The sequence below is a fragment of the Protopterus annectens genome, chromosome 7.part0 (assembly GCF_019279795.1).
Source record: "Protopterus annectens isolate FY-2018-M chromosome 7.part0, PAN1.0, whole genome shotgun sequence".
Taxonomy (NCBI): Eukaryota; Metazoa; Chordata; order Ceratodontiformes; family Protopteridae; genus Protopterus; species Protopterus annectens.
Window position 1 is genome coordinate 1,347,217,651 of NC_056739.1, and position 144,179 is coordinate 1,347,361,829.

Below are 144,179 nucleotides of genomic sequence, written 5' to 3' on the forward strand. Positions count from 1 at the left end.
TGAGAGCTGCAACACTCCATGTGTGGTCTAAACTGTAGCAGCCATTTGCTACAGTTTCATAGAAAAAGTTTTTTTTTCACTAAGACATGAGTGACATACTGCTCCATGCAGGCACAGTATACACTGCAGCAGCTGTTTGCTACATTTGTAGGAAACAGTTTGCTACAGTTTAAAAGAACCCTGTTTTTTTAAACTAATACATGAGCACTGTAGCATTCTGTGAAGGCAGGAATGAACGGTTTGTTAGAGTGTGTGTGTGTGTGTGTGTGTGTGTGTGTGTGTGTGTGTGTGTGTGTGTATGTGTCTGTGTGTGTGTGTGTGTATACCTTTGTGTGTGTGTGTGTGTGTGTGTGTGTGTGTGTGTGTGTGTGTGTGTGTGTGTGTTTGTGTGTGTGTGTGTGTATACCTTTGCCAACATAATACATGGGCCACTAGGATGAACACTAGTGCAATTAAGTCCAGCAGCACTAATGTTAGCTAGAGCATAATTCAGAGACATACTAATAAGGCAATAATGAAATCTTTCTCACTGTGGCCATAACTGAATCACATTTTCTCACTGTTGTAATAACTGACCTACCTACATTGGCAATTACCTTGGGTAGCAAGCCCTTTTCTGATTGCCAGGCATTGTTTCCTATTTATTTCTGTTTCAGTAAAATGACTACAACATCCATTATTACATAATGGGAGTACACCAGTTATCAATTGTGAAAAAAGTTGAAATAGACTACCCTGAGGATGGTGCTAATAGAAGAAACAAAGTATGAAGAGAGGATCATTGCATGATGTTCATGATATATATTCAATAGGCCAGACACATATTGTTCCAGCTATACTGGGGGTATAAATGTACAAATGCAAATGCTTTTTGTATCAAACTATAGGCTAAAAGATGTAAAAAGAATGCAATACAGAGCCTATCATTGTGGCAAAGGATGTAATAATATTTTGTAATACAGATTGTAAGGTAAAAGGATGTCAGTATATATAACAGTACAATTCCTATTTTTACTGTAAATAAAGTGATGACCAGTCTGCGATATAGAGCAGATACTAAGAAAATTGGCTATTTCTACAAGGTTATGATTTCCTAAAAAAATAGAACAACTCCAGCTCCAACACTAAGATATTGAGAGATGCAGGCATGTACACTTACTGTTTTAATGGAATACCTTTTTGCATTAACACCCTATATTTTTAATGAAATATGCATGTTAACTCTAACATCAACAGAATGTAAGCTACACAATTATATGTCCATAAATCAAAGTTACATATTTAGTTTTTTTGATTTACTGCATGCGTTAGGTATGCAGAACATATGTTCAAAGATTAAGCCAGTTAACTCTAGCTTACACTAGTTATGTAGAGGAACAAAGCCCTTACTTTGGTCTAGGTGACCAAAGATTGAATATTGTCTTGGGTGCTTTATGGCGCAGGGCTGGAGGATGGGTGTGCTCATCCTGATGTGTGAGATGGGAGGCATGCATGCATGGGGGACACTGGTCTATTGATATCCTTGGCAGGTACCAGAAAGACAATGGTGCGTATGTCATTTTGCAGTGGGTGCAGCATTCTGCTGATGTCAAGCCCATTGTGAAAGTGAAGGACTGGGTAGAGCTGATGCTCAATGCATTTCTCATTCCTGAGGCACTACTGCCATGCTCAAGGGTTGGAAAAATAAAGAAAATACTCTCCAGTAGCAGTGCAATATTGCACTAGGGACAGAGATAGTGTTGGGGAGTGATTGTAGGTTCAGTAGATCTGGCAGATGGGTAGAAGTCCTAGGGTCAGCGATGGTCAGCTACAGGGAGAAATCACAGGCACAAAATTGACAATTCGCAACAATTAATACTATAAGAATGTTATTTTCAGCATTTATCATGTTTCCATAAGTCACAGATCAGAAATTTTAAAAAGGAAAATGAATAAGCAGATATTAAAAGAAACTCCAATAAATGGCGCACACTGATTAATTATTCTGTGAAACTGGAAAATGCTAAGCCTATTATGCACCTTTCTAATGCTGCAAAAGTACAGAGACTATGATGAAGTCTCTGGTTATAACTGGCATAATGGATAAGTAGTGCTTTTGCTACACTCTAATGTCTGAACAGTGATTAACAAGCCTTTGTAAAGCACCAAGTCTCACACTAGAGTATAACAGTGGTTGGTGCCAGAAGCTAAAACAAATTTAAAGCTGGTAGACACTTCATTCGGCTAAATTTTTAAGCAAAAAGTGTGGCACAGTGAAGCATCTTTCAGCAATTATAGTCATGAATTCCTCAGAGGGACATTTTGTTTTCATACACTTTCTGTTTATATATATATATATATATATATATATATATATATATATATATATACATATTTTATTTTACATTTATTTTACATTTGTTGACCGGGCTAGTCTGGCTGGATACATGTCCATTTTCAGCAGAGGCCCGAGGAGAAAAGCTCCACTAAATACTAAGTACATTACAAAAAAATCACAAGTGTTTAGAAATAAAAATTAGAAATCATAACAACACACAGAATGCAAGATACTTTCAAAGAGAAGCACGTTTCCAATAAGCAGTTCATGCCATATTAGCAATTTTACATAAAATGTACATAGTTCGATTAGTACAGTAAAAGGAGAAGAAATCAGACAGGTAGTGATGGGATGAGTGAAGGAGAGATATAGTATAAGAAAGAAAAAGGTTAGTCTGGTGTACTGCAGGAACAAAGCCAATGATTGAGGTAGTACAGTTTAATTTTCTGTTTGAATTGTGGTAGGGATGTGGTCAAAGTTATGTCACAAGGTAAGAGATTCCAGCTTCTACCTATAGTGTTAGTGAAAAGAGAACAACCTGCTGTGTTGTTTGCCTTTAATGATTTAGTCATGAGTTTACTAGAGGAGCGAAGCGAGTTCAGATTATTATATGGGATTAGAAGTTGAGAGAGTATAGGGGTGTTGTCAGGTAGGTGTAATATGTTGTGGGCTATAGTGAGTTGAGGAATTTTTAGGTAGTTTTGAAATTCGAGCCAGCCAAGTTGTTTTAAATTTATACAGTGGTGGGTCCTAAAGGGGTTACTAGTGGCGAAACGAGCTATGTTATTATAGCAAGTTGCAAGTTTGTTAAGACTGTTTTTCTTGAGGTTAGTATAAATGGGGGAAGCATATAGGAGAGTAGATAGGAGATGGGATTGTGCAATTTTGGTTCTTGTTGCTGGGGTTAGAAAAGGTTTAATACGATATAGGGATCCAATTTTTCTGTTAACAACCTTGATGGTGTTGTTAATGTGCTGATCGAAGGAAAGATGATTGTCAATGGTTATTCCTAGAAGTTTAGTAGTTGGATCAGGTGAGATGATAGTGCCATTATTAGAAGAAATGGTAAAGTTTAAAGGGGGGGACCGAGTGGTGGGGGAGAAGAGGAGGAGTTTAGTTTTTTTTGCATTTAGTAGGAGAAACCGTTTAGAAAACCAAGTTTCTACTTTGTTAAAGGTATTTTGCGTCAAGGAGGTCAGTTCAGTAGAAGAAGGTGCGGAGCATATAAGGGTAGAATCATCTGCATATTGTATGCAGGTAGCTTGTGGGATAGCAGTTTGAAGATCGTTTATAAAGAGGGAGAACAGAAGTGGACCTAGAATGGAGCCCTGGGGAACTCCGATGGAAATGGGCAAGAGAGATGAGATATGGTTTTCCCAAATTACTGCTTGTTGTCTGTTGTTAAGATAAGATTTAAACCAATTAGTGGCTAGTTTATCACAAGGAAGAGATTCAAGAATATTGATTAAGAGAGAGTGGTTAACCATGTCAAAAGCTTTTGAGAGATCAATGAAAAGAGCGGAGGAGAGAGAATGGTTGTTTCGATTTTTGTTGATAGTATCTACAAAGGAAAGAAGGGCAGTGGTGGTACTATGATGGGGTCTGAAACCATGCTGGCAGTTTGCTATTATGTTGTGGAGAGAGAGGTGGTGTACCAGTTGCTGGTGAATACATTTTTCCATTATTTTTGCAAGGGGTGAAAGAAGGGCAATTGGTCTAAAGTTGGAAAGGTCAAGGGAGTTTCCACCTTTATGTAGTGGTATAATATAGGAGACTTTCCATATATCAGGGATGGTTCCTTCTTGGATAGTTCTGTTGATAAGTAAGGATATAGGATAAGCAATTTCTTTAGCAGCTTTCTGAAGGAAAAGAGAAGGGAGCTTGTCAGCAGAAGGGGTACAGGGTTTCAGTTTGTGAATGAGTTTGAAGATGAATGAGGTAGATATAGGTTTTAGAGAGAAATTGAAGGAAGAGGTAGTTATGTTAGGTGGTATATGAGAGTTGTTAGTGTTCATTTGTTTGGCTAGGGTTTGAATAGTTTCAGAGAAAAAAGAGTTGAAAGCATTAGCAGTCTGGAGAGGGGTTTCTGGGTCAACATTTAGTGGGGAAGGAGTTTTAGCAGTTCCTGGGGAAAGAAGTCTATTTACTGATGACCAGAACTGTTTAGGGTTGTTAATATGAGTTTCCTGGAGGTTACAGTAGAAGTTTTTCTTGTCAGAGATTATTGATTTTTTTGCTAAATTACGAAGCTGGCGGAAATTAACTAAGTCAGGGTTTTGTTTATTGCATCTCCAAATTGTCCATGCTTTGTTTCTAGCAAGCATGAGTTTTTTTGTGTTGGTGGTCAGCCATGGGGCAGATTTGGTCTTTAATAGAGCGTTCTGGTGCGTGAGAATCAAGTATAGATAGGAATGTAGAATTAAAGAATAATACTGCTTCCTCCAGGGGGAGTGATTTTAAGCAATTCCATTTACACGCTCTCAGTTCGGCTTTAAAAAGGTCTATGTTAAAGTGCTTGACCGATCGAGTTAGCCTTGTATTTGGGAGGTTAACAAATTCTGATTTTTGTCTAGTAATGTAGGTTAGGCAGTGGTCGCTGATGTCATCAGGCATAATACCTACCTTATAATGTGTCTTAACTTTATTAGTTAGTATCCAGTCTAATATACTCTCTTTCTTACTGGGCTTATTGACTCTTGTAGTTGAGGTAATAGTTTGTGAGAACCCATGTAGGTTAATATGGGAGTTGGGATTGACTGTATTTATAGTGTTCCAGTCTATGTTAACGTCGCCAAGAATTATGGTTTCTTGGGGGTAGTTGGTAGAAACCCAGCTTAAAAAGTCTTCTAGTATTGGAATGTTATTACCTGGGGGAAGATACAAACAAATAATGTAAATAGATTTTTTGGTGTTAAGTTGGAGTTTAATTATGATGGTTTCTGTTTTGCTATTTAGGTTTGGGCATTCTGGTTGAATAGATATGTTAAGTTGATTTTTGAAGAGTATTGCTACTCCTCCACCCTTACGTTTTAAGCGGTCATGTCTTATTATGTTATAACCCTGGGGTACAATCTATGAGTCTTTTGTGCCTGGGGTAAGCCAGGTTTCAGAGAGGCAAAGGATGTCAAATGAGTGGATATCTAAGAGGGCATGGATGAAGGGTATTTTGTTATTTATGCTTTGGATGTTAAGGTGTCCTATAAGGAAGTTATTGTTGGGGTTAGGTAAGCAGTTTTGGGGAGGTGGTGAGGTAGGGCCAGGGTTGGGGTGGATGTCTCCATCTAGTAGGGTAGGATTAATTAGTTTTGTTAAGTAGTTCTTATTTAGAATTGTTAGGGATTTTGTTTTTTTGCAAGATAGTAGGGGGTAGGTAAGGTGATGTTGCCTATGGAATTTAGATAGATGATAGCTAGGGGTGGAATTAACATTAGGGTAGGTTGTGAATGTGAGTCTAGTAGAGGTGTGTTTATGTATGGAGATAAGAGAGTTATCCAGTGAAATTTCAAGAAAGGTGAGATGGTATGTTGAAAGAAGGGTGGTTATGATTAAGATAGAGAGTAAAGGCATAGTTAGTATGTAGGGAGGCATCATTTAGTAATCAGAGAGGTGAGGAAGTAGAGGGGAAAGTGTAAAGAGGAGAGAAAAGAATGTAGTAAGCAATAGAGCTGGTAGTCCGTGGTTTAAAGCAGTTGGTAGATAAGAAAGGATTTTAATGGTTGTTGTTCAATAAAGATGTTAGGAAGACTGGATTATAATGCTGGTCATTGTTTGGCATTTATATCTGTACATTTATATCTGTACATCCATCCGTCATTGTTTGGCATTTATATCTGTACATCCATCTATATATATATACTTATGTATATATATATATATATATATATATATATATATATATATATATAAATTAAATTATTTAATTATAAAGTGCATCCTAGATAAGAGGACATATCAGTTTGATGCCTCATAAAAATCAGTGAGGCATTGCTGTGGTTTGATGATTCAGAAGTAGGATGTATACAAATGCATTTAGACAAAATTACATTATTCTCTCAAGGCCAGACCTCCCCATTAAAAAAATTTGACTGAACACAATAGGCAAAACATGTAGAATCAAATATATGTTTTCCTTATACATATATATATATATATATATATATATATATATATATATATATATATATACATATGTGTGTGTGTGTGTGTGTGTGTTTATATTAAACAGATCTGATGAAACTTCGAAGGAGAATTGCTGCTAAGAATGTATTCTTATTATTGTTAGTGGGACTTAAGATTCATTTTTAGGATTTAATTCTCAAGTGGAGAAATGTAAGATTGGAACTAATTGCTTTTTCTCCTTGTGGTCCTAAGAAAACTTTTAAGAATAAAGGTGAAGATTCCCCTGGGATTCCACACTCCTGGGAATGTCACACATACCCACAGACACACCCTTCCTGTTTTTTGATGAGTTGCATTTTAAATTGACCAACCAATCAAGGGAATCCCACTTCTGAGCCGTGCCACTGTTGTAAATTAAATGTATAAAAGGACTCCACATTGTAATGTTTTAACACACTGCAGCTATCACTTGCCTACATATAAAGAACTGAGATTTTTATCAATTGTTTGGCTCTGATCATTTAACTGAAGCCAGGCAATTATTTAACCTGCAGGTATTGGATCTGGAGAAATACAATCACAGATGACAAAGACTATCCTAAGAGCTTATGCCATTGTTGCTTATATATAGAATATATCTACATATATAGGACATATCTATATCTATCTATCTATCTATCTATCTATCTATCTATCTATCTATCTATCTATATATATCTGTATTTATCTATCTCTCTCTTTCTCACGCGCTCACTCTCTCTCTATATATATATATATATATATATATATATATATACATATATACATATATACATACACAGGCATATACTCATGAACTAACTGGGTCTTCACTACTTACGCCTGTTATAAAAAATAGCCAAATCCAGTTTTGCACAACAGTGACCAAAATTTTAGCTTATGAAAATTTTCAACAGGTTGTGGTTTCTATCATTTCCATTGTTTCCAAATAAATATATATAAATCTCACAGGAAATATAATATATAAATCCCTTGGAAACAGTCTGGAGCCTGGAGTTGAGTGGAGTGCTTACCGTGAAGCTGAGCAAAATCAGAAAAGTCCTGTTCAAACAGAAATGTTGTTACTTTTGTGGACTGTGTGCTTCATCTGCAAAGAGGACCGGTAGTTACTGTTTTTGAATTCTGGAAGCCTATCTTGGGAAAGTCAGGAAAACTATCTAGGTTTAGTTATAGACATTTGAAGAGTATTAACCACCATCAGTTAAGTGGAACGTGAAGTTGACCAGAGAGCCTTGTACACAATTTGACAATCTGCATTTGCTTCAAGTGAGTCAGACTGAATTGTGTAAAGCTCTAAAGTCATATTTATTTCTGGGGGGTTGCTTTCATTGATTTGATTGTTGAAAAGGGGGTGCTTCTGAAAGATTTTTGTACTGAATGACTTCTGTTATGAAAGCTAATGACATTCTCGAAGAGATTTGAAATTTATAAATATGGGCAAGTGTTCATGACACCAAACCTAGACAGTTTATTGCCACTGACTTTTGTTTTATTTAAAGCTTTATTTAGTAAAATACTCCATTTGGTTAAAATTACTATTGTTACAGTGTTTTTCCTTTTATTAAAAATCAGTCAAGAAAGGTACAGCATGTGGCATTGTGTGATATGCATGTATTTATCCATTTCTATATTTGTCTCTCTCTCTCTCTCTCTATATATATATATATACATATATACAATCATATGTGGGTAAATTGATATATATACCATATATATATATATATATATATATATATATATATATATATATATATATGCACACACACACACACACACACACACACACACACACACACACACACACACACACACACACACACACACACACAGATATATATATATGGATTTACTTTGTTTTATCAAAGTTTTAAAACTTCGAAACCCATATGGCCAAGACCATATGATCGAAGTTTTGAAACTTCGAACACTTTGCATTGAGATCACTGTACAGCGAGGAACTCGGGATTTGCCATTTTCCTCACTGTAATGCAATCTCAGAGTTGGTATATTTAATTAGCAGGGGATGTGAGGGTGGCGGGGGGAGTCCTCCCTACACAAAATGTGAAGGTAATGTTTTTTTGTGTTGTTTTACTATTTTTATTGTAGTTTCAGAGTCTCAAAACTTCGATCACATGGTCTCAGCCATATGGGTTTTGAAGTTTTGAAACTTTGATAAAACCAAGTAGACCCATATCTATGTATGTGTGTGTGTGTGTGTGTGTGTGTGTGTGTGTGTGTGTGTGTGTGTGGTTATGTATATGTGTATGTATGTATATATATATATATATATATATATATATATGTGTGTGTGTGTGTGTGTGTGTGTGTGTGTCTGTGTATGTATATACACACATATATATATATATATATACATATAAACATATCTATATCTATATATACAAATATATATATACATATATATATATATATATATATATATATATATATATATATATATATATATATTTATATACACACACACACACACACACACACACACACACACACACACACATATATACCTGACATTGCCGACACTCCAGCATGCCGACAACCATATGGCCGACACCATATGATCGACATTTGGAATGCCGACAAAGCAGAACCGGTATCTCACTATAGTGCAGAATGGAAATATTTCCATTCCTGCACTGTAGTGCGATCTCGGAGTTGGTACATTAAAGTTACGGGGGGTGTGGGGGGCTGCAGGGGGGCATAGACCCCTGCTAGCAGTTGAAAGGAAATTTGATTTTCCTTATACATGGACTACTTACAATGTCTAAATTTCGGATGTCGGTCATATGGTGTCGGCCATATGGTTGTCGGCATTCTGAAATTTCGGCATTGTGAAATAGATCAACACACACACACACACACACACATATATATATATATATATATATATATATATATATATATATATATATATATATATATATATATATATGTATATAAATATAATATATATATATATATATATATATATATGTATATAGGTTCATAGGTTCATTGGTAGGTACTAGGCTATTGGCCCTAGGGCCTATATAAGCCTAGCCAAAAAGGTACCCTGGCTTTTTCCACCCAAGAAAATTATTTTTCTGTGCCTCTGTCAAGCAGAGCCACAGAAGTGATCCCCGAGGTAAATTCCCTATTTTCCATCCAATCATCAAGATTTTTCTTGAAGAGTGCTAATGAGAAGCTTTGTTTGATATAAATTGGTAGTTCGTTCCAGAGTATGGGAAGTCTCTGGGACAGGAATCTATGCTTCCAGCATGTTCTGTTTATTGTGGTGACAAGGTTTAGGTCCCTAGAGCATGTAGCTCGGAGGGATTGGGATTTCGTTAAGTGGAGCATGTCCAACAGCTCTGGGTTTGACATAGCTTTGTATGTTAGGTAGAGATCGCCTCTGAGTAGGCGATATGCGACGGATAAAGCTGGAGTTTTTTGAGGTGATCTGCATAGGGCATCTGTTTAAGGCCAGTAATCCTCTTTGTGAGCTATTTCTGCGGCCTTTTCAGTTGTTGTAGATGTCTCATTAGGAACATACCAAAAGGGGGGTTGTACTCTATAATGGGTCTAATGAGTGATGAGTAGACGGGGACAATGACCTCTTTTTTTCTGGATGAGAAACCTTTTGTGATGAGGTGTGCCATGTAGAAGGATTTCCTGACTACTGTGGCAATGTTATTATCAAAGGAAAGACTACTCCCCACCTGTGTCCCAAGGTCTCTTATCACACTTTCAGTGTTAAGTAGACTACCACCTATGTGGTAGTTCATGGATACAGAATTTTAACAAAGGGGATGACAATGCACTTTTTGGCATTGAGCTTGAGACCATGGCTTTGACACCAGGCATCTGTCTCTGTGAGGCCCGTTTGTAGGATGTTCACATCATTAGGAGTTTCAATTATGGCTCCTAGTTTGCAGTCATCTGTGAACTTCATTAGCCAAAGACTTTCTGCATTAGCCTGTACTTCAGAGAAGTAGATACCATACAGGAGAGGAACCAGGACTGAACCCTGTGGTACTCCACTTGTCACTGATCTGAAGTCGGATTTGGAGTCTGCTAGTTTCACAGTCTGGGTTCTGTCAGTGAGCCAGTTAGCAACCCATCTTGTGACATAGGGATTTATACCTAGTTTAGTGAGTTTGTCTATAATTCCCGAGTGGGGGATGGTGTCAAAAGTCTTGGCGAGATCTAGATAGGCTGTGTGAACCACCTTACCCTCATCTACGGCTTTGGTGACTGCTTCAAAGAAGTCTGTCAGGTTTAGGAAACTTGCTCTGCTTTTTACAAACCTGAACTGGGTGGGGTCCAGAGTTTGGAGATTACCAATGTATTTATTTATAAGTTCCATGATGATATGTTCCATGGCCTTGCAGACCAGCTTGTCAGGCTAATGGGGCAGTAGTTCCTGGCATCTGTGGTAGCTCCCCCTTTGTGGAGTGGGATAACTGTCACTATGCACCATTCAGTGGGCTGAGGCTATGATTGAACATGGTGCTTAGGTGGGGTGCCAGTTAGTTCTGTAGTTCATGTAGAACGCAGCCTGGGATGTTATCAGGTCCCATGGATGCTGTGTTTTTGGCTTTGGAGAGTGTGGTTTTTACCTGTGCAGCTGTGATTACAGGAATTTTGCATTCTTCTGGTATAGAAATAAGCACTTTAGGGGGTGAGAGGGGAGTAAAGTTAGCACTGAACCTAACTGCCAGAATGTTGGCAATCTCAGTTGGTTTTATATATTTAGTGCCATTGTGCTGTAACTCTGAGCAGATATGAGTGTTGCCATTGATATCCTCGACATAGCTATAGAATGCTTTGTGGTTGTCTTTAGAATCAGTGGCGAATTTGATTTTGTAACTAGCTTCAGAGGATTTTATTAAGGATCTCAGCTTTTTACTGAGGCTGATCAGGGAGTTCCTCCAATCATGGGATTTTACTCCTTTTTGCAACAGTTTCTTTCTTCTGTTGTAGAGTTTGTTTATAGCAGGGGACCACCAGATTGACTTTCTTTTTTTGGAGGATAGCATCTTGGTCTGTTAGGGATAGCATGATCCATGCACTCATGTAAGTGCTTATAAAGTGCATTTGTGTAGGATTAAGCAGTCATACCTCTATTGTCTGTCTGCATGGGTGTCATGAAGTTTTCCACTTCTGTCTTAAGCGTGAAGTTGGCTGTGGAGAAATATTTTATGGTGGCTTCCCTAATGGGGATTGGGGGCAGGATCTGGATGGATGTGGAACACCGGTCCCCCATGTTGGTGATGGCTAGGTCTAGGATATTGCTGCCCCTGGTGAGGGTGTGGATAAGTTGATCCAAGGCATTGGAATTTATGAATTCCAGAAAACGTTGAGCAAAACAGTTGGTACATGAGTAGTTTTCCCAGTTAATGGTGGGGTAGTTGAAATTGCCCATTATTAGGGTGATGGGTTCTACCCTAATATTTTCCAGTGTATCAAGAAATGAGGAGTGGGAATCCTGGGGCATAGTGGGAGATCTGCAGCAAGTTACAATTTGGATTGCGGTCTTGCCCAAAGTTAGTTGCACTTGGATAATCTTGGATGCATTATGCTGAGCAACTAGCCTGGAGGTGTGGATATCCTTGATGAATATGGACACGCCTTTGCCTTTAGTGTTTCAGTCCAGGTTAGGTGGCCAAAAGGTGTGGTATGAATTATAGGCTGGTAATGCAGGGGTGCTCTCTGGAGCTTTGAACCAGGTCTCTGTCACTGCACAGATGTCGATGTTCTCCATTTTAAGGAGTGCCTCGAGTGAGTGCATTTTGAGGATTAGACTTCTAGCATTGAGTAGCATTACCCTCAAATTTTGCTTGCTTGTACCTGTTACGGTGGTAAATTTGTCATTTTAACCTTGCCTAAAAAAGGCACTATAGGGGTGGCAAGAGCCTTAGCCAGTATCCGGAATCCCAAGGGCGACAGGTGCAGGCCATCTCTGGCAAAGCATCATGGTCTGTTGATCATGTCATCCCAGGCAGACAGATACTGGGTCCCCTTAGAATGACACCAGAAACTTAGCCAATTGTTAAAGTCAATCATTTTGTCCTTGTACTGTAGTATCATTCTGGGTGACGGCAGGATGCTACTCAGGGCTAGGGTCATACCTGCCTATGCTACAAGATTGGAGAGCTCTTCATATCTCTTTTCATGTAGTCCAGGGAGATATGTCTCAGGTCATTTACACCAATATGGACAATGACAGAGTCATATTTGTACTTGTTGTGGAGCAAACTGAGTGCGTGCTTTATGTGGCAGATCCTGGCACCCGACATACAGCTGACAGTAACTTTCTCCTTGTTTAGCCTGGTGAGTGGAACATCACTGTGCCTGACTATAGAGCCACCTCTGACTAGAGTGTTGGGTACGTTGTTATGCCTTATTGGCTGCGGTTGAGTGGCACACTGAGTTTGTGGGCTATGTGTCATTTGGGTTGTGTTGGGGGGTAGAGGTTGCTTGCATTTCTGCTTTGGAGGTCTCTGTTGCTTGGGCAGATTTTTATTGAGAGCCTCCACAAATGTAGGTATGTGTGTGTTTCTATGTGTGTGTTTTGGTAGTGTAGCTTTTGAGGGACTATATGATGAGTGTGGTGTGGTGCAAGTGCTTACCTTCTCCTCATAACTGTCAAGTTCAATTTGGGTTGGAGAGAGCTTTGCTTCCAGTTTGGCTATATAAGTGCATCTCTCACAGGTTGTAGTGTTGGGTGGTAGTAGGAGAGGGTTGTATGTGCACATGAGGCAATTGCTGCATTGCCCCAAGATGCCCAGATTGATCATGTAGACAGGAGAAAACACCGGGAGCTGACTGTTAGACATGCCTGGATAGGTGCTTATTTATTAAGTACTAAAAACTGTTTTCCTCTAGACAAGTGAGGAATGTTGAGTGCTGTAGTAATTTGTAGCTTATTTAGTGCTTACAATGACTTCTGAACAAGTGCTGAGCACAAAGAAACAGATTTGAGTGTACAACTAAAACTGGCTAGTTCTAAGAGAAAATTTGAATAGCAGACTTTATGGCGCCGGGAATAGTTTAACCCTAGCTAAGCGGTGATGCATAAAGTGTATTTTCTTTTTAAATATATCAGTAGCAAATGAGCAAACTGATTTAAACAAATTAACCAATTAACCAATAAAATGCTAAAAACTGAGCCCCATTCCAGCAGTCTTCGATCAGACAAGTTTTAACTGCACACTCCTACCACTAGGGTGCAGGGGAACCTCCTCCAAAAAAAGCTGGCCTGGATTAGTGCTCAAGTTATACAAACGAAGCTAGATTCAGCAGGTCTGAATTTAGTCTATGCTACGCAAACACGGCATACCAATTTCAGAAAGAAACAGTTCAAATAAGCAGGCACAATAAGCCTTTAACCAGAAGCTCCCAGCTCAGAAGGGCAGAGTCTACGCTCTTCTCCCACAAGAGTGCAGACCACACTTTCTTAATGTGAAATAACTGGCGCAAAGCCCAAGTGCTTAAACCAGAACTAATGCACTTTTAGAGTAACAGACACTAAGCCTTCAATCAGCAACTCCCAACTTAGAAGGATGTAAGCTACCTGTCCTGCCACAACGGTGAAGAACACAAACCTTCTTAATGTAAAACAACTGGTCTGAAGCTCAAGTGCTTAAACCAAAGGCTTACAATAACAGTTACAATTTAATCAGGCTACTAACAAGCAGTAATAAATGCAGCAGAATAAATGCAATTAAATACTTTTAAGAACAATCAACAAAAGAAAAATTAAAGTAATAAAGTAGGAAGAAATCCAAATTAAAGCCCACACAAAAGGTGAAATAATAAAGCTCTGAGAGGAACTTTAAAACCAGTATTTAATGCACAAAACACCATAAACGCTCACAGAAATATGTTTTCATTTAACATACACTTCATCAGATGTAGGCTTGAATAAAACCACCCCTATTTAAGCAATCTCCCTTTACAAATCTATCAATGGGAAACCAATCAAACAATCAATCAATTAATTAATTAATTAATTAATTAATTAATTAATTAATTAATGTAACTTGAACCAAAACTAAAAACATATGTATTCATTTCATACATAACCTAGAACCAGGTATAATATATTCATTTTACAGGATAAAAACACAAGACATAATACTTAGGCAAAACATTTGTTTAAAACCCATAAAATCCATTAAATAATAATATCACCTTACAAATATATATGATTGTTTAAAACATTTAATTTAATATATGTACATTTAATATTTGACAAGGGATTTGGCACCATCATGTGGATAGTTCTGAAAATGCAACACACTAGGATGTAAACAAAGAAAAATAAAAATGTATATAAATAAATATAAACACAATCTCCAAATACAATAACAGAGTTAAAAGTTTGAAAAATGCATAACTATGTTAGAATATATTTAAAACCACAATATTTGTTGTCTCTACTACATCACAAATAGTTCTATTTATAATTTAGCTGCTCTAAGTTTCAGAAGGGAACTTATGGCTATATGTTCATTTAATCCAGGTTTTTTATTGGCTTCCAGGGTGATCTGCCACCATAGCTCCTTATATTCAATAGTTTCTTCCCATAGCCTACCCTGGAAATTTTTATCCACCTTCTCCAAGGTGAAAAATAAATAATGGGCATTGTCACATTCTTGGCCATGCTTGTATAGGTGTCTTTTTTGTTTTGTACATCATATGTATGTTCATATATTCTTTTTCTTAACTTCTGTTCCATTTTACATATACAAAAAAGCATCACAGTACTGACACTTAGCCAAGTTCACAAGCCCACTGGTGTCACAATTTGTAAATTCCTTACTTTCCAACAGCCTGTTTCTACACAGCAAATAGATACTCTCCTTATTGTAGACATTGACACATTGAGAACAATGTCTACACTTAAAAGTTCATTTCCTCTTTTTGTTCCTGACAATCCCATAATCATAGCTAGATTCCAATAGATTTTTAAAATTTCTGGAATTTTTGTAGACAATTTTGATTCTTTCCTTTTTTATTTTATCCAAATCAGTGAGGGCTAAAAACCTATCCCATTCATTGTTAATAATCCCCCTCACCCTAGTGGAACCAGCATTAAATTCCAATATTAAAGCCTTATCAAAATTTTCCAAATAATCAGTTTTTACATATTCAGTGGCCTTACCATTCATTATGTCTTTACCTAAAATAGGTTGGTATTTCTCTACTCTACCTTCCAAGACCTCTTTTTCCACTTCAGACAACAAATGGTCTGGGTAATTCCTTGTTTTAAACATTTTTCTTAAAAATTCAATTTCCGTGACAAAATCTTCATTGTTAGATGTCATCCTAGAACCTCTAATATTTTGTCCTTTAACTATATTTTTCTTATAATGCTTAGGATGAGCACTATCAAAATGTAAATAGGAATTAGAGTATGTTGGTTTTCTGAAAACCTTGGAATTAAGCATATTGTTTCGTTTATATATTTCCACATCTAAATACTGTAATACAGAGAAAGATGTGCAGTTGGCTAAGCTAGCTTGTCATCCATGCCTCCACATGAATTCAGCCCCAGTCCTACTCCCAGTGAACAACACCTCAGCAATCCTAGCCTCCACAACAGTAGTTAACCACTGGGGAGCAAGCCTAACAGAGGAGCAGGAGTTCCATGTGTCTCTGCAGGGGGATGATGAAGGCACAGGTACTATACCTGGATGACAGGACACAGTTGCAGGAATGCCTCAAAAGGAGATGGTCCAGGTTAGTGATCATAATGAATGTGTAGACAGCAGTGCACATACAGGGTGTGGGCTGGCCAGATATACTAATTCTTATGTTTCCCTTAAATACCTCTGGTTTACAGGCACACAGGAATGGCAATAGACAGCAGGTTGATGTCAGCACCTATGCAGAGTCTGGTAAAGATACTGAGATACAGATCAAGTCACAGTTAGATGACACACAGGCACAATTTGTCCATCTCCTGGGGGTTTCTCCATCCATAGTATAGGGTGAACATACAACCATCTCCCACACTTAAGCTGTAGGCTGTATAGCCTGAGATCTCACTATCCCATGTCTGCAGGGTTCTCTAGTGTCTGAGAGCCCCAGTACAACTCTCACTGTGTCTGCAGCAGCAGAAAAGTGCACTGCACCTGATGTTGGTGTACCCACCATACAACAGCCTAGTCAGGGTTCCTGGCATCATCACATGTCACAGCTGGCCTCTGATATGTGGAAAGTGCTAGAGCTCAACCAAGAGATGTGCCTGGCTATCATCTAACCAGATTTTGCTTGGACACATGATGAAATGGAAATTACTGGTGTGATGTTTGGCTTCCATGAATAAGTCACACAACACTGTCAGTGCCCTGGAGAAGCCATGGAGTCCAGGGATGGTGCCATACTAGGTCTCATGAAGATTATGGTGGCATGTCATTGCCCTAGCCACCTTTATAAATAGGATAGCAAGTTTCACCATCACTGCCCAGTTTAGCAGTGATATCTGTGCATGGGGTGGTGTACTTACATGAAGTGGTCACTCCAGGAGGCTTTTGCAGAGTACTGCAGGCTTAGGAGTAGCTTCCTTCACCCCCCTGTATCACATTCCCAGACACCTAACACACTACATGGGTAGGACACCTCATCAGCAAACTCCTTATATATCATATTCTCACAAAAGAGCAAAGGGACCTCTAATCATGCCACATCAAGCCAAAACATTGGCCTCAGATCATGATGTCCTACCACAGGCATTGAGGTCCAGTGGGTAGTTCTTAGTGGAGAAAGAGGGTGCCACACCCTCCTTGCCACTGGAAGATATTATCTATCACAGGGTGTACCCCTTGCCACAACACTCCCATCTCCTGTTCTGGTGATGTGGCCACCCACTACATGCATTGTGCTTGTTCTGTGTGACACCATGTTGTTATTTTCTGCTGGCCATGGGCACATAGAACTTTGCTAGATGCACATGGTGCAGCTGTGCTAACTGTGCTGATGTGTATTGTACCCTCAAAGTATGTGATGTGTAGTGCAGCTGCTACTCCCTGATTCTTGGCTTCTCTGTCATCAATGGATGAGGACTGACTGTGAGAGGGGCTATTATAATGGCCCTTGATTTGCATGCCTCCTAGAATTCATATTATGTATTATGCAGCATGCTGCATCTTGCAGGTTGTGGCAGAGGTGCATTACAGTGCCCCCAAGGCATACTCAGGCAGCAAAACTGGGCCTTCAGCAGGCCAGTATTGTGTGTGCATTGTGTGTGCATTGTGTGTGTGTGTGTGTGTGTGTGTGTGTGTGTGTGTGTGTGTGTGTGTGTGTGTGTGTGTGTGTGTGTGCATTGTATGTGTGTGTGTGTGTGTGTGTGTGTGTGTGTGTGTGTGTGTGTGTGTGTGTGTGTGTGTGTGTGTGTGAGTGTGTGTGTGTGTGTGCACGCATGTGCACGTGCATGCTATTATAGCGTATTTTAGGCTGTGCTGTATAACTTCTATATGGGCATCATCAACCAGGAACCCAGAATATAACTAGCATCACTTGAACCACAGTGGGAATATACGAAGGGTGAGAAATTTGTGCACACTGTCTTTGGCTACATATATGTTTGATTAGCATGGTACCTGCATTTCCCAACTAAGTGACCTTGATGAATTTTACTATACAAGAACTGATAATGCAGATAACTTGTGTGACACATTTTGGAATCATAGACACTGACAGAGTGCTGTGCAGACACACTGGTTATTCACTAATGCACTGTGAACTACATGGTAGATGATAGAATTGTAGCCCTTCCTAGTCATATAATATAATACACAGACAATAGGTGGAACCTTTATTGCCACATATGTGTCCAGAGTTGTAAACAGTGTCATAGTAACAATACATGGTGTTGACCCTCTTTTAACTGGTGTGTTGAGGTAAACAGATATGACCTTTCACAGACAGAAATAGCATATTGAAAAGTATGCTGAGAATTCTTCAGGCCCTTGTCTATGATATATCCAATGTGTTCCTTGTCTATCTCTGGAAAGTCCTTGTAACTAGTACAGTAAGTGTTATATATATGTTAGTGTCCACTGATACAGGAAGTTCATTCATTCCTCCTGATTGTTTTCCCATATTGTATGTCTGTCTACTTCATAGTGGTTTGCCAGCTGCTGGTTGGTTAGCCGATGGTACCACCACGTTACACTAATGGTAACAGTGCTTACAGTCAGCTCCTGCTGCTCCTACCATCTTTGGTTGTGGAAACTCTATAAAATTCCTGCATGCTTTTTTGCTTTTAGATTGACACATGACATGCTGGGCACCTATTGTGTCTGTGAATTATGACCTGCTTTCAGAAGCATTCATTTGTATCTCATTATGCACTATCTGACTGTGCACCTTCATTTGTATGTCATTATACATACTGTGACTGATGGCCTGGCACTGTCACCAAATTTTGCAAGTGACTGGCACTAATTGGAGTTTGAATTCCACTACTGTCACCAAAATGTGAAAGACGACTGGCTTACTTGGAGAGGATTCAGTTCCACTGTGTATATGTTAATTGATGAGGTAATTCTAATCAATGTTGGCTTTTTAGTGCTATACAGTGGTGGGTTCTGAAAGGGACATTTGCTGTAAAGATTGATACTTTATTATAGCACTGTTCAAGTTTTGTTTTTTTGTGATGCCTGGAGGTTAGTAAGGATAGGAGCACCATAAAGTAGAGAGGAGAAGAGGTAAGTAGTGGTAAGTGTAGTTTTAGTTGCACTGGTAAGAACATTGCTGGTCCCTGTAAAGCATCCCTAGTTTTCCATGAACTTTTTATGCAATTTTGTATATACAGGGCAAAATTAAGGTTACCCTCCCAATAATTTGCCATGAGAAGTGTCTTCAATGGTTATATTATTAAGAGAGAAGATTTAATTTTTTTTCATGAGAGAGGAATATGGGGAAAAAGTAGTAGTATTTTTTTTTGGGGGGGGGGAGGGGGTTGAGCATAAGTCGTGAGTTACAAAGCCATACCTCAGTGGCTGTTAAAGCTAAAGTAATTTTTGGAGATGTGCCAGGTTGTCTGATGTGCATCTGAGTGTGGAGTCATCTGTGTACTGTATTAGGGAGGCCTGTTATGTGGATTTATGGAGGGTGTTGGATAGAATGATAAAGAGGAGGCGACCAAGGATGGAACCTTGGGGTACATTGGTGGTGACTGGGAGGTATGGAGAGAAGTTAGAATGCCATTTTATTGACTGATATCTATTGGACAAGTGGATTTTTAACCATAGAAGGGTGGCTATGATAAACCTAATGAGGACATCTGAGGGCATCTGAAGTAGAAGTTTGCTCTGACAAACTGTGTTGAAGGATTTAGACAAGTCAAGAAATAAAGAGGAGACTAGTTTGCCATTATCTCTAGCCTTATTGACAATATCTATATGGGTTAGAAGTCCAAAATTAGTACTATGGGATGGATGGTAACTGTGTTGTATGGTGGCAGGAGTTCTTGTACGAGGTAGTTTAGCAATTGCATTTGAGGATATCTTACAAGTATTTTGGAGAGGCGGAATAAGATTGTTATATGTCTTTAGTTAGTGTTGACTGTTGAACTGTCTCATTTGTGTAGTGGAATTATGTGTGCTTTTTTTTCCAGAGAGAGGGGATGTGTGATTCTTGGACTGGCCTTTTTATCAGGATTGAGACAAGGTAGCAATGCTATTGGCTGCTGCTTTAAGGTGCTAACTTGGAAGGTCACCAGCTGAAGCAGAGCATGGTTTGAGTTTGCTTGAGTAGTTTTATATAGGATATGGGCACAGGTCTGAAGGTGAAAGTGGATGTGGTGGTATTTGGTTTCTGGACAGGGTTGGGATTAGGTGATGGAGAATCCTTGGTTAGAGATGCTGTACTACACTATACAGTATATGAAATAGTTCAATTGTATTGCAGTTTTGAGTGGTGAGTTATTGGAAGAGGGGCTAGGGCTGAATTTTTGGCAAGGAAGTAAGATTTCTTTAACTCATTAACACCCATAGGGTGTGGAATGTCCCACCTCTAGCAGCCTACACGCACACACATCTTGCATTCCAGAGCATTTTCTGAAAAATAAACATAAAAAGCATAAGATAAACAACTGTAACTATTCCGTGAACAGTAAAAGCTATTAAAATTGTATAAATAACAATTAACAAAATGTAGTGAAAGCTTCCAAAAGTCACTATTAATCCAAAAGAAAGCTGTAGGCATGGAATAAAGACCAAACGAACTGATAGTACCAAGTATTTATTTTATTTTATTTTTTAAAATAAATACTTGGTACTATCAAGTTTGTTTGGTCTTTACTCCATACCTACAGCTTTAATTTGTATAAATAACAATGTTATCAGTAGGAAGTATTTTTACAGTGATAAAAGTCAATGTCTTCATAGCCTTTTCCATAAATACTGTAATACATTATAATGCATACACATCGTAGCCTTTCTAAACGTTCACAGATGCTCATATCTTGAAAACTGTACAGCCTAGATATATATTGTTAGAATATTTTTGTTAAACCAGACATAAGTTTTCACACGACTACAAGAAATTCTGCTGTAAATGCATGTTTATTGATATATTTACAGAAATATGAAAATATATGCTTAATTTTATAATTAGCACAATATATAATACTGGATTTTAAGATGTGCAACTTACAATGCAAATATCAAAGACAGTATTCTTCAGCAACATATAATATTTCACCTTATATGAAAACAAAATCCAAGTATGACACCACGGAGTAGAACCGACAAACTTTAATACATCCAAATATAAAAATGAAAAGATGTCAGCGCTTTTGCGTTCAATAAACTAACGCTTCATCAGACAATTTAACCGCTAAAGTTGTGTCATATTTAAAATCAGTTTTATATTTCACCTTATATCATGCAACAGTTTGTAAGTCACTTGTTTTTTAAGTGCATATTGAAATATTACTTATTTTTTAATTACTAAAAGCTACCAATATTTCCAGTACAGTGTGATATAAACCAGCATTGACAGAGCATTTTTCTGTCTGCCACATTAGTGTGTTGCACCATACATGTCAATAACATGTAGGTGCCTCAGTTATGAAAATATGAACATAAATATGAAAATACGAATAATAAGTATCAAACAAAAATTAATTGTTCCATTGCAGGGTATCCTAGACCAACATCATCGGTGCCATTTTGTTAATACCTACTTGTCCTTTCTAATACTGCCTGTTATTATCTGGTAAGTCACTTAGTTAAACAAGTCAGATGCAAAAAAAAGTTCTGGATGCCCTAAGGAGGTATGAGTGTGAACTGGAAGTATACAAAAAAGGCATTATAGTCTTGAGTGAGTTAATAGCCAACCAGAATTATTTAGGGTTGTGTTTACTATTGTAATGAATGTTGTTATTTTGCCTTTCAGTACTGTTGCAGGGCATTCTGAAGCTTTTGAGATATTGTGTTGTTTTATATTGTTGCCATTCTATTTCTCTATCCTGCATTAGCGTTCTATTCTTTTTTTTTTCATAGACAAATTGTATTATTTGTTTTAGTCTCTTCCTTCTAGAAGGTGCAAAGCTATTTAAGATATTTAGGAAAGTTGTATTGAATTCACTTACAGTATCATCTAAAGTGAGGATTTTTAGGATGTTCCAGTTAATAGATGATAGGGTAGTAATGAATATGTTTGAATTAAACTTGGACAAGGTTGCATGTTGTTTTATAAACAGGTTGTTTAAGTGGATGTTTGAGATGTCTGGTTATATAGATAGCGGGATGAGCACTGAGAGAGTCTGACACTGTAACTGTGGTGGTGAATTTGCTGGGGTCTGATATTAGGGTTCAGTCTAATAAGGAATTTGATGTCTCGATATAATGTATGGGGCTATTAATTAGCTGTATGTAACCATAAGTGCATGCTAGATGTGGGGAGTTAGAGACTATGTCCAACCAATTGATACTGACATAGTAGTATCTTTTTCTGTTGAAATGTTACCGATATCCAATGTAGGATACGTTCCTGTGTATCCATATTCTTGCTAAGAAGGATGTAAGTGACAGTAATACATATCTGTTTGCATTCGTTCATTTTCAGAAAAGTAGTAAGAAGTGCTGCTGAATTTAATTTGGGTTTTGGTTTGTCGTAAGGGGGAGAATGTAGTTTTTGTTGGGAAATATTAAAGCAATACCACCTAATTTACTCATTATTCAGTCATTACGGATGACATGGTGGGGCATCATTTCAGCATGGTTTATGATGGGTTCAAGCCAAGTTTCAGGTACAGCAAGAATATCAGCTTGTGTTGGGTAATCCAGGCATATAGTTCAGTAGCTTCATTTCTTATGCCTTTAATATTTATGGCAGCAAAAGTTAGCTTTCCAGGCTGGGAGGTGGGGGAGGTTGTCTGTTGTGGGGTTGTAGCAGTGTGTCGAAGGGAATTGTCTTGATGTTGGATGTGATAGGTGGGGTCAGGATTACGACGAATTAGGGAGGATTTTAGTACATTATTGATTCTTGTTTTTGGAGAATAATTTCCCACTTAATTTTATTTTGATTTGAGTTGAAATGGAGTTAATCAGTCTATAGTTGGGGTAAAGGTGAGGTGCATCATTAAATAGGTTTGGTGCAATGTGTGGAGATTTTAGGGAGGAAGCATATGTATATGATGGAGACAGAGTTGGAGAGATGTTAAAAGATATTTTTGAGTTATGGTAGGATGAGAGATGACTCAGTAAGAGAAGAATAGAGGATAAGCTGAGGAGTAACATAATTAAGTAAAATGAACTATATTTTACTGATGGCAGCTAGTGGGGAAGTAGGAATCAAGAAGGAAGCAAGAAGTTACAGGGCTGTAGAATATTTAGTTGTGATGGTTTATGGAAGCTGGTAAAATGTAGGTACGAAGAAATTATTTTCTATGAAGGAAGAGAGTTAGGTTGCCTTGATATCTTCTGTTATGTTTCTGAACTGTAAGAAATAGAGGGGTTTGAAAGGATAGGTTATGAGGATGTAGGTAAGACAACAGTCAGCTATACAAACAGAATATGTACAGAACAATCCTATCTACAACTAAATATCATAGATCTCCCTTACTGAAGAAATAGTGTTCCTAATTATTCTAAGATAGAAATCATTAATACAAGGCCGATTTTAAAAGCAAACTTTAATAGATGTGTAACCAAGTTCCACAAAAAAACAAACAAAAAAAATAAAACAACTGTGACAATTCAGGACTGTTCGCTGGTTTCAGATCCATTATATACATTTCAGTCTATCACTATAAAAGCCAGGGTACATCAAACTAACTCTCAGGACTTTCTTCCTTCACAACTAATGCAACTGCATACTAAGGACTGTTTTTTTTTTTTATTTTAAATATCTACCACTTTGAAATACACTGTGAATGCATTTGCACATCCCTTTCACTTTCAAAGTCCAAACCCTTGTGTGACTTAATTATATACAAAAAATTGGGTCCTTCCTGACACAGGAAAGTTGCATTTTACATCTCAGTTGCAAGCTGCATGTATTTCTTTTCCCTTCATTTGCTTTTTCTGTCAAAGATAGAAATGTTACAAGGCTACACACACATTTTTATGCTACAAGAAGCACATGCAATGCAGAGTTCACAGGCATAATTATAGTTTTACAAAGGTGCCATCATTCTGAAATGAGAAATAAAAACTGCACCACATTTTAACTACCCTGGCATCACACACACACACACACACACACACACACACACACACACACACACACACACACACACACACACACAGATATGTGTGTGTGTGTGTGTGTGTGTGTGTGTGTGTGTTTTTTCCATGCTGTTTCTTGCTATTAACCACCACTAGTTGGTGCAATGAATTAAAGCATTCCTGCCTGTGATTGCTTCCTATTTAGCAGTGAAGTTGGCTATGAATGCTGGTCTTTCTGCGATTCAGAGTGATAGGCAATTATTGTCCTGTCTGCTAGCATACAAAGATATCACATCTCTTTAAAAGAGTGCTTGCTAGTGAATCAATCAAGATAAGGAGACTTGAATATAAGTAAAGCAGTGCTTTACAAACATTTGCACTGTTTTCCGGGTAAAACAACCATAACATGTTCAAAATATAAATACTTTTGGAGGCAACTCCAAGAAATTCCAACATGTGAAAGGCAGGTATGTAAGCAGTAGTGTTCTCCCTATATTTTTCTTTAGCTGGTTTAGGTGGTGGTATGCTTTTTACCATTATTCAATTAGATTTGTATTTGTAATTTCGCATGTATGTTTTATTAATATGTAATATGCAATGTGTCTTTGCAATATTTTACTTTGAAAACTATATTTTAAGCTCACCACTTGGGTTTGTGTAACTGACTTTATTTTTTCTGCTGCTGTGGAGACAACCAGTCTTTTCTGCAGGTATACTTTAAGTAATTTCTACACTTTCCAGCAATGCTTCATTTCCTGTGTGACTTATGCTTATTTTTTACCAATTTTGGATTCTTTTTTTTTAGATTTAATAATGCATTTGAGCTGGTATGTGTATTTATGCTGATTGCTGTTTTTTAACTGTTTCTTGAGGGATGCATCTCTGTGTTTCTGCTAAATGACTTTTTAGGATGGGGGTCATTTGCTGTGTGTGGATCCTCTGAGGGCAGCTAAGGAATATTTTACTGTAATTTTTCTTTCTCTGGATAATCTTGCTTTTTGCAGGGCTATATGCATATGTAACATCACTCTTATTGCTTTAAATGTTCAGTGAGGTTTGAAGTTCTACTCTACAGAGTTTTTCTAAGAGTGTGTGATAGGTATGTGGTGTTGAACTGTTGCCGAATTGTGCCAGTTTATATCAGTTTGCTATCGTAATGATCAAACATTAATTAAGCAGGCACGTGAGTAAATAAGCAAACACTATGTACTCAGCTCAGAGAGATTCGGACACTGCATAGGGTCCTTCAATCCCACCCTGGGTGCTGTTTAGGATTCCAATACTTTTGAAAAATGTAATAATTGCCCTCACATATTATTCTCCATGATTTTTGCAAATGGGGAAATAAGAGAGACTGATCAGCTTGCAGTTTTAGTCGGTATCCCACCCTTACATGGAATTACTGCTGCTTCCTTCTATGTAATTAAAACATAAGATTTGCTGAAAAACCTGTTAATAATGATGCCTATAGATTGTGCTACTGTACTAAGTCTGGCTCTTATGAAGTTCAGGGGCATGTCTTCAGCCACAAGCACAATTGAAGCCTTGACTGTATTTAAAGGCTTCCTGATATGAGAAACCCACCTTGGACATTTCAGATATTACCAGTAGTTCATACATGGGATAACAATGTCCACTTCTTTTATCAGTACTGCATTTAGGCATTTGTATAAAATTCTGCTTGAATCTCTTGGTCATTTCCCTCTATGGAACCTTTCATTTCTTGTGTGATGAGTCTAGAAAGACCACTTCTGAATCCGGAGAGAAACATTAGCTGTTACAAAATCCTTAAAACATTCTTTAGCTTTTTGAATTATAAGCTTGCAGCTGTCTCTCGTCTGTCAAGATCCTGTCATGGTCTTCAGAGATGATGCATTATGCATTTAACTTTTGCAAATTTTACCTTTTTGTTCAGCTAATATACAAAGCTTAGATAATGTTTTATTTTGGCATGTTAGAAGAGCTTCCCCATCCAGTATTTGCTGAAAGATAGCATTAAAGTACTGGAAACCTTCATTTATTTATGGCATGAGTACAAATATTTTCGCATTCATAACCATCAGACATTAGATGACCTGTCTAATAGATTTTAACTTCCTAACCTATGTGACATGTATGTTTTTTGTGTTTTTCCTTGTTTTCAGAAATGGGTTTATGGTCTTTTGTCACTAACCGTATAAGTTATGGACCCTTTGTCTTTATTAGTAGCTGGAGATGGCTGCTTTACTGAGTCAGGTATTATGCTTTAACCAGAGATCTGATCAATCCTTTTACATAACATGATTATTTATATTTTCTGATACAAGTTGACTGGGGTATGAGGTATGGATACAGTTAGGTCAGCTTATGTCGCTGATAATGGGGACCTCAGTTTTATTAGGCACAGACCAGGTATTAATAAAGCCATAACTGTGAAAAGTTTATTCAGTTACAAGATTATTTAATTCTAGGTTTTATTCTGAAAGTATATATAGTATATTTGTTATTATGTCATTGCTTTAAAACATTCTAAGCTTCATTTTTCTGATAAGTTGTAATCTATGAACCTTGTTTATTGGATGGTAATTGTGATATCATGTTGTGATGTTTTATTTAAACTGCATTTTTAAATTTGGTTATTTTCTGATGAAGTTCAGAAATACTGAATAGAATGAAAGCTCTAAAAATTGCTAAGTGGTGTGTGAATTTTATTTCATAATTGCTGTTACAAGTGCCTACTAGTGCTTTACGCAGGTTTGTTGTGTTCAGTTGCTTCTTCCTTCGTTCTTATTTTTTTACCTCAGTTTTATATTGATAGAAAGAAAACTTCACTGTCATTTACCAGCTGCTGGCATAATCAGGACTTATTATGTCTTCTGGAATTTCAGCAATTCAGATTATGGATGGTTGACACCAGAAATGTGAATTCCTTGTTGTGTGACTTTCAGAAGTGTGCATTCACATTGTGCACAAATGTTGTGCAAAGGGTTATAGTGTGGTGTTCCTAAAGTTTTACGTAGGCAACCTCCACTACAGATACTGTGCTGACATTTGTACTGCATATGCACAGTTTATGCTGGGTTGCTGATCTTCTAGAAGTACAGTAGTGGTTTCCCTCCTTAAGCAGGTTATTTATCATGTGGTAGGGGTAGAAAAAGACTTTCTTTTACTGCAATTTAGCTGACAGATGTATCTGTTATTTAACTTAGTTCTTAATGCATAACATATGGGTTGTTACAGTATTCTACTGCATTTTCCCATAGCAAAGCCTAATTGCAATTCTGATTTTCTTTCTAACAAAATCATGTACTTACTTTCTGCAAGGTTATGCAATCTAACCAGGATACCACTTGAGGGGGTGTGTGCATGTGTGCATGCATGCATGCATGTGTATGTTTGTGTAGCTGTACTCACACACTCATTTGCATGTACACAGGGGTTTGTCCTCCCTGTGGAAATATTTTTTATTCCATTTTGGTTTGTAAATATTTTTCATTTCTTTGGTTGTGTTTACTTCAGTGTTATGCCAGTTTTGTACATTAGGGTTTGTTGCTCAGCATATATATGCTATTACAAAAAAGAGTCCAGTTTAAAACTACATGCCTTTGTGAATAAGACATTCTAATGTGTAATTTTTATTATTTGCAGTTTAAAAGTGTAGGAGATCATGAACTTTACTACATCTAGCACAATCTGGACAGTTGTAGATATACATAACCTTTAATTGTATTTTTTTCGGTTCTCTAAATATATCAGCTAGTATAACCAAACCAGCAACACAGCTGTATAACCACACTAATGTAAAACAAAATAATATCCGCTCAGTGTAGAGACAAAAAAACACTTTAAAATAAAACTCTAATGAAGCCCTACAGATTTGTGCTGTTGTTTTCATCGGTTTAAACGTTGTATATTTGTTTTATATTAAAGTGTTTTTTTGTCTCTACACCGAGCGGGTATTATTTCGTTTTACATTAGTGTGATTATATCAGCTAGTATAGCCTGGCTTCACTACCATTTTTGTATTTTATTTTATTTATTTATCCTATTGTTGACCAGGTTAGTCCCACTACGCTAGTATGTTTATATTACTAGAGGGAAATTTGACAAGGGCTTTGAACAAATTCCCCTACTCTTTTTGATAGGTGTGCAGGATCTTTTACATCTACCTGAGCTAGCACCAACTCAAGTAGATGGGACCTCAGTTTAATCTTTCATCTAAAGAACAACACTTTGAGGAGTGTAGCACTGCCCTTTTGCTATACTGCAGTGCTTGCAGTCCATCTACCTGGTGTGAGAACAAAGCCCACAGTCTTCTGTACCACAGGTGAGTGGGCTACCTGTTGTGCCACTGACATCAGGAGATTGGTACTTGTGCAAGAAGCATTTCAGGTTTCATGACAACCTCAGGTGTGATTTTGCTTGTTTGAGATTTTCTGTAGTTGCAGTACCTCAGCAGGGTTAGCTCACTGTCCTAGTTAAATGTTTTATTTTATTTTATTTTATTTTAGTAGTGAATATAGCAACATTTGTTTCGGAGAGGCCCATTGATACAAGAATGTGGTCTATTTGTTAGAGATGTTCCATGTGTTGAAATATAGCAATAACCCACGTCTGGGTGTGGGTAATGCTGGATTTACCCACGGTTGGTGTGGTTTGGTCACGAGGGCGAAGCCCGAGTGGCCAAACAAAGCCAACCATGGGTAAATCCAGCATTACCAACACCCAGAAGTGGGTTATTGCTATTATACAATGACATTATTTAAGAAAAAAAATAACTACTTTTCTTAAATAATGGCATTGTATAATGCCTCCTTGCTGCTCTTCCGCAGCTGTCTGGTATTCTACGGCAGTTCTGATGTACTACTCATGCGTATGCCTACGCAGTACATCAGAGCTGTGGGCAAAAGTAATGGAGAAAGCAAGATCTCCGTTGCTTTTTACTGTTTCGCTATGTTAAATGGGTTTAACATAGCGAGACAGCTTTAAAAAAAGCAACGGAGAATCTCCGTTGCTTATTTTTAAGCTGTCTCGCTATGTTAAACCCATTTAACATAGCGAGACAGTTTTGAAAAAAGCAACGGAAAAAGCAAGATCTCCGTTGCTTTTTTCAAAACTGTCTCGCTATGTTAAATGGGTTTAACATAGCGAGACAGCTTTAAAATAAGCAACGAAGATCTCCATTGCTTATTTTAAAGCTGTCTGGCTATGTTAAACCCATTTAACATAGCGAGACAGGTTTAAAAAAAAAAGCAACGGAGAAAGCAAGATCTCTGTTGCTTTTTACACACTGTGTCACTATGTTAAAGGAGTTTAACATAGCGAGACAGCTTTAAAAAAAAGCAATGGAGATCTCCGTTGCCTTTTTTAAACCTGTCTCGCTATGTTAAACTCCTTTAACATAGCGAGACAGTGTTTTAAAAAAGACTTATACTAATGGAAAAAGTCCGGGCGACCGGACCTTTTTCCATTAGTATAAGTCGATTTACAACATGCACGCTGACCAATCAGCGTGCACGTTTTGGAATATTAATGGGGGGTCATCATGGTATAATGTAGAATTTAGTATTAGTGTCCACCAACCCATACCTGATCACTGTAGTGCAATTGTTGTTAGATAAATACTGTTCATTGTTAAGGCGGGTTTCTCCTTATAGCATTAATAGGTAGAAGAGGCTATCTTCTTACTGTCTGATTTACTGTAACCTGTTTAAGTTTCTGCCCCATCCTTTGAACATTATGAGCCCCCTACTATTGACTACACATGTGTTTGGACTTTATATTTGGACCAGATTTCATAATCCACAGAAATATTGTCCAAGTATTATAATGACCTATAATGTGTAAGTTAGGATGACAGAGGTTGTTTCTGGCATGAATAATGGCACAATCTTTCAGACAACAGTATCATGACAGTTAGAGAAATGGACTGAGGATCGACAGTATGAATAAAAGGTATTTAAATGTCAGGGAGAAGGATATAGCTTTCTCACAAGAGTGCTGTCTATTTATCATATCTGCAAAGACAGTGAGGATGGGAGCACAAAGACAGTTCTTGTCAATTGCAGACTTCCAGAATGTCCTTTTAAGTTTTAAAATGTAAACAATTACTGACTGCTAGCAACACAGTGCTGCTAGCATTTGTGTAATCCCTACTGCAGATGTCATTGGCATCCAGCAATGAGATTATGATAGCACACGTGATCAGACTAAAATAATAAAAATACACCAAGTGTGTGTGTGTGTGTGTGTGTGTGTGTGTGTGTGTGTGTGTGTGTGTGTGTGCGCATGCATGTGTGCGTGTGTGTGTGTGTGTGTGTGTGTGTGTGTGTGTGTGTGTGTGTGAGAGAGAAAATTGTTTTAGGTGGTCTATATCATTTTAATTCACACCTCTAGGAGTCAAATAAATTTTAAATAACACTGCAGTGGAATGTTGGTAGATTAAAATGCTACCTCTGCAATTGAATGAACCCCTATGAATCATATGATGGTCAGAAAGAAGTCAAGCTACTTTTATTTATTTATTTATATATTTTATTTATTTTGATTTATTAATTGGAGTAGAGCACTGACCACATCAGACCTATTTCATTCTCAGCCCAGGGGTAAACACATTAGCTACATGACATTATATACAGAGGGCCAGATTCATGAAGGCTTGCATGGAGTCTAAGAGCAGAGTAAGCCGGCAGACAGCCAATATGTCTGCAGAGCGATCCAGCAACAGCCGGCAGGGGCGTGCATGAGAGCTCCTAAAACTACTCTTGCACGGACAGCGTCATGTTATGCAAATTACCTCATTTGCTGCTGAAAGCTATGCAAATGAGGTAATTTTGCGATCCAGGAAACACTAACCTGTCCGTGGAAGAGTAGAGTTATTTGCAGAAATGTACTCTGTTTGTAACGGAGTCCCGTTCTGCAAATAGCAAAACGGAGCTATGACAGCTCCAAATAAAGGATGCATCCAGTTGAGGAAGCATGCCAATGGCCAAATATAAGGCCATTGGCATTTATATCTGTTGCAAAATAATAAAAATATTTTTTTCCCCCTGATCACTGATGTTTAAGCATAGCGCAGTGCTGCGCAAACGTGCGGCACTATAAAAACCAGAAAAAAAAAAGCCAGAAATAGGCAGTTTATTAAAAATATTCTTCTACCATGCAGGTGAATGGCAGGCTGAAGACAACATGGCTACTGAATAGTGGTTGCTAAGGGGGGAAGCTCAGTTTGAGAGATGTAACCAAGCATTAGAAGGCAATCCTATGCAAATGAGGATAAGGATAGTGAATCCCAGTTTTCCCTGCCATGTGAACCATGTCCCTAGAGTGTAAGTGAAGGATTAGGGGAGTAGTAGAGTAGAAGATAGGTGACATCATGAGGGGGATATGTATGAAAGACTGTAAGCTTATTGGAGCAGAGTGGCATGTGTTTGCTGTGAGTTGCTCAGAACTGGAAGAGGCGTGTCTACAGATGTCTTAACTGAAACCCAGAAACCGAAGGTGTACGCGGTGGATATCACTAAAGTTTCTTGCAAAGATGCTTACACTGAGTGCGCACGTGTGCGTGCCTGTAAACCCGTCTAAGCCTGTGTACACGTGTGTGCACCCGTGTAAGCCTGTATAAGGCTGGCTAAGCCTGTGTGCAAGGATGTGCACCTGTGTAAGCCTGTGTGTGCACGTGTGCGCTCATGTGCGCATGTTTGCGCTTGTTTGCATGGCGCTGCCCCCTGTGGAAACAGAAAGGGAAAAGGAAGGAAAAGAAGTAGTAGGAAGTTAACCAAGGAGAACTAGCAGAGCTGCCAGCTGAAATCAATCAGAATCAGCCAATTACACAGGCAGTGCACTAGCCCAGCCCAGCACTTAAAACTCTGCAAACAACATTCCCCCATGTTTTACTCAGAAGCACTGCAACACTGCAGTATACAAAGAGAAGTGAAAACTTAAAAAGCTTAACTGAGACAAAAAAATGTTAGGGGCTGCCATTGCTATTATAAGACAACATGTGCAAGATGCTGAGGGTGGTGCCATTGCGAATGCTGCTGAGCAACCCACAGTGAGGAGACAGAGAAGAGTGTACAGACCCAGGGTAACCTAGGAGGGGCTACATGAACTGGAGATAGTGGAGCGCTATAGAGTGGACAGAGACCTCCTGCAGCAAATTGTTGAGCTGTGTAGGCCACACCTCACACACAGAACCAACAGAGGGGAACCCATCCCAGTGGAAACCAAGGTATGTGTTGGCCTAAGAATACTAGCAGCAGGTACCTTCCAGAGACCAACTGGTGATATGATGGGGATTTCACAGGCATCAGCATCCAGGGTACTGCACCAGTTCCTGAATGCCATGTCAGCACATGTCAGTGATCATGTATATTTCACCAATTCCTGTGAGGCATTGGCCAGCAATATGTGTCTCTTCCAGCAAATAGCGGAATACCCTGAGGTAGTGGGTGCAATTGACTGCACGCACATACACATCAAAGCACCAGCCGGTGAGTGGGGTAGGGCCTACATCAACCACAAGGGCTTCCACTCCATCAACTGCCAGGTCGTGTGCGATGCCCAGGACATAATACTGAATGTGTGTGCTGGCTGCCCTGGAAGCTACCATGATTCCCATATCTGGCATATGACGCAGTTGTACCAGACATTTGCCAATGGGGACATCCCTGATGGTCACCTAGTGGGGGATGCTGGATATGCACTGGAGCCGTGGCTGATGACACCCATCAGAAATGCACACACACCTGAACAAGATCACCATAATGAGGCACATGCACAAACATGAAATGTAATCGAGCATGTGTTTGGGATGCTCAAGTCATGGTTCCGGTGCCTGGACACATCTGATGGAGCCTTGCAGTACTCACCAAATACATGTACCCAAATTGTCATGGTTTGTGCCATGCTACACAATATGATCCTGCAAAAACAGCTGCAGCAGGAACAGCATGGGGCAGGGCCAAACAGCCCCCCACCATTGCCAAGGCCTGCACAGGCACAGCGTGACTCGGAGGAGGAACTACCTGATCCTGCCCCAGTAGGCAGAAGGAGGCGTGCCCAGTATGCCTTGGCAAAGAGGCAACACATAGCACATACACTGGCTCAGTAGGAACCTTGGAAATGATACCTCTCTCTGACTCGCACATAAAATAAAAGGGATGCCTAACGTGACACTACCTGTTTTCAAACATGTATAGGGAGTGTACTATGTGCATCCGACCTAGGCAGCCCTGCAGCACCACCTGAGGCATGATTGCCATGTTTTAAGCAATATAAAGCAGTGCTAAGCAGCTTTTACCACTATTTAGTATATGCAAACAAAATTGCCCACTCTAACTAGCGCAACATCGGGCAACGTTGAGCAATGTTGGGCAAGGTCGGGCAAAGTTGTGCAAAGTCAGGTAAACATGCTCATATTTGCTTTACTGTTCCTTAAACAGTCTGGTCTGCCCAGCATGAAAATAAAAAGCTGTGACAGGGCTCGAACCCAGGATACTGTGCACTATAGTCACAGTACTGAACCACTAAGACATGACAGCATTACACTAGCACAGACACAGCAGGATAATTGTACACTAATGCAAACACAAAGAAATGCTGTATCATGACCCTAAAGAGGCATATGGGTAACCTCCCCCACAGGCCTATGCAGACAGAGAACAGCAGGCCAGGTGGTGTGATGTGGGTTGGGTAGGCTATGAAGTCGCAATCTAATATACGTGACATTGGATGCTAAGATCCGTAGTACAGTAGTATGCCTCAAGCCAGTACGATAGGCAACAGTACAGACTGACCTTACATAGCAGTGCAGGCCTAGCAAATGTGTATAAGTGTCAGGTGAACCCCTCATCCTATGTACACCCACAGTAACAATCAGGTGTGCCCCCGGGTAGAAATGTACAAAGAATAGCTGTCCCCCCTGTATGTAGAAATGTTGATAAGTCTATGCAAAGTGTCTCATGGAAGCCCTGCAGGCACAGCATGATCCCTGTTGAGTTATGACACAAAGGTGAGCCCTGCAGTAAAAATACAACTTGATTTTCCACACACATATAGTATAAATGTGTATACCGGGTGTGCTCACACACTTCAACACATGTAGTGCATTTCATTCAGCAACACACTGAAAGGTCATACTGGGCATGCTCACACACTTAGGCCATGTCTGAGTACAGCAGTGGGCCACACATATTTGGCAGTTGCATGTTTCACCCCAGGAACCTGTCACTATTCACCAATCCTGCCTTTTGCACACAGTTATATGAAAACAGACACATATAATATATTGGAACCTTGTCATAATCAAACTATGTACCACAAGTGCTTACGTTGTTCACAGAAAGTGAAAAAGCAAAGAAGATCAATAAACCTGCAATCAGTATCATCAACAAACAATGTGCCCTCCAAATATTATCCAAACCATGTTCTGGCAAAAGAATCTGTGAAGGAGTCCATAGAGAACCATGACGCTTCCTTCCGCTATGTCATAAATAGCAATGTACACTCATATATGTCCTGAGTCAGTGCAAACTGTAAATGACTTACATTGCCAACATCCTGTCAGACAGGCCCATACATACATACCACACTCTCACTGACAAAAGGCCCTATCATCATACCTGGGGATTGTGAAAGCACAGATATCACATATAGAATGGTTAAACAGCTCCTTCCAAACCTGAAAACACGGTGTCTATGGGATTACATTGTTTCCCTAGCTGTGTCATAAGTGAACTCCAGAACAAACAGAGCCTGTACCTGAACAGTCTGTTGAGACTCACCCTCTGTACAGGATATGAAACTGTTGAATGTGTTACAGCAACGTTTGACACACTCCACAAGTGTTGGGGCACAACAGAACATGGGAACTATTATCTTATAAGCCTACTAAGCCTGATCTGCAAGGCCATGTAGTCCATCATGATGGAACTCATAAACAGAGCTATTGGGAGCCTACAAACACCCAACCCTACCAATTTCGGTTTGGTCATGGGCAGATCATGGTTCCCAAACCTGCTAGACTGTTTACAAGGCAGTCACCCAGGACATACATCAATGAAATGAGCTACACATGTCCCACATAGACCTTGAAAATCCCTTTGCCAACATCCCAGACACATGTCGTATCCACAAAATCAACAGCCTGTGCATAAATACGTCAGTCATCTGATAGATTGCCAATTGGGGCACAGATAGATCACACAAGGTAAGAATCATGGTCTCCTGTACAAGCTGGTAACAACAGCTGTCCCCCATGGCTCAGTCCTGGGACCCCTCCTGTCTGGTGTATACTTTTCAGAAATACAGTCAAACACACGAGGGCTATGTTTAGCAAAGTTTGTGGATGACTGCCAAAAAGTTGTCATAATCGATGTTTGGGACAACAGAGACATCCTTAAAAAGGGTCTCAGTCAGACAGATGTGGTGTTAAAAGTATGTCCTCGAGCTACAGTCATACAAATACCACATAGGTGCCAACACCCTAAATATGGAGATGATAATAAGGGATCTATGGACAAATGTGGATAGTCATCTGTACTTCCAGAAACACATTCACAAAGTGGTCAGAAAATCATGCTATGTGTTCCCACAAACTGCCAAGGTCTTTGCATGTAGGTCAAAGGAGGTTCCTTCTACCCATTAGTCATCAGACCCATCAGGGAGTACCACAACTCACCTGCAATTAATCTGACTAGGCACCTTCAGCAGCTGGAAAGACCAATGAAGTACCTCAACAGGAGGATTACTGGCCTCAAACAGTTGCCCCATGCAACAAGACTGAATTTAACTCAATCTGTACTCTGTTGCATACTGTCTACTCAGGAGATCTCTGCCCAACAGACAGGTCCATGTCATGGCAACACTCCGATCTGCTCTGAGTTACAGCTCAATGGCACTAAATATACAGACCCAACTGATACTGCCAACATCCTGGCAGATAGGATCAGTGTTAACCTTACCCTCCTCTCACCCATGAAAGAGCACATCTCTATAATGGAAGACTGCAAAGTAGCTGTCATCATGGCTGCACAGGTAAAAATAAACTCTCCAAAAGCCAGTATCACAGCATCCATGGGATCAGATAACTTTCCAGGCTGTGTTCTACACAAACTACAGAACGAACAGGCACCACACCAACGTACCATGTTCAGTCATAGCCTCACCTCAGGCTTTGTGCCTGCTGAATGGTGCACAGCGATGGTTATCCCACTACACAAGGGTGGAGACACCATGGGCCCCAGGAACTAGCACCCCATTAGCCTGATGAGCCTGCTCTGCAAGGCTATGGAATGTATCATCATACAACTTATAAAAAAAGACATTGGTAATCCCCAAACTCTGGACCACAACCATGGTGGGTCTGTAAAATGCAGATCATGTCTTCTACACCTGATAGATGACATTGAAGCAGTCACCAGAACCGTAGACAAGGGTAAGGTGTTTCGCATAGCCTATGTAGATCCTGCCATGGCTTTTAACACCATCCCACACTCATAGATAAACCCACTAAACTAGGTATAAGTTGCTATGTCACAAGATGGGTTGCCAACTGGCTTACTGACAGAACACACACTGTGAAAGTAGCAGACTCCAAGTATGACTTTGGACCAGTGACGAGTGCAGTACCACAAGGTCCAGTCCTGGGTCCTGTCCTGTTTTGTATCTACTTCCCTGAAGTAAACTTTAACATGGAATTTCTGTGGCTAATGAAGTTTCCAGATGACTGCAAACTAGGAGCCATAACTGTAAATACTAAAGATGTGGACATCCTACAAAAGGGCCTCACTGAGTTAGATGTCTGCTGTCAAAGCCATGGGCTCAAGCTCAATTCCTAAACGTGCACTGTCATCCCCTTTGGTAAAAACTCTGTAGCCATGAACTATAAAATAGGCGGTAGTATACTTAACACTGAAAGTGTGATAAAAGACCTTGGGTCACAGGTGGACAGTGGACACACCTGTGATAATCACATCCCCACAGTAGTCAGGAAATCCTTCTATGTGGCACACCTCATCACAAAAGGTGTCTCATGCAGAATAGAAGAGGACATTGTTCCCCTCTACTCGTCACTCACTAGATCCATAATGGAGTACAATGCCCCTTTTGCTATGTAACTCACAAGACATTTACAACAACTGGAAAGCCTGCAGCAATACCTCACAAAGAGCATTAGCGGCCTAAAATACATGTCATACACAGACCATCTCAAAATGCTCCAGCTGTACTCTCTCGCATATCGCCTACTCAGAGGTGATCTCTGCCTAACATACAAAGCTATGTCAAACACAGAGCTGTTGGACATTCTCCACGTAAAACACTCACAAATCCTCTGATCTTCGGACCCAAAACCACGAGTGAAATTCAAAAGGAAGGGGTGTATCCATTTACCTTATGGATACCCACACCATCAGGTTAGTGGCACAGCATGAGGCCTTGGAGACCATGCAAGTGCAACTAACATTGGGCAACGCTGCTTATCAGATTGTAGCCTGCTACAGATCACCTACCTTGTCTCAGGAACCTCACTCATTATTCCTGAGAACAGTGGAAAATATAAAGGTCCTATCAAACACCATTATATGAGGAGATTACAACTACCCAAACATTGAGTGGGAGAATTACTTGTGTACAACATCCTTTGCCCAATGTTTCCTAGATTTTAAAACACAAATGCCCTAGAACAGCTGGTCACCATGCTCACTAGAGGTGACAACATACTGGACCTGATCATCACCAACATGGGGTACCAGTGTTTCATGGCAGAGATAAACCCCTCACTGGTAATATCAGATCATAAAGTGATCACACTGAACATCCACACCCCCCCCACCAGTCAAGGAAACCACTGTGAAGACATTTTCAAAAGCAAACTGCACACTTCCCAAGACCAAAGTGGAAAGTTCCAAAGCCCCCTTGCTATAGGATAATGCTATACAATCTGCCAAATCATTTACAAGTGCATTCTATGAGCATCTACAGGGATGCAGGGATCGAGACATGCCAAATAAAACCAAGATGCACTCCTCCAAAAACAAGAAACCAATCTGGTGGTCGTCACCCATAAAAAAGCTATACAACAGAAGGAGGAAATGAACACATGATAGAGCAAACTTCACAAAAGGAAAGGCATCACTGATCATTATTAGGAAGACACAATGATCACTCACAAAAGAATCATAGGCCAGTTTCTAAAGACAAATTGCCAAGGAATGTAAGAATAACAACCACAAATCCTTCGTTAGCTATACCAAACATTTAGGTGGCAACTTCCAAATATGCTGTCAGCTACTGACAAATGGCAAGAAATACGCTGAACCAACTTACACTGGCCACATCCTGGGGGACAGGTTCAGTGCAAACTCCATCACCATCACCCCCAAAAGGGCCTGTGTCCATCCCAGAAGAATGCAGAACCCCAAACTTCATGGACATGCAGGTAAAGACAGCCCTCTCCAAAGCTAAGAACACAGCATCAATGGGACAGGATGGTGTTCCAGGCTGCGTCTTACACCAGCTCCAAAAGGAACTACACCCTCACCTACATTCACTGTCCAGACTCAACCTTACCACAGGCCATGTACCCAAAGAATGGCATACACCAACAGTCATCCAGCTCCATAAAGGGGGTGCCACAACAGAACCTGGAAACCATTGCCCTATAGGTCTACTCAGCCTGGTCTGCAAAGCTATGGAGCAAATTGTCATGGAACCCATAAACAGAGACATTGGGTACCTGCAGACACTGGACTCTACCCAACTTGGCTTTGTTAAAGGCAGATCCTGTCTCCTAAACCTAGTTGACTAATTTGAAACAGTTACCAAGGACGTAGATGGAGGTGAAAGTAGTCCACACAGCCCACCTGGACCTCACTAAGGACTTTCAACACCATTCCCCACTCTGTCATCATGGACAAGCTTACCAGCTTGAACATTAACAGCTATGTCACAGGATGGGTGGGCAACTGGCTCACAGATCAAACACACATGTTCAGAGTTGTGGGTGCCATGTCTGACTATAAACCAGTTTGCAGATGACTGCTAACTGTGGTCCATAATCAACTCTACGGCTGACACAGACATCCTCCAGAAGGGTCTTACAGAGACAGATACCTGGTGTCAAAACAATGCTCTCAAGCAGAATGCCAAAGAATGCATAGTCATCCCCTTTGGATAAAACAAAGTGCACACAAATTACCACATAGGTGGTAATCCAGTATGTACGGAGAAAGTAATTATGGCCCTGGGGACCCAGGGAGATAGTAAACTCTCCTTTGATGATCACATGGCCAAAGTGTTTAGACATTCCTTCTATGTAGCCCACCTAATGTCACCTAAAGTAACCTACTTTGTCTAGTCTGATGATGTCACCATCCTACAAATATACCTGTGGAAAAGAGAACTCACAATCAACTCTTCAACTCTGATGATGCCCTTTTGAGAAGGGAGAAAGCGCTTAGTTACTTCTGTTACTTTTAATAAAGACGCTGGTTGACGCTATACGGTTCTGGTTGCTGCTTATTTTGTTGGGACGACAGAGGGTAGCAGTTCTTTACTTGGTTTACTTTAAAAACTCACAATAATGTGTATAGCGTGTTGTGTAAATGCGTACTCCTCTAGTATCATAAAGTAGTTAGGTAGGGGTTTAAATCCTGCACTTGACAACTGTGTGTTTGTGTGTGATCTCTTTTGAGAGGAGCAACCTTTTTGTAGACTACTAAAACACCTTAAAAGTGGTATACTCATCTTTGTAAAGTCTGATGATGTCACCATCCTACGAATATACCCGTGTAAAGGAAAACCTCCAGTAATGTGTATAGCATGTCGTGTTAATGTGTACTCCTCCAATATCATAAAGTAGTTAGGTAGGGGTTTGAATCCTGCAATTAAAAACTGTGTGTGTGAGATCTCCCTGGAGAGGAGCAACCTTTTTGGAGACTACTAAAACACCTTAAAAGTGGTATACTTATCTTTGTCAAATCTGATGATGTCACTATCCTACAAATATACCTGTGTAAAGGAAAACCTCCAGTAATGTGTATAGCGTGTTGTGTTAATGCATACTCCTCTAGTATTATAAAGTAGTTAAATAGTGGTTTGAATCCTGCACTTGACAACTGTGTGTGTGATCTCCTTGGAGAGGAGCAACCTTTTTGGAGAGTACTAAAACACCTTAAAAGTGGGATACTTATCTTTGTCAAGTCTGATGATGTCACCATCCTACAAATATACCTGTGGAAAGGAAAACTTCCAGTAATGTGTGTAACATGTCGTGGTAATGTGTACTGCTCTATTATCATACAGTAGTTAGGTAGGGGTTTGAATCCTACACTTGGTGAGTGTGTGTGCTCTATGTGTGTGACACTGTTGGTCAATGTGTTGTGGGTTTTGCCTTTACTACTGTATGACAACAGTATGTGCATTGCATATGTCAGGTAGCTGTGTGGCAAATACATATACGTACATGTGACCTCAATTATTTCATAGGTGGGAACCCTGCTTTCTCCATGAATACATCTGTCATCTCTGCCAGTGTGTGCTGCCACTTTCCAGACCTTAGGTCACATCTGTATGCTTGTGACAAGCCCAGCCACTGCAGTAATCCCTGGCCTAGGTCATCTGTGTCACACACACTCATTACGGTTTCTATTGCATAGTGTGAGTGAGGATTTATAGCTGAGGTATATTTCAGGCTGGTTCAAATGCAGCAAAGTCTGTCAATAATGGCTATTCTTTATAGGTGTAGAACAACCTTTGTGTATATGCATGCAGACCCCTTATTGCTTATGTGATCCACCGAGGGATTTCAAAATACCTTTGGAACTGTGATTACCAAAGGAGAGATGATGTAACACTTGGCTGCATGTACACATCGGTACCTGTTCAACATGTTGGTGGCTACTACCTATGCGGTACTGTGGGGATACTATGTTTTGTAAAGGTGGATGACTATGCTTTAGTTGGCTTATAGCTTTACAGCATGGGTTTGACAACAGGTATCTGTCTGTATGATACCCTTGTGGAGGATGTGTGTGTCATCTGGAGAATGCATTATAGGCCACAGTATGCATTTCCAGACATGGACGTACATATCCCTACTGTGATTGCTTGTAACTAAGAGAGCTATATGCCAAACAGGAGTGGTCTCAGGAATGGGTGCAGGTGAATACCACTGGTTACTGGCATAGTATAGTACCTGAAGGATCCAAATGTTACTGTGTGTCCTACATCTGTGTGTCAGTTGTCAAGACATCATCTAATGAGTGTTTATGGTCAGGCTGTTGAGGTTATGTATACTACCAGAATGCAAAACAATGACAGATAGTAAAAGTATCACCCACAGCACAGTGTCAAATCATGTCATACACACATGTGTACTCAAGTTCCACAATGTGTGTAGTACAATGCATACTGGCCACCAATAGGAACAATGCAGTGTTACTGTGTAATACAGGGCATATCACCCTGTCCATGTGTCTGCTATTCACGTACATGCAGACAGTGCACCTCCACCATGTTCACAAATGTACACCTGCAAATCTGTGCTACACACATCCCACACATACTGTCTACTCTCTAACATATGCTGCCAATACTACACACATCAGCCAAGTGGCACGTGGGCGGACAATACACTATTGGAACTAACACTGGTGTAAACAATACTACATTGACAATCATAGCTTTATTGCATCATGCCTGCTCAGCTACACCTTCAAGGATATCATTACACTTTACTGCTGACAACATGCTAACATTACTATACTGCTATTTAGTCACCCTGTGCATCAGCACCATGGTAGCCTGTTCCTGCATCAATGTTACAGATGACAGGAGGTGGCACAGGTTTCATCATATGCACAGGGTGCGTTGTTGGGTTGCCAGAGCCCTACATTGAGCCATAGAATCGACATGTATGTGTGTGTGTGTTTGTGTGTCTGTGTGTGTGTTTGTGAGGGCCAAGAGTACTGCTATGGGCCAATGTTGATGTAATGTGTGCGGGTATGTGTTAGCCCTAGGTGTCTGGTTTCTGTGTGTGTGTGTCTGCATGCACACAGTTCCACCATGTGGCTGCCATATACGGGGATTTGTGGGGCAGCCACAGACTGTACCTACCAGGCTTTACAGATCACCATCTACCATAAATACGGTACCTGTGCCTGGCAGGTGTGCTACTGACAGTATCAGGTACTAAGCCAGACTGGGTACTATCCTCAGAGGTGGACAGATGTACACTGGACCCAGGTCCCTGCTGGGACTGTCCAGAGCCACGTGCACGTGGTCTTCTAGGACGGTCTATGGACAGCCCACCCCCAACATTGCTGGGCCTGGTACTGGCACTACGGGAGTGGCTGTGACTTGAGGGACATCCGCAGTGATGGCCAGCTGCTGATGTTGCTGGCATACGTCCATGTCAACGTCTCAACCGTCCCGCACTGTCCTGACACATGGACATGACATTGCGGAGGACATCTAATGTCTCACCCCAACATCTATCAGTGACCTCAGTGTAATTATGGATAGCACCTGCTAGGTCATGGAAACTGTCAATTACAGCGGTGTTATGTGCCCTCTGTGCCCTTAGTCCCTGTCTGGTGTACCGTTCCTTACGTGCCTGTGCCTCCATGACAGCCTGGAACATGCATGAGGTTGTAAGACCTGTGGCACATCTGCCAGGGGCATGATGAGCAGCAGTGTTCCGACGAGAACCCCTGGACATCTGCCTATGTGGTACCGTTCCAGACATCTGGGTATGGCTGCTGTGTCGGGATGCATGTGCCATAGATACCACACTGTCCTGGCCAATGCCGACTGTACACTGTCCCTCAGCTAAGGGCATTGGTGATGGATGTATTGGCAGTATGACTGTGTGCATGGATGGGGTGGACACTTGTGTACTGTCGATTGGTAGCCCAATAACAGACCCTGGCAAACATGCCCATGCCTCAACACACCTATCCTCATTATCACTATTTGGCTCAGTAACATCGGGTTCCCTGCTGCAGTGAACCAGCCCAACCTCAGCACCTGTGAGAGGAAGACAGGAAACACACTTTACGACCTGTACATGATGTCGGAACACATGCATACATGAACACATGAACACATGCACACATGCACACATGAACACATGAACACATGCACACATGCACACATGAACACATGCACACATGCACACATGCACACATGCACACATGCACACAAATACACTCCTCACTAAAGCAGACACACACACACACACACACACACACACACACACACACACACACACACACCACCAGCAATCCAGAAAATACTCAATAGCGGTTGATGGTGGGGTACAGTATCACAAGCCAAACAGTCATCACACGTGTCAGCATGCAGGACGTGTGTTGCTCAACAGCATTCAGTGTGAGGTTAGACAGCCCTTGCTAATAACAGTATACATGGCTTTGATGCATGTGTGTTGTTGTTCAGTGATTGGCCTCACCCTGGAACGCAATGTGTACATGGACACAACATTGCTGTGCAAGTATTAAAAGCTCTGCAATGTCCTGTGCACCATCACTCACAGGTATACATACCATGGCTGGATGTGTATCTGTGTGTCACATAGATATCCATTTCTGATTAGACCATCTGTGTCTTTAGCAGATAATTGTGGACACAGGTTTAGCACATGCATGCTATGTATACAAACAGGATGAGTGGTGCATGTATACCTGATGGAATACCATTGCTCAACATAGCCATTGTACAGTGGTTATGGTGAGTGTAGGACATATTGTGGACATGCCAGTGCCAGCCATGACATGGCATGCTACAACACAACTGCAACATTAAACATCACACATACCCAATGTGTGTCATGTGACCTATACACTCAATAGCATTACAAGACATATATGTGTCACTTTGTACAAATGGTGATTGCTATGCATATTGTGTATAGGTGCATATGTTTGCACATACACAACATTGAGGTGCATAGCAATGAATGCTATGTGTAGTACTGTGGTTACTGTAACTGGGTGGGATGTAGTACCATGAGCCATCATCATGCAGGATCATGTGGTCACTCAAGGCTACTAATGTGTGCCAGACTGGCATCTAGCATGCTGTACCTGAACTGTAGTACCATGGCTACATTCACCATTTCACAGCCAGTTGTTACATGGGTTTGTAAGATGCCCAATAGGGAGCATTGACTAACACAAATGTGTTATGTGTTGAAGAGTGTCGCACAGTCCCATGATAGGCCTCTACCCCTCAGGTATATTATGTGTGCTATGTGGATGACATTTGGAATACTGGAGTGTGACCTTACAGTGGGTGTCTGAATATGCCATGTGTAGCATATTAACGTGTACTGCGTATGACAAAGTTGTGTATGTTGTGTGCATGTGTATCGACTCTGCCTATCCAATGCCCACTACAGTGTTGCCACAATTGTGTGGGATGCTCTGTGTATTGCATGTGTTTCTGGCAGCTACTCATGTTACTGAGATGTGCATAGTCTCACAGCAACATGCACAGCATGCATTATGCATAGGTGTGTTATGTGTACATGGCCTACACCTCACCTATGACATGCACATTTAATTTGCAATATTAAATGTAGAACACACTCACCAGCATGGGTCTGCTGCCTTGCTGTCACACCAGAGGGACCTACAAGGATATGAAACAGTTTATCAGTGGCAACAACTGTGGCATTGCTACTGTGGGTTTTCAATCTTACAGTAGTACAACAGTTGACAGTCACAGGCCTACAGATTATGTTACAAATTATCAGTATTGCACAACACCAGGCTCCACATCTTCTAACTACACAGTACACATCTCACATATGCATGATCTACCAATAGAGGTAACAGTAGTCTACAGATATGCCATGTTACCTGCACACTCCATGTCAACTCGCTGGGTGGCTCCAGCCTCCATGATGATACGTTTGCTGTTGTTGTTGTTGGCCAGGAGCCACCAGGCTCAGGAGCAGCTCCTCCACTCTGGTGAGGGGGGATGGATGGCTACCCCACCACCTGTGGCAAGCTGTTGTCTACGGGCATCAGATGTACGCTGCCGGACATGTCTAAGTAAATCACTGCAGTGATGGCGTACCTGCTCATAGGTCCGGTTATGCGTGCCTATGTCATTTACCCTACGGACAACATCTTGCCACAGTGCAGTCCGCTCATGCTGGTCCTGGCTGGTTCTTGAGAACAGCAGGGTGTAGTGCTGAACCAGGCTGGTTGTTATCACTTCATCCACTGCTTGGCTATAGATAGGGTTGCGATGGTAAGCCATGACCCTGGAAGACAATGAAACAATATGTGTGAGCAAGTCATGTGGCACACTTAACATTCTGAAGTACAGATATCACTGAACTGACATATATAGCAACCTATTGGCTGTCAGAGGATACACACTTTCAATACCACATATCAGTGCTCAACCCACAACTGCCTGACAGTGCCTGGCACACTATATATATCAAACCATGTTCTGCACAGCAACAAAGAGAAACCAGTATGTAAGACTATACAGCAGTACATGGCACACTGTATGTGACACAATGCACCACCTAGACACAGGAGGTGTATATCAAGCTAATGCATAAAGAAATATGTCATCAATTGCAATGATTGTAAAGTCCAGTTACAGTATTACCAGTATACCACACTAGTTGTTGATGGCAAACCCCTGCCTAACATATGTGCGCGCTCATTAATATAGGTGGCATACTGCTGTACTAGACTATACATGTTGCTAGATACGCACTTATATCCTGTGACACACATATGACCAAGGGCATGTTACAGGCATACCCACACACACATCAGACATACATATAAGACACAAAGGTATGGCAACCCAGATGAGCTTTACCTGTGTACCATACAGTACTGTGTGTCAGTACTTACAAAACCTTATGGTTGAGGTATGTAATCTGTGAGGACTACAAGGAACACACAAAACAGTGGTTACAAGCAATGTGGACATACACCATACTGTGCTGTTTAGGCCTACAGCTTCAGGTAGTACTACAGTTCATACGGGATTTGGATTCACCAGCAGTACCAATCAATAAGCATACATGTACTGCTTTAGCCTACAATGGCACACCCCAGTCGTCACCAAGGGACTACATCAGACTGTATGCCATACAGCTTTTTCTGCCTAGCAATAGCATACACATCTTTTGCTGGGATCAGAGCTAGGACACAAAATACCATGACAGAAACAGTTTCCCACTAAACTATCACACATATACAGAACTTTGACACATTCACCAACAAATTCACCATCGCACTCAGTCAACTTCACATAGCAATTATTGCAACAAGTACATGTGGGTGTGTATCAGTTCATAGGTAGGTAATAGGCTATAGGCCCTAGGGCCTATAGAAGCCTAGCCATACACTACCCTGGCCTTTAACACACATGTAATTTAATTTCACATGCCCCTGTCAAGCAGAGCCACAAAGGTGATTCCCGGGGTGTATTTCCTATCTCCCATCCAATCATCAGGATTATTCATGACGACTGCTAATGAGGAGCTTTGTTTGCTACTGATAGGTGGTTTGTTCCAGAGTATGGGATGTCTCTGAGATAGGAATCTATCCCTCCAGCATGTTCTGTTTATTGAGGTGACAAGGTTAGGTCCCTAGAGAGTGTAGCTCATAGGGATTGTGATCTGTTTACATGGAGCATGTCCAACAGCTCTGGGTTTGACATAGCTTTGTATGTTAGGCAGAGATCACCTCTGGGTAGGCGGTATATGACACAGTCTAGCTGTGGTTTTGTGTGACGGTCTGCATAGAGCATCTGTTTGAGGGCGGTATTACTCTTTGTGTGGTACGTCTGTGGCCTTTCCAGTTGCTGTAGATGTCTTGTGAGGTACATACTAAATGGGGCATTGTACTCTATAATGGGTTTTATGAGTGATGAGTAGAGGGGAACACTGACCTATATTTCCCTGGATGACACACCTTATGTGATGAGGTGGGTCACATAGACAGATTACATGACTAGTGTGGCACTGTGATTATCACAGGGGAGACTACTGTCCACCTGTGTCCCATGGTCTCTTATCACACTTTCGGTGTTAGGTACACTACCACCTATGTGGTAGTTCATGGGTACAGAGTTTTTGCCAGAAGGGATGCCAATGCAGTTTCAACATTGAGATTGAGTCCATGGCTGTGTCACCAGGCATCTGTTGCAGTAACTATGATCCTGTCTCTCTCTCTCTCTCTATATATATATATATATATATATATATATATATATATATACACACATACATATAAACATACATTGGTGTACATATAGATATACATATGGGCACATATACAGTCCACCTTTCATGGTGGGAATATCAATTATGCAAAGGTTGTGAGGTATACAGTTATGTAATAATATTGCACAGTCTTGTGCGGAATGCATTGAAGGTGTTCTCAGCCCATGTAGCTTTAGCAGGCCTCACTGGCTGCAACACTGCAAACCTGACAAATCATACCCACAGCGTTTAACCACCACATGTCATATACGAGCACTGTATGCTGTCTTGTTTGCCATGTACTACAACCTACTTAGAAATATGCACATAACAACCTTCAACAACATATATATGTCCACCATTCACAAACAGTTGCAGTATGTCCCTTGCTCTATGCACATGTACAGATGCTAATATATCTGACACAGAAAGATCTCTCCATATGTGTGTGCCATACACACACAAGGTCCACACTGTTGTAAGTCCGTGGACCTCACGGCTGACCTGTTGGGCCTTGCTGCAACATGAACAGGTGTCACGTATGAGCACACAGTAATATTAGAGGGTGCATATATAGCTGCAAATGCTAGATTAGCATACTAGCCTGGTAAAGCAGTTGCCAATGCTAAGTTACATGTTAATATGACTATCATGCATTTGTTACTCTGTCACATCCATGTTTATATAGCTGTATGCGCTACTCCCCCAAACAGCCATTGTACACACTACTGTACAGAACACAGATAACATGGATCAGATGTTTGACATTTAATGCTGAGCTACATATGTCACAGTTATATCCCACTGCACAGAGCTACACACTGATTTGTCCATGGCAGTAGTTATGCAGGGCATCTGTGCATAGATACGTACTGCTGCCACATATGGATGATTCAAAGTATGTAGAGTACTCTTCAAAAACATCTACAACATGCCAGTAAATACATATCTGTTACATAACCTTCCTTTGTATGTGTTTGTAAATTTCAGTTCCGTGTGTCTTTTTTTTTTGTTTTGGTTTAATTATATATATATTTTTTTGTTTAATTTTATATATATATATATATATATATATATATATATATATATATATATATTTTTTTTATTATTTTGTTTCTGTTGCTGTTGCTGTTGATGTGGATGTCGGTGTCGTCTGTCTCTGTCTCTGTCTCTGTCTCTCTCTCTCTCTCTGTACCAGAAATGGAATGATTGCATGTGTGGACAACAGTACAACCTGCTTTTATAGGTATCTGCACATGTGCATGTGATGGCCTCTGCACGAATTGGTGGCCACCATTTGGTAATTGCATGCAGCCTGCTGTGTGGTGATTGCAGTACTCACTGTCATAGCAACCCAATGCTATAAATTGCTAAGTCAGGTAGGCATAGCCCTTTCAACTTTCCAAAGTGGGGCCCATGCTTGTCTGCTGTGGACACCGTTGTGTAAGTCAGAAGGTTGGTATACTTCTTATATCTGAAGCTAGGGATGTAGCCAGTGATTTGAATGTTGTACTCAGACCTGAATGTTGCCACTTCCAGTACACAGTTGTCAGTGTAGAATTTTGCTCACCCCTACAAATGCTAACACAAGATACATGGGAGTATGCAGTTTCTTTTCTACTTATACAATTAGCTGCCATACATAAGTGGTTATTGAGATTTATTCATTTGGCACATATACTGTTTGTGAACTGCTATACTGTGAATATTAATGTACTCACTTCTGCACAGTTTCTGCTTTTTTATTGTTGACATTAGCACAGGTTGCTCAAGAAAACTAGACAATTCCAGTACTGAGTATGCCTACCTACATCCTTGGTGGACCCTGAACACACAGGTATTTCGTACATTTGGGTGGGGATTGTCCTGCTATGATACTGTGTGGGGGTTGTAAAGTGCTGCTGTAACATTATTTACTGCTAGAATGGCTGGTTCTGTTATCACAGTCATGTAATGCAATTCCACAACAACTGCTGGTAAAGTTCCACAGAACAGGTTTTGTGTTATGGCATTCCTATCTTTCCTTTACATTCAGTCATTCTGATGCATGATATATCTATTTCAGCAACAACCTGCTGTATATCTGTTGTGGCTTAGTGGTACTTCATGCAGTCTAGTGTGTCCGGGGTTCGAGACTGACAGAGGTGTTTTATTTTGCTGCTGAGCAGAATAAGGGCCCTCACATGCAGGATGACTAAGGCACTTTTAAGCAGTTGTAAGCGGGTTTGTGCAGGTTTGCACGAAGCTTAGCAATACTTAGCTAAGCGCACACAAGCGCACACTCGCACAAACCCGCTAACTACTGCTTAAAAGTGCTTACTCCTGCTAACCCCCGCGGTCATTTCTTTGAAAGAAAAGAAAATGGGGAGATAGGAAAGTGGTGAAAAAGGGGCACAAAGAGGGATAGACAGTAGGGGAAACAGCCCGGGATGTGCAGGACGGGTGTTGGGAAGGTCCATAGCTGCCCATTTGTTTAACAGCAACAGCTGTGCATATGCTAGAAATTTGGAGGGAAATATGAAACCTTCCACTCCTGAGAGAGGGGTGAGGACAAGAAAATATGTTGTGCTGCCAATTAAATATCAGTTTATGTGTCCAGCGGACATGTCTGCAAAATGGGCAGCTATGTATGGGGCGTAATTTTTTTTTGGGAGCAGATTGCCCTTTTTTTTTTTTTCAGGTGAGAGTGGAATGTGTGGTAGGGGAAGTGGGTATATATGGGGTGGTAGGTTGGGGAGGTAAACAGACAAGACAAACAAGATGCATATAGGGACGGAATATGGCACATGTGGTGGGTGAACACCATTGACGGGGAAGGATGTTTGGAAATCGCAAGCCCATGAGCCCACAGATGGCAACAGTGGAACTGAAATCCCCACCCATGGGCAGTCACCACTGCACCTTCACAGCCCAGAGGGTGGCTGTGCTGGGGGCTGTGTAGGAGGGGCAGGCTTACCCATGAGTCACGCCACACGTGCCTCAAGCTGACGTAGAGGATCAGCGACTGAACGCTCGATCTCCCTACCCACCACAGCCTGGACCGTTCGGAGGGTGATAGGTGGCCCTCCTCCGGCCATGCTTGCATGGGGGGGGGGTGAGCCCCATCCTCTGCAGTGCTTCCACCCGAAGGTGGTACAGGACCAATGGAGGAGGAGGTCCCAGGCTGGTGCCAGGTGCCATTGCCAGCTGAGGTAGGACAGGTCGGTCCGCTGGGACCGGCCTTCCCATACATTCTAGGTTTAGGAGAATTTAATGACAATATGGGTTGTTAACAGCCAAAAACATTCCAAATTAGTTGTAACAGCATGCAGTAGTATTCCCATTAACCCAACACACCAGAGGTCCAGCAGTTCAACAGCAAGCATAACACATGCATATATAGAACAACAGTGGACATTCCAACAGCATGCAGGATTGATTGGTGGCAACAGGCCACCAAGATTGTGGTATTTGAACAGGGCACATGCATCAAAGTAAATGCAGATATTTTTGAACCAATAGGACATATGTCCCAACAAATGTTTTGAGATTAGACATACCCATTGACGTGTGGAATTGAATTGTTTATGCACATACATATGCACATACAGTAGGGTGCAAAAAGATACCTCCATTAACAACTTATATGTACTTATAGTTTACACTACATTCCTATTGACTGCAGGTATATATCCCCTACATGTATTATTACATTTGGCAATGTCCATTAAATTGTGAAATGGGTTTTTCTAGTTCTTTATATACCTGACCTGTATCTGACATGCAGACTGTCCAGGATGCAGATGTTACTGCTACGTATTTATATATTTTATTTATATTTATATATCTACATATCTGGATGTGTTCAGGTGACATTATCAGTTATATTTTAACAGCTCCCTACATTTCTAGCAGCACGCTGACATTTCTGGGGAACAGAATAACACGCTACTCATGTGCCAGATTAACCTATACATGCCGGCCATTAACCAACTGTTGAGGACTGTATATATGCTTAACAGCTACTGGCACTCCCTTCTTCCACTTTATATGGGCCTACCCAAGTGTGGGTTGACAGCGCTTAATACAACAGTAATATTTCTATAATGCAAGAGTACAACAACATATCGAAGAAAGTGACATGGACACACTCCAGGAATTATACCTTTATTAATTGCATTACACACTTTTATAGAGGCTCTCTCATTTATTTGATATTACAGTGCATGCAGAAGACTTATTCAAGATGTATTATACCTTTATTAATGGGTTACAACTCTCTTTTTCATGCTCTCTCACTTATTTTATATAACAATACATGCAGAATAATTACTAACCTGCCTGGTGGTGCAGCCTTAGCAGCCTATCTGCATAGGCTTGCTGATTCGCAGCATGGACACCTGCAGCTGTGAGGTAAATGAAGCGATACTGAGACATATACCTATCCATAATATAGACTACAATAGCAATTCTTACATACTTCATTCCATGGCTACCTACTCAGTAGTGGGGCATTTTCCATCCCATGGGCCTCCTGTAGCCACTGGTTCAGTTGGTCCTGCTTCCGTCTCTTCAGGTCTGAGTAGTGGTGTCTGACCTGCTCACCAGTCCGAGGGACACCTGTGGAACTGGTGAGATCATGTGCTAGACGGTTCCAGGCTTCCGCTTTGTATTCAGTGCCCTGGAACTGGCCCTGCAGGAGTCTGTCATCATGATTATGGACGAGGAGCCAAACCATCACTTTTGACTCCTCAATGCCCCACCGTTGCACTCGAAAGCGAGACCCCTCTCCAACACCAGTCATGCTGCCTGCAGATGGGAACTACAACCAGTTATGGCAAGTATTCCCGCCTATGGGGCTTAAATATGCCTCATTTCCCGCACTTATTTGTGATTGGCCAGTTTTGAAAATCTCAGCTGAAAGCACACCTGCTTAGCACTGGGTAAACTTTCATTAATATGTATGTGTGTGTTGAAAGTGCATGCATATCAAAAGCTGTCATGGCTAAGTGGTTCAGTACTGTGATTATGGTGCACAGTATCCCGGGTTTGAGGCCTGTCATTGCTTTTTATTTTACTACTGGCCAGACCGGCTAGGAGGTGTGGATGTGTTTAGCCGACTTTGCTCAACTTTGCCCAATGTTGTTCTACGTTGCCTGACGTTGCGCTAGTTAGCGCGGTGCACAGCTATGCGCAAACATGTCTTGTTTGTGCTAGTTGGCGTGATGCACAGCTCCACGCAAAACCATTGCGCTAGTTAAAGTAGTGCTAAGCTATGAGCAATTATACTTAAATGTGCTTAATACTGGTAAACTTTGCTTAGCAGTGCTTCACATTGCTTAAGATACGTTACTTATGCATTTATCAGTATGCATAACCATTTCGCCTTCTTATATATATATATAAAATATCATTCACTACTACTACATAGGCCATTTCAGTGCTTTCTACTAATATTTAAAAGATAAATGCCATGAATTGTTTTTCTATACAGATTTCCTACAGAAAATAGAAAGAGGAGTGGTGGGAATCGAACCGGGAATGCCTCCTCTTTGTGCGAAGGCTCTACCCCTACGCTATTGCTATTTGGCTTAATTTACATATACATTTCTTATTATCCTCTTTGATCTCTAAACTGCTAACTGTAGCTAAGCAATGGGCAAACCTGCGCAAGCATGGGCAGCTATATCGGGAATAATAAAAAAAAAAAAAAAAGGAAAGTTTTACATTTTAGAATTGTAGATATATCCAAGTATAGCCACTGTCCAAAGGTACACGTCCCATCAAGAGGATAGTCTATCCACGAGTTTATATAGAAAACCCTGTTGGAAGAATACACTCCTACACTATAGTAGTATGCATCCTAGGCATGTTTTTTCCAATGTAGTAAAAGGGCAGTTTATTAGGATGCTTAGATTGTGTAAGGAAGGCCCTAATTTACAGATGCAGTGTGACACATTACACACTTTGTTCATGAATAGAGGATACAATGACTCTATGGTTAGAGAGATTAAATGTTCTGTCCTGGGAGATGCAAATGAAATTGGTAGGACCAATAGGGGTTATATAGTTAAGAGATGGAAAGAGACGTATGGCTCTAGGGTTCCTTTTATTACTAGATACACCAATGATAATAAGAAGGTGGTGGATATAATAAAGAAGCACTGGAATGTATTGACTGCGGATCCTAAGATTTTGAAAATAATAGGATGTAATCCAAGTTTTAGCTATAGAAACAGTAGGAATTTAAAAAGGCTATTATGTAAAGAACATGTTAGTATTAAATCCAGTAAGTTGAGTATAAGTAAATTGGGCACGCACCGATGTATGAGGTGCAATATGTGCAGCTACATTGCAGCTGAACAGCGGTTTATTCACCCTACCATGGAATATGAGTTTAACCCTAAGTTCTATTCTTCTTGTGACAGTAAGAATTTAGTTTATGTAGCCACATGCACGAAATGTGAAGGATTCTATGTAGGTATGACGACAAGAAAGCTGAAGGATAGAATGTACAATCATGTATATGATATCAGGAAAAGCAATCTGCAAAACGCATTGGCTAGGCATGTTGGCTTATATACTGACCACGCATTTAGATTCAGGGTGTTGCAGATAGTAACCCAGAGTGGAAGGGGAGGTAATAACCTAAACTACTTAGAATCCATACAGCTCAGTTGGATTTTTAGATTAAGGGCTCATGTGGATCCAGGGCTTAATCAATTTATCAGTATCAAGCCTATATTAGAAGCACGTTCATAGGATTTTCTAGATATGTTATATTTTGAGTGAATGTTAGATGCTAAAGTTAGCAGGCAGTTATTAAACATATACTCTTCATTTTTATTTTTATTCTGATGAGTATATGTTTATATATATATATATATATATATATATATATATATATATATATGTGATATTTTTGGCATTATGAATTGTGATTGTTATGTTTTAGTAGTGTGGACATAATATGCATTAGAACATTAAATTTCATCAGGGTCACATGATTTTAGAGTTTAAATGCTTAGTATTAGTCTATAGAACATATGTTTTTAGAATTTATGTTTTATACATGTTAATATTTTGTACAGAGTGAAACAGCATTTGCGATGCACACTGAGTGCTAACTCATATACGTATATATGTATATATATTTTATGTTTTGTTTTTAGTTTTATTTTTGTCTTAGTATGTTTCATTTTCATTTATAGAGTCTTTGCTTAACAGCATTGTTAAGGTGGTAGATATATTGATCCCACCTAAGTTGATTAATTAACTGATTATTCAATTATCTATTGAAGTTGCTGCTATAAAAATGTTTTTTGTGAGGATAGGGGATAAATCTGAAGAAGCATGCCAGCGAGCATGTGAAAGTGCTTATTTTATTCATTAAACCTGGATTTTAAGTACGTTGTGGTGGTCGTGTCCAGTCTTTTTTCTCCAAAAAGAATTGTACAGGGATTTAGAATGTGGGGGAGTGTAGTGTTGGGTATGTACACATTTGAGCGGACTCGTTCATTTCAGCTGACATTTGCAGATTAAGGGACTTGCAGGGGTGTGGATTTTTGGACTGCTCGGCAGTTCGACACAACCCCTGCACTTGTGCATGCTCCGTGCTAGCCTTAGAGTTGAGTCAGCACGCCCTCATGAATATGCATGGCATGCTGATGTCTTCCTCTTAGGCTGCAGTTTCCGTGTAAGACTTATTTAGTCTTACACGGAGGATTAGTGAATCAAGGCCAGAGTGAATGACAAAATGTAAGATATATATAGATGCATTATATACAAAATGAATACCGGGCTTGACTTGAGGGAATAGAGACAATTGATACATAACATTATGGTTTGCTATCAAAATTCTGCAGATTGGTTTTGCGAGTAAGCCATTACTTGAACTGAAATGCCAAAAATGTGCACATCATTTGCTCACATCTCCGAATGTGGTAATGCCAGTATGTCAAATTCGACATTATCGATATTACTTGAACATCCGGAGATGTACTACCAATGTTTTGCAGAGAGACAACATAACCTGCACCCCACACCCCCTGCTAATTATATATTCTAACTCCTAGATCACACTACAGTGAGGAAAAGGGTACTTTTCCCATTCCCCACTGTAGTGAGATCCAGTTGAAACAGCAAAGTGCAAAACTATGAATGGAAGCTATGTGTCGATCTTTCGAAGGTGACAGGATTTCCACTTGCAGTTACGAACTTTTGCATCTTTACCCTTGACCTTATGAATGATGGTAAGGTGACTTTCTAATATTTGATAGTAAACTTGACATTATATATAGAGTGACTGACAAAACACAATATTTATCTATATCTATATATATATCTATATATCTCTATCTATAAATAAATATATATATATATATATATATATATATATATTTATATATATATATATATATATATATATATATATATATATACATATATATATATATATATATATATATATATATATATATATATACAGTTTCCCCTTCAAAGCATCTAAAACTCATAACATCTAAAATCATAACATCGAAACCATAACATCTAAAACCCATAACATCGAATCTCACAACATCGAAAATGAATAAAATTGAGTAGTGTATCATCAAACATGTGAATGTTATAGTTTATTCTGTTAATCTGTGTATAGTGTTTATTATGCCACTGTGTACATGTGTTTGGGCCATACAGGTAGTGATTTAGACATTCTGTGTACATTCTTTATGCTGATCATGATATAGTAGGGTTAGGAAATTAACTTTTTCTCACAGCAGTGCGATCTCGGAGTTGGTGTATTTAATTTACGGGGGGGCAGAGCCCCCCACTTGGGGGGTGCAGGGGGGCTTCCCCTGTATAACTGTAGTAAAAAGTGTGTGAGATGGAATTTATATTTGCTTTGTAGTTTTCTATGTGAAATTCGATGTCATGAGTTTTAGATGTTATGAATTTCCGATCATTTGGTCTCACTGTTTTGCAGTTAGATGTTATGAGCTTTCGATTATATGAAGTGGAACTATATATATATATATATATATATATATATATATATATATGTATATATATATATATATATATATATATATATATATATATATATACACATACATATGTACCCTGGATAAAGAAAAGAAATGTGATTAAACTGCAAGCCAAGGCAGTGCAGACCACAAAAGGCTATTACAACTTTTTATTTAAAGTAATTAATTATAATGAGTACTAAAGAATACATTCAACATATTGTGTGAAAATTTTAAACTAGTATATTCATTATAATTGTATATTCATTGTAATTGAATTTGTGTGACTCCAACAGATGCTTTTTCATGAAAATCTTTAACACAAACATACAAAAAATATTTTTTTTCAGTTAGCAGAAAGTATGCAAAAGTAATTGGTAATGAAGAGACATATAGGTGTTGTCACATCATGCTCCTAGACCTTCTCATTAAAAATAATCTAATGAAGGAGTCGTTTGCAAGGAAAAGCACTACCTCTATTTTAAATGTTTTATGCTGTGTCTTCACTCTTAAAGTGAAAACTTGTTAGCCATGCTTAGCGAATACTTAAAGTGATAATATCTGCAGTTTGATTTTACTTGGGCATAGTTACACAGCTGTGTCATTTTATACCAAATGATAATATTAAAATCAATGAGAGCAGTAGCTTATGCTTCACATGTAGCATAATACATGTCAAAGAAGCAAATGTGGAAGGTCACTAGAAGCATTAACATTTTCATGAACTGCTAGAAACCAAAAGCTGCTATTCACATTTTATATTCTGCATAATAAACACTTACCTCCAAGCAATGCAAAGTAGGAATTTTTGAAAGTCATTTGCACTGGAAAATTCTCTGTCTTCTACTTTGATGTGAGCATACATTTTTATAAAATATGCAGACATTAGAATACGTATAATTTGCAGCTAGTGCCAGGATTTTTTTGAGAAAATATGCTGCAATTTCACATAATCATGTGAGGGTTTATTTGCTAATAAGAAGACACAAAATAAATATACAAATTCTGAACTTAATGGCAGCTATGTGAGTAGCTTTGTCAAGGTCTTAGATAATAAATCTAGACTGATATTGTGAGCTTACATCCTGTGACATTGTTTTTCCCCTTTTAGAACTTTAAACTGTGGAAAATATTGCAATTGCATCCAAATAGGACTTGTCTGAAAACTAACTTTCTTCCCATCCTTCCCACAAATTGTAACTTCTGGAAACTATAGGTTTATAGGTAGGTACTAGGCTATCTGCCCAAAGGCATTTATAAGCTTAGCCAGAATGTGTTGGCTTTTGCCACCCCCTTACATTAGTTCCCTGTGCCTCTGTCCAGCAGAGCCACTGAAGTGATCCCCGGGGTAAACTTTCTGTTTCCCATCCACTCGTCAAGGCTTCTTTTGAAGAGTGTTAGTGAGGAGCTCTGCCTAATGTAGATTGGGATCTTGTTCCAAAGCATGGGAAGTCTCTGGGACAGGAATCTATCCCTCCAGCACGTCCTATTTATTGTTGTAGTGAGGTTTAGATCCCTAGAGCATGTGGCTCGAGGGGAAAAGGTTTTCTTTAGGTGGAGCATGTCCATCAATTCTGGGTTGGACATGGCCTTGTATGTCACGCAGAGATCACCACTGAGTAGGTGGTATGCAACTGAGTACAGCTGGAGTTTCTTCAGTCGATCTGCATAGGGCATCTGTTTGAGGCCAGTGATCCTCTTGGTGAGGTACTTCTGTGGTCTTTCCAGCTGTTGCAAGTGTCTTGTAAGGTATATCCCAAATGGGGCATTGTACTCTATGATGGGTCTGATGAGTGATGAGTAGAGGGGCACAATGTCCTCTTTTGATCTGGATGCAACCCCTTTTGTGATTAGGTGGGCCACATAGAAGGATTTTCTAACCACTTTGGAAATGTGATTATCAAAGGAGAGATTAATATCTACAGATCCCTTATTATGTTTTCCATATTTAGGGGACTACCATCTATGTGGTAATTTGTGGATACTTTGTTTTTTCTAAAGGGGATGACTATGCACTTTTTGGCATTTAGCTTGAGGCCATGATTTTGACACCAGGTATCCGTCTCAGTGAGACCCTTTTGGAGGATGTCTGTGTCAGCTGGAGAGTCAATTATAGCCCCTAGTTTGCAGTCATCTGTGAACTTGTTCAGCCATAGTCCTCCTGTGCTTGCCTGTACCTCTGAGAAGTATATGCCGAACAGGAGGGGTCCTAGGACTGAGTCCTGGGGAATGCCACTTGTAACAGGTTTAGAATCGGACCTAGCTCCCGCAACTCTCACCATGTGGGTTCTGTCCATGAGCCATTTGGCAACCCATCTTGTGATGTAGGAGTTTTGGTTCAGGCTGGTGAGCTTGTCTATAATACCAGAATGGGGAATGATGTTGAAGGCCTTTGCGAGGTCTAGGTAGGCTGTGTGTACCACCTTTCCCTCGTCTATAGCCTTGGTAACTGTCTCAAAGAAGTTCACCAGGTTTAGGAGGCATGATCTGCCCTTAACAAAGCTGAACTGGGTAGGGTCCAGTATTTGGAGGTTCTCAATGTCTCTGTTAATGAGTTCCGTGATGATGTGCTCCATAGCCTTGCAGACCAAGCTAGTCAGGCTTATAGGGCGATAGTTCCCGGGGTCTGTTGTGGCTCCACCTTTGTGGAGTGGAATAAACGTTGATGTGCGCCACTCTCTGGGTTCATAGCCTGTGGAAAGGCTGAGTTTGAACAGTGTGTTTAGGTGAGGGGTTAGTTCATCTTTGAGCTCATGTAGGACGCAGCCTGAGACACTGTCCGGTCCCATTGATGCTGTGTTTTTGGCTTTGGAGAGGGCTGTTTTAACCTGAGTGTCTGTGATTTTATTTAAGGTTTTTGTCTCTTTGTAAACAAAATGTAGCTGCATCCATTGGTTGTGGCAGGTAACTAGAATTTTACTTTGGTATCACAACCTGATCATTATATTTTTGTTACTTTACCGTATATTTTACATACACAGCAAATACTTTATAAGGGTTTTACCTATTGGTATTTGCTGTCTGAAGGAATACTTTTTGTTGTTTTTGCTTGCAAATATAATTCAGCAGATGAAAATCTTTTATTTATTTTACTTCAGTTGGTCGTCTATGATTATACCAAGGAGTTTAGTTGAACCTCACACTAAACTCCTTGGTGTAATCATAGATGACCAACTGAAGTTCAATATCCATATACAGCAAACCATCAAAAAGACCCACCAAAAAGTTGGTCTCCTTTATAGACATAAGAAATACCTCACTAACAGTGCTAAACACTCATAGGTTCATAGGTGTTTACTAGGCTAATGACCACAAGGGCCTTTTTAAGCCTAGCCATGCATCCTGTATCTCTGACAGGTACAGATACCCTTGATAAGTGTAAGCATGGGTCTGGGAGATGAACCATTTACAGGTTACCTTTGTCCATTAGAGACACAGGTGCCAAACCAGGGATGAATTTCCAGTTTCCCATCCAAATGTCCAAGTTTCACTTGAACTGGGTTAGGGAGGAACTCTGCTCTCTAGCACAAACTCTTCTTCTCCCTACCTTACTTTATGCAGCCCCAGTACTCACCAATATTCAAGCCAACCTGACAGCTAAGCTTGCAACCACCTATAATAAAATAGCCAGATTTGCTTCCAACCTCCCATCCCCCTATCACCATGGACTCCGTTAAAAAACCTCCAGTGGCTAGTATTCCACAACCAACTCCTCCTTTATCAACTCCATCTCACCCACTCCCTCTTGAACCAATCACCCCACTGCCCTGCCCTCTCAGACCTCATCACTCCCTACTCTCCTAAGCACAGCCTATGCAATACTGAGTTACACCTCCTTGACATCTATAAACAAAATAAAAATATGGGCAAATTACTATACAGCCACTCCATCACTACTGCCTTGAACAAACTTCGCCTTACTCTAAGAACAAATAGTGATCCCCTTAACTTCAAGAAACTCCTTAAGGACCATTTTACTAAATACTGGACCTGCCATCGCCTCGCTCCTATCTAAATTACTCCTTCTCCACTTCCACTTCCCCTGATTTGCTCCCTCACTCTCCCACTACCTTCTTACTCTTTGTCCATATATAATCTCTCAACTCATAATTCATCTCTGATGGCAACTATTATTCAGAATCTAACTATTCACATTTTATTCTAATTGTTACTTTACAAGATACCTGATTGAAAACAAAACTGTTATATTGTTTTCTACATGTTAATTTATAAGATATATCCTCATTAGCATAAATATGTATCTATGTTTGTACCTCATTTATTGCTATTGTATTCTTATGATGTATTTTTTTTCTTGTTCAGGTATGTATAAATCTGTATGTTAATATGCTGGAGTCTTGCTTATTATGTAATTGTTCTTTCTGTGGAACTGTTCTCCTCGGGTATCCAGTCGGACTATCCCAGGTAACAAATGTCAAATAAATAAATAAATGTTTACTTATTCATAAACTGAGGTAGAGCAGACCATTGTCTGGTTAAATTACTTGCTCAGAGTTACACAGATGGAGACACAGGGAATTAAACCTTGGACGACTGGAAACAGTTTGCTATCAGTTAATATTATTAATCTTCTCTACCAACTGACAGATGTGCTTGATGTGTGTATTGCACAAGGTGCACTAAAATGGAATAATGTTAAAAAGTATGATGCTAGAGACATTTACACCAAAGCAGGAGAAGAAAATAATTATTTTAGCAATATGAAGGCTATGTGTGTATGCATGTTTGTGTGTGTGTGTGTGTGTGTGTGTGTGTGTGTGTGTATGCATGTTTGTGTGTGTGTGTGTGTGTGTGTGTGTGTGTGTGTGTGTGTGTGTGTGTGTGTGTGTGTGTGTGTGTGTGTGTGTGTGTGTGTGTGTGTGTGTGTGTATGCATGTCTGTGTGTGTGTGTGTGTGTGTGTGTGTGTGTATGCATGTCTGTGTGTGTGTGTGTGTGTGTATGCATGTCTGTGTGTGTGTGTGTGTGTGTGTGTGTGTGTGTGTGTGTGAGTGTGTGTGTGTGTGTGTGTGTGTGTGTGTGTGTGTGTGTGTGTGTGTGTGTGTGTGTGTGTGTGTGTGTGTGTGTGTGTGTGTATGTGTATGCATGCACATGCATGTGTGTTTTTAAGTATATATCTATCTACAGATACTTGTACAGTAATGAGCAGTCTTGGAAGAACTGCAGTTTGTTTTGCACATAATGTTCATGTCACAAAGCACTGCTAGAGGAAGATTACACATTCTTTTACCTGTTTTTAGTACAATAGTCTTGTTTCCCTCAGCTATTATTTTCAATATGAATATACATGAAATAATAGAGATTAATACCATTAATAAACACAATTGCTATATTGGTATATTTTACAGATGACTGAACCCATGTAAGGATGAGATGGACTTGCTTACTGTGGCATCAAGTGACCTAATTCTAAGTGATTATAACATCATAGGTGGTGATTTAAATTCCCTTAACAGTGAATGGATGTCCCACAGAAAATAAAAATGTCCTTACATTCACTGCTGCAGTATTCTTAACATGTGGGATTCCCTGCTGTGGAAGTCCGACATCCAGCCAGTCTACCAAAGACTACTGTTGATTTAAAGTTACACTGAACATCACCCAAATGCTCCTTGTGTATCATAAGGCATAACGGTGACATTCAGGCCTACCATAGTCAGTACTTCTTTGCCACTAGTCCAAACATATCTTTTCACCATCATCTGTTTACCTGCGTCTGTTGCCTGCCTTTTTATCCTCCTTTAGCTTCTCGATTTGAGGTGAAACGATTTCTTAAAAAAGTCCTTATTATTAGACCTCCCAGGAAGCCTGTTGCTCCTCCCTAATATCTTAATTTTGTTTTGTAGAAGTTGACTCAGACTCCTTTTGAGTCTGTTGCTTCAGGTTCCTTGAAACATTGTTCCTGGAAGACTGTTCGTTTGTTAGCTCTTACTCTGCCAGATGGGTGTCTGAGTTATAGGCCCTTATGGCTTGTCCTCATTTTTTGATCTTTCATGAGGACAGAATGTCCTTGCACACTAACCCTTCTTTTATGCCTAAGGTGATTAATCAGCTATCACTTAATCAGTCTATTAATCTGCCTACTTTTTTCCCCTCTCTGCAAACTTTCAGTGAGAGGGTGCTGCATACTTTTGATGTGCATATGTAACTCAAGGCTTATTTGGATAAGACTAATGCTATTAGAAAATCTGATCAGTTATTTGTTTCTTTTCATCCTAGATCTTTGGGACTTGTTGTATCCAAGCAAACTATTTCTTCTTGGTTTTCTAAGGCTATTTCTTTTTGTTAAACTTTTCATGGCAAGAGCCTTTCTTCTTTAGTCAAGGCTCAATCTACTAGAGCTGTGGCTTCATCTGATGCTTTTGTCAAAGGCTTAGCTACTAATTCTGTTCTTGAAGCAGCTACCTGGACTTCTGTGCATACTTTTACCAAGCACTATAAGTTGGACGGTATCTCTAGAGCTAGGGCTGGTTTTGCTTGTGCCATTCTTCACAGCCTTTTAGGGGACTCTTCTACTCCTAGCCCCTCTCTAGTTTCCTCATGAGCTTTGGCACTCTCCCATATGTTAAGAATACTACAACAGTGAATGTAAGAACATAGTACAGTTGTGTAAAATCTTACCATACCAGTAAATGCCCTTGCCGTCACGGCTGCAGTATTTCCCGTAGTCCTTTGCCTTCATGGATGTATAGATAACCTCTTGGGTTCCTTGGGCTGGTGTTCCTTCTGGGGCAATCAGTTCTGACTATGATAGGCCTGATCATCACCTTTATGCCCTATGTTACACAAGGACTGTTTGGGTGACATTCAGTGTACCTTTAAAGCAGCAGGAGTCTTTGGTAGACTGGCCGGACATTGGGCCTTCATGGCAGGGAATCCCATCTGTTAAGAATACTGCAGCAGTGAAGGCAAGGGGATCTTACTGTTATGGTAAGATTTTACACAATTGTGCTATTCTTTGAAATAAATAGTGGAAGTTAATAAGAATTTAGGTTACTTACAGATACTTTTAAAACTTACTAGTTGGATGGCATTCTGGATGTCTTTGTGAAGGAAGGTATAAATTATGGTGATTGTGTTTTGCAGAAAAAGCTTGATGGCTCTGACCATCTATGTCTCTCTTTTGAGTTGTTAGGTAATCACATTAAATGTTTATGTGTGGAAAATTACATTAGAATTTTTTTTATAGGGGAAATTATAGGGCTATAATAAGCGACATTGAAAAAGTGGAACTGGATTGAGATAATGAAATATAACATTTCCCAGATTTACAAATCTTCCGTGCAGGACTAGCTTAGTCCTGCATGGAAGCGACCATTTAGCAGCAGGACGGCAGTGCGCCATGCATATTAATGAGGCACGCTGCCTGAGCTCTTAATCTTACATGGAGCATGTAAGAGTGCAGGGGGGGTGTCTGAGAGCAGAGCCCTCAGAATATACATGCCCCCAAAATGCAGAACAGCAGAAAGGGGTAAGAAATGAGTGAGACTGCTCATAGGTGTCCACATATCCCCACCAACAGTCCCCCATGTGTACAACAGCAACAGTACATATAAATAAAATGAAGAAACCCTTTCATTTTTTTTTTAAATCTGATTAAAGCTAACCGTAGTTGAGCGGGTATGTCCATCGCTTACCTACGGTTAATGTAGCTTAAATGGCTGAAGAGGATAACAAGGAAGATATATGCAATTGCAGCAGCACAGCAATAGTGTAGGGGGCAAAGCATCCACCTTATAAGCAAGCATTCCTGGTTTGAGTCCCACTGCATCAGATTCCATTTTCCATGGCAAAGCATGTAATGAGTAATATTTATGTTGCATAACCCACTAAATAACATATTTTTATGAACTGGAGTACTGCAGTAAATGCACGTGAGTTGTCAGTGTCATAATGAATAAGACACTAGTAAGCAGGTTTAAGCACAAATAAGCAGTAGTAAGCATAAATAAGCACTAGTTAGTGGGTGTAAGCCAGTTTGCACGGCGGTAAGCAATGCCTATACTGGCTAAGCAATTCTAAAGCTAATTATCTGTAAGCAGATGTAATGGCAGGTTAGTAGTGCTTACCCTCGTGCAAACCCACTTACAACTGCTCAAAAGTGCCTTAATCATTCTGTATCCAATGGCCCTTGTTCTGGCCATCAACAAAATAAACAACCATGCAGGTCTCGAGCCCAAGATCCCATATACCTGGGTCACAGTAGCCAACCCCCAAGCCATCACAGAAGTACAGAAGAATGAGGTATCAGCAAATAAGTCCTCACCATAGTGAAACCAAACCGAACCTGTGAAAGGAATCAAGGGTGGGGCCACAACTGACCCTGGGAACTACCGACCAATAAGCCTGACCAGTCTGATCTGTAAGGCTATGGAGCGAATCATTATGGAACTCATAAATGGAGAGATTGGGAACCTCCAGTCGCTGGACCCCACACAGTTCGGCTTCGTCAAGGGCAGATCATGCCTCCTGAACCTGGTGGATTTCTTTGAGACAGTTACTCAGGCTATAGATAAGGGAAAGGAGGTACACATGGCTTACCTTGACCTTGCTAAAGCATTTGACACCATTCCCCATTCAGGTATTATTAATAAGCTCACCAGCCTGGGCATAAACCCTTATGTCACAAGATGGATCGCAAACTGGCTCAAAGACAGATCCCATAAAGTAAGAGTAGCGGGATCTATGTCCAAATCCACACCAGTAATGAGTGGTGTGCCTCAGGGGTCTGTCCTGGGGCCCCTCCTGTTTGGCATATACTTCTCAGAAGTACAGGCAACCACGGAAGGGCTGTGGCTGACTAAGTTTGCGGATAACTGCAAACTGGGTACTATAATAGAGTCTCCGGCCGACATGGAGATCATCCAGAAGGGCCTAAATGAGACTGATGCATGGTGTCAAAGCCATGGTCTCAAGCTAAATGCAAAAAAATGCGTAGTAATCCCCTTTGGAAAAAACAGAGTACCCACAAACTACAACATAGGAGGTAATCCCCTGAAATCTGAAGAAGAAATAAGGGATCTAGGGACCCAAGTAGATAGTCAGCTTTCCTTTGATAACCATGTTGCCAAAGTGGTTAGAAAATCCTTCTGTGTGACCCATCTGATCACGAAAGGGTTCGCATCAAGATCTAAGGATGTAATGGTGCCCCTCTACTCTTCCCTCATCAGACCCATTATTGAGTACAATGTACCAATTGGAATGTACCTGGCTAGACATCTCCAGCAGCTGGAGAGACCACAAAGGTACCTAACCAAGAGGATTACTGGCCTTAAACAGTTGCCCTATGCAGCATGATTGAAAAAGCTAAGACTGTTCTCTGTTGCATACTGCTTTTTCAGAGGCGATCTCTGTCTAACGTACAGAGCCATGTCCAACCCAGAATTGTTGAACATGCTCCATCTTAGCAAAACCAAATCTACTTGAGCTACATGCTCTAGGGATATAAACCTCAACACAACAATGAATAGAACATGCTGGAGGGATAGACTCCCTTCGCAGAGACTTCCCTTACTATGGAACAGGGTCCCGATCTACATAAGACAGAGCCCCTCACTGTCACTCTTCAAGAGGAACCTTGATGAGTGGATGGGTAACAGAAAGTTCACACCAGGGATCACACCAACAGCACTACTAGATAGGGGCCAAGGGTACTAGCTGCGAGTACAAGGGTCTAGGGAACTACTAAAGGAGTGGTGAATACCGCACAACATGGCTGGGCTAATATATGCCTTCGGGCAGATAGCCCAGTACCAACCTATGAACCTATGAACCTATCAGTATACAGTTATATGTTCCATAACCCACTGCATGACATAAATATGTGAATTGGAGTACAGCAGTAAGCCCAGAAGTGAGGTGTAATTGTAACAGAGTGTTAAAGCCCCCAATAAAACACAACGGCCCCATAGAGTGTACATACACATTAATCTTGGATACCTGGCAGATATATAAGATGCAATGAATAAGAAATCAATGTCCAAAAGGAAATATAATGCAAAGTCTAATTTAAGCAACGCTAAGCATTGCACAGGCCAGCTTAGGAGGTTTAGGCAATGTGTAGACCAGCTAACTCAATGTGCCTAGTGATATACCCCTTTAAACAATGCCAACCCTAGGTAAGCAGGTTTGCCCATAGCTTAGCCTTTTCAAAACCAGTCAATCATGGAAAAGTGTGGGAAATCGGCCCTACTTAAACCCAAGAGGCGGGAATACATCTCATAACTGGTTGTAGCTTCCCCTTGCAGGCACTATGGCAGTAAGGGGAGAAGGTGTACACTTTGGGGCACAGTGCTGGTGCATCCAGGAGTCCAAGGTCATGGCAGGACTCCTAGTTAAAGACCACGCTCAGAGACTGCTGCAGGGCCAGTACCAGGGCTCCCACTATAACGCGGATGCCTGGGACCATCTCGCCTGCAACCTCACCAGTACCACTGTCATACCCCAAATTGGTGAGCAGGTCAGGCACCACTATGCCGACCTGAAGTGGCATAAGAGGGACCTCTTGGAGGAGTGGCTCCAAGAGGCTATAGCATCAGGGGATGTTCCAGATGTGTGTAAGTATCACCCCAGTATGTGTGTAATAATTGCCAGCTCAGGTATATCATGGATAGGTACGGCTAAATATTCATCTTATGTCACCCACAGCTGCAATGGAGTGGGACAGGAACCAGGAGGCCCACATCAGTCGCTTGGCGAGGTTGCAATCTGAGGCAGGTTAGTAATACTCATGCATTTACTGTCATAGGAAATTAATTGCTAGTATAAAACCTGTAATGCATACACTACAGAATATGGCAGTAAGAGTCCCATATTGTTTGTAAGTCAATAAAAGTGTAATAGCCTGACAAAACAGGTCTAACTGCTGGACTGCATGTGTATATCCTGGTATCATATGGTAATGTAGATATGCAATCATGTAATAGTACTGTAGTATTAAGCACTGTTACCCACACTGTGCACCATAAATTGAATGTGTAGGAATGCCTGTATATCACAGGTGTAATCCCCAGAGACAATTTAGTACAACTGAGAGACACATAGGCAGTAAACAGGGAAAATGCACACAACAAAAAACGAATAGCACATGCAACTGGGCTATGAACTGTTGTTTTGTAGCACACATAGCCACGGTTCGAATCCGGCCAGTGGTAGTAGTCTGCATACAGAATCATTCCCCACAACTGTACAGATATGTCCAGAATGTCTATTAAAGTGGCCCATATATGTTGCCTATCAACCTGTCCCCCTGCGAAATCAGTAGGATGATCCCAGACATATAGGCAGCAAATAGGTAATACAACTGACTGACACACAGCTATGAGAACAAAGCTGGAACACTAGCAACTCCCCAATATGTTATGTGACTAAGAAGCCACATATTTCCCATTTACACCCCAACTTGTCAGGCTGTGGTCAGAGTGTGTACAGTAACAGAGTGAGATGTAAGTGCATAATAGTAATGTGGAATCTGGTACTATGTGTGGGAACATTCAGGTAGTGCTAATAAACATTCTTCCCACAGGTCTGTCAGATACCAACACTGTGCCCAGAAATACAAGAATGATATGCAGTTGCTCTGAATAATGATGTATTACACATCACTGTTGCCCCCACTGTCCTACAACATAAAACTGTCTAGGAAATCTGTATAAGAGTGTTGTAATACAAGGTCAGAATGCAAAAGCACAGGGGATTAATAAGACAGAAAGCAGGTAGGAGATATACATCAATATATTTATGTAGCAGACACAACTGTGATAGACAGTGTTTAAGTTGTAGCAAACACAGCCATGGTCTGAATCCTGAGAGTGGAATTAGGCTGCATACAGATTCATACCCCACAACTGTACAGATGAGGCCAGAATGTCCAGTATATGTGCCCAAATCTGCTGCCTGTCCCCCTGGTAAGTCTGTGGGATGATCCCAGATGTTTAGCCAGCAAACAGGGAATACAAGTGATTGGCAAACATCTATGAGAGCACACCTGTCACTGTAGCAACCCCCGAAACTGTTAAGAGAGTAATATGTCAAGTATGTCCAATCTACACTCCCATGTTGTGAAGCTGTGACCAGAGTGTGTACAGTAACAGAGTGAGATGTATGTGCCTGATACTAATGTGTAATCTGGAACTTTGTGTGGCAACAGTCAGGTAGTGCTAACAAACATTGCTCCCAGAGGTATGTTGGATATGAACACTGTGCTGTGAAATACAGACCATTATAACCTGTACTAGTACTGTTCACTCTGGTATTATAGGGAATTGTGAGTGTTGCAGTTTCTCCGAATAATAAAGTTATCACTGGTCACTGTCACCCACACTGTGCTACATAATATAACTGTGTAGGAAAGCATGTATATGTGTGTGTCAGATCACTAAAGGTGGAAGAGGGCAATAGTCTAGATATGTCCAGGCACAGCAGCATGTGGTCAACACATAGCCAAAACATCAACCCGGAATCCGGGAGTATGTGTAGAAACAGTTAGTTAGTGTTAACAAACATTCCCTCCACAGGTATACCAGGTAAGAGGTGTATACTGCAGGTAATACCGGTTCATGTGTAATGATGACGACAGCCATATCACTGTCCAAACTAAGGCTATAGGGTAGTGTAGTAAGACTTGTAAGGTACAGATAACAGCACTGACTAGGAAAGTAATGTGGACTACAGGAATATACTAGTTGCCAATTGACATCTCCCCCCCCCACCATATCTCCAACAATAATCAACATACCCACCCCAACCGGTATGCAATGACACCTATGTTCTGATAATGTCCAATTATTTAATAAAATGTTAATGGTTCCCATGCATGTGCTATATTGAATTATTCCAACATTGGTGACATGGTGCTATCAATGTACCTGCATGCTGTTCTTATTACCACTGTGGTCCCATATATGCATGTGTTCTTTTTGCTATGCAGCTGTTCCATATCTGGTGTCTAGGATAATGGGAAGTATCTATGTGTGCTGTTATACCTAACCCTAGAATGTGTTGACTATTACTAACCCACAAATGATGATGAAATGTAAACACTATAGCATGCTTGGGAAGGCCAGTCCCAGCAGACCCACCTGTCCCACCTCAGCTGGCCATGGCACTGGGCACCAGTATGTTTGGGGCTCAACCCAGGACCTCCCTGTCCATTAGTCCTGCACCATCTTCGGGTGGAACCACCTCAGGGGATGTGGCTCACCCCCCCTGGGAGTGGGCATGGACAGGCACCTGTCACCCATCGCCAGATCAGGGTCATGGTGCGTAGAGCAATCAACAAGCAGTTTGGTGATCTTCTAGACCAGCTCAAGGGCTGTGTGTCGCAATTAGAGAGTCAGCCTGACTCTGTGACTCAGCCCCCAGCACATCCACCTTCGGTGATGTGAAGGTGCAGTGGTGACTGCCTATGGGTGGGGACTTCAGTCTCACTGTTACCACTAGGGGGCTTGTGGGCTTCCTAAATCCCAATACTCCTCCCCATCAAGGTGTTTACCCCCTACATGTGTCATATACCACCCCTGTATGCGTCTTGTTTGTCTTGTCTGTTAACCTACCCAATCCACCTCCCCAAATTTACCTACTACCCCTCCACAACATCCCACTCTCACCTGAAAAAACAAAAAAAGAGTAATCTTTTCCCCACAAAAAAAATCTCGCCCCATACATAGCTGTCCATTTCGCACACATGTCCACTGGACACATGTAATCCAGTCTAATTGGCATCACAACTTATTATTGTTGTCCTCACCCCCACCCAGGGGTTTGAGTGTCCAACTCTACCTCCAAATTCAGTGTATATGCACAGCTGTTGCTGTAGAAGAAATGGGCAGCTATGGATCTTCCATACACCCTTTCTGCACATTCCTGGCTATTTTCCCTACTGTCTTTCCCTCTTTGTGCCCCTTTTTTCACCACTTTCCTATCAACCCCGTTTTCTTTTCTTTTAAAGAAATTAGCGTGGGGATAAGCAGGGGTAAGCACATTTAAGCAGCAGTAAGAAGGTTTCAGCCTGTTTGCATGGGGCGAAGCAATGCCTACACAGGTTAAGCAATTCAGAAGCTGAGTGTAAGAAACTGTAACCAGAAGTTAGCACTACTTACCTCCATGCAAACCCGCTTGCAACTGCTTTAAAGTGGCTTAAGCACTTTGTATCCAATGGCCTATGTTCTGCCCAGCAACAAAATAGACAGCCTCTGCAAGGCTCGAACCCAGGACCGTGCACACCATACACAAAGTGATTTATCACTAAGCCACGCCAAATATACATACATCTGATGTTTTCAGAAACATAACATCCAGCCCAGTCATGCAACAGAGCAGAGAATGTATACCAACATCTAGATGTATGTGTGTGTGTAAATATATTAATATGTAAACAGATACAATATATCTATATATGTAAATATATATATATATATATATATATATATATATATATATATATATATATATATAAATATATACATATATATAAATATATATGAACATATATACATGCAAATGGCTACATCTACACATATATATGTCAACACCTATATGTCTACATACACAGAGCAAGTTATATATATGTACGCAGCTATATATCTCTGTAGGTATATACGGACATAGTTATAAATATGTAAGCAAATATATATACCTATATAGGTATATATGGCCATACCTCTGTAGATTAGATTAAGAGAAACATATACCCATGAAGTATAGTGTTATTACCAAGAAATATTCACCCCTAGCGGGATGACCCAAAAATTAAGTGATTCTTTGGGGTAACCTCATGTCTCGAAAGGTAGACATGGCTGGGTTCCTATGTGCGTGAACTACAGCGTGTGGAAGACTGAAAATTCTTGGGTCAGGACAATGTACAAGATGGGTCCCAAGGAGTGGAGGGTGGGCAATGTGTGGTGGTGTGGTTGCTATGGGCTGACAACCGGAGAAGGGATGGTTGCTGATTGCATGGAGCTTGGTGGGCTGGAACTGTGGGTAAAGAAAATATGGGTCAAGGAGACACTGGGTTGGATGGACCTGTATTGATCGGCCCACCTAGTGGGTGGGGGAGAGGGAAAACAAAAAAAAAAAGAATAAATAAATAAAATTAAACATATCTAGTGCACCCTGTCAGGTCACATTCCAACAATAATAGATACTGTATGACTACCTTCTGATTAAATCAAGACCAGTTACTTTTCAAAACTTTCAATCTCTATATAATTTTAGGGCACATTTAATATTTAGGCTTTCATTAAGACCTGGGTTAGCATCTGCTCTAAGTTTATAATATATATATATATATATATATATATATATATATATATATATATATGTGTGTGTGTGTGTGTGTGTGTGTGTGTATATATATATATATATATATATATATATATATATATATATATACATATAGATATACATGTGGCTGCACATACGCAGAGATATGTACAGTAAGATACTTATGTAGTAGGTGCACACACAGTAGAGCATTTAACACAATATGGTACACCCACTATGCCTACAGTTAACACCCTAACAACTGGACACTGGATGATCCACCCATACAAATGATATTCATTGCCTGCAACATATACCCACAGAGAGGTCATAGGATAAACACCACACACAGGTTTATAGAAATGGAATACTGTTATTTGTGTACTATTACAGAATTGCATGCCATGTCATATAGCTGTTCAGATACTGACATCCATATCAATAGAGTAATGCAACTGTGAAACAGTTATACTAATACAGTAGTCTGGACAGGTCCACAATTGTTGCTGTCCAGGCCAAGCTCTTCAAATCGTACATTAGTAAAGACAGACTGGGCCACAGGATATCACACAATTAAGAGTAAGTGATGCAGGTGTATAGTCCAGCAGCCTCTATCTACACTCTGTACACAATCGCTAGGTGGTAAAGACTTCAGTTGACCAAATGGGATGTAAGTGTTAATAAGAAGGCATAACCAACACCATTACTGGCACACTGGCAAACAGAACAGTCTGTATGGCAGGAGGCAGTAGGCCTGCAGTAACGCACTTTATGTAAGTAATGTCAAGATAGGTGACATGTATGGCACTGTACATCCAGATACCTTAAGGCAGCTCACCCCTGATACCCCCACATGTTGTAACAGCCTAGGTTATGTATGGTGCATCCCCCCTAGACTCAGTTATACAGGGCCATATACCACTGTTACATACACTGGCTTTTGGAGTGCATATGAGCACACATTTATTGTGTAGGTGAAGCCCACACATATATGGTCCCAGCCCCACTGTATGTGTGGGGGATACAACAGCAGTGGACTGCTGGCAAGCATGGCAGCATGGTATACGTATATGGGCATATGTATCTCTATCTGTACATGTGTAGACGTATAATGCTCAGTATAGGTATATATCTGGGTGTGTATATGCATACCTATGTACATAGACACACCCATCTATATATGTCGATATGTACATGTGTAATTATTTATATAGATATCTGGATAATCATATGTACATATATATTCACCATATGTCCTGAACATGGGGTGTAGCCCTACCTCAGCCCCTATATTCCCACCTTCATAGTGCAAGGGGATGTCAGGCATGTATAGCAGGTATATTAGCAGACTATTGCTACTGTAATAGGGATTGTCTTCACAGACATGATGTGTGTGGTAGGTCACATCTGCTTTTCACATGTGCGCCATTGGCTACTGACAGACATTCTAAGGACATCATAGTACAGTACCGCTGCTAGCACGTAATGCTCCTGTGGACTACAGCAGAGATATTGACCAATAGATGTGGACATTCTGACACACTCTGTACAGTCCATAGGTATACACAAAACCCCTTAGTGCAGAACATGTGGACCAAGCCTGACAATATGGATGTTAACAGCCATGCAGATGGGTATAACACATAACAACTGGTATACATTTGCCCCCATAGGTTATGCATTCACACACCTCTGTCTGTCCTGACACATAATTACTGCTGGAAGAGAGGTGCCATGGCCACATACTACTCACTAGATATTGACATACATCTGTACAGCATCCCACCACTGTTTCTGACATACATGACTGTTACGGGAGGCCCGGAAGCAGTAAATCTGGAAAGTATCTGTACATGCCACCTCACTGGGTAAGTACACTAAGCTGCTAGGCATGTAACAAAGCACTTTGCAGGCTACAGGCAGACTGGCCCAACACCGGCCTACATCTCCTATGGGGGAATGCACATGTACCTGCATATATAGCAGGCACTATAGGCATGTCACAGCACAGGTTATGATACACCTGTGTGAAAGTGCATAACCACAACCAATGTGAACACTGCCACAGCCACATATGGTATGCTAGCATAATATTGCAGTATATGGACTATCTGTGCAACACCATCCTCATATGTGCCACTCACACACTAACCCTACATATACTGGGCCACTACACAGTGTGGTCTGATGCCCATCTGTAGTATGGGACATGTGTGTGTATGGCCCTACAAACAAGTAAGCCAGTATGGTAACATACAGTGGAGCAGCATGTAACATCAGATAGGATGGGACCTAGGACAAAGACATCTACCACATTCTGTACACAGGCTAAGGTACATATTAACAATGCACACGCTGTCAGCATTCACCATAAGTACACAGACCTCAGTACTGTACAAACAACCACAGAATGTCCAGGTCATGTAATCAAATATAACCCCTACTGTACATAATATGTGTAGCAGTCTGATATCTCATTGGCTTGTTATTAGATATGATGGCACTAATGATGGTGTACAGCACATATGCACCTCTTAATGCATGACATAGGTACAAAGGTTGACAGAATTGTGGCTGGAAACACATACACAGGGCCAATATTGACATGTTTCTGTGATAACCTCATACATTTACTGTTGTAACAGGGTTTGTTGCAACATATGTCCTATGAGGGATATGAGGTCAGTAACTGTCACGACTTTCACCATCTACAGACTGCAATCCTCACACTACCTTCTGCAGTTCACAGATAGATGCTCTGTGGGTAACACATGAAACCAAAGGCACAACACACTGCCCAGTCTGCAGATGACCCTACAGATGGGGATTCCTCATAAACATAGAACTGCCATGGCAGGTATTAAAACATGTAGGACAGCCATATCTACACACACTGTTACACCAACATTACTCCAAATGCAGTATAGCAGCACTTACAGTCTGTAGTCAGGTCAGGCACATCCCCCTCCTGTGTGTTGCCCTGTTTCCACAGTGTATGTTGTTAGAGGTAAATCCCTAATCCATCTGAGATGCTGTTTGCCAAACAACAGATCTAGTTCCTGCTCACAGTGAATGAAAAGGCCCAACACCAACATGATGTTCCTAGATATTGGAGTGTGTTTCCATGCAATTGGCTATGGGAATGTTACCACAGCTGTTCCACATGCAATCAGCTAGGGGAGGGTTGCAATTCATGCACAGGCCATCAACTGATCATGAGTGTCACTTAAAATGCACATGCTGCTGCCTAAGAAAAGCAAGTGTAGGTTTCCACATCCACCAGTGAGGGAGTGAGAGAGGCAGACAGAGGCATTGACAAGTCAGGGAGGGTAAAACCTAAGCATGTTTGTATCACACACCTACCAGCACAGGGTATCAAACCCCTGTTGACTATGCAGTGCTATCACAGTGCTATGCAGTTATTGGATATGCCACATAGGTTACCTGTTGTGGAGCACTCAGAACATATATGTGATGATGAGTGACATCTGCAACAGGGATATGGTAGCTATACGGTAGGTGAAGTACACGTGCCTGTCCACATGAACAGGTGCCAACATCAACACAGCTACACTCTCACAGGGATGCACACACATTGGCACACTTGGCAAGGTTAGGGATACAGCTCATAACTAGTGAGATTGCCACAACACATTACTGTGCAGGTATCACATGCGCCACACGGGTCATATGGAGGTTATATGGGCAAAAGGTATGGGGAGGTGTCTGGCATCAGACAGCATGCTTCCGTATGCCACTGGGGGTTGTAGTGAGTGTGGATGTGATCATACGCATCATACAACACACACACACACACACACACACACACACACACAAACACACAGGGTGCCAGTACTGACATGCATGGGTGCATTTATGCACGGGTATGTGGTGGTCGACTGTGCCAGACAGCTATACAAGGCTAGGTGATGGGTATACGTTGGCATCAGGCCACATGACAGTGGTCTGCATTGTGGCTCAGGGCTGTGGTTTCTGCATATGTCCCCACAGGTGGGTATTGTATCCACCATCCAGTCACCTGGGTGACTATTGCATGTGGCCAATGCTGTGCATTGCTTGCCATGTATGTGTTCCTTAGTCCATGACATGGACAGTGTCTGGGATGTGCACACCTCCCACATGCATGTACAGTGGCATGTGGAACCATACCTGGGGTGTCGAGCTCATGTTGTGTGCACAGATTATCATCAGATGTGCCATTTTTGGCCACCTGTGGCAGGAACTGGTAATGGACAGCAGGTTACCCCTGCACCTACATTGATAGCATGCTAATGACATTCTCTGGTGTCAGTGGCATCTGTCCACACAGATTATCATCAGATGTGCCATTTCTGGCCACCTGTGGCAGGAACTGGTAATGGACAGCAGGTTACCCCTGCACCTACATTGATAGCATGCTAATGACATTCCCTGGTGTCAGTGGCATCTGTCCATACAGGGCATGTTTTCAGGCATGGTATGTCCTCTGTGGGTCACATGTGCTGGCACCACAGGTGTTGCAGGTGTCCAGTCGGAAGGTGCAATGTCTGCATGTATGTGCCTATTGGGCAGATGGACAGGATGCCATGCCCTCTGTAGGCCACTGCATTCACTCCATGGCTACTATCAGTCATCAATATGCAGTGTACTACGCACATATTGGCTGTTGCCTCGGCATGTGTGTGTGTGTGTGTGTGTGTGTGTATGTATGAGACATGGGTTGAGAATGTGCTCTGGGTAATACTGGGGTTGCTAACTCTGATTGCCTGGCCTTGATGTCACATGTATGGGCATGGATTTGCACCCCAGCCTCTCGGCTATTTCACATCTGTTATCCCTGTGCAGTAGACATTGTGATATATACTAGGGCCACCATATAAGAAATTTGCAAAACCCACTCCACATTGGGGCCAGGTGTCACACACTCACCCCCCCCTCCACACAGGATATGCATTACACACACACACACACACACACACACACACACACACACACACACACACACACACACACACACACACACACACACACACACACCTGTTATGTCTGGGAGTAGAACCCCTACCTAACTAGTTTATTACACTACAGCACTACGCAGTTATAGTACGCGCCATGGAGATTACTGGAGTACTCTTTCCCCAAAGGTGTATATCACATTGGCTGACATCAGCAGGATAGCCAAAGTAAGGCATTTGACATGTACTGAGTGTAACTAGCCTAAAATGCCTTGCTCCCTACACAGACATTGGAACACACACAAAACATCCAAAACCAACATGTGTGGGTATAGAACCCCTGACAGAGGTCTATATCACACTATAGCATGGAGCTGCTATAGGACACACCACAGGGATTACTGGAGAACTTCTTCCCCAAAGGTTTATATCATATTGGCTGACATCAGCAGGATTGGCAAAGTAGGGCAGTTGACATGTACTGAGTGTGACTAGCCTCTAAATCATTGCTCCCTACACAGACATTGAAACACACACAAAACATCCAGGACTGCCATGGGTGGGAATAGAACCCTACCAGGGGTCCTAAATCACACTATCGCAGTTTGCAATTACAGGATGCACTACAGAGATTACTGGACTGCAACTTTCCCAGAGGTGTATTTCTAGGTGGATGACATCAGTAGCCTTACCAAAGTAGAGCATTTAACTTGTAGGAAGTTTGCCTACCCTAAAAAGCATTGCTCTTTACACAGACAGACGCACACACTTGCCATGTCTGGGATTAAAACACCTACCTAACGACTTTATCACACTACAGCAGTATGCAGTTACAGGGTGCGCTACAGAGATTACGGGGCTATAACCTTCTCAGAGATGTATTTCTAGGTGGATGACATCAGCAGCCTTACCAAAATAGAGCATTTAACTTGTAGGGGGTGTGCCTACCCTAAAAAGCATTACCTTCTACACAGAGAAAGTCAGACAGACACACACAGTTGCCAAGGCTGGAGCTAGAACTTCTATCTAACTAGTTTATCACACTACAGCAATACACAGTTATGGCACACGCTACAGAGAGTACAAGGCTACAACCTTCCCAGAGATGTATTTCTAGGTGGATGACATCAGCAGCCTTACCAAAGTAGAGCATTTAACTTGTAGGGGGTGTTCCTACTCTAAAAAGCATTGCCTTCAACACAGACACACACACACACACACACAGTTGCCAATGCTGGGGCTAGAACTCCTACTTAACTAGTTTATCATACTACAGCAGTACACAGTTACAGCATGCACTATGAAGATTATTGGGATACAACTCCCCAAAGGTATATTCCACAGTGGATGATCTCAGCAGGCTTGTCATAGTGGGGCTATGGGGAGGGCAGTGTGTGTGCATGGGCCATAACACATTCATCTAGGGGTTGACATACCACATGCGGGCACAACCTGGGTCATATTTCACAGGTACGTTTATACAGCTGCTAGATAACTACTTCCTTGAACAGCCATATTGCACAGCTGGCACATGCACCACATACTCTGTAATGCTGACAGATACCTGTGGCTAGTGTCTGTAGTGAGTGACATCTGACCCTCATGTAGTTGTGGCCCTTTGCCTGTGTGCTGGGTGGGACAGGCCTGGATGGCTCCTTGTCACAGTCACCCTCTTCCACACATCTATGTATGTCTACCTTTGGCTTATTATAGTGTGTTGTCCTTACATATATGCCTGTATTCCTATCCACTGTGTGTACAAAGCATGAGTGGTGCATACTGAGGAGTGTCTGCACTAACATCTGCAGCTGCTAGATATGTCTAGGCCACTGGTGTTTGCAGACATGGCCTTCATGTGTTTAAGTGTGTGGGCATGCCCAGTATGGCCATCTGTATGGAATGTGTGGGTCGAGTCCAGGTCGTTTGTACTGCAGTGCTGACCTTTGTGTTGTACACCTATAGGTAGCATGCTGTCTCTGCAGGGTATCCGGCAATCATTTAACATGGACTGTTACTACATTTCTGCATTTCTACGTAGGATGGGGGGGCACACCTGACACTTTCTACATGCCTACACAGGATTGGGGGGGCACACCTGACTGTTACTACATTTCTACATAGGATGGGGGCACACCTGACTTTTTCTACATTTCTACACAGGATTGTGGGGGGGAGGCACACCTGACTGTTACTATACTTCTACATAGGATGGGGGGCACACCTGACTATTTCTACATTTCTACACAGGATTGGGGGAGCACACCTGACTGTTAGTATACGTCTACATAGGATGGGGGGCACACATGACTATTTCTACATTTTTACACAGGATTGGGGGGGCACACCTGAGTGTGACTACATTTCTACATAGGCTGGAGGGCACACCTAACACTTGTACACATTTTCTAGGATTGTACTGGTATATCGGGTACTCCATTTCAGTCTGTTGTCTTATCTATCGTGCTGACTGGAGGCATATCAGTGTACTACAGATCTTAGCTTTTAATTACCTACATATTAATTTCTGACTTCCTACCCTTCAGAACTGACATCCCACTGCCTGACCTGCTATAGTCTGTCTGTGTAGGCCTGGGGGGAGGTTACCCATAGGCCTCATTCAGAGACCATAGCACCGCCTTTGTTTGTGTTTGTTTACACCTCTCCTGATGGCTGTGACTGTTGTTGGGTATATGACCCCCTCCCCGACTGGCATGTGTGAATCACTTACCTTATGGATGTGCCAGTATTGAGGGTGGTGCTGCAGGGCTGCCTATGTCGGATGCACATAGTACACTCCCTACACATGGTTGAGGACAGGTAGTGTCATGTTTGGCATCCCTTTTACTGTATGTGAGAGTCAGAGAGAGGTGTTATTCCCTGGGTCCCTCCTGTGTCAGTGTATGTGCTATGCGTTGCCCCTTTGCCAAGGCTAGGGCATACTGGGCATGCCTCCTTCTGCCTACTGGGGCAGGCTCAGGTTGTTCCTCCACGAGTCACTCTGTGCCTGTTTAGGCCTTGGCAATGGGGGGGGGTGCTGTGTGGCCCTGTCCCGTGCTGTTCCTGCTGCAGCTGTTTCCACAGGATCATATTGTGCAGCATGGCACATACAAGGACAATTTGGGTACATGTAGCTGGTGAGTACTGCAAGGCTCCACCAGATGTGTCCAGGCACCAGAACCATGACTTGAGCATCCCAAACTCACACCCTATTATAATTCTGGTCTGTGCGTGTGCCTCATTATGGAGTTCTTGTTCGGGTGTGTGTGCATTTCTGATGGGTGTCATCAGCCATGGCTCCAGTGCGTATCCAGCATCCCACACTAGGTGACCATGAGGGATGTCCCCACTGGCAAATCTCTGGTACAGCTGCGTCAGATGCCAGATGTGGGAATCGTGATAGCTTCCAGGGCAGCCAGCACACACATTCATTATTATGCCCTGGGCATCGCACACGTCCTGGCAGTTGATGGAGGGGAAGCCCTTGTGGTTGATGTAGACCCTTCTTCACTCACTGGGTGGTGCTTTGATGCATATGTGCATGGAGTCTATAGCACCCACTACCTCAGGGTATTCTGCTATTTTGGTGGAACAGTTGCATATTGCTGGCCAATGCTTCACGGGTGTTGGGGAAATATACGTGCTCACCGACATGTGCTGACATGGCATCCAGGAACTGGTGGACTACCCTGGATGCTGATGCCTGTGAAATCCCCATCATATCCCCAATTGGCCTTTGGAAGGTACCTATAGATAGTATTCTTAGGCCTACACATACCTTGGTATTCACTGGGATGGGTTCCCCTCTGTTAGTTCTGTGTGTGAGGCGTGGCCAGCACAGCTCAACAATTTGCTGCAGGAGGATCCTGTCCACCCTATAGTGCTCCACTATCTCCAGCTCATGTAGCCCCTGGTCGGTTACCCTGGGTCTGTACACTCTTCTCCATCTCCTCACTGTGGGTTGGTGGACAGCATTCATATCCTCACCACCCTCAGCCTCTTCCACAAGTTGTTGTATGATAGCTATTGCAGCCCCTATAATTTTGCTGTACTGTGTGTTAAAAGTTCCCCGCTTGTTTACACTGGTGGTGTAGAGTGTGCGGAAAAAACAGAGAGGAAGGTGTTTACATAGTTTATAGTAGTGTTCTGGGCTGGGCTGGGCTGGTCTACTCCTTGTGTAATTGGCTGATTCTGATACATTTCACCTGCCAGCTAAGCTAGTTCTCCTTGATTACCTTCCTACTGCTGTTTTCCCTTCCCATTGCCTTCCTGTTTAAGCCCAGGAGTGTGCCACACAAACACAGTGCTCAAATGTGCACACTGCTGCTATTTCCTGGTTTAACCTCTTTTTTTCTTCCTGCAAATCCTGGTGCGCGGTGCACACACCCGCTTAAACTTTGTAAAGAGTGATAAGCAGGTTTAGACACACACCCCTAGCTTAGCTGTGCTAAGCTAGGAGCAATCCCGAGCCACAGGGCTCCAATCTGCTTACAGTATGTCTGACACCCCCCCATGATGTCACCTAACTCCGAGGCTTGCACCAAGCTATTTCTACTCTTACACTGTTGGGACCTGACTCACATGCTGGGGGAAACTGGGATTCACTATCCTTCCCCTCATTTGCATAGGATTGCCTGGTAATGCATAGTTACATGTCTCGCACTGAGCCTCCCCCTTTAGCAACCACTACTTACTGGCTAGGTTGTCTTCTGCCTGCCATTGACTTGCATGGCAGAATACTGATTTTAGCTAGACTGCTTATTTTAGGTGCATTTTATTATTTCCCCCCGATCCTGTTTGTGCTCCGCTGCCTTACGGTTAAAAAGCAGTGACTGGCTAAAAAAAAAATAAAAGTTGATTTTTGTATTAGATTTTTTGTTTGCAATGCCAATGGCCTTCTACCTGGCCATTGGCATGCTTACTACATGATATGCAGCTTTTATTTGGGGCTGTCACAGCTCCGGTTTGGATTTTGCAGAAATGTACTTGGTTACTAACCGAGTACATTTCTCCAGATAGCACTAGTCCTGCACGGACTGTTGCAAGCTTCCTGGATTGCAATATCACCTCATTTGCATAGATTTTTCCTGAAAATGGGGTGGTTTGCATACCAGGGTAGTCCATGCAGGATTAGTGCAGGAGCGCTCGTGCACACCCCTGCAGGCTGTTCCTGGATCGCACGGCAGACATATTGCCTGCTTGAGCTCCTGCACTGATCTTGCACTCCATGCAAGCTTTTGAGAATCCAGGGGATTGTCTTTTCTTATTTTTATATCAACGTAAAAGAATATTAATGACTACATATTCTATTTATCTTCCATTACTTTGTAAACTATGATTGCTTTTTCACCCAGACTGTTTCTGCAATTGGTCAGTTTTAATCAGTGCACTATCAGGATGTTTGTCTTTTGCGGCTTTTCCCGGTTAGGGGTTGCCACAACAGAACTCCGGTCTGCTAATGATTGGCAGTTGATTTTTATGGTGCCGAGTTGCCAGCCCGATGCCCAACCTTCAGCGAAGACACACCCATTCACGCATGTCTTTCGGAGGCCACTCAACCACGGGGGAGGAAATGCAGACTCCACACAGAAGGCACTCCAGCCAAGAATCAAACAGGAGAACCTCTTGCTGTGAGGTAACAATGCAACCGCTGTACCACCATGGGTCAACCAGTGCACTACCAGGATAAACAAATATAAATAAAATTAATAATAAAATAAAAAAGTCATCTGACATCTTAAATAACAGTCTAGACTAGAGAGGAACAGCCTACCTAGGCTACCTAGATCTAAAATGATAATTAAAAACATTAAATCAGCAATATAAACAAAATACACTAATAAATAACTACTCTGGAATCTTAAAAAAAGAAAAACAGCACAATCGTTTTTTTAGAAATAACAAAAAATAAGAAAGAATGAAGCAGTTTATTGGGCTACAGTTATTACCTCCCTAAAGACTCTGGCAGATATAAATCAGTCAGGCATTTCTGTACTTCGTTGTACCAAGAAAAAAAAAAACATAATTCTCCCATACAGATGCCAGTCAAATCATAATCATTTGCAACTACCATGAATATGAAACACAAAAGACAGGGATATAACAGGAGACATTCTGCTACATACAAGTAAATGTAAATAGGTGTAAATGTTTTATACTGTTGTTACAGTAGAATACTCGTTTATATTGTAATTAAAGCTGAAACATTTATAAGCTACTCTGAATGAAAATAGTATCTAGTATTAGAAATAATGATGCAATGTTTTGTGCAGAGCTATTACTTTACGCTAGTTAGTTTCATTTAGAAATAGTAAGAATTATACAGGTAGTTTAGTAGATCTAAAAGTGAATAGGAAAACAGGATGTGTTGCTTCATTTGATGGAGAGAGACAGGGATGGGGAGAGTTAAGAATGAGTGTATCCAATTGAATAGGTTCATAGGTTCATAGGTGTGTACTAGGCTAATGGCTCTGGAGCCTTTACAAGCCTAGCCCATAGGATTACCCTGGCATTGTGGCACCTGACCTTAGTTCCCAGTGCCTAGTTTGACTAAAGCCACTGGAGTTATTCCTGGGGTGAATTTTCTATTTCCCATCCACTCATCAAGATTTCTCTTGAAGAGGGCCAGTGAGGTGCTCTGCTTGACATGTATGGGAAGTCTATTCCATAGCATGGACAGTCTCTGGGCTATGAACCTGTCCCTCCAGCATGTTCTGCTGATTGTGGTAATGAGGTTGAGGTCTCTGGAGCATGTTGTGTGGAGGGATTGGGATTTCTTCAGATGTAGCATTTCTAACAGAGCTGGGTCAGACATGGCTTTGTAAGTCAAGCAGAGATCGCCTCTAAGTAGACGATATGAGACAGAGAATAGTTCGAGTTTTTTTAGTCTATCCATATAGGACAAATGTTTAAGGCCTAGGATCCTCTTTGTGAGGTACTTTTGTGGCATCTCCAGTTGTTGCAGGTGTTTAGTGAGGTACATGCCAAATGGGGCATTGTACTCAATGATTGGCCTAATAAGGGAAGAGTAGAGGGAGACAATGACCGCTTTCTTCCTGGAAGCAAAACCCTTAGTAATGAGATCTACCACATAGAAGGACTTCCTGACCACAGTGGCAATGTGGTGGTCAAAAAAGAGGTTGTTGTCAACCTGTGTTCCCAGATTTCTTATAACAACGTCTGTGTTCAGTGGACTACCATCAATGTGGTGATTCATGGGAACCAGGTTTTCCCAAAGGGGATGACAACACATTTTTTGGCATTGAGCTTAAGGTCATGGTTATGGAACCAGTCATTGGTCTCAGTGAGGCCTTTCTGTAGGATGTCAACATCACTTGGGGAGTTAATAATAGCTCCCAACTTGCAATTGTCTGTGAACTTCATCAGTCAGAGTCCCTTTGTGTTGGCCTGGACTTCAGAGAAGTAGATACCAAACAGGAGAGGATGCAGGACCGAACCCTGTGGGACTCCACTCATGACTGGTTGGCAGTCTGACTTGGATTCAGCTACTTTCACACTGTGACTTCTACCTATGAGCCAGTTTGCAACCCACCTAGTGATATAGGGGTTGATGCCTAGCTTAGTGAGTTTTTCTATGATTCCTGAGTGGGAAGTGGTATCAAAGGCTTTGGTCAGATAAAGGTAGGCTGTGTGAACCACCTTACCTTCATCCACAGCTCTGGTGACTGACTCAAAGAAGTTGACCAATTTGAGCAGGCATGATCTACCCTTCACAAAACCAAACTGTGTGGGGTCCAGAGTTTGGAGAGTCCCTATATCCTTGTTTATTAGATCCACGATGTTGGGGTAATTACATATTCTCCTTACCCATGAGGGCCACTGGTGCTAAACCAGGGGTGAATTTGCAGTTACCCATCTATCTGCACAAATTATGTTTGAATAGAGTAATAGTAGTACTCTGCTTTATGGGAAGGAGAGGGCACTTCCACAGAAATGGCATTCTGTGTGATACATACCTATCCCTCCATCATGATCTTTTAATTTACAAAAGAGATTTAGGTTCCTTGTGGGGGTGTTTCTGAGACCACTGGACTTCCAAATGTGCAATAGGTCTAAGGAACAGGGTCTGCTGAGGATCTATATGTGAGGCAGAGGTTGGCAATCACTAACTTGTACGATACCAAAGAGTGAGACAAGGCATATGAGGTGGTTTGCAGTTTTCATGATTTAGGCCCTGGATGTTTTTTTTTTTTACTGAGGACACATTGAGGTCATTCCCGCTGTGACAACTGCTTGAAGAGGCACATATTATTACTTGCCTGGATATAGATGTTATACCCTTGGATATAAGCTGTGTGATGAAAAAGGGCTTCCTTATAGTAGTAGATACATGGTGATCAAAGGACAGTTCATTTTCAACATAGATATCCAGATCTCTAGCAATGGGATCAATTTTCAGGAGGGTGTTTCAAATGTGATTGCTACATAAAGAGCCCTGTCTGATGTAGGATAGAATTATTCATTTCTTGGCATTCAAATTGGTTTAGTATGTGTAATTTCATATTTTCTTTCCCTCTCTTCTGGATTTAATTAGTGTTCTCTGTTGTTTAGTGTCTGTTTAGAGAGTAGTTAGTTGTTGAGTTGGGTTAGTAACAGCGGTTTAGAATTAGGAGACTTGTTTTTTAGTTGCCTTTCCTCAGTTCTTCTGATTGCAGTATGTGTAATTTCATCCACCCCCATCCCTGTTTTAATTATTATTTGTGAGTTAATCACTGGTTGGTTGTGCAAGTTACAGGGGTTTAGAATTACGTAGGGAAGGGGCTTTTGTGAGTTGACATTCCTTAATTTTTTGGGTACATTGTATGTAATTTCATCTATCCCCTTAGCATTGGTGTTAATGAGCACTTCCTCTTATTTAGCAACTGTTGTGGGAGGTAATTTGTATTTGGGTTAGTTAGATGGGCTTATTTCCTTGGAGTGTTTTTTTGGGGGGGATTATGTATGATTTGTCATTCCTTAAATTTCTTAGTTTCTTGGTTGTGTAATTTCATTTGTGTTTTCTGTTGCAGATTTGGCCACCCAGCCTTGAAGTCAGCATATTTAAGTAGAGAACATCTGACATAAAGCACCACATGCAACAAATACAGAGTGCCATGATCTGTGCAAAATGCTGGTTTTAAACTTTTCCTTAATGGTTCAAGAGTGCACTACTTCAATCCTAAATGCAGAAATTAATCCACAAACATTAACTTCCCAGTTTTCAAAGCCTATGTTCTGTCTGTTAGTACATGTCCTGCTTTTGTGTTTCTTAATGTTGTATCTGCAATATCTGCTCATAGTTCTAATCACAAATTACTTCTCAGGCCAGATTTGGAATGGTGACCGTGAGCACTGGACACCAGGGATAACTCTTTATATTTTGTCTTAAAAGCTGTTAAAAGTAATAGAACAAAGTTGTACAGCATGAAAGGCATGGAGCAGGGAAGGCACACTAGGTACTAGGCCTAACTCTTTAAATCCTGCCTTAAAGCCACCTATAAAACTATAGAAAATTGTTTTACAGCATGAACGATATTGGGCGGGGGAGAACACTAGATAGCAGGGAATACCTCTGTCATCTCAGGTGTTAATGGCACATCAACCTAGTGGTGATTGAGGGTATCACAAAACATGGTGGATAACTCTGAAGACATAGGATGGAGAACAGTTGCCACTATGGATCACACTTGCATCTCCTGCCTTAATGGCAATTGTACATAATGTGGGTCTAGGGGAGAAGACTAGACATCAGTGATAGTCTATATAGTGTGCCTTAAAGCATTTAAAATGATTCAAACCTTGTATCCACACACCTGACACACAGCAGAATTAGTGACATATCACACCAGTAGAAACCAGGAATACTTTAAAATATTCACTTAAGTCTTTCAAAGCAAAAATCTATAATGTAAAATGAGGGATTTGATCCTACTCCCTAGATACAGAAAGCATCAGCATTAACCACTAGATTAACTAATCATTTAATGTAGCAGGTGTTTTTTTTGCTTTACACAATAAAATGAAATGCTAATGTTTGGCATTATTTAATGACTGCAACAGTTCATGGGTTACAAGGGGCAGAGCAAGTATAAGAAACAACTGCAGGACCTTCCTGTAAAATCAGGAACAGTTGAGAAGAGTAGAGATGTGTCTGTGTGGTGGGAAGCTTTGATACAAAGATGGGAGGAACACTAGACAAAACCAGGGATAATAATGAAACAATTACTAGAACTCACTTAAAAAGTTAATAGAGCAACAAGTCTAGTGTGATGCACTTTACAAGCAATAAGTTTGAAATTCTAATGTTTGGTATTACTGACTGTAAAGGATCCATGCTTTGTGAGGACAAAGAAAAAATAGGAGACATCATGGACTTTCTGTCAACTCAGGGACAGGTAAAAGGTATGCCAAAGTAAGTGTGTGTGTGTGTGTGTGTGTGTGTGTGTGTGTGTGTGTGTGTGTGTGTGTGTGTGTGTGTGTGCACGCTTAAATGAGAGCATGTGTGAGAGAGTGAATGGGGTGGTCCTGTGCCAATGTGACGCATGGGCCACTGGTGCTAACTACTGCAGGAAGTGTTGATATTCACTAGCAGTAGTTAAGGATAATTCAGACACATGCAAAGTAGCTGATAATGAGGTCTTTACTTATTGCAGCTAATGTGCCTCTGAATCACTATTTCCTGCATTGCAGAAACAATCCTGTTTGGCTGCAACTCTTAGTGCCAGCAGTGGGGTTCTTTCTGAATCCCTGGGCTCTTCTTATTATATCTGTCTACCTTATGTTATATACACATCTGCATTGCCTGATTTTATTGTAGTATCTTGATTTGTCAACCTTATGTTATTTATGCATCTGTATTGTTTGTTTTTTACTGTGATTTCTTTGACCCAGATTGTGTGTGACATTGGTCCACTGTCATCAGTGCACTACTCCAGTAAAACTAACTAACCATCCAGCCAGAATTTTGTTGGAGGAAACCAGAGTATATTTCCTGAACTTATGTAGACAGATAGAACTCACACACTGGAGAATGCTCTTAACCATAACTATGGAGATGTGAGGTCTACCTTAATCCCTGAGTAACCATGTTGACCATTTTGTTGTACATATAGATCTATAGAAATGCTCATTGGTTATCTTAATGGGAGGAGCATAGTGATATCAGATTACCTTAGATCAAGTTTCACTTTCAGTCATTTGTAGTATAAGCACAGGCTAGTGCTTTTGTGAGGTAAATTTGCTGATTATTCTGTGTTACTGTTATATTTATTGTTATTGCTACATGGAATTAAGCCTTCTTATACAACATACTTATATCAGATGTCTAACAGGGACTGGCCATAGGACAAAAGCTTTTTTTTAATCTTATATGAATGTAACAAGAAATCATAGTGACAATGCAGACCTCAGATGACCCTGCATTACGCTCAGCTTTTCCAAATTTCCCACAAAGGTCTTGAACAGTAACTTCCACACAAACTGAAATACTATATAAATTAAACCAGAGCAAATTAAGTACATTTTTGTGATCAGAAAGTGGTTGTGTTGCAATAATGGCAAAAAAAATTTCAAGGTGCATCCTGCATCACAATGCAAGGGTTTATGAATGTGTGAATTATATCACTGGTTAAAATCATTAAACCGTTTGGTTTGCTTTTCATGATCAAGTTATCTCTTCTTGATGCAGGCTCAGGTTTGCTAGCTCCATTCTGCTGTGCCACCTACTTTCTGGTAGCCACATGCTGGAATTTGCTCTCAAAGAGTCATTGCCTGCAACTGAATACCTTACAGTATGATAGTAAAATATTACATAGTTCCATTTTCAGGATTTAGCCATTGTGCATTGTTTTCAAATCCTTGGTGTCTGGCTATTTAAGATATGCTTGTTGATATACAGCCAATGTTTGCTGTCAAACTCTGGTACAAACAGACAAACAACACTGCAATAAGCTAAATACTCTTATCTGCTGTACTCCCCTGCCAAAAACTTACGTTTAACATTTGCTCTGGCATTTTTAATTCCTTGCATCAACTTTGACCTGGAGACCTGTTGCTCTGTAAAGGTATCTCCTTTAAAGTAGCACACTTCCTAGTCATGTAGGAAGTATAATACACTCAACATTCAAAGCATAATGTTTTAAGATTGCAGCCACATGGTATAGAATAATGACCCTACTATGACTAACGTGACTCATGTTAAATTACCAGCAAGGGTACTAGGGTGGCCATGTAGGCAAGGATGGACTGAAATGGCCAACACCTAGTCTGCCATTCTAACAGAGTGGGGGAGATAACATGGCCAACTACACTGAAGAAACTTACTGGAGAATAAGTGATTACCCACAGAAGACAGCAGGGCAGGCTTGTGCTGTTTACTTAGGTTTTTTACCTGACTCATATGGAGCTAACTCAAGGGTGATGTGGGTGGGAGTTCACATATCATTCCCCATCCAAGGAGTCACTGCAAATCAGCTGGTTGCCTATGAGGAGGGGTTAGGACAGACAGAGTGGGACCGGTACACTGGTCCGACACTCCTTAATTCCTGATTTTCACATCAGGGGTAAAAAGTGGGCCCAGTCAAGTCCCCATATATGAATGAATTAGCCTGAAGGCTCTTATCCAGTTCAGGAATGCCTGGTCTTACCCCTATAGAAATGAATGAGCCAAAAGGGCATAGGAAGCAGAGCTATTAGGAATGGTCCTGGGAAGTAATAAAAAATGCATTTTAAAAACCTAAAGCTTGTCCAGATTATAGAGTTAATCAGGCCAAGGATTATAAGTAACAGCTTATTACTGTCTTACTTATTGAGCTAAACATAAAAATACTGCCTGGTCTTTTTTTTTTCTTTCTCTGCACCTTACCTCCCCACCTTTTTATCCTCCTTTAGGCAGTATTTGCTATAGTGCTTTTGATCTATGAGTTTCTGGAACTTTATCTTCATACATGTTCTGTCTTCTTGTATATCCTGCAATGCTTATTCATTACTGCCTTTGCTCCAGCACTCTCCTTTTTAATACTCTGCAAGACATGCTTCAGTCTTTATTTTATGTATGTATGTATGCATGTATTTAGTTAGTTAGCTATTTCTTTTTTTTAGCCAGGTAGATAGGTTGGTACAAAGACCCTTTTCAGATATGACCCGGGCCAGAATGGCAAAACATTAATTTTTACAATTAGAACATATACATTTACTGTTATCTAACATAGTTACACAGTGAAATAATGTTTTACATTCATAAAACAGAGAAATGTCGTTTCAGCAATAAAAGTACAAAAATGCAGCAACAATGTTACAAATATGAGGTCATAGATAGTGAAGATAAGATAGCAGAATTTCTAGTTTATGTACTGATTCATCTACAGTTAGTTTATTGCTTAGTGTCAGTTACTTAAACCCAGAGCCATATTACTGATAGCTCAAGAATTTCTAAAATGACAACTGCATAATGTATCTTCAAACCATCTATCAGGTATGGTTTTAAAAGTAATAAGATTATCAGTTTTACTTATATGCACTTAAAGTACATTCTGCGACCTATTAGCTCTGAGGTGGTTCTTAACAGAGGCAAAGAAACAAGATGAAAATTACTTTGTTTCTATCAAATGATGAGCAAACTCTATCTCTTTAATTATTTTAGAAAATCTCATTAAATTTATAACAGCAGCAAATAAACTAATAAAAGAGTTCAAATTCCAAGAAAAAGTTCTTGTGTCAAAATATTGGAAAGAGAAAATTCCAGAGACAGAAGAAAGTCATTTTATAAAAGCAATTGATTTGACTACAAAATCTATTTCTCTTCAAAAACTGATGTATACCCAGTTGATGATATGGAATAATGCATATTATACACTCTTTAGCCTGCATAAATTTAATTCTAAAAATTCCCCAATTTGTCCTTACTGCAAGGATCAATCTGCCAATCTTCTTCATATGTTCTGGAGTGGCAAATGCATATACAGACTTTGGAACTCGCTAAAGATACAACTTCAGAAGATGGGTTATCAAAGTACAACATTGTCATGGAAATTCATGATTTTGCATATTCCCCCAAAAGAACTTTCTAGATCTCAAAGTATCATATTAATCAATATCTTTTTATTGATGAAGCTATATATAGCTACTAATTGGTTAGACCCATCCAAAACATCATGGAATAACTTTAGAGTATTAGCAATAAGACATAGTAGCCCACAAATTACTTTTAAATCAACATAATAAAAATATTAATAATCCAAAAATTTGGGAACAAGTATTTAATATTATATTAGCGTAATATTTCAAATTTGAATTTAACAAGAATTATTTTTACACTTTTAAAAGACTCTGTAACAGCAAACTGTTCATTATTTGAATTGATTTTAACTACTTTTATATTATTCTTGTATAATTTAATGTGTTACTTGGAAGCATTCATGTAAATATTGTATATATGTTGTGGTGTTATTGTTAGTTACATTAGTTGGTAGTTTTTTTTTTTTTAATGTTGTATCTTTTTTAATTTTGTATGGAATATAATAAAACAATAAAAAATTATTATTGAAAAAAAAAAGAAAACCTCTCTCAAGTGTTGTTAACCACAACTCATTTTACAATATTTTTAAATTGCAGCTAGGTTGCCTCTTAGCATTCTGTAACCTATGGAGTAAAGAATTAATTCTTTAAGTCTTTCACTGTAGCATAAAAATCACACTTTGGTCATTTCAGCTGTAAGTTGCCACTAAACTCTCTCTTGTTTCTTTATTTGTGAGTGATTATAAATACAGAAAGAAATACAATATTCCCTGAGGGGTCTGACTATAACCTTGTATATTGGAATCAAAACAAATGCCTTCTTACTTCTGATACATCTTAATATGTTTTTAACACCCCATAAGCTTTTTTCGAATACTTCTCTGGATTGGTCATCAAAACTAAAGTCACTGTCTACTAAAGTGCCCAAATCTCTTACACTATTATAAGAGATTAGAATACGATCATTCATTGCAGATGGATATCCCAGATTCTTCCTTGCAAACTGTAGAACTCTGCATTTTTTTATTTTCTATTAAAAGTCTTACCGTTAATAGATGATCTCCCATACATGTTATACAAGAATTCCTGAAGCAGTTTCTGATCAATAATATTAATAAAACACAAAAAAACTACTGGCCTTATATCTTTGTTGATGAGCTCAGTTATAATAATTTCCAAAAATCATGAAACCCAGGACATGTTCCAAGGCAACAAGCCTTTATTCGTCACAGACAAGTAATCATCAGTAAAAAAATAGAAATCATATAGTCACAGTAATTTCTAAAAATCATGAAACCCAAGTAGTGTTCCAAAGCAATAAGCCTTTATTCATCATAGACAAGCAAGCCTCAGCAACAAAAAATAGAAATCTATTATTTAGAAATATTTTTTAGAAATATGATTCTATTTTATCACTTGTCTGCAACAAATAAAAGCTTGTTGCTTTGGAACACTACCTGGGTTTCATGATTTTTGGAAATTATTGTGACTGAGCTCATCAACAAAGATTTAAGACCACTAGTTTCTTTGTTTTTTATTGTTTCCCTAAACACCTGTGGTGGTGAGATTGGAACTAGACAGATTTCTGTGCTTGTTCATTTTTTATGATCATTAATAGTTGCTACAATGACCTTTTGTTTTGTCCACAGACTTGCTGATCCATATATTTTGATTCATAAGAAAATTAGAGATAAACATATCAAACTATAATGGTTTGTAGTACACCAAAAAATACCTCTACCTGATAAGATATTCTTTTCTTGTATTCTCACTTTAATTATCCTGCCTTTTATCCAATTTGCTGTCCAGAAATTAGAGATAAACATATCAACCTATAATGGTTTGTAGTACCCCAAAAGATACCTCTACCTGATCAGATCATTTTTCTTGTATTCTCACTTCACTTACCCTGCCTTTTATCCAATTTGCCGTCCAGTTCATAATATACAAATTAACAGAGGAACTGCATTGTTCCAATAATTTATATATACAGTTCCATACTTAATGATTTAGCAAAGTCCAAGTAAATTACATCTGCAGATAATCCACAGTTGCTTAGTCAACAAGCCTACTAAATTATTCTGTCTTTTACAAACCTGTTTCTATTTATTCATTTTAAACATGTCAGCACAGAAGGTACAACAGCTTCCATTTGGAGGTGCAGTCTATGAACACTATTTGGCCAAGTAATTTATTTAGAGCATATTTATTTTATTTATTTTTATTTATTTAACATTTGTTAACCAGAAAAGTCAAATTTGGAATGAAGCCAATTTTCAGTATGTCTTTGTAACATGGGAGGAAACCGGAGCACCTGGAGAAAACCCACATGAACACAAGGAATACATGCAGACTCCACAGAGAAGGCACCCTGGCCAAGAATCAAACTGGATGACCTCTTGCTGTGAGGCGATAATACTACTGCTGCACCACTGTGCCATCCAGTCCAGTGTTGTCAACTGTACAACATTTTACAGAATATCTCTAATTTTGGATCATATTTTGCCCTGCCCATCATAAAATCTTAGATTTTTCTAGTGAATTACTGTGAACTGCAGTCAGTCAATAATGTCAGACATTAGATATTTTTTACTTTTCGTTGTTCATAAAATGCATACTGATGCAAATCCAGTTGTTTGGTTACCTTCTTATGTGAATTAGGCTCATACTCTCACATGGGACTTGAACCCAAGACCTCCAGCATATTGTGCTGGTGTCACTGGACAACAAGAGCCTCTGGACATATAGATGTTGAGTTTTCCCTTAAGAGTTTTGTCCTTTCACTCTTGTATAATGATCAAGATTAAATTAAAGACACATACACATGCACACACATGCACACATGCCCACACAGAAACACACACACACACACACACACACACACACACACACACACACACACACACACACACACACACATAGAGAATGTCCTTTGCTTAAGCATTGTTAGACTCACAGAAGTGAAAGGATGACATTAGTTCTCATTTGAAACATTAAATCAAGACCTCCAGCATACTAAATTGGTGCGCTGCTGGTGCTGGACCAACAAGAGCCACTGGACAGATAGGTGTTGACATTTCCTTAAGAGCTGGATCCTTTTGGCTAGGAATCCCCAGGATGGTGATCAAGATCAAATTACAAACAAACACACACACACACACACACACACACACACACACACACACACACACACACACACACAAATATTGAGAAGGATATTTAGTTAGGCACTGTTAGAATCACAGAAGTGAAAGGAAAATATTAACTCTCATTTGAGACTCAAACCCAAAACCTCCAACACACTTGGCTGGTGTCATTGCACACACACGCACACACGCACACACACACACACACACACACACACACACACACACACACACACACACACACACACAGTCACACACACACACACACACACACGCACACACGCACACACGCACACAAGCACACACGCACACACGCACACACACACACACACAAAGCCCTTTGCATAGGCACTGTTATAATCAAAGGAGTGAAATAATAATATAGCTCTCTTTTGGGACTCAACCTTGATTTTGGGCCTTTTTATCCACATTATTTTAGGCTTTGTTTGGCACACCTGAGAAAAGAATTTGTCACATATGGTTCAGAGTCACAGTCTGAAACCTTGAAACCAAAGGAATCAAACCTAGGACTATAGGATAATGGCTATTAGCAGGTTATACCTTTAAGCATCTGTACTAAACTACCAGACTTAGTGGTTACTAACATAAATGATCATTTTAGGTTTTTATTAACCCAGTAGCTCAGGCTCAGTATTCTCCACACGTTTGTATATAGGATGTTGACTTCTGAAACTGCATTCTGCTGTAGTAGTTTTGCTCAGACCATAACAAAATTAAAAGCTTCCTACACTCTGCCTGTATAGAAGTAATACTATAAGCTTCAACCATGGGCCTTCTTTTTGTGCAGGCACCCATCCAAAGTTTATCCTTTGCTGAAAAATAGGTAATCAAAAAACCAAAAGCATTACCCTTAACATCTTGCTATATAACTATAAAGAGTTAAATGTGCTTTATTTCTGTAATAGCCTTTCACTTATGACACACTGAAAGGAATAAGTACCTTAATAAGCTACTGAACGTGTATATTTACTGCACATATACTGTCTGTATATTTACTGAACATCTGACTGTATTTTACCCCTTCTGGAATTCTACCTGAGCTGCTTGTGCAAGGTAGGTTGTGCACTTACTCTGACTCTGAGAAGCCTTCTCCTCCAGTAATACTATTGCACTAAAATCTATGCGTTATATGAATATTATTACATTATATGTTTATATTTTAAGCATTAGTTGTTTGTATAGTTGCTTTTTTCTATGTGTTTTCTCTTTTTTTCTTTCTTTGATAGATTATGGAAGTTATATACAGCATGCAAGTATAATGCATTGGTGAGGAGCTTTTCTCTCCATACCTTCACTATAAATGAACTCTTTCTCAAAATACCAACCCAGTTTTAAATGAGTGTGAATAAATAAACTGGTAAAATACATGCATACATACATATGCAGCTATACATAATAGCATACAATAATCAATTTATGATAAGTTATATTCCTCAGAGCCCAAACCATTGCAACTGTTTGTATTCATAGACACAGCTGGATAATAACTTCTGTTTAAATAGCTAATGTGTTGTGCACCAGTAAGAAAAAAAAATATTACATATTTTATAAAAGCACAACTGCCTCAGAGATTCTGCTTCTTAATGATGTATGAAAATGTCTACAGTAATCTGGAATTAGAGATCTTCTGCATGCCTTTTTATTATCCCTTAAGGTACATATGCGGAACTGATATATGCTTTGCATTACAACCATTACAGATAGCCCCATCCATAATGATTTACTCCATACCTTATTCATGACATTTTTGAAGGGTATGTGTTTGAACTTTTGTGAACTCTAAAAGTATGATACTTATACCAAGAGTGCCTAAACTATTGTACATTTTTCTGCTCTGTGTCAGCATTTATTTTATATTAGTGATTTCATACCACTGTTTCAGAAGATTATTGTAATGAGATAAAAAAAAGAGACTGCGGCCATGAAGCGTCTAGAACAAGAAGCATGCTGGTCTTTGGAGCAGTGTCCACAAAATGAAGTTTACATTCAGGAACAGTGACATTCTAGGATGATTATATTTTGTTCAAAAGCTGAAGTCCACACAGCAGCCCCAAGGCATGATGAAGTCCTTCCTGCACCCCAAACTACCCATGTTCAATTAGAGGCATGGGTACTGAGGTGAGAAGCTGAAGTTGTGTCATTCATTTGGGGGGGGGCTTGGTCTAAGTCTAAGCAGTGTTTTAGAGCCTGACAGGCTCTGTGCTACTTAAGTAGTGACCTGCTTTGTTGGGAAGTATGTGTGCACCACCAGTAGGTAGTGATTCTGGAGCGTGCAAGGTTCCAGTGGGGTGATTTGAGTTAGGGTAACATCCCCAGTAGCAGTAGCAGTAGTGTCCTCGATACCATCACTGGACCCAGACATGGGTCAGATTGAGACAATGGGAGGCCAATGTGGGTTTCGTAGATGTGGTAAAAGTAGGGAGGAGACAAGTTAGCAGCAGCTTATAAACAGCTGAATGAGAAAAAAAAAAGATGAAGTCCATGTCACTGCCTGCCTTTTAAAGTTATAGCAAACAGTCATACCCTAGTTATGTGTCATGCCTACAATGCATTCCTGAAATGCTGTTTAACACAGATGAGGGAGACAGTGACAGAGAAGAAGACGCCACAGAATGACTAGTAAATTAGATAAAGTAAATAAAATGCACCACAAAATGCCTGATTAAAAGCAAACAATTCAGAGAATGCATGCGATGTATCACAATATAGACATAAAAGTAATGCTTAAATCATGTTAGAGGATATGAAAAAACTAATTGAATGCCATTATCCAGGAATCCAGTAGAGTTTCTTAAGGTGAAATTATATGACACTAATTAAAAGTAGGGGGAATGAAATTATGTGAAATTAGACTTTTGTCATTTGTAAAATTTATGACCAGATAATTAGGAGTCCTAATTGATTATTGGTTAGAAGGATAAATTGCTTCCTGTCTCATTTTCTTTCTTTTATAAGCTATCCTTATAACAGAAACAGAGCTGAACTTCTGCACCCAGATAGGTCATAGGTACTGTCTGCAGCAAATTAAATACCATAATGAAAATTACTATTTGCCTTACAAGAACAGTGAAGACTTACATGAAACATGGTGCAGATGGAGAAAAAACGTAAGGTGAGAAAACTGAGAAATTTAACCTCTTCAAAAATATTTTAATGTAAGCAAGTTCCCTGTGTGTATGCATCTCATAATAAAATTATGTGTTTCCAATACAATAATTGTATATGCTATTAATGCCAAACTGAGCAAAAAAAAATCTTTTACAGCAAATGCAGTCTGAGACATAATATAATATAATATATTATAATATATAATATAATATAAAATATAATATAAAATATCTGTCTATCATGTCTGTGTGAGGTAGCAAGTTCACTGGTTGAGATGACCTTGTTCAAAAAAATGTAAATTCTAATAAAAAGGCAAATATGGAACAATTTAACAAATAGCCCATTGTCTAGACATAATAATGCCCTCCAGGGTGGGTATTATTGAGGAAATAATACTCTTCCAGTGGTGTAGAGGCCCAACACCACATAGAGGCCCACAGTCTGTGATGTTGGGTCTCCTCACATCAACCCTGGCTGAGCATTATTTCCCCAATAATATCTACCCTGGAGGACATTATTGCTTGCAAAGCTGGTACTGAAAAAATTATAATATTCATTCCTATATAATCATTCATTCACTTGTATACATACATAACATGCATACCCACACACACACACACACACACACACACACACACACACACACACACACACACACACACACACACACACACAAACACACACACACACACACACACACACACACACACACACACACACACACACACACACACACACACACACACACACACACACACACACACACACACACACACACACACACACACACACACACACACACACACAAACACACACAGACACACATGCACATGTGTTTGTGCAGGGGTTTAAATGTGTGTCTAAAACCTGGAGATTTTCTTTCCAATGAAAAGCTTACAATCATTTTCAGTAAAGATGCAGTATCTATGTAAAATGTAAGCCTAGATGACTAGGGTTCAATTAGCATCTGAGGTACTCTTAGGGAGGATATTCCCCCTGCTCCACCTTACAAGTCTATGCTAACTCTAACCTATTCACTATTTCTAACCCAACTCTACACTGTGCCTTAGAACCACCCTTTCTATAGCACTATCACTACACAAGATAGATACACACTACATACATCACCAGACAAACTCAACAGGCTTTACTCTAACCCAAACATAAAAAATCATGCACAAACACTACCACCTGTAACATCTACCTTTCCCACACTTACCTTAAAGACAAATACAGTCCATATGATTGTATTTGATAACTCCAGTGCTTGATGAAAATTGCATTTGACAAAACACACTTTTAACCAATTTCCCAAGCATAAAACTCACTTGTTGAAGTGAGTGCTTGAATATATGAAGGTATATGTATATATATGGATAGATATAGAAATATATATATTTGGATCTACCTAATAATATCAAGACAACAAAAGGACAGCTTCAGAAATGTTAACCAAAAATGATTGTAAAAAACATAACACCAGCCACAGTATCATATGTTCTGAGACATAATTGTGGAGAATACAAATAAAATACAATGTTTTTGTAGAGGGGCAAATCCCAAACTGCCCCTTACCCCAATCCATCCCACTAATTGTATATAAATATCTGGTATTATGTCTCATAGCATTGTCAACAGGTTTCCTGTCGGTCCACACAAGTATGTGTGTGCGTGTATGTATATATATATATATATATATATATATATATATATATATATATATATATATATATATATATATATATATATATATATGTGTGTGTGTGTGTGTGTGTGTGTGTGTGTGTGCATTTATATATAATATATATATATATATATATATATATATATATATATATATATATATATATATATATATATATATACTTATGTGTGTGTGTGTGTATATATACTAAAATAGGATAAAACATTCTAATATTGACATCAACAACAAAAGGTCGACAAAAAGCGTGTTGAAAGAACATGCAACCTGAAAAACTTAAAAAGACAAGTTTAAAACATTGCTTTTTGCAGGGGTGACAACCTCCCCTATACTCCCATGTGGTGGGCTGCCCCACACATGTTGCTAATTTTATATTCTTGTACAGAGATTGGGAGAAATAGCATGTAGCAATGGAATGCAATGGCATGTTGATACATAAAATGTATCAACACCCAGGTCTCCAACTACCTCCTAGCTAATAATCTCCTCTCCAAAACACAACATGGTTTCAGGCCATATCACAGCACTACCTCCGCTCTGCTCTCCTTCACCAACACTATACTTCATCACAAAAACAATGGCCTCTTCTCTACTGCCGTATTTCTAGATCTCTCAAAGGCCGTTGACATGGTATCTCATGAGCTACTACTCTCTACTCTCCCCAACCTCTCCTTCTCACAACCAGCATGCAACTGGTCCCACAGCTATCTACACGGACGCCAGCAATCAGTAATCTGGGACAATAAGACATCACCTCACCTCCCAGTTACTCTCGGAGTTCCCCAATGGTCTATCCTTGGCCCTCTGCTATTCTCACTTTTCACTAACAACCTACATACTGTCACCACACAAGCATCTCTTATACAGTACGCAGATGACTCTACTCTCATCTGCTCTGCCCTCACTCTACCAGAACTACAACAAATCACACAGGAATCATTCTCTTGTGTACAAAGCTGTCTATCCAATGCTCAGCTCCTACTCAACCCAAGTAAGATAAAACTTCTCCTGTTTCAACCTTCCAAAGCCACCCAAAAAACCCCCCACTTCAACATTCTTGCAAAAGACAATGCCCTCATCTCTCCATCAGAACACACAAAATTACTTGGTGCAGAAATAGACAGCAATCTTAGATTTGACACCCACATATCTCTCACAATAAAAAAAGTTCACAAGAAACTTGGTGCATTATATTGAAGCCGCCAGTTACTAACCAAGGTGGCTAGAATCTCCATAGCCAATTCCCAGCTAATCTCCACCCTACTCTATGCATCCCCATACTTACTAACCTTAGACAGACAGACCTACACAAGCTCGATGCTTGTTACAACAAAATTCCACTTAAATTTGCACTGGCTTTGTCCTTGTTCTAATCCAGACTAAACCCCCCCTTACTCTCCCACCTAGACTCTTAACCCAACTATGCTACCGACACTACTAACCACAGTCAGAAATAGCTAGTTGTCTGTACATACTTTAACATCTTGTCTGACAACTTTGCTACTAATATTATAAATGACAAGGAACTATCTTAACTTGCAACATTTTCTGTATATACTGTTATTAATCAATATCTTGTTATTGTATTAAAGCCAACAACCTGTAATGTTGTTTACAATTGCTGTAACTTTGTATCTCTATCATGTACATGATGTGGAGCTTTTCTCCCTGGGCATCTGCTGAAAAAGGACCTGCATCCAGTCGGAATTTCCCAGCAAACAAATGTAAATAATAATAATAATAATAATAATAATAATAGCAACATGGCATATTTTCCATCCCCAGCAATGTAGCAATCACACACATCTGTTCACCATGTGCTTAATTGACCAAATTGTGTTGAGTAAAGAAGTATTGACTTTAAGAACCATTGACTTAATTACATGCATCTATATATATATATATATATATATATATATATATATATATATATATATATACATACATGTGTGTGTATATTTATATGTATATGTAGATCAAGACAGAAATACACACAATGAAATGTAAGGCTCAAATAAGGGTATAAGAAAGACACTGTGCTGGATTTTGTTGGTGTTTATACATTTGTGTGTGTGTGTGTGTGTGTGTGTGTGTGTGTGTGTGTGTATTCATATATATATACATATATATATATATATATATATATATATATATATATATGTATATATATATGTGTGTGTGTGTATTTGGTTCTACCTGACTTCGCCGACAGGGCAACACCAACGCCGAGGGATGCCATGGGGGGAGGCTGTGTGAGTTATCGCGGTAGTATGACGTTAGGACGAGAGGGGTAAGTGTCTGATAGTGACGGACCTTAGGGTTAGGAGTAGGTTATGTGTGGTTTCGTGTTTATGGACTGTCGAATATGTGGTGTCGGTGATGTGGTTGTCGGTGTTGTGTGGTTTCGACTATGTCAGGTAGAACCGTGTATGTATATATATATATATATATATATATATATATATGTGTGTGTGTGTGTGTGTGTGTGTGTGTATTTATATATATATATATATATGTGTGTGTGTGTGTGTGTGTGTGTGTGTGTGTGTATTTATATATATATATATATATATATATATATATATATATATATATATATATATATATATATATAAATATATATATATATATATATGTGTGTGTGTGTGTGTGTGTGTGTGTGTGTGTGTACGAGCGCATGTGGGCATTCAGTTGATCAGATGCTGTATAAATCAGGAGCATTGTCAGTTTCACAATTAATTGAACGTGGAATTGATTTTGATTACATGGGTTAGCAGGAGCACAGTTCACTCATGATAGGGCATTTGCCCTTTTCCCCACTGTTGTTCACTGCCAGAGTTAGTATATTATTTAAAGGTGTATGGGCATGGAGGGTGCAGTCTCCAAGGGGGTAGGTGCAGCAAGTCCTAATTTAGATATGCTAGGGTATGGGCTTTCTAGGGAGATTACCTTTAATGATGAGTGTTCTGTTTTTTTATTTTTGATATGTCTTCAGTTGGTCGGGACTCACTGTGTTGGTTGTCATCTGTTAAGTCCCAACCACTTGTATGTTTGACCTTTTGAAATACAAAAAGCACTTAATTATCTTAGACAAATCATCAAAATTCTTTGGTCTTTATTGACGGGGAAATGTAGTTTGCTATGCAGAGAGAAAGGAATGTGTTTAGTAGTTACATTGCCACTTAGGCATATATAACTTTTACAAGATTCTGTGACCTCTAATGTGTAACTCATATCTAACGGGCGAAGAGGATATTGGAAATCTGTATCACCCTAGTGGGAGAAAATGCCTCCCATTTTCTAGATTAATTTTAGTTTGACTGTTTTGATGGAAGACATATGCCTGAGAGAGAGAGAAAGAGAGAGAGAGATCATTTGCCAAAAAGTAGTGCCCATAGCAAAAACACAATGTTGTGTGCAACACAAGTCATCTGCAAACAAGAATATCAATATGCTTAGACTGAACAAATGGCTTTAGTAAATCCAATTCTGACCAGAAAGTAACAGACTCGCTTTGCTGCTAATAATATAGATTCATTAGTAGAACTAATAACACCTGATGGTGTGATCATTTCCTAACCCAACACATCTCTGGTCTCCAGCAAAAGACTACCTTTATACATAAATACAGCAATTCCATAGCAACTTTAAAATCATCCTAGGTGACTGCATAGATAATTATCATTTTATGATCTTCTGATCAGGGAAAACTGTTATACTCACACTAACTGGCTAAACTTCACAATAGCTCTCTCACTGTAAGATGAATAACAAGTTATGAAACTACAAACCTGTGAAATGCTGACAGCTTTAGCGAATTAACTATGTACCTATTGTGGATACTGCCTGTTCCTTTTGTAAACTCTGCATTTTGCTATTAGTACATCTCAGTGCACCATTATATCCTACTACTGGAGACTGTTATTTTTTTTGAATGTCTGTAGTGCTTTAACTAATGTACTTATGTTATGTTTTTTCTATTGTAACAATGTTTTTAAATTTTCTCTATCTTGTAGGAAGTGGTTGAAAATGACCTTCTGGATTCAGCCCACTTATCGAGCTGCTGCTGCCTGTAAGTGGAAAAGATATTTTTTGTAAACTGACTGTGTACAATACTGGACTCCTTTATTTTGGATCGTGCTCTTTATTCTCACCCCCCTTCTCTGAGTATTGTCATTTCATAATATATAGTGTGTTACTGGACCCTACCACAAGTACCCTTTAGAAAAGTGACCATTGTTTCTGTTGATGCTTGTACTCCTATTGACCTCTCAAATACGTGGCATGACTGTGGGCTATTTTATTTGTCTACCTTCACATCAGCCCTGATGACAGTTCACTACATAATAATGTTCACATTTTCTTTAGGCAGTCTCTACAGCACCATACCATATCCATGTTTGTCCTGTATTGCTGCACAATGGTGCCATGTCTTGATTATTAAAAATCCCCAACCCTCACCCATTCCTCCATTATAGTGGTAACCTGCATTGTACATCCAGTTTTGCATGTTGTGCTCATGTTTGTCCAGTAAAATAGGTCACACATACAAACAGTAGGTTGAGCACTATAATATACCGTGTGATGTGGTACAGTATTGCTGCATGAAGTATAACAACATGCTGTTACCATGTACTCTTCTGCATGAGCCCTCCCTTTCTATTCATTTTTGTCCATTCCCCTTGCACATATTTTTATCTGAGCTTCTCTGTACCCAAATAACACTAGCACAGTGTCCTCAAGTTCCAATTTCTGGCTGGCTGCTGTGTCCCTTTCATGCTTGTTCTAACATGTAAGAGTGTGTGTGTGTATGTACCTTCAATCTAAGTCTTGCATTCATAATGTGACACCTTTGCAGTACAAATCTCTGAATCACATTCTGTTGCATCAGTGTCAACTAAATATTTGGATTACTGATAGACAGAGCTACACTTCTATGCCTACTCCCACCAGCCATTTTTGTTATTCTGAGATGGGCCTTTGGACACTGTCTGGGCAGTGATTCTACCTCCACAGGAACCTCTCACTGACTCTGACTTTTCAGAATCTGATGCACTATCAAAACACAGTTGTTGCACACCAGGGTTATATGTACCTGCTTGGTTTGTAGTTCCATACTGAATGTCTTTAGCCTGTGGTTCAAATACTTGCATAATGTTAAAATGACAAAATTTGTTTTATTTTCTAGTATCTGTATCTCCCCATTTAAACATATGCTCATATATTTTCAATACTGTGTGTTTGTTAATTTAATCTGAGACCACAGTAGCCTACTGATACAAGGTTATCCTGTTTTTCCACCAGAGAAATGGTTAAGAAATGACTTACAGTTTCAGAGCAGTCCTTGGTCAATTCTGATTGTTTCTTAAAAACTTGTCTTTGCTTTGGCTCATTAGCAGCAGTACAAAAGAACTGCCTGCTCACACCCTTGTTCTCCCCCTCCCCCTTCCCTGTTTATTACCTTAAGCCAATCCCAAAGTTAATAAATATGACCTGTGGCAGGCACCATTTTTAAAACTACAACCACCCTTTGTCACTATCATATGTTCATTTATCAGTTTACTCTGTTACCTGATTGTTTCCAGCCCCCTCATAAGAGCAAATAACAGGGTCTCTACCCGCTTCGCTCCCTACCCTGCCCCCTATTACCTCCCGCCCCCAGTGGTCCTACCTTTATTACACTCACAAACACCTCCCATCTTTCCAATAGCCAACCACAGTGCTAACCCAACACTACCTCCTCCATTTTCCCACTACTATCACACCTCCTCAACTAACATGTACAAGCATACCTTACCTATGTTCACTGCATGCACTCTCCTTGCATATCTTACATCCTACCAAAGCTCCATCATTCCCCCACTCAACCACTACCACTGTACTACTACTCACACCACCACTCATGTCTCACGTTCACTCAGCTCCCCTCCCACCAACTCAAGAACCATCCCTATGCACCCCCAGCATATTCTACCAACTATATTACTCAAACATAAAGCATCCCTACAACTTAACATAGTAACCCTCCCACCATACCTATTACCCACAGAGCACAATCATAAAGTTTCCCTAATAAACAAACACATTCAAAAACTGAGAAAACTAATAACCTCATGCATATCAAAACTAGCCCTAAGTGGAGACATCCACCCCAACCCTGGCCCTACCATCTCCAACCCCAATCCTCATAATCAGACTAGAAACCACAACTTCTCCCATATCACAGCCAATAGAAAGCCAAGTGACTTCCTTCTATTAAGCCTAAATATTAGAAGTATATCCAACAAAGTCCATGAACTCCATGCCACCATAGATTTGTGCTCCACAGATATAGTCATCCTGACAGAAACCTGGCTAAAACCTCACATTACCAGTGAGCAAATACACCCTACCGGTTACGGCATACTTAGAGTAGACTGGCTAAACAAGAAAGGAGGCGGTGTAGCTATAATATTTAAACAGCATCTAAACATCCAGATCTTAAAATCATCAGCTCCACAAATAGGCAATTAAGAAATAATATATACCATCCTCAAAATAAACCAAAACAAAGCCATCAACATAATTGGATGTTACTTCCCACCTGGCCAAAACATCCTTCCACTAGAAAACCTCCTCAGCTGGTCTACCCACCATCTCCCCCAAGAAACTATCATTTTAGGTAATTTCAATATTGACTGGCAATCCTGTTCTGGCAACAATCCAACCCATCATATAAACCTTCATGGCTTCACCCAACTAGTCCAGGCACCAACCAGGATAAATAAAAACTCCAGCAAGCACACTACCCTGGATTGGATACTAGTCAGTAAGAGCCTCCAGTCATATATAACAGGCTGCTTATCAGATAGCCTCAGTGATCACTCCCCAACATTCCTACTCAAAAATACCTATACCAAGCTGAACCTGTCATCTACCGTCAAATACGTAAAAAACTAAACTTTAACCCACTCACATTCATCTCATCCCTCAAAGAATATAACTGGCATCCCCTAAAGTACCTCAATCTTGTTGACGCAGTTGAATTTTTTAATACTACCTTCCTGAGCATCCTTAATTACCATGCCCCCATAAGACTTTCCAGAACAAAAGCACAACCTCCCCATGGCTACAGAAAGACAGAAATGAAAAACGGGGATAAAGCCTGGGAGCACTGGTGCAAAACCAAAACCCCCTCAACTAGACAGAAATTCCTAGAACTACGCAATAGAGTTAAAAAGCTAATAAAACAGGACAAATTTCAATACTACCAGTCTGCCCTAGACTCCTCCCAACACAGCCCCAAACAGTTCTGGTCCTCCATAAACTCCATCCTCCACCCAGGTAAAGTCATTACCCCTCCTCCTAACATCCCTCACTCCTCCAAAAATATTGCTACCTCATTCAACACACACTTCACACAAACCATACTATCACTAGCTAAACAACACAACCCCCTCCCCTCCAACCCACACCTTCAACTAGTAATCTCCCCACTGCCTTTTCCTTTTCTCCTGTACCTACCTCCAACACAAAAAAACTCCTAACTAAACTTAAGCCCACCAAATTAGCAGCAGACAACCTCCCAAGTGAATACCTACAAATCGCAGCTGATGCTCTGGCCTACCCAGTATCCATCTTGATTAACCGATCTCTGTCAGAAAGTTACGTTCGCACACTGTGGAAAGTATCACATATAATTCCCCTCCACAAAGGTGGCCCCTCCACAGAACTAACCAATTACCGCCTCATAGCTATTCTCTCTCTACACTCTCCAAAATACTAGAGAGATGCATACATTCTCAGGTTTCAGGCTACCTCCTTACTAACTACCTCCTTTCCAATACTCAGCATGGTTTCCGACCAAACCATAGCACCACCACTGCCTTACTCTCCTTTACTAACACTATCCTTCAGCATAAAAACAATAGCTATCTCTCCTCTGCTACTTTCCTAGACCTATCTAAAGCATTTGACATGGTCCCGCACGAACAACTCATCTCCATCCTCAATAACCTATCCTTCTCTCAATCAGTCACCAACTGGTTTCAGAGTTACCTGTCTGACCGCCAACAATCCGTTGTATGGCAGAATGACATATCTCCCCAACTACCTGTCTCCATAGGGGTTCCCCAAGGATCCATCCTTGGAGCCCTACTCTTCTCTGTTTTCACCAATAATCTAGCCTCTGCCACCAAACATGGCACACTCATACAATATTCAGATGACTCAACCATCATCTGCTCAGCCCAGTCCCTACCCAAACTGCAAAAAGTCACACAGGAAGCCTTTTCCTCTGTTGAAACTTGGTTATCCGATGCCCAGTTAATACTCAACCCAAACAAAACTAAACTACTCATCTTCCAACCCACCAAACATACTCAAAACAACTTTCACTTTAACATCACAGCAAAAAACAACACCACTATATAACCAAGTGAACACACCAAATTGCTAGGAGTGGAAATAGACGATAAACTAAAATTTGACATTCACATATCCATGACCATAGAAAAAGTCCACAAAAAAACTAGGAGCATTATACAGAAATAAGCAACTTCTCACCAAAGCAGCAAAGAATTCAATAGCAAATTCCCACCTTATCTCCACCCTACTTTATGCCTCTCCAATATATACCAACCTAAGGCAATGTGATCTAAACAAGCTAGAGACCTGCTACAACAAAATCGCCAAATTCTCCACAGGGTCATCTTACCGTAGTCACCACTGTCTCTCACTTGCTGAACTGGGCTGGCTTGAACTCCCTCACCTCCTTCAATGGTATCAACTATCACTCGCCCACAAACTAGTAAACCATCCACTAAATGTCCCATCCCTCCAGAATCTACTCCAACCCTATCGCACCACCAGACCACTAAGATCCAGCAAAAAAAATCAGTTGCAGATCACTAAAGCCAATAACTCTGCTGGTGAAGCACTATTCTCTTGCGCCATAACCAAATTATGGAACTCCCTCCCACCCACAATTACTTCAGTACCATCATGCACCCACTTCAAAACTTTACTAAAAGCGCACCTAAAAACATGCTGGCTATGCCCTTGCAACTCCCTCTCTAATATCACCCACCCCATCCAACCACTACCTTTCTTTCCACCCCACTAACTACCTTGATTATAGCAAGCTCAGATGCTCATAAGCCTAGTACTTATTATACAGCAGGAACTTCTTATTGTAACATTTGTTAATGTCTGTTATGTACTTCTCAGCTAAAGATTCTAGTTGTCTACTGATGTACTATGTTCTTCACTTGTAAATATGTTTGTAATTAAGTGCTATGTTAGATTGTTAATCGCTTTGTAATCCAATGTAACTACTGTCTGTTTATTTTAACTGTGGAGCTTTTCTCCCCGGTCCTCTGCTGAAAATGGACCTACGTCCAGTCGGACACTCCTGGTCAACAAATGTAAATAAATAAATAAATAAATAAAAATAAAATAAATAAATCTGCATTCTTCACACACAAGAACCTAAGATAAAAATTCATTTCAGTGTATGGATTTATCAAGGACAAACATACCAAATGCACTATTATATTGTGATTCTACATTGACCATTCTGGGCTATAACACTTGTACAAAACATGTTACACAGAGCACTGCTATAATGGATACTATATTTGCTTATGTTCTAGTTTATGCAGCTAAGACCAAAGCTATTCTGGTGCTTAGCACCATTGGTGCACCCCAACTTCATCTGCACTCCCTGTTGATTACATCCAGGAGGAATTAGTTGGCTTTTTTTCTTACATTTGTGCTCTGTCCCTGTGAACAGTCTCAGAAATCATTTAAGCAGTGGCAACCCAACAGCGATCATGCTTTCAAAATGGCAGTCAAGTGTTTGTGGGTTAGGAACTGCACCATCTCATTGCTACAATATAGCAGTGGTGTTTGACACAGTTTGTCAAAGAACTATTCTGCAGATATATAATATCTCTTTATTTAGCCTGAAGATATTGTATTAGCCATAAATGGTAGTCATTGAACTACCGCAAGGTCTTTAGCCATTTGCTAGTTTAGCAAAGGTGTTTGGTATAATGATATGATAATATTAAGTATAATATATTTTCAGTCCTCACTTCTGAGAAGAATCTTTTGGGCTTCAACTTTGAAAGAACTTTTTTTTGTACTGACATTTAAGCTGGAGCGGGGGGCAAATGGGGACATTGCCCAATGCCCAGCAAGCCAATCAATGTTTTATCTGTCACCTAGACTTCCTTCTTCCATCTAAAGAATATGGTCAGGATCAACTTCCATCTAAAGAATATGGTCAGGATCAAACACTGCATATCAGCATCAGACATGGGGATGGTGATTCATGCTTTAGTATTGCCCCAACTAGATTACAGTACAGTAGACTCCCTCTTATCTTGCATCTCTTTAACCGGCCTCCTGTTTAACCAGCCATCAAATTTCTGCTCTAGTCCTAGCAAAAGGCAATAGAGAACAGCAACATTTCTGCCTCCTCTGGGTTAAAGACTGGCAGACATTTGAGTTTTAGACTTCATGTTCATTAGAAAAATGCATACTAACACAAATCCTGTTATTCTAGCTGATTTATAACCTATAAATATTATTTTGCATGCTTTTTCTGATTAACCAGCCATTCATTTATCCAGCCTAAGGTCTGGTCCCAGAGAGACCAGATAAGAGGGAGTCTACTATAATTCCCTTTACTAATGATGTCTTCGATCATGATTTGGCCCACTTAGAGTTGGTACAAACTCCTGCAGCAACATTGTTTGCTGGCACTCTTGGGACGAGCCATCTCACTCCTGGGTTATGTGATTTGAGCTGGCTGTCAGATGTGGCCAGATGTGTCTTGAAGATCTTGACTATTACCATCTGTACTAAATTTGGGACTTGCATATCTATAAGAAATGCTGCATTCTTCTACTCCTGTATACAACCTGAGAATATCAGATGTGTACCTGCTGGCTGTCATAAAAGCCTAAGTTCAACCTTTAGACCTGTGGCAGTGTCTCTTTTGGCTTTCTTCCTGGGGTCCGTTGGACTCAGCCACCTGAGTAAATTCAAGGATATGAAATACAATCTTTCTTTTGTAAGTCCTTACATTGTCATCTTAATAAAAAGGGTTTATTGTGACCCAGGATGGAGCATAACTTTTTTATTAAATATTTTAAATTTTAATAATTTTAAGACTACTTGCTATGTTGATTATTTTCACATATAGTGCAATTTGCCCTCATTGTTAGCTGTTTATGCCTAGGTGTGTAATACTTTTAAATAAATAAATAAATAAACATCACTGTAGGGAAAGGGTACTTTTAGTATGGCCCAGGCTGGAAGCTTAGGAATGAATAATGAATTTATAATAAGAATGCTTGACTTACTGAATCTAACCCAAAGAATAATGTATTAGTAACTCCCACTGAGAACAAGGTTCTGGCAAAGTGACAGGGCCCTTTTGAAGAGATTGAACAGGTAAACATAGGCACTTACTGTACAAAGTTACCAAAACAAGGAAAGAAAAAGATAGAGTAAATCTATCACATTAATGCACTAAAGCCAAAGAAAGAATTAGAAACTTCTGTGGTTAGCTTGCAAGCTAAATTCATACAGGAGAGACCAAAGAATCTCTAACTAAAGTGTACCTAGTAGAATCTTCATCAAACGTACAAAAGCAAGAAATAAGAGAATTTCTTTTATGAAATAAATGGGTGCTCTGAGAAACATTTTCAAGAAGTAAACTGATTGAACATAACCTAGAAATAACACCAGGAATGAAGGTTAGGCCAATATCTTACAGAGTACCACAGTTATATAAACAGTGAGTAAGCAAAGAAGTGTAAAAGATGCTCATATTAAGAATAACAGAAAAGTCACAGAGTGACTGGAGAAGCCCAATAGTGGTAATTCCCAAACATCAGATTTTGTAACAACTTTAGAAAACTAAAACACATTTAAAAGTTTGATAGCTCTTCCATGTCAGAATTGACAAGTTATCAGAGAACTAGGGAAAAGCAAGGTGATTAACAAGATTAGATCTGACATAGGGTACTAACAGATATTGCTTCCCTTTTTTGCTAAGTAAAAACATCTCTATCTATCTATCTATCTATCTATCTATCTATCTATCTATCTATCTATCTATCTATATTATTTCTCTTAGTTAACTGAGTAGGTGGGCTGGTCTGTTGAAACTTTGCAACAATGACATAGACTCCACATGAGTGTGCAATACATATATTGTTAGTATATAGTTTTGAGAATTCTACAAATACAATAGGAAAACAGTGTAATGAGTATAGAGATCATCGTACAGCTATGCATGGTATTTACCAAATTAACAGATTTGGTGTAGGTGGATTGGATATGGACACTCTAAATTGGCCCTAGGCATGAGTGCATGCATGTGTGTGCCTTCTGTGGAAGGTTGGGAGCCGGGCTGGCAACTCAACACTGTAAAACTCCACTGCCAGTCATGACCAGACAGGTGATCCACTGTGGCGACCCCGAACTGGGAAAAGCCGAAAGAAGAAGAAGAAGAAGAGCAGATTTGGTGTACTGTATTTTCATTTAAATAATATCAATCACTTATGCAAGTACCTATACAATGTAGATTATTTACAATATTACTGCATACTAGTGACACTGACAGGTGTTATACTTGAGATGATTAGCCATTGCCCCTGTAATATTTGCAGGAAGATTCATTGATAAGATACTTATGTTGGGTTTTCTTAAATCCTTTAATTGTGGAAAGGCCTTTCATTTCTTTAGGTAGGTGATTCCAGGTTGCAGAACCTAGTCCAGAAAATGCCCTTTCACCTATTTTATTTTAAAGAGGACATGATCAGTGTAATATTGTCTTCTTGGATACTTCTTAAAGAGTTTGTGTTCCCTAAACTGCAGTTTTGATCTTAAAGGTGGGCAGTGTCCGAGTTTTAATATTTTAAATAACAGGCAGCTGAAAAGAAAGGATACTCTGTAAGTAATTGCCAGACAAAGGAGTTCTTTATTGAGGATGCAGTGGTAAGTGACGGGGTCAGGCAATAAAGCAAATCTGAAAATCTTGTTCTCCATAGTCTGGATCTTATTTGTATTGCATACTGAGTGTAGGACAAGTAAGGGGGTCCATATTCAAGTTTAGGTAGGAGAACATTTTTTAGCAATTGCGCTTCTGGCAGTGGAGAAAGTAGATGAGAGATTTTGTAAGAGAATTTAAGAAGTGAAATCATAGTGTTTGTAATATAATCATTATAGGTAGTGGGTGACAGAGGGGGATAAACTATCAAGCCTTAGTATTCAAATTCGGCGACATTTGGGATAAGGTTAACTTTGGGTCTGAAAGTATGATGCTAAATAGGTTGTCTGCTTTTTGGCTGGATGTAAATAGCATTACATTTGCCTTTTTTTGGATTTAACTTTGTATCCGAATGACCTTTGGCATAATTTTGTGAAACTTGTCTACAGTTCTTTTTGTAGGATTATATGCAATTTACTCATTTAGAAGAGTAATATATCTAGTGTGTATAATGTGACATTGAGTTGAGGATGTCTTTAGTTAACAGTGAGAACAGCAGAGGGCCTAGCATGGATATTTGGGGAACCCCTCTATTGAGGGTGCCTTCTGCTAAGTACCTGATTGCCTTTGTAACTTGAAGGTTTATTTAAGTACACAGTGCTACAATTTAGCTTCACATGTAAATAGCAGGCTAGCTGTCCTTGTCAGATATTTTAAGCCTAGCCAGATTCCCTTTGGTCTTTGGTGCTTGAATTATTCTATCCCATTTGGTGTTAGATTGGCTTTACCCATCCCATGGTTGTTAATTATATATTATCCATAGTGAGAATAACTGGAATCATACCATAGATAATTTGAGGGGTCTCATACATGGGATGAAGCATTTAGGAGCTACCTCTGTCCATTAGTAATACAGGGGGCAGTCCTGGGGTAAATTTTCTATCACCCATCCTTATACGCAAGATGTGCTTGAATATGAACAGGGATGAATTATGTTTTATGTGTATGGGCAGTCTGTTCCACAACAGTGGTGACATCTGTGAGATATATCTGTCCCTTCAAATTATTCTCTTGATGGTCCAGAAGTTTAGATTCCTGGATCGAGTATTTCTAATGCCATTTAACTTGTTAATGTACAGTTGGTCCATCAGTATTGGGTTGATAGTTGCCTTGTATGCCAGACCCAGGTCACTTCTTTGTAGTTTGTAGGATAATGAGTATAGTGACAGAGCTTTGAGGCAACCTATGTAGGACATATTCTTTAGATCTTGCATCCTTTTAGAAAGGTATCTCTGAGGGTTATCCAGTTGCTGCATGTGTCTGGACAAATACATGCCAAAAGGGGCATTATACTCAATGATTGACATAATAAGGGTTAAGTAAAGGGAACAATGATATCTGTAGATCTAGTCTGTAATCTTTTTGTTTATAATATACCAGGACATTTTTACAACAGTTGAAAATTGTGTGACTATCCACATATGCTTCAAAATCCCGAACATCTAGGTCAATCAGCTGACGCTCATTGCCACTGTAGATCCCCAGGGTAGACGACTTTCCAAAGAATACATTTAAAGCATTTTTTGGCATTTTGTTTTAGTTCATGATTCCAGGCACCAGTAACATAGGCAGCCAGAGCCTTTTGTTATTGGTTTTTACTTCAGAGAAGCGGATGGTAAACAGGAGAAGTCCCAGCAACACATCCTGGGGGACTCAGCTGGTCTCTTTATGGAGGTAGCTTCTCCTGTTTTGATCTCCTTCATCCTATCTATGAGCCAGTTGGCAATCCAGTGGGTGATGGAGGGGATTAGTCCCCATTTATTTAGCTCTTCTACTATGCCTGTGTGGGGGATTGTGACAAAAACCTTAGCCAGGTCAAGGTATGTGGTGTGTACTGTTTTACTTTTATCTCTTGCTTTGCTAGCCTTTTCAAAGATATCAACCAGACTGAGTAAGCATGACCTACCCTTGATAAATCCAAACTGAGATGAGTCCAGTGTTTGGAGGTTCCCTATGTCCTTAATAATTAGTTCCATGATAAATCTTTCCATTTCTTTGCATATGAGGCTGGCAAGACTTATTGGTCTGATAAAAATCCTCCCTTATGCAGGGGAATGGCTGTAGCTGTTCTCCATTTGCTTGGTACAAAACCTGTATTGCAGATGAGGTTGAACAGTGTTGCTGGTGGGGCGGGGACTAAATCATGTTTCATTATTTAAGATGCATCCAAGGATATTATCAGGACCCATCCATGCAGTATTGGCCTTGTGTAATAACTGGAGGTAAGTCAATTGCAGGTATATCCTGTGGGACAGATGGAGGGGATAAAGTTTGAGTTGGATTTATCAGCCAGTAGGTCAGCCTCACCGTAGGCAACATCATTCAAAATCAGCTCATCCTACTGCAGCATTGTGCTCCTTAAATTACAAACATAACTAAAAAAAGCCATTTTGATTTTCTTTGGCTTAGGTGGCTATTTTAGCATCAAACTTGGCTTTGATGATTTTATTAAGCACCTGAGTTGTTTGTTTATTTCATCGGTACAGTCTCTATCATTCTGGGAATTACTTTTCTTACTATTAGTCAAAATACTCTTTCTTTTATTGTAAATCTTGTTGATATTATGGCTCCACTATGTGGGTTTGTTTCTTTTATTTGCCCTGCTCTTTTTCCAACAGGGAACAATTGAATCCATGTAGTTGTTCACATGCTGGTTTCATGTGGTGGTATAAGTTTCCATGCATTCAGCCATGTTAACAGGATCTGGTGGGAATTTGAAGCTTGTCAATGTATCACTTAGGAGTAGTTAGTCTTAGAGAAGTTTCTAAAGGTACTTTGGGTGGAAGGGAACTCTGGTTTCAACTGTATTTAAAAGAAGATGGTTTTATGGTCAGACCTATCACATGATGAAGATACAAAAGGGATAGTGCAAGATGCTCCCATATTAGTAAGGACAAGATCCAAGGTGTTATTCCCCCTAGCAGATACATTTCTAATTGTTCCAGGGCCTTTGTATTGCTAAAGTATAGGCATCTCTGTACTTATGCATTAGTAGCGGTTTTGTTTTCCCAGTCTATAGTTGGATAGTTTAGATCACCTAGGAAAATGGTGTTGGGTTTAATACTGAGTGATCCCATTTCCAATAGATCGGCATGGTGGTCATAGAGAGAGTTCTGTAGCTAGCTAATATTTGGTCCAGAACCTTTCTGATGTTTATTTTGATTTGAAGAAGACCTAGTCCATTATGCTGCTTTAACAGCCTTGATATGAGTCTTTTCTGGATGAAGATTGAGACACCTCCACATTTTTCCCATCCTGAGCAATAGCTGATCTAAACAAGTAGAAAGCATTATAGCCCTGCACACCTGGAGTGCTCACTGACATTTTAAACCATATCTCATTCATTACACTTGCATATATGTCCTCCAGGGTAAGAAGGGCTTGTAGAGAGTGGCATTTCTTTTTAGGCTCCTAGCTTGCTTCATATGTTTGTAGGTTTATAAGGCTGGCATTGCCAAAAAAACCCCACTATGGGGCTGGACAATGTCTTTGCCAATAATCAAAACCCTAGAAGACACAGATGCAGGTCATCCCTGGTGAAGCAGTGTAGTCCGTTAATTGTATCCTCCCAGGCTGACAAATATTGGACTCCCTTTGAATAACAACACAAACTTAATCAATTATTGAAGTCAATTATTTTTTGCTCATACTGTGGCATCATAATTGGAAAAGGTAAATGCTGCTCAGTGCTAGGCTCATATGTCTTATAGTGAATTCACCTATAACTAGGATGTTTGGTTGAGTCGATGGCAACAAATATGACTTTGGAACTCCTTGTGCTGTGTGAGGTGGTAGGCTTAACTTGATGAATGAGCTTTTTGCCTGTGCTGCATTTTGGAGGTCTTTGAGGTTTAGACAAGTTAATCTTTAAAACCTCAGCATATGATAAATTATGTATATTGTGATGGCCTTGGTGAGGTGTGGTATATGGCATACTAACGATGAGTTTGGTGACTGAGTTTAGCAGTTGTGGGGAAGTGCTGGTCCATTGTTTCGACTGGAATGACTCAGGGAAGGCAGAGGTGTCCATAACTGCTTGGATTTTGGTTTGTTTAGAATACTGTTTAGGTGGACTTACTGCTAAAGCTGAGGGAAATGCCTAGTTATTTGGACAGAGGGTGTACTGAAATGTACGGTGTATTTATTTGTTCTTGGCTCAGTTTAGTTGAGCATCACAGCTGGATTTCTAAGGTTGTATTGATATTTCAGGTCTGTTTTTTGGGGGAAAGAAAAAGCTCTTGCTCAGACAACCCACTGTAGAGCAAATTAAGGAGAGGACGTGGTCTGAGAACAGCTCAGCACCACTTTTTTCATTCCTTTTTGATGAAAATCTCATTTCTCACAGTTCAGGGCTTTCTACATGTCTCACAGTCTTGAATAAAAGATCCTGGGTGGGCTCAGCTCTGTGCTGGTTATAGCAGAATAGCTAGAGAAGGATACACTCAAATAAAGCCAGTAATGGGGCTCTGGGACTTTACTACCTGTAGAAAGTCACAGTTCTCTTAGTCCTATGACCCTAAGCTACATGTCAATGACTCCAGATAGGTGAGAATTTCACATACTTTAGCTTTTACAGTGGAGGCAAGGGAACCCTGTAATTAGTATACAAGCAGTAGAGGGCAGCAGAGAGAGCAGTAATTAAAGTATCAATGTTGACTGGGGCAGACACAAGAACAAGGGGAAAAGTAGCAATGTAATAAACAGGTGCTGGGATGCAAACAGATTCAATTTTTAGTTAAACACTGAAAAATATAAACAAAAAAATGTTTCTGTGACTACTATTGAATTGACATAAGGCAATATATATATATATATATATATATATATATATATATATATATATATATATATATATATATATATATATATATATATATATATGTGTGTGTGTGTGTGTGTGTTTGTTTAAGTATATCTATCTATTATATATATATATATATATATATATATATATATATGTGTGTGTGTGTGTGTGTGTGTGTGTGTGTGTGTGTGTGTAAGTATATCTATATATATATATATATATATATATATATATATATATATATATATATATATATATATATATATATATATATATATATATATATATATATATATATATATATATATATATATATATATGTATATATCTTTATGGATTAATTCTAAGAATTATGCTGTAAATTCTCATGTAATAAAATCCTAGATGTCTTTTACTAAGTAAACACATTATTTTCAATAATTGCATCTAATATAAATGCTTCTCCTGGTCACATATTAATTACATTTAGTAACCAAAATTCTGGAAGAACTTAGAAAGTATGATTAAAAAGTTTCCTGTGCCTGTAGTCCACACATAATTAATAGCACTTCATGATTTTTAAATGCGTTACTTGATATTTTCATGCTTTCAGTGCATCATTTATTTAATGTATTCTCAATAACTATTACATTTATGATAGATTTTCTCAAATATATGTATACATTTTATGTTTTTAATGTGCTAATGATGTTTATTTTAGACATATAGCAATAAAATATGCTTAAAATTATTGCTTGCTAAATCTTTTTCACACTGATAACAATCTGTAACTATGCATCCCATAGTGAGGCCAAAAACAACATGTGCTAGTAAAAAGAAAGACTACCTTCGTTATATAAATTCCACTGTGTTTTTTTTTTCCTACTCTTGTGATCCCAGTTCAATTTTCAGAAACGGGACATGTTCACAGGAATAAGGGAGCTGATTTGTGACTCATTCTCATCAGTAGTTTGTGCAGCATAGCTGGCTAACTGACACAGTTATGATGACCCTGAATATGTTTATGTTTGAATAGCATGCTAATAAGCTGAAGGCCAGCCAGGTCAGGTTAGGATAGAATTTGTGCTCTGCTGTCCTTCTAAAGAAGAGTTTGTGGACACTGTCCTCACTGGAGCATCTTCTAGAGAAGTCTAATAACCACTACCCACATGCCTTTGAGTTCTGACCAGAGGCATCATTCTAGCCAAACAAGTCTGAAGAATGATTGCTTGTGCTCATGACCAAGGATACTTACATTCAGAAGACTGATGTTCAGTATGTGAACTCCATCCCTCTTCTCCCCACTGCTGGAGAAGGTTCTTCACTGCCAACACTTGATTTTTAAGAGTACACTCATCTGATGGAGGCTGTATATCATTACAAAAATTAGAATGAATAAGAAATGTGTTAAAAAATTCAAGGCAAGAAGCTGGGGAATGAGAAGATGGGCAGGACAGGGTATTGCAGAAAGGCAGACTATAAACAACATCATTTAAAATTATAAAATGGTGTTTTGCAAGGTTTACATTTCTCTATCTATCTATCTATCTATCTATCTATCTATCTATCTATCTATCTATCTATCTATCTAATCTATCTAATCTATCTATCTATCTGTCTATATATCTTTATTGGTGTGTGTGTGTGTGTGTGTGTGTGTGTGTGTGTGTGTGTGTGTGTGTGTGTGTGTGTGTGTGTGTGTGTGTGTGTGTGTGTTGGGGGGGTATGTTTTCATGTGTGTATCTATCTGTGTGTGTGTGTGTGTGTGTGTGTGTGTGTGTGTGTGTGTGTGTGTATATATATATATATATATATATATATATATATATATATATATAGTTTACCATGGTATGTTTGAAACTGATCTAGTTGAACAATGCCAACACCGAAAAATAACGTCAAAATCTTACAACAGTGTAAGACCGGAATTTTGAAAATGGGAATGTATATTCGACATTTTTAACATTACAGTCTTCCACCCAATGGACTCAGCTAAACTCTACTATTAATCAGTGGAGCTTCACCCCCTTGCACCCCTATGTGGGGTCTTCACCTCCACACACCCCTACTTAAATATACCAACTCTGAGATTTTACTACAGTGAGGAAATGGACTGTTTCCCTGTTCCTCACTGGAGAGCGACCTCCCTCCACAGCCTAGACTAACCTCATATATATATATATATATATATATATATATATGTGTGTGTGTGTACATGTGCTACAAGGGGGTGAAAGAGAAGGGGTAAAGATAGAGACAGAGACAGATGGACAGGAAAATATCAAAGGCTGATGTTATGTGCATTAATGCCCCATCATTATGGTGTGCCCTCAGTATTCGTCTGTCATGCTCCATATCATTAACTGACATCAAGAAGCTGTCAGAGAGGCAAAACCTGATTCAGACATGAGTAAAATAATGTGGATTCCTAATTTTTCCTTATGGGCATGGATGTGTTTGCAAATACTTTTTTGCAACAGTACTCAAGATCTATTCATTAAAGATCATGACTTTATAAAAATGAAGATGCATGTCATGAAACCTATAATAGAAGTATAACATCACAGTAAGAAATAATGTGACATGCACCTAGAATCAAACCCTTGATGCTATGGCCAAAAATCAATTTTCAGACAAGTAATTTAAGTCAGCACTCCAGAGGAAGCTGCACTTTATTACATCTAGTAGTCAAAGAACATTTAGAGTGACTGCTGCCAAGTATTGCCTTTATTCTGCCTTTGTTCTGTATCCCAATAGAACAGCATGTTTAAGCACCTTTTGCTGGGATAACAAGACTACTGCAGGTGATGACAACAACTGATTAGGTTTTGCCATAGGACATGAACAGCCATTCACCATCACTTCGCATTGGTGCATGATGCCAAACTCCATGGAACTGCTGAGGACAGAAAGTGAATGCTTTATTATGGGCCTTTTCTAGCCATGTGTGTTGTATGTGGTTTTAAGGGTTGATAGGATAGTGGTATAATGGGGAGGGGGGATCAAGCAGTGGGGAAGATGCAGGGGAAAGAGTAGAGGAATTTGCAGGAAGGTAATGGGACAGAATCATAGCTGTCCACTTCTTCACAACATAGATGTAGAATTGTAGAAAGAATTTGCTGAATTTGGGCTGTCACCACACCAAGGGTAGGTGACAACAACAGAATAATGTTGTAGAGCTATTGTACCAAATCAAGTGTGTCAACAAGACATATAGATAAAGTGGAGAGCTATGTATGGGTCAATTTGTGTTGATGGGACATGTGCCCATTTTTTTACTTTCAAAGAGTGAAGAATGTTGGGGAAGGGGCTTAGGAATGTGAAGGTCAGGTAGATAGGGTACATGAGGAAGCAGCAGACATGCAGGACATACAAGACAGACAGGGATGGTGATGGACACAAAAGGTTGGGTACAGCATAACTAGGTAGGGGAGATCAGAGGTGCACCCATGTCAAGCCTTAGAACAGTGAGAATCTAGTCCTCCCCCTTAGAACTGTCATCGCTGTCTCCTGTCTCAGTTTCCTGTGTCAGTGCTTGACATGGCATCATCTTATCAATATGATTAAGCACCTTTTCTACATGGCCTATTTGGGCATCAAGACCCCTTTCCATGATACCCTCCACCAGACCTATCAGCTCTTGCTGAGTGTCAAAATCACCACCTCCACTACTACTACTCCTGGAGGGTGCCACTGCACCAGAAGCTGGGGCAGAGCTTACCTGAGGCAGATGGAGCAGGTAGGGCAGGGTTTGTGGAGACAGTGCTGGAAGGGTGGGTCTCCAAAGCGCTGGGTGTCAGTGCTGCAACCTGTGGAGGGATGGTGGGCTGATCCACAGTGTTTGGTCTACTTCTTTGTGCTGACTGTCATTTTCTGTGAGCAGAAATGTATGACAGCAGAACATTTTTAAGCCATATAAAATATTAAACAAAATAAAAAATGAGAAAGAAGGGGTGGGGTGAGAGAAAAAGGAGAGAGAATTAGATTCATGGCATGTCTCTTGACTGTATAATTTCACTGCATACACATTCATGAGTATCCATTTTATACACTTTTGCCACATCCAGGTATGATGGGAAAGTTTTACTCTGTTGTACCATTACTCAATTGCACTGCTATGATATCATAAATACAACTATTTATTTCAGTATTGCCATATACTGCATATAATTACAGTCATTGTTAAGCTTACAATAAGACCTGATGCATACATACCCATGTCTTCTTGAGGTGATTTGATGTCTCTTGGTGTGCCTCCTTGTTTGCTGTAATGTCTTCAGCAGCTGTACAATACAGTAGAAGAGAAGAAAAGATATGAAAGCATAATAATTACTAATCTGGGATGTCTACTGTATTCAGTATAATTGAATGCTGATGGGTCACTATACTTACACAACTGAGGGGGTCTTAGCAGTTCTAAGATCAACCTCTCATCAGCTAAGGAGGTCCTTCTTGTACTGTTTTAGGTAACTATAGTGGTGATGGCAATTCTCTCCAGTGTGTGGGATGCCAGTTGCACTGGAGACAGCCTTGGCTAAGCTGTTCCAAGCCTCAGTCTTATACTGAGACCCAGTATAGTCCCCCTGCAGCAGTCTGTAGCTACAGTGCTTCATGAAGAGTTCTACAAACATTCTGGACTCCTTGAGATCCCACCTCTGTGCTCTAAATTTAGGACCATAATCTCTCTCAACAGCCATGCCTGCAGAAGGCAAGCAACTACTCTCTGTCTAAATTGTTGCCAAATTCCAATATCGTGTTTAACATGCCAACTGCATTTGCATAATGGAAAGCAAAGAGATCCATTGCCAGACAATGAGGCAGTGATTTCAACAAACTGCAAAGAAGTAGTGAAGCATGCCGTGATAATTGCCATGTGTGATGCTTAATCTGTTCCCACTTTTTCCAGTGGTCAACAATGACATCTTTAATGAGTAACATTCTAAACCTTGGTGTTTGGAAGGATGCACACTGTAAAAATTTAGTTTTACAAAGTGGGAATCAAACCTATGGAATAAATGTATACATTTAAAGCCTGATTATTATTTCTCAAGTGCTACGTCATTACAGATACAGTGCATTTAGTACGAGTGGAGATATACTTCAGATAGGCCTATATGTGTGTGACTTTCAGAACATCTGGAAGCTGCAATCCCATGTAAGAGGCAGTATTACTGATTATAAATATATTTCAAATGGATAGACTTTCATGAGTTGAGTAATAGTACATACATACTTAAGAACAAATACTGTCCTAATCACATAGATGGACTATGTGAGGAGTCAAGATGGTTTTAACTTAACTATCATGCCTAGTATACATATGCAAGTTGATTTTGCAATAATGATCATAATTATCATGCTTAGACAATTACACACACAATCAAATGGGTTTTATTATTATGTCATTAATGAGATATGCTTCCTGGAAAACTGTTGTTACCAAATCATTACTGAGACTTTCCTTGAAATCAATCTACTTATAATAGCCATTTGTATGTAGTGTTGCCATCCTCATCAAAGTGTTGTTAGAAATTGCATTCTAACACTCTTTGTAAAAATAAGTATTACAGGATTTTGAATCCAGGATCATTTGTGTTCTGTCTTTAAAGCCACTGCATTTATGCCTTGTGCCATAGAGACAGTTACACAGCAATATATGTTCTCCACTCTGTACTGTCCAGACTGCTGACATCCTTTAATCATTGCTAAGCCTGTTTGTAAGTCTGCACTACAGAAGGCTGCCCAAATAAAAATTTTCACTTTTTTCCTTAAGCAGATAAGCTTTATAGTACAATGTTCAGTAGCGAGCAAGTCCAGAAGGCAAGAAACAGAAAAAAACCTGCATATGAAGTTGTGATGAAAGTAAGTCACAAAACTTGAGAAATAATTTCTACATTCTCTTCACACAGTATGGATTTGAACCCTAGAGCAACTCTATTATGGGTCCAAAGTCAGTCAGTATTTACAGCTTGTGCCACAGAGAAAGGTACATATCAAGTGCACATCAGTCACTCATTACAAATACTGTGTAACAGTGCCAGGAGTGTTTATGCTAATGAAGACTACAAAACTATGCAAAATCTACGTGTGTGTGTGTGTGTGTGTGTGTGTGTGTGTGTGTGTATATGTGTGTGTGTGAGTGTGTGTGTGTGTGTGTGTGTGTGTGTGTGTGTGTGTGTGTGTGTGTGTGTATGTATGTATGTAAACATAATTTATATTCCACACCACAAAACACAAGGACAAACATGATTCAATTAATTAACGGTTATTCCATTTAACAGACACATGCTGCATTTTCACATCTGCTGCAAACACTACAAGTAGCATGTGGCCTACACATCATTACATGCAGTGTGAATGGCTCAGAAAGGGGACATGCAGACAATGACAGCAAGTCATGTTTGGCAGACGGTATACAATTAGTCAGGACACTAAGTATGCCATGAATAAGTGCTTCCTACTGTGATGAGGTATGATTGTGAGAGTTTATATAGCATGTCACACATCAGTCCACAATACTCATGTTAATCATTTTGTATTATAATACTGTACAACCTGTCATATGATACATCTCTTGGCAATAATATTATTAATAAGGACATCAGGTGACTTGACAACAGCAACACCTTTGCAAGATATGGAACATTTATCACATACTTCAGCATATGCATTTCATGGGCAACATATTATTCTTCTATATTTTTCTATCTCCAGTTAAAAATTAAAATATTTTCAAGCTAGATTCAAACCTTGCATCATCTGTTCTGTAAACTTGTTTCATTTATACCATGTGCTGCAGTGATACTTGGGTAAGATATCAAATTTCTTCTCTTACTGCTCTTCAGACTGATGTGGCAAACTGCACCTGTGCCACTCTAAAATGCACTAATGATGGCATTGCAAATTAAATTTCTCAGTTTCTACCTTGGGCACTGCACTCTCATTCACTGCCACTCCAAAGTATGCTTTTGCCAAAACACAGCAAATGATGAACCCAATGAAAGAAAAAAGTTGTTAGTAGTAGAAAATATTAGGGAATAATAATGAAAATGCAGGTTTGTGAGGTTTCCTTAATCTTTGTGTGTTACAAACTGATGACATGCTTGGGAAACATGCATTAACTCTCTCAAACAGCACACTATCTGGATTTGAACCCTCAATTAATACAATAACAACACACAGTTGTGTTTCTTATCCCTGTTTGCCACCAACACAGGCTTAGAGTAGTAATCAGAAGCTATGCATACCAAACAGATCTGACCTGCAAGATCATCAACTTACAGGTCCAGCAGAATAAAGATCAGAAAAAAGTTTCTTTCTCATTTGTTTAAACATCTCTAGACAAATACAATATCAATAAGTAATTTAGGCTAATAATAGCCACACCATATTAATGTAAGGTTGCCAACACTGCCGCTTATTTCTTCTATTTGTTTCCTGAGCATCTTCCCCTTCTCTTAGCTTAACTAACAAAAATGAAATGTCATAGGCATTTCTTTGCATCTTTGTTTCAATGTGTAATGTAGATAATTATCACTGCAGAACAATTTTAAGCAGAGGTTGGAGAGTGTGCTATTATTAAAACAATATCAATGTTGGTAACGTTGTTCTCAAAGCTCTCAGGGTGCTTCCACTTTTTTCTCAAGTCTACTCTGCATAATACACACACTTCATAGAAAAGAGTTTTTTCAGTATTGCTTGCTCCTGTAGTAAGAGTAATCATTAATACTTGCAAATCATTAGCAGCTAGTAATTGTCAATGGTTCTCCCAGCAGTTCTATGGTATGTGCATGCAATCATGGAGCTACTGAAGAAATGTTCACCTCACCTATAACAAGTGAGAATTTTGGTTTTCAGGAATGCTACTGATTTAACATCTCATTTGCATGTTCACAGTACTCAGAAGGCTAAATCTACACGGTATAAAGGTAATGGTGTAGCTATGTAAGTGGAAGGAGGGGAGATTGATTTGATAGAGACAGACTGTTACTGGTATTTTCTTCATATTTTTCTACAAATCAATGCATTGTTTCACAAGGTATGTCTGTCCTCTTCATAAACTGTTTTCATTTTCATATTTGGAATGTAGTTGTATATGGAATATAATTTTTTTTATCTGTGTGCATTTTTGCATTCAGTGTTGGCATATTGCAGATATGTCGGTTCTTGCTATGCTGTCAAAGCTTGTCAATGAATTGTATGGTTACATCACAGTATAGTGTTACCAATTTGTCTTGGAATTTCACCAGTTACTGAAGACAAGTGTATTGCGTTTATTATCAACTTCAAGGGTTGTGCATGTGTAGCTAACTGAGGTGTTAGGCTTCTCAGATGTCCCGTGGTGACCTCCACAACAGTGGAAAGACCAAGGAAAATTGTCTTGCCATTTTACTTTTTCATTGTTGCCTATTTATTGATAATAATGGAATTCAGTAGTCAGTTACACAACTGCTGTCCTCAGTACAGAAATGTTAACAGAATGGATGCAATGCTAAGGTATTACAATTTTTTGGGGGTGGGGGGCACCCTTATCTTGTGTGTAGTCCAAAATGGGCAGTGTGTGTTCAATTGTTTTGTGGTGGGGATGGGTGCACAGATTTTATCTGAGGAAAATAATTCATCTATGTGCTACAAATGTGTTTTGTCTTTTTTCTGTTTCATGTCATACAGGAATATGGCACCCGGACCATCTGTTCCATGCAAGCCACCCTTTAGTGCTGCATAGAATGAGGTCATCATCAAAGCTTTACACTGCTATGGATCCTTCCTGCTTGACAGAGGCACAGGTGACATGTCTGCCAGAAAAAAGCATATGGCAGCAGGTGGTTGCTGACATAAATGTAGTGGATGGCCATGCCAGAAATTATAATCAGGTGTGGTACCGTTCTACTGATATGATTACATGAGCACACGGGAAGGCAGCTGTGATAGCACAAGAACCAATGTCTATGTTGGGGGTGGGTCCTGCTGCCAAACCACCAGTTACTGAAACTGAGCAGTTCCTGTCCACTATCAGAGATCCTGACAGCTCAGCAGAGGGTTCACACAGACTCCTTGATGTTGGTGCTGATGTGGAATTCAAGCCAAGCGTGTCCCAAGAAGAACTTCCAGGTATGCTGTATATAAAGTATTTACTGTCATTCTAGAGATCTTTATGTGTTAATACTTGGAGACTTTTGATATATCTGAAAACACTGAGACATGTACCTTAGCAGAGACAGAGTCCAATAGAGAATGTGTTGCAGGGAGAGGAATGGTAAGTCTGATTCTGAAATATTTTAATGGGAAGATAGGCAGAGCATTATTCTCTTGTCTTTTGTCATTTGCATTGTGATGCTTATTAGCCTGCTTTCCGCTGCCTTCCTCTTTTTCCAAGGACATCAGAATTACCATCTAAAAGACCACCTGCACATGGTAAGCACAAACTTTCTTTGATTAGTAATTACCATTAGTTAGATGTAAGTCTGAGGAGAGAATAAGTATTGTATTCCTTTAGCATCTGAAATTGCATTGCTTCACATGAGTGTTTAGAACACAGTTTGGATAATTTCTGGTCACTATTTCTATCCTTCTTGTATTTGTTGCTTATTATTACAGGTGATCATGACAGTGACAATGTAGAAATTCGAATCACCTGATGACAGAGTATTAGTAGCCTCTGATGATGATGATGATGGCGATATAGAGTCACAGTAAGGGGGTGCAGATGTTCAGTCTGACAATGAGGTTGTGGCTCCCACATCCCCTGGCCTTATTTCAGACAGAGTCAGTATGCCCATACATACCTGTTCTACTGAGAAATGAGATATAGGGCAGTTTGAGGGTGACACAGTTGATTAGGTTAGTGTGGGGACTTCTGTTACAGAGCTAGCTGATTCTCCCAGTAGTCATTGTGAGGGTGTGGTACTACATAGGAGTGTTTTTAGAGGTGCTCAGAGGAGACCTACTGTCCACCTTCGTCCTGAGGCTGGTGTGTCATTATTTTCCACCAGACCTACATATAGGACCATCAAGAAGGCACAGGCATGTTCCACCAAGGCCTCAGAAGAAATAGTGTGAGTCCTAAACATGCTGCATTCTGACATGCGTGACTGCCTCAACCTTGTGGGTGACTTCTTGAATAGGATGAGTGACACACTGGATCAGGCAGTGTCTGTGATGGAATGTCTGCTGGGGTGGATCAGCATCCATATGTCTATAGTGCAGCAACATCCTCTGTTGTTAGCCAACATGGTTGTGCCAGATTCTACTCCCACAGTGACACTATTTCCTGTTCTCCATCAGTGACTGAGGTGTCCACACCCAAAAGTGGTAGGCCACAGCATCATAGTCGTGGACATAGTCATGAAGACAGCTCATCCAGCAGTCATTGCTCATGTTCAAGTAACAACCCCTCTTTGAACCGGGGACATAGAAGTGGCAGTGCAACTCCAAGCAAAGGCAGTTCACATGGTGGGACCAATGACACTGAACTGACAACTGTACCATGAACGTGTCGTACCTGCCCAACATGCCAGGACATAGTGCTAACAAAGAGCCTCACTGTGTTCCTGCAGACACACACACACACACACACACACACACACACACACACACACACACACACACACACACACACACACACACACACACACATTTCTTAAAAACTGTCCATACCAACTCACACACATTAAAGCTAAGAAAACCTTAATGTTGTTTGGGATACATTTCCTCTTACTGGCCCTGATATACTTCCTACTTTACTGAATGTTCTGTGTTTCTTTATCACACATACTCACAACTTTGGTGATAGCCTTGGCTATTGCCCCCTCCTCCCCCACCCTGCACAAACGATGATGACTGTGCCATGACCTTTGTTCATTTGGGTTTGACTTGGGGTTGCATATATGTCTGCTGTACAGGGTAGATAGCTGAGCGACTCTTTCTCAGTATGTTGACTTTATGCATTTGTATTACTTAAAAATATATGGGATGTTTTTGTACATGCTCATTTCAGTATTTTTTAGTTAGTATTTAAGTCATGCATTCAGATCAGTGATATTGTATTCCTGCTTATTGCTCTAGTTGTGAAACTGTTAATATAATTGTCCTGTTGACTGTTGTCTTCAGTGGGTACATGACTGGCTTGATGCCAGTTATTGTATACAATACATAGCTGTATATTGCAGATATCATTCCTATAAGCCAATAATACCATTGGTAGACATCTCATACAGGTTCTGATTGAGTTAATTTAAGACTAAATACAAGTATATAAATTACATTTACTTTCTTACAAATTTGTTCATATACTACAGGTTCCACACTTACCTTTGCATTACTGCAGGTACAAGTTATGTCCTTTGGGGCTGTCTCTGTCTGAAGCTATCTGTACACAGCACTTACATGGCAAAGTAAAGTTTGTGGACATTGGCTGGCATCAGTTTTAATATTTGTATGTTCTTTGGTTGTCATGTTCATTTCTTCGCTTCTCTCTACAGTTGGAGGTACTCCCTTAGAATCCTTGTCTGTATGTGCTAGAGATACTGGCCATGCCTGTAGTACAAGAATGTGTAGTCCTGGCCCTTGCTGTCCATGTTGCAGCTGTTTCCTCAAGATGGTATTGTGCAACATGGCACAGACTGTGAGAATGTCAGTGAAGGTGCCTTGGTCATACTATAGGGCACCTCCTAATGCGTCTAGACAGCAGAAATGTGGAAATGTGACTTCAGCATGCCAAACACATGCTCTATGATGCTTCTACTTTGAAGGTGGGCATCACTGTATCCTTCTTCTGTTGGTGTCTGTGCATTTCTAATGGGTATGAGACATGGTTCCAGTGCCCAACCTGCATCACCTAGTAGATAGCCTTGTGGAACTTTACCCCTAGCAAACCTTGTGTAATGCTGATGACTGTACTATATTTGTGAGTCATGGTAACTGACTGTGCTGCCTTCACACACATTGAGGATGATCCCTCAGGCATTACACACAACCTGGCAGCTGACTGAGTGGAACTCCTTCTTGTTGATGTATGTCCTTCCATGTTTATCAGATGGCACTTTTACTTCTATGTGAGTACAGTCTATGGCCCCCAAAAGATCAGGGAAGTCTATTACCATTTAAAATTCCTGCATTGTTCTTGCTCTCTCCTCTGGTGTGTATGGAAAATAAATGTACTCCGTTGCATGTTCTAGCATAGCATTAAGACATTGGTGCAATATTCTGGAAGCTGAGGCCTGTGATACCCCTAGTATATCCCCTGTCAGTCTCTGTAATGTACCAGTAGCTAATATCCTTATAGGTATAGTTCTCCTCAATTTCTCCTGGGTCTGATGTGGAGGTGGCAGAAGTTGCAGACTTCCTGTAATGTTTCCCTATTAACCCTGAATTATTATATTTCAATATCATGCAGTCCATGATATGTTAAATGGAGTCTGAATACCCTTCTTCTCCTTAGCTGCGGTCTATCAGCAGCATTGTCAGCATATATTTGAGCCTGTTGCACATACATGCTCAAGAGAGCAGCAGCAGCCCCTAACATTGTTTTTTTTTCTAAGAATTCTAAACGTTTACAATAAGGAATAAGAAATACAAAATACATTCTAAGATCAATTGTAATACGAAGTCAATTGTTTACGCTGCTTTCTGTGTTTGTTGCCCATGCTTTTACATAGGGAAAACTGATCGTAAATTTAGTGATCGGATCTACCAACATCTCTATGCAATAAAAAATAAAAAAATGGACAACGCTTTATCTAAACATATTGTCCATAATATCGGGCACAGTTTTGAATTTATGGGCATTGAGCATGTTACAAGTGGCCCTAGGGGTGGCCCCTTGTCACTCTATTTAGAGACCAGGGAATTAGAGTGGCAAATCGGGGTTGATGCTTACTCCTACCCCGGTCTAAATGAGGCCTGTAACATTTGTTCAGTACTCAGATATAAAAGCTATCAGAGATAGTTTGTTTATGAGTATATATATTTTTTATATATAAAAAAAATTTTTAAAATGTTCATTTATTAGATTATAACATTGGTTATAAGTACTTGGTACACAAATTGTTTCAATTCTATTTAATATATACTATATGTACTTGTATTTGTATTTATTTTTATTTTTAATACCTATTGTCATTAGTTTACAATAGGTTTTTTTACTTGTTAAGGATGTTTTTATTTGTTTTAGAAGGACACTCCCCTTGGTTCATTGAATATACTGCTTGGAAGGAAATGACATCATGACTGCATTATATATATATATAAAAATGTGTTTCACTTCTCTCGTATGTTTCTGATGAAGCTTACTGCATAGCAGGGGCGAAAACGTGTTGTCTTAAATAAAGAACATTAAAGCTGCATTGGTTCCTTGGCTTGAGAGCTTTTTCATAACTGTTTACTTAGATACTCTAAATTCAGTGAAATTATATCCTTTGTGTTTTCCCTTGTCATGGTAGCTTAGTTAATTGTTGACAATGATCCACTAGGATTCTATCTATCTATCTATCTATCTATCTATCTATCTATCTATCTATCTATCTATCTATCTATCTATCTAGCTATCTATCTATCTATCCATTTTTATTTTATTTATTTTTCCATTATTGAACAGGTAACTCCTTTTAGGCTGGTGGCCTGTTTTTAGGGGATACTCAAGGAGGTATTCATACTGATTACGGTAAATTTGGCAAGACCACCATGGTAATTCCTCTATTGTTTTTGATAAGTGCCAAGGGATCTTTTACATTTGCCTCTGCTACCACCAACTCAAGTATATGGCTTATCAGTTTAATATTTCATCCAAAGGATGACACACTCAGGACTTTAGCACCCCCTGATGCTGCACTGGATTGTCAGCAATGACAATGAATCCCATCATCTGTGGAAATAAAGCCCCTAGACTGCTGATCTTTCAGCAACAATGGTGTGTGTGCTACCTCTTGAGCTACTGACACTTTGTATTGTATTTGTAAGATGATTAAACAGACAGACCCTGTATAAAGATTAAGCATGTTAAATGTGTAGTATACAAGGATTCTGTCTTCCATTCAGGTGAAAGTGATTTAGTTCTCTAGCACAGCCATTTGCAGGGGTCACCATATGATTTAACATATGGACGCATGTGTGCACTTTATGAATTACACCAATCTGCTAGAGCTATGGCTAAGTAAGAGACTAAATGAAATGCTCTCCTTTAGGTCTCTGAACAAATAAGTAAATGTTAAATGTGCAGATACTTAAAAAATGAATTACACTACTAAGTGGAAGAATAACAAAATAAAGATAATGATTATGTTTATAGTAAACTGATGGATTAAATACTAACTACTGAACCACAATTCAAAGGCTTGAGACTGCATGTGGGGGTGCTGTTTATATTTCCTAAACACTGTACCACATGCACTTTGTACTCATAAGGCATGTTTTAGTACTTGAATATCACTGCTGTATAGTATGAATTATTGATACTTGCCCCCAACTCTCTCTCACACTCACTCTCTTTTGCTATCCTTCTTGTATTATTTTTTGCATTCCTTCCCAAGTGCAAATCAGAATGTTTCCCCTTGCGCTTACCTCTAAGAATTAAGATTTTCTATACATTCAGTCTCTTGATGCTTATATGCTGATACTATGTTCTATGTTCACAGTTATTTGGCTGGTCTGAGATACCAGTCAAACAGCTGTATTTCCCAAATTAGTCATAGCTGATCCATGACATTTTGATATCTCTGATGCTGGAGAACCTTATCCATGCAGAGAGCTGTATCCATGTAAGTCAAATGAACAAGGGAACCATACCTGTAGAACGTTTCTCACATTATATCAATACACCTCTCTAAAAACTCAGCTATTTGGAATGGGGTTGAGATATCTTTAGTGGCATTACTGACCCTGTTTAATAACAAAACAATGTACAAGAAAGGGCGGAGGGAATCCTGTTTACAGTATACTAGTGAGATAATGTTAGTAGATGTTTTTACAGAACAGCAACATATAAAGATTACAGCTGTCACATGATATCAGTGAAGTTATCTAATAATAACACCTTGTAGGGCAGTCTTACTGATACATAGGTTCATAGGTACATAGTATGCTAACATCCAATAGGGCCTTTATAAGCCTAGCTGTGCAACCAAAATGTGACCCATAAGTTTTATGTTTTAGACTTTTCTGTTGTGGGTGATTTTTGCTTATGACATGATTTACTGGCTGCCGATGTCCATCAAAGACATAAGTGCTAGTAATATGCAATCTTCTCACAACTAGAAATGAAGCTACAAGAATAAAGTCCTAAAACAAACTAAAATAAGGCAACAGAATTTTTTTGACTAAAGCATGGAAAAAAGCAAAAAAAGTACAAAAAAATTATGACCATAAGTGCAACTTAAAATATTTAAGAATTTAAATAAAAGCTTTTGACCTAAAGCTTGTTTCTCATACTTCAATACTTTCTACACCTATCAGGGTCTTAAATAAAAGATTAGTCTTTTGATGGTCCACCTAATGGATAAGGTAAGTCATACTATCTGGTCTAATTTTCACTGGTTCTATGCTAAAATGTTGGTTGATTTATATTGTTCAAAAAACAAAGCCAGCACCAAATAGGCATATTCATACTTCTATTTAATGTGGCAACACCATAAAAATCAGACCGGTTTTGACAACCTTGCCTTTTCAGTAATAACTACAAAAGCACATATCACCACTATTTATACCATGATCAATCCCGTAACTGAAAATCAACATTTAAAGCAACAGCAGCTCCATTTATCAGGGCTATAATCACATACATAAACTACATATGATCATTAAGCCCTGGGAAGAATAAAGCCCCAAGTTTAATGATCCATCCCCTTTTTTCTTATTTATTGTTATGTTTAAGTGTGTGTGTGCATACAGAGCATTTGAAATACGTTTAGTATGAATTTGCTGCTTTTTATGTTGGGCAGACCTCCAGGTCTATGCATGTCTGTATTTCAGAATATCTTAGTGACATTCATACTAAACGTATTCCAAATGCTCTGTATAAACACACACTTAAACATAACAATGCCAAGTTCCACTTTAGGGTTATTGATAAAGTTTGGGAGGATAGGAAAAAACAAATTGGGATGGCATGCAATATTGAATAAGATTCGGCAATAAGGTTGCCGAAACCGGTCTGCGTTTTATGGTGTTGCCACATTAAAGAGAAGTATGAATATGTCTATTTGGTGCTGGCTTTGTTTTTTGAGAAATACTTAGGAGTTTTGGGCCTGTACATCAGAGTTAACGTGCGGGGTGCGTCTTTGAAGGTGATTGATTTATATTGTACAACATACACACACACACACACACACACACACACACACACACACACACACACACACACACACACACACACACACACACACACACACACACACACACACACACACACATTCATTTAGCTTCTGGCTTTTGGGTTTAGTCAAAAAAACTCTTTTCAGCGGAGGCTCAGACAGAAAAGCTACAACAATTACAAACATTTTAAACAGATGTATGTGTGTGTGTGTGTGTGTGTGTGTGTGTGTGTGTGTGTCTTTGTGTGTGAGTTTTCAGAATCTCAAAATTCATATGGTCGAGACCATATGATTGAGTTTTTGAAAACTCATAGCTTTTGAATGGAGATTATAGTACAGCGAGGATCAGGAAATTTACCCTTTTCTTCACTGTAGTGTGATCTTGGAGTTGGTATATATAATTTGCAGTGGTATGAGGGTGCAGAAGGGCTTGGCCCCCTACATAAATGGAAAAAAAAAAAAGATGATTTCTGTGTTTTTTTTTTTTTTTTATGTTTGAGTTTTTGGAAACTCTATCATATAGTCTTGTCCGTACGAATGTTGAGTTTTTGACAACTTCATTATCTCACATAGATGTGTATGTATATATATATATATATATATATATATATATATATATATATATATATATATATATATATATATATATATATATATATATATATATATATATATACATATATATATATGTGTATATATATATATATATATATATATATATATATATATATATATGTATATATATATATATATATATATATATATATATATATATATATATATATATATATATATATATATATATATATATATATATATATATATATATATATATATATATATATACATATATATATATGGGTCTATATTACAAACACAAAAGCTGCAATCAGTGAATACATGTACATCGACATATAAAGGTCAATGTACAAAAAGAGCAAAATACGTAATCAGCGAAAATGAAAATGCTGAACGTATTTCGTCAACCAACAGCACCATGCAGGTAAGCTCAAACTAACTAAATAAAATTAAATTAACACACTTTTGCAGGGGGGCAAGCCTCCACATCTCCCTACTTAAATATACCAACTCCAAGACCGCACTACAGTGGGGAAAAGGATATATTTTCTCATCCCCACAATCGCCCTGTTGGCCAAGCAAATATGTTTGCCATTTTCATTTTCGCCAATTACGTAGTTTGCTCTTTTTGTACATCGACCTTTATGTATCGATGTAGATGTATTCACTATTTTGAGCTTTTATGTTTATAATATAGACCCATATATACATATAGATGTATATATTGTTTGCTCACTGACAATTTTTCATTGAGAGCCATAGATACTTCTTAAAGATGACTCACATGACTCACTAGCAGTTATTCCAAAATGTGCCAGTCCTTTAGGAGTTCACTTAATTGTACAACATAGTTATTTGACAGTTTTTGTCAGTCATAATGCCTGGAAGCAAAACTGTTATTTATAGCTGGAGCACAGAAGTGGAACTGTAAAAAAAAAAAAAAAAAAATCACAATTAAATTCACCACTCCTACCAAATACTATTAAAGGTATAGCGAACCTCTGCACCTTCTACAGAAACTCAGCCTGAACCAAGTCTCAGCTAAATGCCTCATTATCTTACCTAGTATTCTGCTAGTGCCCTCACAGAATGACTGAATCTTGACAGTCATATAAGATATACTCCCTGAAGCTTGCCTCTGCCTTGTCCTCTGGCAAAATAGAGACACACTTCTAAACAGTTTAGGCATTGAGTTGTCAAACAAAGCCTTTTGTAGAAAGTTCCAGCAAAATAAATGTCACTGTGACACAATACAGGTTCAAAGATTCATAGGTTTTTACTAGGCTAATGACCACCAGTATGTTTAAAAGCCTAGTTGAGCAATATAACCAGTTTTGTGTCTGAGTACAATAGGCATATATATGGTGAAGTATATTAGTAAGGAGGTTGCTAAGGGCTATGTGTGGGAGAGTATGTTAGCTGCATCTTAATTTACTTACTGTTGACCTCTGTCCATCAGAAACATGGGGGACATACCAGATGTGATTTGCACTTTTTTGCAAATTCCCATTTAATACTCAAGGTTTCGTTTGAATAGGATCGAGGATGAACTCTGCTTCACATGGACGGGGAGCCTATTCCATTGCATGGGAATCCATTGAGACACACATCTCCAGCATGTCCTATATATGTTGCAGGAAAACTTCAGTTCTTTGCATCTGGTTTCTGGCACCGTTTGTTATGTGGATGTGCAAGAGATCCATCAGATATGGATCTGAGGATGACTTATATGGCAAGCATAGGTCGCCTCTCAGTAGTCTGTATGAGGCTGAGTATAGAGATAGGGTAATCTGCATAGATGTTGTGTTTACTACCTGTATTCTTTTTGTAAGGAACATTTGCGGACATTCCAGTTTCTGCATGTGTCTCGTCAGGTACATACTGAAAGAGGCATTATACTTTGTAATGGGTCTGATGAGGGCCGAGTACAGTGGTATGATAACTGACTTCACTGGATGAAAATGCCATGCCCTTACTTATAAGCTGAGCAACACAAAATAATTTTCTTAATGCCTTGGACACATGTTGGCTACTATCTACATGAGTTCTCACACCTCTGACTAAAGAGTCAACTCTTAGGGGAGTTTTATTGATGATGTAGTTTCCTAGAGTGGCTGAGCTCCCAAAAGGTACTATAATGCATTTTCTGGCACTGAGTTTTAAGCTGTGGCTTTGGCACCAGCTATTTGCCTGTGCTAGACCTTCCTGTAAGTTGTTTTCATCTTAGGGGATTCTATGATTGCTCCCAGTTTGCAATCATCCTCAAACTGAGTCCACTAGAGGCATTTGACATTGACTTTGACCTCTGAGAAGTAAATGCCAAAAAGGAGTCAGCCTAGTATTGAACCCTGAGAGACTCCACTGGTGACCAGTCTCTTTGTGGACGTGGACTCACCAAACCTAACCTCCTGGGTCCCATCTATGAGCCAGCTGGCTATCTAGCATGCGATAAAGGACTTTATGCCTATTTCGGCAAGTTTGTCAACAAAACATGAGTGGGGTATTATATCAAATGCCTTGGCCAGGTCAAGTTAGGCAGTATGCACTGTTTTCCCCTCATCTCTATTTTTGGTAACCCCCTCAAAGGAGTCTGCCAGTTAAGTAGGCAAGATATTCCCTTATCAAAGCCAAAGAGATGGGTACTGTGTCTATAGGTTGCCAATGTCCTCATTGATCATTCCATGATAATTCATCCAATGGCTTTGCATATTAGACTTGTCAGACTGCTGGGTCTTCAGTTCCTGGGGTTGGTTGATGGTCCACCCTTGTAAAGAGGGGTAACCATTGTGGCCCTCCATTCACCTGTTACATAATCTGTTTTGGGACTGTAGTTAAAGAGTGCCTTAAGTGGTCCTGATAGGTCATGTTCAGGCTATTTCAGTGGAAAGTGGGAATATTGTCAGGGCCCATTAAAGCTGTGTTTTTGGTCTTAGCAAGCTATGCCATGACCTTTTCCCTGTTGATAGTTCAGGGGAGATGCTATAAGGGATTTCAAAGGGGGTAGTTGGGGGGTGAATTTAGAGATAAATTTATCAGCTAGTAGATTCGCTGTGTATGGTTAGTGAAGATAGTGCCATTTACCACCAGTTCTTCACACTGTTAAGAGTTACCTTTAAAGTTCCTACAAAGCTGGAATAAGGCCTTGTGATTGTCCATAGCCTGGGAGGCTGTCCTGACCTAGTAAATGGCCTTGTTGGACTTTATTAGATCTCTTAGTTTCTTGTTTAGTTGAATCAGAGAGCTCTTATCTCTATGAGAGTTACATTTTTTGATTTTGGGCATGACTTTTTTCTTTTGTTACATATACCCTATTAAGGTAAGGATTCCAAAGAGAGATGGGTTATTTGTTTTTGGTGTTAGATCTGGGCTTACTTCTGTTAGGTACCCCAACCTCAATGCACCCATTTACATGTTTGTTTAGAGTTTCTGTAAATAATACTGCGTAGGTAGCTGTGTTCTTGTGGGTTGGTGGAGTTGTGAATTTTGACACACTGTCACTTAATAGGATGTAGTTTAGGATATATTTTGCTTTAGAATAGTTCCTAACTGTTATGGGTTTAGTTGGGTTTTCTGAGCTGATTTGTATTTCGAAGAAGACAGCTTTGCGATCCAACCTCACCAATGAGGACATGAAATGGGGGGGGGGGGTGTAACTTACTTCCATGTTGTTCAGTAGTCGGATCAGTATGTTTGATCTTATGGTTGGAGTGTGCACTATCTGGTCCAGGGTGTTCATGTTGATAAAGTCCATGAAGTATTATGCCTGTGAGTCAGAAGCAGTGTACATTTCCCATTCTATAGAGTAGTAGTTAAAGCCACCCCTGAATAGGGTATGTGGTTGAATGATGACTGTCTCTAATAGGTCTAGGTATGAGTTGTGAGCTTCAAGGGTCATAGAAGGTGACCTGTAGCTGGCCAGGATATGATAAGTAACCTTGTTTATGGTGACTTGAACATGGATGAACTCCAGGGCATCATCCTGTTTAACCAGCCTGGAGTTGTATTTGCTGCTAATGTAGACTGTGACACTTCCACATTTAGCCTGTGTTTTTGCTATTGTTGATCTAAATCTATGGAAGGCATTGTAGCCTGCACTGCTCGAGCACTTTGTAAGGCTTTAATCCAAGTCTTGGTAACAGCACAGATAGCAAAGCAAAGCAAAGCAAACTTTATTGTCATTCAACTATACAGAGTACAGCTGAACAAAGTTACATTCCTCCAAGCTCATGGACAATAACATAACATCACAACACAACTACATGTAACAGTAAAACAGCAATAACACATCAACAGTCAAAGAGCCAACCAAAGATCAACATTATCTAAATAGTCTTTTTCCATCAGTGCAACCGCTGCTGCCTGCAGTCAACTGCTGCTACAGTCCCGACCATCCATAGCAACTTCTAGTCCAACACTCCTCCTTCTGACCCATTTCAACCACAGTCTATCAATCAGCTCTACCTGCAGGCCTGACTGGCCTCACTGACCACACCATCACCAGCAACCATCAAGTCTTTTCTCCCTGCTGACACCACAGACAAACATCCAGACCATCTCCATTTCCATATTCCATCACTCTAACCACCGTCGCATTCAAGGAGTCCATTTTCCAAAAAAAAAAAAAAAAAATCAAACAAAATTCTTTTTCCCGCACTCTGCATCAGCTTGATCACCATTGCATACCCCAACTTCTACTGCTCCACGTTATTATGTTAGAAGAACAGGCAAAACAGATACTACTGCACATTTTGACACCACCAACATATCCATGGCAAAGTCCACTCACTAGACAACAAGAAGTGGACTCACCCGATGAAAAATTCACACAAAGAGACACAAAAACAGAAAGTGCATATCAGGAGCCGGAGAGGCCACTGCCATACCAGGCGCCATCATCTTGGGCGTCTACATTCTCCATAGTGAAGAGAACATGTAGGGCATGGAGTTTCTTGTTTAGACTCCTAGCATTGAGTAGTAACACCTTAGTCTTGCTCTGAGTTTTCCTTGCTATGTTGGTAGTTTAGTAATTTTTTTAGCCAATTTAATCATTTTGACATTGCTTAAAAAGGCTCTAAGGGATTGAACATAAGTTTAGACAATATCCAAAGCCCAGGGGGGAAAGCTACAGACCATCTCTGGCATTGTGAGCAGCTCCACATACATGTGCCTAATATATATCAGACAGAAAAAAGCTGAAAACTAACGTTTGTGCCCTCTGGCCAATGAACAACTACACTCTAAGCTTCTTAGGGTACTTCCCAACTCAGACAGACCAGGTAAACACCTTCTGCCCCAAGATGGATGATCCTGGAATTTCTAAATGTAAAGGCAGAAAAAAAGTAGTTATCAAGTTCAGATAACACCAAACAACTAAGTCCCTGGCTAATTCACCCTCCTGCAAGGTGATTTAGAAAATATCAGAAACTACAAACCAAAGAAGCAGAAAAATGACAATATTTTTAGCAAAAAAATCATATAAATAACTTCCAAAATGCAATCAAAGAGTAATAATTACTGTATAGATATGCTGGAGACCTTCAGATGAGAACAACCAAGTTCTGTCCGTAGAAACCTGTGTAGTATTTCATGGTCATTCCAATAATCTTTAATGACTGAGAATTTCATCTCTATCAGCAACTTGCACAACCAAGTTGCCTCATGATTATGTTGCCTCACCCACTTGTATCTGAATACAATATCCAATGAATTTAGAGCCTCTGTTCTCATAGCTGCCTCCAAATAATGCTGTACTTGTAGGAGAGCTAAGCTTCTAGTGAACAATGCTGTAGCTCTTCAGTGATAAGTGGATGAGGTATTACATGCCTCAGCCTCCATTAATCATTCCCAGTTTATTTAATTTGAAAACTGTAATATATTTATTTATTTCAGCTTGTGAACTGGGTATGTGAAGTCACCCTTTTCAGCCATGCCCCAGACCCAAAGGCAGTGGCAGTATGACAAATGCAGTGACAGTCAACTGCTTAAAAGTCAGAAAAGGCCACCTCTTACATAATTAACTGTTTGAGCATATTAACCAACTAATGTGAATGTGTTCAAGTGAGCCCTACCCTTCTAAAAAGAAATATGCTAAGAGTAACCAAGACTTGTCAACATAATGGTAGAAGATGTTATGTGCTGGACTGCATAAATAACAGATACTGATGCTTTGTCAGCCAATGGCGTGCTAGAGCTCACACACAGGTAAACTCATTTTTTACCTGAATGCAATGGCAGTAGGCCAGTAAAGGTAAGGCTGATGTAATAACAGGGTATTTTCTTAGGCTGATAGGCAATGCCTTGAGATCATAGGGTTAACTCTTGAGAGAAGGCAGTAAAGGTAATATGTAGCTTGAGATGTAAGTGTTTGGGAAAGATATGCAGAACTGTTCATGTGATACCCGTATGGCAAGCCTAGCAAGAGTGTGAAAACTGCTTTGGAGATAGATTATGTGAAAGTTACTAGGCATGAGAATGCTGCAAAGAGTGAGCAAATGCCAAGCAGGGGTGTGCGTGTGTTATGAGCTGAGTAGAAGAAGCAAACTGAGGGGTAACTACAATAGAAATATGGCAATGTAGTACCCTGAAAGTGTAAAAAAACAATGTGGTTATGAAAAACAGAAAAAAATCAGAAAAAAGAAACAAAAAACATGAAATAAAACAGGTGAGCTGGTGTAGAAGAAAATGAAAGAGAACAAAGTATACTATTGTAGCCTGTGCAGAAATACCTGCATAGTGGAAAGGGAAATCAAACTTTGTATAATGCATAACAAGCAAAATAACATCCATACAGAAGCATGCAGTTCTTGAACACAGATATACAGAGCATACTAGATTACTGAAAACTCAACTTCCTGCTTTTTTCTTTTCTTCTCTTTTTTACCCAGTGTTACCTTACAGTAGTAGAGATCAGTTTGCCTTTAGATTTTTGCTGAATCTGTGTCATTACACAGGCGTTAATTGTTGCTGCTAAAAGCATGTACTTTTGCAGTTGCTCAGTAGCATGTGTGGTTAAATACTCACTGAATGATGACCCTTCTATTATGACAGCAAGATTATTCTTGAGGACTATAGTAATATTTTGGGGACTAAGGTAATATTATTAAATTCATTTTTTAAAAATACACTTTTTGAGTCGTTATATTGTAGTTGTGAGGAGGAAATTGTGCCTTGATCTCTAGGAAAACTAGTGTTGTACATAGCTGAGTGAATTCCTTGGCACTATATAATATCCTGCACAAATACACGTATGCAAACACACTATAGGCCTGAATCAGAAAGGCTACATGGACACTTCATGATAACCACTTCTGATTCAGAGACATCCCTACCACAGTAGTGTAACATGAAGACATGTAGTACTACTGTGTGCTACCTCTGTAGCTGTCCACAAATAAAATACCCTATAAATGGATGACCAGGTAGGCTGCCTTAATAAAGGTACGGTGGGATGTCGGTGAAGAAGCTGGGCTACCGGTAAAGCCCTGAGAAAGGCTGTGCGTACCCGAGTGCTTGAGGTTGAAGGCTGAGTAAAGCCTTTAGAAAGGCTTCGTATACAGGTCGTAGTTCCGGCTGGTCAGGTCGCCTGCTGATATATGTTTTTGTCTTTCATGTTTTCTACAATGGTTCAGTATTACTTTTTTTCGTGTATTTCTAGCTTTTCAGGTTACATATCAGTGTCTTTTTAAGATTGCTTTTTTAATTAATAGACCTCATTCAGTTCCATATCTTAATACATTACTTTCTATTGATATCCATTATTTAAGAACTTTTCACTATTTTGTTTCTCTTTTTAGTTTCTGTATCTTATTTTTTGGATATCTAGCCTGGTTCTTATTTTTTGGTCTTATTTTTTGGTTTTCTAGCCTGTTTCTTATTTTACATACATGTTATTTTACATACATGTTTTTGCTATTTCTCTAGTACGCTCGGCTTTGCTTATTATGCTCTTTTAGGTCGTCCACCATCCTGACGAAGATTTCGAAAAGTGTAGCCTAACAATGTATTTTACCAGCAAGGGTTGATTTTTTTCCAGCAAGACTATTTTTAGTTAACTACATTTTTTTAGCTAATTTTAGCTAATCTCCAAACTTCACTATTGTAGGTTTAGAGTGATTCTACTAACCACGTATGAGCTGGCTCAGGGTATCTAACCTATCAGATTGTAAGGTATAATGTCAAGTTGGTGTGCCCAATCACAATAAAAGTTTTTTCACCCACACTTGATTGGCTCCCACTGACACACCCCCAGGTACTCTTATAAAAGGAAATCCTCAGGATCACTTTCCATTAAGGAACTATGCTTTTATGGTGATTGTACTTCTGGTACATTTTACTTCAATAAAGTACGACCTTCTAGAATCTGAACTTCGACTACGTTGAATTTTTGCCACCACGGCGAGCAGAGCTCCTTAGCCGAGCCACATTTACATTGTTTTGCCTGTTTTTTCTGTGTGCTTCATCTTTGATTTCTAGCTGTCACACTAGCGGTTCCTCTCAGCAGGCGACCCTACCAGCCGGAACTACGACCTGTATACAAAGCTTTTCTAAAGGCTTTACTCAGCCTTCAACCACAAGCGCTCGGGTATGCACAGCCTTTCTCAAGGCTTTACTGGTAGCCCAGCTTCTTCACCGACATCCCACCGTACCTTTATTAAGGCAGCCTACCTGGTCATCCATTTATTCTTGGCTTCCCTAGGGTATTTTATTCGTGGACATTTTTCCTCCTCTGCATAGGAGCTTGAATACCCAGGTCCCACAGACAATCATTTTCCTACCTCTGTAGCTGTGCTAAATGACAATGAGGTATTCTGAGGAAGAGGAAAATTCTAATTAGCCATGTACTCTCCCTTAGAACTGCCTGTGGGATGGCATTTATACAGCCAAGAATCACTCAGCTGTGTAATTTAGCACAGCTGCTCATGGACACTTGTGGTAATAAACACGGACGAAAGGCCATGTTCATTCAGTACAGTGCTGGGGAGTTTAGTGGTCAGGTAGTGTTAGGGGGTACGCAAGTTTGTGTATGTGAGGGGCTGTATGTCTTAGTGTACGTCTGCCTAGGGGGTTGTGAGGGGTTGCATTAGGGGTGTGCATGTGCATCTGTACATGCATGTATACATGCATGTGCATCTGCATGTGTGGGCTGGGGTGGCTGTCATACTTCCACATACCCCTCGACTAACAAGCAAAGATTGCAACATTTGGTCAGGGAGGACTACAAGCCACCAGGGATAACTCTAAAAACATGGGATGGGAATACCACTAGCCATCAAGAATAATCTTTACCATCATGTCTTAATGACACTTACACATAACATGGGTCAGGAGGAACCAGCAGACAACAGGGAGAACACTTACATGTTATGCCTTAATGGCACTTAAACATAACATGTATTGAAAGGGAGCCACTAGACTCCAGGGAAAACTCTTACATATTGTGCCTTAACAGCATTAACACCTAACAAGAATCAGAGAAAGCACTAGACACCAGGGATAACTCTGAACATGTGGGCTGGGAGGGAACACTGGACACCAAGGCCACATTAGATTGCATACCTTAAAGGCACTTAAATTAAAAAAAGCAGTGCAGGGGAAACACTAGACACCTTGGATAATTATAACATGCCTTAAAGGCATTAAAAGGGATTCAAACCCTGTGTCTCCCACTGAGGATATTAATCCCCTGTGCCAACATATTTACTGGGAATATATTAAAAAAATAAAACCTTAAAAAAAGAAAGGAAAAAAAAACTACAAAGGGGGAGGCTTTGAACCCTGCACTCTTGCCACAGGAAATCTTAGTATTAGACCACCATGCTAATAAACAAAAGTTAGTGCAACAAAGTTGTTTTGTCACATTTAATGAGGATGTTGAGCATTATTCATTATTCAATACCTACAAAAGTTTGTGACATACAAAGCAGAGGAACAGGGATCATTAAGCATACCTCTCAACCTCATAGTTCAAGACAAGAACACAAAACCAGAGTAATGGTGGGACCAATGAGGGGAAGATTGTAATGATTCCTCCAACTAACTGAGAAAGTCACTAGTGTAACAGTTTTTCCACTACCATGGATTTACTGATGGCTATGAAGTGTGAACCTCTAATGACTGGCATTAATAACTGATTGCAATTTTCTGTGATTTACCAGGGCAGGAAAAAGAAAATACTGGGGATGTTAACACAGGGATAGGTATGGGGTTTTGGTGAGTGTTTGAATGTGTGTATCGTGTGTGGGAGAGTAAATTAGGGGGTATTCATGTGCTAACACGATGGATCGGCCACCACTAACTACCACAGAAAAGTGTTCAACTGCACTTACGGTAGTTAGAAGCAATTCATTGACATGCAAATTAGCAAATAATGAGGTCTTTCCTTATTGTAGCTAATGTGTTCCCGAATACAGTAGTGCTGCATCATGTAAACAGGGCCTTTTTAGCTGTTTTTTACAACCTCATCCCTAGCAATAGTACATTTTTCTGCCAGCTTTCTGCACCTAATGCAAAAAAATAAATAATTAAATAAAAATAAAAATAAAAAATTCAGTATACTCATCTACTGCTCTCACACCAAATTAATGGCACTCAGCTCCTAATTCTTTCTTGACTGCTTTTTTCTATCTTTCATGTTTGTTAATTCGGTATGTCATTGCCTACTGATTTTTTTTTTATATATATAAATGAAACACACTACAACAATCTCCACTCTTGTACCCATCACATCACCTCATCTCACAGAACAAGGTAAGAACTATTACCCATTCAGTTTCAAAAAAACACTAAAAGATACCCTCTCAAACTTGTGAATCTGTTCCTGCCATGACCCTACATAAACCACCCC